The sequence below is a fragment of the Medicago sativa genome, chromosome 5 (genome assembly GCF_051527215.1).
Source record: "Medicago sativa cultivar Bolivia chromosome 5, Bolivia_mono, whole genome shotgun sequence".
NCBI classification, from domain to species: Eukaryota; Viridiplantae; Streptophyta; class Magnoliopsida; order Fabales; family Fabaceae; genus Medicago; species Medicago sativa.
This window is the reverse complement of record NC_140753.1, coordinates 73,741,615-73,870,409: the sequence shown is the minus strand read 5'-3', so window position 1 is coordinate 73,870,409 and position 128,795 is coordinate 73,741,615. Positions and strand designations below refer to the sequence as shown.

General features: G+C 32.3%; 7 protein-coding genes, 5 long non-coding RNA genes, 1 other non-coding gene and 2 pseudogenes across 27 annotated transcripts in view; 10 read left to right on the top strand and 5 right to left on the bottom strand.

Moving 5' to 3' along the window:
- Positions 1-9,405: 9,405 nt before the first annotated feature.
- On the bottom strand, positions 9,406-9,839 carry LOC146924878 (cysteine proteinase inhibitor 5-like). Its single transcript, XM_085710970.1, has one exon. The coding sequence runs from the start codon at positions 9,779-9,781 to the stop codon at positions 9,437-9,439; it is 345 nt and encodes a 114-aa protein (XP_085567096.1). The 5' UTR covers positions 9,782-9,839; the 3' UTR covers positions 9,406-9,436.
- A 2,751-nt stretch (positions 9,840-12,590) lies between these two features.
- LOC146924877 (flap endonuclease GEN-like 1) lies at positions 12,591-17,648 on the top strand. 5 transcript variants are annotated; one of them, XM_085709819.1, is made up of 8 exons: positions 12,633-12,926; positions 13,033-13,097; positions 13,178-13,255; positions 13,767-14,265; positions 14,773-14,877; positions 15,089-15,259; positions 15,743-15,938; positions 17,214-17,648. In XM_085709819.1, the coding sequence occupies exons 5-7, from the start codon at positions 14,779-14,781 to the stop codon at positions 15,770-15,772; spliced, it is 300 nt and encodes a 99-aa protein (XP_085565945.1). In that variant the 5' UTR covers positions 12,633-12,926; positions 13,033-13,097; positions 13,178-13,255; positions 13,767-14,265; positions 14,773-14,778; the 3' UTR covers positions 15,773-15,938; positions 17,214-17,648. The 5 variants fall into 5 exon arrangements, 1 of the variants encoding a protein (XP_085565945.1); XR_015010299.1 differs by lacking the exons at positions 14,773-14,877; positions 17,214-17,648 and adding an exon at positions 16,620-17,152 and having other exon boundaries at positions 12,591-12,926; XR_015010297.1 differs by lacking the exon at positions 14,773-14,877 and having other exon boundaries at positions 12,592-12,926.
- Positions 17,649-26,937: 9,289 nt separating this feature from the next.
- On the bottom strand, positions 26,938-27,518 carry LOC146924876 (cysteine proteinase inhibitor 5-like). The gene has a single exon (XM_085710969.1). It carries the CDS (start codon positions 27,442-27,444, stop codon positions 27,100-27,102), a length of 345 nt encoding a protein of 114 aa, XP_085567095.1. The 5' UTR covers positions 27,445-27,518; the 3' UTR covers positions 26,938-27,099.
- Positions 27,519-46,011: 18,493 nt separating this feature from the next.
- On the top strand, positions 46,012-53,601 carry LOC146924875 (uncharacterized; annotated as a pseudogene). Its single transcript, XR_015010296.1, has 13 exons — positions 46,012-46,116; positions 46,386-46,472; positions 46,574-46,706; positions 46,851-47,008; positions 48,109-48,272; positions 48,599-48,679; positions 48,791-48,910; positions 50,365-50,490; positions 51,197-51,269; positions 51,371-51,459; positions 51,550-51,661; positions 52,178-52,246; positions 52,326-53,601. The product of XR_015010296.1 is annotated as an uncharacterized LOC146924875 (transcript).
- Positions 53,602-54,080: 479 nt separating this feature from the next.
- Positions 54,081-55,619, bottom strand: LOC146924874 (uncharacterized). Its single transcript, XR_015011000.1, has 3 exons — positions 55,392-55,619; positions 54,580-54,738; positions 54,081-54,397 (listed from the first exon to the last, which is right to left on the bottom strand). It is a non-coding gene; the product is annotated as an uncharacterized LOC146924874 (long non-coding RNA).
- A 12,943-nt stretch (positions 55,620-68,562) lies between these two features.
- Positions 68,563-68,669, top strand: LOC146924873 (small nucleolar RNA R71). Its single transcript, XR_015012950.1, has one exon. It is a non-coding gene; the product is annotated as a small nucleolar RNA R71 (small nucleolar RNA).
- Positions 68,670-74,084: 5,415 nt separating this feature from the next.
- LOC146924872 (uncharacterized) lies at positions 74,085-75,595 on the top strand. The gene is made up of 5 exons (XR_015010295.1): positions 74,085-74,226; positions 74,304-74,376; positions 74,856-74,939; positions 75,222-75,266; positions 75,364-75,595. It is a non-coding gene; the product is annotated as an uncharacterized LOC146924872 (long non-coding RNA).
- A 3,535-nt stretch (positions 75,596-79,130) lies between these two features.
- On the top strand, positions 79,131-83,227 carry LOC146924871 (uncharacterized). Its single transcript, XM_085711901.1, has 9 exons — positions 79,131-79,163; positions 79,285-79,404; positions 80,383-80,505; positions 80,909-80,983; positions 81,081-81,163; positions 81,254-81,362; positions 81,687-81,755; positions 81,856-81,966; positions 82,102-83,227. Exons 1-9 carry the CDS (start codon positions 79,131-79,133, stop codon positions 83,002-83,004), a joined length of 1,626 nt encoding a protein of 541 aa, XP_085568027.1. The 3' UTR covers positions 83,005-83,227.
- A 1,628-nt stretch (positions 83,228-84,855) lies between these two features.
- On the bottom strand, positions 84,856-89,121 carry LOC146924870 (uncharacterized). Of its 8 annotated transcripts, none has more exons than XR_015010294.1 (10): positions 88,616-89,121; positions 88,360-88,479; positions 87,829-87,949; positions 87,410-87,487; positions 86,627-86,742; positions 86,344-86,470; positions 86,167-86,242; positions 85,482-85,658; positions 85,250-85,346; positions 84,856-85,140 (listed from the first exon to the last, which is right to left on the bottom strand). It is a non-coding gene; the product is annotated as an uncharacterized LOC146924870 (long non-coding RNA). The 8 variants fall into 8 exon arrangements; XR_015010289.1 differs by lacking the exon at positions 84,856-85,140 and adding an exon at positions 85,929-86,029 and having other exon boundaries at positions 85,151-85,346; positions 86,185-86,242; XR_015010287.1 differs by lacking the exon at positions 84,856-85,140 and having other exon boundaries at positions 85,151-85,346; positions 86,627-86,750.
- A 6,554-nt stretch (positions 89,122-95,675) lies between these two features.
- LOC146924869 (uncharacterized) lies at positions 95,676-100,280 on the top strand. Of its 2 annotated transcripts, XM_085709815.1 has the most exons (6): positions 95,676-95,774; positions 96,628-96,696; positions 97,427-97,559; positions 97,674-97,828; positions 97,985-98,160; positions 99,337-100,280. In XM_085709815.1, exons 2-6 carry the CDS (start codon positions 96,633-96,635, stop codon positions 100,147-100,149), a joined length of 1,341 nt encoding a protein of 446 aa, XP_085565941.1. In that variant the 5' UTR covers positions 95,676-95,774; positions 96,628-96,632; the 3' UTR covers positions 100,150-100,280. The 2 variants fall into 2 exon arrangements, with proteins under 2 accessions (XP_085565941.1, XP_085565940.1); XM_085709814.1 differs by lacking the exon at positions 95,676-95,774 and having other exon boundaries at positions 96,354-96,696.
- A 3,248-nt stretch (positions 100,281-103,528) lies between these two features.
- LOC146924868 (ubiquitin C-terminal hydrolase 12-like) lies at positions 103,529-109,666 on the top strand. Its single transcript, XM_085709813.1, has 13 exons — positions 103,529-103,685; positions 103,771-103,921; positions 104,129-104,289; positions 104,988-105,157; positions 105,386-105,466; positions 105,582-105,701; positions 106,985-107,107; positions 107,551-107,625; positions 107,726-107,814; positions 107,902-108,010; positions 108,097-108,165; positions 108,245-108,355; positions 108,486-109,666. Exons 1-13 carry the CDS (start codon positions 103,616-103,618, stop codon positions 109,572-109,574), a joined length of 2,418 nt encoding a protein of 805 aa, XP_085565939.1. The 5' UTR covers positions 103,529-103,615; the 3' UTR covers positions 109,575-109,666.
- A 25-nt stretch (positions 109,667-109,691) lies between these two features.
- LOC146924867 (uncharacterized) lies at positions 109,692-115,289 on the bottom strand. The gene is made up of 3 exons (XR_015010285.1): positions 115,093-115,289; positions 110,510-110,636; positions 109,692-110,425 (listed from the first exon to the last, which is right to left on the bottom strand). It is a non-coding gene; the product is annotated as an uncharacterized LOC146924867 (long non-coding RNA).
- On the top strand, positions 115,215-118,674 carry LOC146924866 (uncharacterized; annotated as a pseudogene). Its single transcript, XR_015010284.1, has 9 exons — positions 115,215-115,343; positions 115,460-115,579; positions 115,991-116,113; positions 116,517-116,585; positions 116,675-116,763; positions 116,854-116,962; positions 117,273-117,341; positions 117,428-117,541; positions 117,649-118,674. The product of XR_015010284.1 is annotated as an uncharacterized LOC146924866 (transcript).
- A 427-nt stretch (positions 118,675-119,101) lies between these two features.
- On the top strand, positions 119,102-121,577 carry LOC146924865 (uncharacterized). Its single transcript, XR_015010282.1, has 2 exons — positions 119,102-120,088; positions 121,211-121,577. It is a non-coding gene; the product is annotated as an uncharacterized LOC146924865 (long non-coding RNA).
- A 5,019-nt stretch (positions 121,578-126,596) lies between these two features.
- The window catches only part of LOC146924864 (uncharacterized), a 3,406-nt gene continuing 1,207 nt past the window's right edge, over positions 126,597-128,795 (top strand). Inside the window, exons 1-7 of the mRNA XM_085710968.1 lie at positions 126,597-126,720; positions 126,859-126,978; positions 127,669-127,791; positions 128,007-128,075; positions 128,165-128,253; positions 128,344-128,452; positions 128,693-128,761. Coding sequence (XP_085567094.1) covers positions 126,601-126,720; positions 126,859-126,978; positions 127,669-127,791; positions 128,007-128,075; positions 128,165-128,253; positions 128,344-128,452; positions 128,693-128,761 — 699 coding nt within the window. The 5' untranslated portion in view covers positions 126,597-126,600. The remainder of the gene's footprint in view (positions 126,721-126,858; positions 126,979-127,668; positions 127,792-128,006; positions 128,076-128,164; positions 128,254-128,343; positions 128,453-128,692; positions 128,762-128,795) is intronic.

Sequence of the window (128,795 nt, the reverse complement as noted above, 5' to 3'; positions counted from 1 at the left end):
GATTTTATAATCTTTTATCACAAAATCTAAACCAAACCAATGAAGAGCAGGTTGGTTTGATTCGATTTAATTTAGTTGATATATTTTTAATTTTACAGAACTTATTTTAAAAATCTAAGATTTTTTTTTCTCAGGTACTATATATTTTTCATACTATTAGAACAAGTACATAAACTATAATGAGAAAAATAATATATGATGATTAAAAAATATGTGAATACACCATATTTAAGTAAAAGTAACCTAGTAATTCAGTGTAAAATAAAATATAATGATTTTGTTTAGATAGGGGGGTGTAACAAGTCGATTTGGTTTAGTTTTGGGGAGGAAAATTTTTTGTATCAATAAAAAATAGTCGGTTTGGTTTGCTTCAATTTTTGTGATTTTTTTCTCATCAAAAAATCAGAATCATACCAAACCGATGAAGAATGCGTTGGTTTCGTTCCGTTCAATTGAAGTTATATTTTATTTTTGTTATGTTTTTTTAATAAAAATATTACATTGTTTTAGAGGCAAACAAAAATTACAGTTTTTTTAAAAAACTATAATTATTTTTTATATTATTCAAGCATGGAATGGTTTGGTTCGAACTTCGTATCAAATTTTTATATCATCACACATATCATTTATTGTTTGGTTGATGGGTAAATATCCAATTAAATCTCTTCCAATAACCCATGCCCAAATTGTTTTCTTCTTCCTCTATTATTATTTATTTTTTATGGAACTTCCTCTATTATCTTGTTCTCTAATAGTATCTTCTTGTTTGTCTTCCCATCACAAACAATTATATTTCTCAAAATTTCTGAAACCTAATAATCATAATTTGATTTGAGCCCATCACAAACAATTATATTTCTCAAAATTTCTGAAACCTAATAATCATAATTTGATTTGAGTTGTGCTAGTGTTTTGATATGAGTTTTGTTAGTGTTTTTGCTCAAAAAAATTGAACTGAAACCTTCAGAAAAGGGCGCAATGACTGACTTGTTTGAAGTGGGTAATTTGTGTTGGTCTCTTTGGTCGTGTACATGAGTCAGTTTCGATCTAATTTGAACAAATTTGAGAACCGACTCGGGTACTATCTACTTGGCGGGACTTAGGATTTAGGTCATAGATTCAGGGCCGTTTCTAAGATTTTGGTGGCCTAGGGCGAACCTACAATTTAGATCCTAACTAATAAATTGATATAAACATCAAACTTGATACAAAAAACTAAGAATTTTTTTTAGGGCCTAATAGACCCCTAAAAAAATATTTTGGAGGCCCAAATTTCGTATTTATTTTTTGGGGCCTAGGGCGGCTGTTCTCTTCGCCCTGCCTCAGATACGACCCTGCATAGATTAGACACAATTTGATGATTAATGACTAATCAGAGTTGGATTTATGATTTTTTTTATTGTTTAAGGGTTTGTGATTGTTAATTAATTACCACTATTAATTAACAATCACAACCCTAATTTAAACAAAAAAAAATATCATAAAAGAAACTCGTCCCAATCTATGCCCAAACCCGACCCAATCTGTGACCTAAACCTTGAAGCAACCTAATAGAGAGTACGTGGGTTGATTATCAGGTTTTGATCAAACCCGACATAAAATGACTCACCCATATCCCAAACCAACACAAATTACTCACCTCTAACAAATCACGCCACCCAATCTAATATAATGTATGTTCTTAAATTTTGAGCAAAAACACAGAAAACTTTGAGTAAAAATACTAACACTACTCAAATAAAAATAACATCACAACCCAAATCAAAATACTGATTACTAACACAACTCAAATCAAATGAAAACAACATAATGTTACAACAAGCACATTGTAGGAAATAAAACTCACACGTACCTATCACGAGGTGAAAAAATTTATTCAACTACTTTTTCCCTGCCTTTGTCCATGAAAGTGTTTCCTTTCTTTCTTGCTTGTTAACGAAGGAGAAGAAACAATTTTATAAGAAAAAGAATGTAATACCAATAATGAAGTATATGAAGAATGTAGAGATGAGTATTAGAGAACATGAATAAATACCTTCTATGTTTTCTCTCTCAAGTCTAAACACAGGCAGTAACCTTTTATTTTTTATTTTTTTTTTTAGGAGAAGAGCAGAAAACATGCTAGGAGAACAGCTGATAATTACTATTTTGTTACGTGGTGCATGGTTTCAATTGTTACTGTTTGTTGTTGGAATATTTTATTATTTTATTATATTCCAATATGATTATGTGGGCAAATATCGTAATAATAATTATATTAGCTATTTATCAATTGTGAGCTTTAATTGATTAGTGATCAAATTAAGTAATAAGGCTGTTAGGTTTCTATTTTGGATAATTAATTATTTAATTAGTTGATATGATGAGTGGATGTCCGGATGACCCGTTAACGGAATAATGGGAAACCCATCCAATATAAATCCCAATACACCGTACACGGCAAAACTATCTCTTCTCCCCATCTGACATCTGAAGAGAACTTGAGCCATAAAGTACCGGTTGAGGAAGAACCAAATTAGTCGCCGCTAACGTTGTTGTTTATTTTAGATCACCTCTCTTTGTTTATCTTTGATGCTGAAGGGGCTGTCTTCATCCAGGTATTTCTAATACTCTAATTCTTAATATCCTTGATAAATCAAATATGTCGTAAATCCTATCATGATCATGTTCAATGTTGTTTTGTTTGCTTCCGCTATTGATTTTGAACATGTTTTATACCTAAATTTCCAACAAGTGGTATCAGAGCCATCTTCACGATTTATTAGGATTTTATGTTGAAATATATTTGATTGAGCTATTGATCATCCCTGTATTCAAATACCTACATGCGATTTATTATTATTTTTTTGTTATAGATGCTATTTGTTAATCAAATTTGTTATCGATGCAATTTGTGAATAGAATATTATCGATGCCTAATTTTTGTGCCTTGATCTATATTTTTTGTAACCGATGCTCAATTAACCGATGCTCTTTGATTAAAGCTTCATTCAGTCCCAAAGTCCATCATAAAAGTAAGCACGTTGTACTGCTTGCATTCCTTAGGCACCGACTATCTGTTTTTCAGCACTTGTAAATACTGTTATCCTCCTTTGCTGAATTTATGGGTCCTTTTCATTGTTGTTGGGAGTTTTGGTTGTTTTCCCAATTTTTTATGGATCGTGTGTATTTTGGCTTTCATGTTCATTGATCTCATGCAAATCATTTGTGCTATCTTGTATGACCTTTAAGCCACATGCTCATAGCATATACGGTTTGCTGGCTAACAGGGATTGGTAAATATTGAATTAAATGTTTTAGGTCATTTGATTGATTTTAAAATTGAAAAGAATTTCAGTTTAACTTTTTGGTTTATTTTTTTAAACAAATCCCTATATGATTGGGATTGTTCCCTTGAATTACATACAATGTTTGACCTATTGGTTTATTTTTTAAACTGAATCAAGAATGAGGGTCCACTTTATTTTCAAAGGGAAGGGATTATTATTTTTGAAGCCATTATGTTTCGGGGCATCGTTTCCTTTTATGTGATTTGTTAATTTGATGGAATTTAGTTTCATGATTCTGATCTCATGTAATTTGGTTTGTTTGAGGATTTTTATTTTTTTTTATTTGGTCTTCTTTAAAATCCACTATTGTTGTTTACACGAATGTCATGATATAAATCTCCTACTAGAATTATCTTATTTGGCTGAGCAAATATAGTTAGTTACCACCGGCCAATAAAGATTTTGTTTTGATAATATTTTACGGCTGGATTTCTATTTGAAATTAAGTGATTCACACACATTTTGTACTTTAGTATATGTTTTGAGAAATAAGGTAAATTAAGTTTTGTTATATATATTTGGTTGTTATATATACTTATGGTTCGGTTGCCTAACATCTCAAAATATTTTGAACCAAAATTGAGTAGTACACAATATTTCAAAATAAGGATTTGGTTCTTTAAATCTTGGAAAATATTAATATTGATTCTCTAGTTTTCTTTGTTTATTTATAAACATATAAAGTTTATTTCCTTATTTAAGAAATAATTGAGTCTAGAGTTATTCATTATTTTATTTAAAGAATCAATTGGTATATGTGAATCAATTGTGGCATGAATATTTTGGTGTATATAAGATTTAATTTTCTTATAGTTTGAAATTGAATATTTTTCTTATAGCATGATTATGATGTTAGAGTTTATTGTTATTAAGTTTTCTACAATAATATTTTGTCTTATCATGCATTTTGAATATATTTCATACTATGTTTGTTGTTGCTTTTATGCGATACATGTAAATGTATTGTCATACACACATTGGTGTGATTTGTGACTTGCATCTTCATTCAAATTTGCGAGTTTGTCTTCACACTTAAGTATTGTCATACACACATTTGTGTGATTTGTGACTTTCATCTTCTTTCAAATTCGTGAATTTGTCTTCACACTTAAGGGTTGTTGAGTGACCTTATGGTTACTTAGCAACATAATGGACTAATTCGGCCTACATTATGACGGTAGTGCCTTGTAAATTTAAGACATTTCCCATTTGCCTTGTAAAATTAAGACCATTCATATTTAAATTCAATTATTGAATTGTCTAGTAATTGCGGTTGTTTTGGTTGAAACAACAAGTTGCAAAAGTAACCTCTATTGCGTAGATTTGATTCAATTGAAATTACAAAAGATGAAGTATGCAATTGTTCATGCGAGCTGTTTTAGTCGGTCAAAAGGAAGGCACAGTTTGGCCGAATAATTACATACCTGCGATGGTAAATATGTGGTAATTATTAAGTTTTTCCATGTAGATAATGAGGATGTCGAAAGACACACATTATCTGACCGGACTTCTTAAGTTTTATCCATGTGGATAATGAGGATGTCAAAAGGCACCCATTATCTGACAGGACTTATTACCATATCTGATCATTGCATTGAGATTACCGTTTGCAGTTAATTCTTAGCAGTCAAAAGATTGTGTTTTAATGGTGCTTTGGTATCTTGTTTTTTGGTCTTTTAATTTACAACTTGTGATGATAAATATGTGGTAATTCTTAAATTTTTCATGTGGGTAATGAGGATGTCAAAAGACACTCATTATCTGACAAGACTTTTAAGTTTTTCCATGTGGGTAATGAGGATGTCAAAAGGCACCCATTATCTGACAAGACTTATTATCAATATTTGATCATTGCATTGAGAGTACCGCTTGCAATTAATTCTTAGCAATCAAAATATTGTGTTTTAATGGTGCGCTTGGTATCTTGTTTTTTTGTCTTTTAATTTACAAATAAAGATCAATTGTGCATGTCTTACAATTAATTAATTTTGACATGTATACTAATGTTGTGTGAATGTAAACTTATTCAAGTATTTAAGAGTTTATATCTACACTTGTGATGGTAAACACACGACAATTATAAGAATTTATTCTGTCATAGTAAATTGTCATTGTTTGATCATTGTTATAGAATACCACTAGCAATTGATATTATTGTTTAAAGACTTGATATTGATGATGCACTAGGTATTTTAGTGAGTTCTTTTGCTACTCTTGTTCTCTCTAAACTAATATAGTTTATGTATCTGCTAATTTGAGTTAAATTCTTTAACTCTTAAAATTCTAATTTAGGATTTAAAGAAGAACATTGATATTGTTCTTGGATCAAGACCTTAGATAAGGATGGTGAAACTCACATTCTCTCACAAATTCAGTACCTAATGTGAGAATCAAGTTTGACAAGTGAGTATACACCAAATTCCATAGGTCACGTGTGATCATAAAGCTAAAATATCATATATATTAGAGGTGTTGTTTAAGATGACAAATTTTATTTGTCATATTTCCTTTGCTTAAACTATGGTGCTTTTGAAGCAATACAGAGAAAAACAAGCTCTCATTGGAGAGTGAGTATTCTATTAAGATTATTAGGCAAAGGAAATATTATGAGCACATTATGTAGATATTTAATCTTGCTGGGACACTATAATTTCGACTATCAAGCAACTTGTTCGAAAATTCAGCATTTAGTATTCTATTTGCACAATTAAGTTTATAACTATTAAAGTTAGAAATGATCCTTTGAAAGATCAATTCATAAAGTGTGCAAATAAAGAAAAGCTGAAGCAAGAGAAAATAAAATAGTGTTCATTCAGAAAATACCTCAAAAGATAATGGCAAATGAAGAATGATAATCTTGACTGACTTATGTCCAATGATGTTGAAAGATATGTCAATTAAGAATGGACAAAGTAGATAAAGATTTCTTTATTCATTTTTAAACCAATTTTAGATTGTCGTTACTAGTATATTTTTGTATTTAAAAGACAATTTGGTGAATCATTATTTGAATTAATTTTTGTTTTAATTTCTCTTTGAAGAAATCAAGATATTTTGAGTTTTATTTTCAAATGATGATTCAATGTGTATTTTAAGTTCAATTATTAGAGTCAATTTAGTTATGACTTGTGACATTCTATATTGTTTAAGGTTTCGAATACTATTAGTTTTTCGTCCCACAAATTAAGAAAAATTTGAGACATAAATTGTTAATTTTCTTGAGGATATTGAGTTTGGGGGAGAGATATTGTAATAAGAACAAAATTGAATGAGGAAGAATTAGTTCTAAACTAATTCATATAGTTACTATTATTATAGTATATTTGGATCCTCATCAGGACATTATTGTTCTTCCTCTCAATCAAGTTAAGAAATTAATTCATATAGTTCAAACTCAACACCCTCAAGAACTAGGGCTTCTAGTGTCATAAAGAATTGACTTGAAAGAGAAATTATATTTAGTGTAATTGAAAGACTCTATTAGGACAGTCATGACACTAGTTTGCTTGTTATAGTTTTGAAGCTACATAAAATGGATGTCAATACATTGTTTCTCAATGGTGACATTAATGATACAATATGGTGCAACTTAAGAAAATTTTTATGTCAATAGATACAAGATGTTTTGCAAAGTCATGAAATCCACTTATGAGTTAAGAAATTTGTCTCTTTATTGTTACTACATATTCTCATAAAGCAATTATCTCATTTGGTTTTGAGATAATATTATGGAGAATTGTGGATTTAGCAAATTCAGTGGGAGTAAGTCTATATTCATAGTTTAATATGTCAATTTTATTTTATTTAGTTAACGATGATATATGTTTGTTATGTGAAACCAAGGAAATCTCTAACAAAAGTTATTGATGAAAGATCCTAGGGACACCTCTTTTGTATTAGGCATTTCAATACTTAGAGATTCTTCTCAAGGTATTATTCGGATATCACAAAAGAGTTATATCAATAAAGTTGAAAATAAAATGACATAATTTTTGGATGACCTCTATCACCGAGAGAGACTTTTCAGTCTCAAATATTGCCCATTAGAAAATTTATGAATTCAAAAATTTAAGTATTTTCCTGCACTTTGCCTATAGGATTTTTATGTATGATTTTATTATACACATTTAGAAATAGCGTATATAATAAGATTGTTTGACATATATTTGAGCTATTCAAAGTTTGAATTGTTGAAAAAGCAACCATAAGGATTATTAAAGAGAACAAGAGAGCTTATGCTCACACAAGAGATCTGACAAATTGGAGATCATTTATGTGTCAGACTCTGATTTTTTGGATGTAAGTAGATAATACACATCCTAACTCAATAAATGACTGTAAGTATTTATGTCACTTGGTTGCATATAGTAAAAGGTAATGAAAGACCACTTAAGATATATAGTGACATAATTTAGTCATATAGTTATTCAACAACATTAATAAAGTTTATTGTCTTATACATTATTGTTGTTGAATGATAGAACAGGTAGAGACAAACTTTATGCTAGCTATACCACTAATCAAAGACATGACACCTAAGGTCTTTCATATGATTGTTGTCATTAAGGATGTCTTAGATTAGTGGGAGTCTCTTTTATTTTATGTTCTATACTTTGTTTTAGTATCGATACAAACTTTATGTTATGATTTTCTGCAGAAATAAAGTTCATAAGGTTATTTTGTTATAACCATTCTATATCATTTTGTGCAAATATTGAATTTGTAAACTTCAGTTTGATCTCACTAAAGTTTTTAGTTGGATCAGTTGGAAATAGACATGATTTAGAGATCACATTACATGAAATTTCCATGCCACTCATCCATATCGATCTATGTCATCAATTGCATTGATATGGTGGTCGTCGGGGTTCCGTCACGTTATACGTCAGTGACGATAGCCGCGGTGGTCCCATTATTAATGTATGAGGTGGACCAGATTGTAAGGTTGAAATCTAAAGATAAGTAACATTCGGATATGCGCCTAAAGAATTCTGATATAATTATTAAGATATGTAGCCCAAGCGGGAGATTGTTGGAATATTTTATTATTTTATTATATTCCAATATGATTATGTGGGCAAATATCGTAATAATAATTATATTAGCTATTTATCAATTGTGAGCCTTAATTGATTAGTGATCAAATTAAGTAATAAGGATATTAAGTTTCTATTTTGGATAATTAATTATTTAATTAGATGATATGGACTCAACATGAGTGGATGTCCGGATGGCCCATTAACGGAATAATGGGAAACCCTAATGGCCATCTAATATAAAAGAGGCTATGGTCCCCAATACACCGTACACGGCAAAACTCTCTCTTCTCCCCCATCTGAAGAGAACTTGAGACATAAAGGTACCGGTTGAGGAAGAACCAAATTAGCCGCCGCTAACGTTGTTGTTTATTTTAGATCACCTCTCTTTGTTTATCTTTGATGTTGAAGGGGCTGTCTTCATCCAGGTATTCCTAATACCCTAATTCTTAATATCCTTGATAAATCAAACATGTCGTAAATCCGATCATGATCATGTTCAATGTTATTTTGTTTGCTTCCGCTTTTGATTCATAATTGTTGAACATGTTTTATACCTAAATTTCCAACATTTGTCTCACTTGCTAAGTTGCTACTCACATTTACAGATATAATAATACTCCCTTCATTCATTTAATTATAAATTTTAATTGCAAATTTCATATATATTAATAAAATTTAATAGCGTGTCTATTTTGCGTACATGTCAAAATCGAGTTTCCTCCAAAAATTAATTTTGAGACTATATTATATATCTTCCTGAATTAATTTATCTTATTGCAACAGAATAAATTGAGAAGAGTCGACGATATATATATGATCTCCTACGGTAGGGGACCTATTGCCCTCTCCTACCATAGACGCCGCCTAAATATTGCCCTCTCCTACCGTAGACGCCGCCTAAACATATAGTTAAACAATCATATCATATCATATATTTTAGATCTACGATCCTTTATGAAATACAAAACATAAGTTTTATTTCTATATTTTTTAATGTATAAGTTTTATACATCAAAAAATATAGATCATTATTTCAATATGATCATATAAAAAGCAACATTTGATAATTTAATAACGAAAAATAAGTGCAAAGGCGATGAGGTTCCTCAAGTGCTCCAATGGTTTCTCCAACACAATAGCTGCAAAATTGTTAGAAACCGAACCATTGTTAGCAGAAAGGGTGAGGCGGTATTTTGTCACATCGTCCACGGTATCAACTACACCATTGATGACTTTCTCAAAAATCAGGTGTGTCTTGTTATTTTGCTTGTTGTACTCAGTAACTGCAAAATTACCAGTATTGATCACATGTGGATCATTGATGTCGACGCGGCTAGAATTACCTAATGCTTGATTTGTGGCCAATGAGGCAAATAAAATAAAGAGGATAAGAACAATGGATTGAAATCTCATGGTATTTGTATTGTGATTGATATCTTTTTAAGATTCTCAAATTGTGTTGGTTTGAGTAAGCCATAGTAAGTGAAGTTTTTTTTTTTTGAGGGAAGTAAGTGAAGTTGTTATATAATACAACACCGCCGGCCAAATCCTAAAATTCTTCGGTTTCTTCTCTTCGTATTTCCAAAAAAACCTTATCAAAATAGACTTAATTACTTGACCAAAAAAAAGACTTAATTAAGTTTTCTTTCTTGTTCAATTCCAAGTCAATCTTCTTCAATTTACACTAATTAATAATGGCCACTTATTGCATTCACTTCACCCATCCGATAACAATTTCTATTCTCCAAAATCCACCCTCAACTTCCAAATACAATTCAAATTAAGCTATGTAGGCCTTGGTTTCCTCACCAAATTGTCCAACCTGCAATTTATATCAGAATGTGAAGAAAAAAGAAGAACTTCGGATCATATAGAATAGAAAGTGGTTTGGTGTGCACCAAATCTTTTTTAAAAAAAAAATCTAAGCACCCTTGCATGTATTAGGAGAAAAAGAAAATATGGGGTCCAAAACAATCCATATGAAACCAAGTGTTGTATATTATAAGCAAAATATTACTTTTTAGATTATTGAATAAATGATGTATAATTACATTATATGATAGATACATAAATTATTCAATGAATTTAAAAAATGATTATTTGCTTAAAATAATAACAGGAGAGTGTATATACATTATAAAATTGAATTGAAATGACATGATCTTGCCTCCTTAAGGATTGACGCCGAATTAAGTTGGCATGCGCCGATTAGTGGAGGGCATACCAAATGCCTACTGATCCCTGCAATATAAGCTGATGTGGCGATGACGTGTACCGAAACCAAATAATTTCAAAAAATAAATAAATAAATAATTTAAGGGTTTTAGATTGTTAAAAAATAAATAATAAACCACATAGTTCAGCGTCGTCGTCCACAATATTTAATTAGTCATATGTGTTCAAAAAAAAAATATTTAATTAACATTTGTGACATTTCACATTTTGGTTTAGTGTTTTGCTTTGAGTTTTTAGTTGTGGTGCCGTTTTCATGTTGAGAGTGTTTAGAACCGCAAGAAGTGTCACTACTTGTCATGCTCATACAACTTTCCTGCTGTACTGAAAGTGGATTATCCCTTTTTTGTAAAATATATATTGCTCACATAACCATTTATTTAAAGATTGCCTCATAACATGCACATTCACATTGGCAATCAACATTGGAATAAAAAAATCCATACTCTTAAAATTTTGAGAAAATATATCATATTTCATTTAGGAAAGAGAAAGGCTATAATAAGAAAACTAAGGAGAAAACTTTTCGAGTTGGTGACTTAATTTGATTATGATCATACATACATACATACATACATACATACATACATACATACATATATATATATAGTCAGGATCCGTTGACACCTGGTGTCAACGAATTCGTTGACACCAAATCTCAACCGTCTATTTTATTTGATCAAAGGCTCCTAATAATTTCTAAACTAGCTCATTCTTCCTCTTGTGCATACGATTATCGCACCTCTTGATTTTTTTCCTGTACGTATAGAATTTGCAGCAATCCACATATGTGATTATTATTTTATCATGCTTATGCTTCCAATTATTTGTCTCTGCGGTTGAATGAAAATATCATAAGCTTCTAATTATATGCCAAAGGCTGGTTCCTGGATTCATGATAGCGATTCTAAAACCAAAGTTCATATACAAATTGAAAATTAAACCAAAAAGCCCCAAATTAAAATTAGGGTTTATAATCCATATATGTTTAGATTTCTATTTTATGAAGATTCGCAATTTGCAATTTCTTTAGGCTGACTCCCTTCTCTAATTGCAATCGTTTTCATTACCTTTCTCTCCGGTTGCAATCCATACGTTGAATTAACTAAGTAGGAATAGAGACGCAGACAAGAAATCATACAAATTGGTGTTTTCAAGTACAGTTTTCAATGATTTAATAAAATAATTGTATGTAATTGGGGAAAGGATACACACCATATAGAAACATGTGAGCCTTTGATTAAATAAAATAGACGGTTGAGATTTGGTGTCAACGAATCCGTTGACACCACTTACTCATATATATATATATATATATCTTTATCTTTATATATATAAATGTTAGACAGTCCTGAAAGTTGCCCTAATTAACCCTAATCCCGCCTTTTTTGCTGGAAATTTTTATGAAAAAAATGGATTTGCAAGGAATCGAATCAGGTACCTTATCCCATCACTTCATAACTTTTACCACTTAGCCACAACCATGTTTGTTGAAAAATTGTTGCTTCTCAAATAGATATGTAAGGTTTTTTTTAAGCCACTAACACATTGACGGTTCTTTAGCAGTTACTTTTTTTTATTATTGGTAGTTCCTTTATTTTATTTTTCCAGTTACTACATAGCAGTTTCTTTTTCTTATTTTTTTTCCTTTTGTCACCGAATAACAACTTCTTTTCATTGTTCTTTTTTTTCCTTTCTGTCACCCCATATCAGTTTCGTATTATTTTCTTGGTGCAAACTTTTGTATATTATTTTCTTTTGATTACAATGTTCTCTATGATTTATCATTTTAATTGTGTTGATATCCACCTTTGATTACTTCCGCTGAGCGTTAGTTATATGAAACTCTACAAAACCCGTGCGATGCACGGGTAAGAGTCTAGTATATCATTAACATTACTAAAGTAGTACAGGGGTGCAAGTTAGCCCTAATTAGCCCCTTTGCAAACTCCATCAATTTAAACTGCAATCTTTGGCGCGGCAAAACCCTAGATTTTGTGTTTTTGGTTGCGTTTTACTTCTTTGCCCTTCCATTTTGTCAACCATTTTGTACTACCAAATTTCAAAGCACAGGTTTGCTTCACGTGAGAGAGAAAATTGAGCAATCACAGCACAAGGTCGGTTTGACAAAGAATAGAAACATCAGATTCTTCTTCCTCTTCTCTCAATCCAATTTCATTTTTCTCTTCACAAGTCCAAACTCTCTCTCCCTCTCTCCCATACGCAACTTCTTCTTCTTCTTCCTCTTCTCTCAATCCATTTTCAATTTCCTCCTCACAAACCTAAACTCTCTCTCCCTGCTTCAATTTCCAATTTCAGCTCACAAGTCAGTGGTTACCATGATTATCATTGAATATTAATATGTCATTTTGTTTCTTTGTAAGCTGTTTTTGAATTTATGGGTTTTTGTTTTGATTTTGGTGATTTTGTAGGGTGCACAAAATGTGTTCGATAAAATGCTACTGTGAATTCTCATCAACATTAGCATCACCACCAGGTTTGATGTTGCTCTTTTTTTGATTCGATAATTTTGAATATTTGTTTTTGTATAGAAAATGAGAGTTTCCATTGACGCAGTCAGAGATGTCGAAGATTCGAAGGAGACGTGGAGGTTTGATGTGCGTATTCTTGATGTGTGGAGTGGTCAACAACAAGGTAACGAACATTTGATAATCGAATTTTATTGTTATAGTTTCACTGTTATAGTTTGTTTTTTACATGATTTATTTATAGTGATAAGAATAAAATTTTGTTTCATATTGTTATATGGTTTTTCAAAATATAACAAAAAAAAAAACGAAATTTGTAACAAATCAACTTGAATGAAATCGTGTTGAACAGGAAAAACAATTTTGTGTTTATTGTAGTGAAAATTCTGTGTAATTTGGTGTTGTAGTGAAAAAGCAATTTTTTTACAAAATATGGTTGAAAAAAATAAAAGGAAGAAGGAACAAATAAATTCATCAAGGTAGCTCCATACTAATAAGAAATTTTTTTATGTCAAAAATCCAAGAAAACTAGCAACATGAATGAGAATTTATGATAGAACTTATGCATACTAACCAATAAATTAGCAACATGAATGACTGTTTAATCTGTGTCAACCATAACACATCACCAAACAATCACTACATTCTCTCTCCACTCATTTTCTCTGTTCAATCAGGGGAGAAGAGAAACGGCACCGGCACCAGATGATGCAAAATCTCTTTGGAGATCAATCGGAAGGGAAGAAGAACTCGAACCCAAACATGAATCCAATCCTCAACTCAATTATGGAAGATCATCATTCAAAACAATTCTCAGCCAAATTTCATTATCAACATATTCTCAATATTATTTCGATGCCCTATCTATATTATATTAATTCGTTTATTTATATATTTGGAAGATCGTATTTGAAATTTGTTAACGAATTTTCGGTATTGCAGGATGAATGAATGGGAGGGGTAGGGCAAGAAGGTGAAAGAAGAAGTAGAGAGTGAAGGCGAGAGGGAGGTTGGTGACCAGAGACGAGAAGAAGAGAGTGAAGGTAGGGAGGATACAGATAGTTATGCCAAAGATGATCATAATCAGCGTGTTGTTACCAGCAAGCGTAGGGATGTCGTTGAAAGTGGATCTGATGATGATCAGGAAGGTGATGCAGCTGCTAGAAGAAGCTTAAGGTAGTTAACCACATTGTTGTGTTTTGGACTTTGGTAGTGTTTGTTTATTTGTTAGTCAATTTTTTTACTACTAATGGATGAAATATTTTGTTGGGTATGAGGATTGGATTCTTAAAAAAAAAATCCACGCTTCATAGGACTCATTTTGTATTATATTCGTTTTGGTTTAATTTGAATGTTTTAGTTTCATAATATCAGTGTTATTTGAACTTAATTAAATTTCAGTTTCAATATTCACTAACGTTGTTATTAAGGCGAATTTGTAAGGAACTGTGTTGTTAAAGGTAAATTTGTAAAGAAAAAATGTCTGAACAAAATTGATAATTACTTTTAGGGTTATAGTATACAAGTATAGATTATTTGGAATTCTTTAGTCTATGTCTGATGAGAATTTTATTGCTTTTAAGGATTGTGGTTTTTAATATAGTAGGGTGTTGTTATTTGAACATGTATGTAATATGTTTGGTCTGGTTTGAGTAGTTTCTGAGTTCAGTTTCAATTTGTTAGGGTGATATGAGGGTTATGGCCAGGGATCTTACCAGAACTCGCCATCAAGTTGAAATGTTTTACAAGCTTAAATCGCAACTTCAGGGTGTTGCTTTGAGAATTCAAGTTTGTTTTGCATGGCATGTTGTGTTTTCTTTGTCTGTAGCTCAACTTTGAAAATTTCTTCATGTTTATTGTGCTCCTAGGATTTTAGAAGATAAGCTGATGAATTGTGTATAGTGTTGTACTACTGTGATGCATACATATTGTGTAGCACTGACACTTCTGATCGAAGTTTGGATGCCTTTCCTTATAGCTATATGTTAATCGGTGATAGGAACTTGCTAAGCTAATTGGGATTCCTGTACTGAAGGCTAAAGGAGAAGCTGAAGCACTCTGTGCCCAATTAAATAGTGAAGGTCATGTAGATGCATGCATCACACCTGACAGTGATGCATTCCTCTTTGGGGCGAAATGCATTATAAAATATTTCTCTCCCAATTCAAAAGTAAGTGACCATCTTCATTGTATTTTCTTTATATTTCATTTCATCCTTCAACCATTATAACATAACCTTCGATTTATTTATTTGAATTCAGCGCTAGCATCCATTTTTGCTTAGTTTACAGGTTTTTACATCATATGACTTTTATTAAATGGTAGTATACTCAATGGTATCATGAGCTCATGAATCTTATTTCAATTATAGGCTGACTACCTGAGTTGAGTTTTCTGGTTATATATGTATAGGAACTCTTTTTCCTCATCAGTCATATTCAGAAAATAATTCCTTATTCAATCTTCCATGATAGTTTGTCTTTTCCAAAAACTCATGTAACCTAGCAATGTCAGACATTCATCGCTTCATGTGATTGTTGGACACGCTAAAATGCTACATCTTGCCATTGACAAATAACATGCAAAAAGAGGGGAATTTAAATAATTATATGCTAATGATAGATTCTTAATAGTAGCTTATATCATGGTGCAGGAAGTTGAAAAAATTAAGAAGATTCCTTAAGCAGCCGTAAATGCTAACGAGAGAAAGGAGTCTTTGATAGTTAAATTTCACCAATCATTGTGCCACTACTTTGAACTGCAATGTATTGTTATGCAAAATCAGTTTTTACAAGTTAACCAATATATGATTGTTGGATACGCCCAAGATCAAGTACTATATCAGTAAGGTATGTGTTTTAGAGATAGCTATTTTGGTTTGTAATGCTTGAACTTTGATTTTGCTATTAATGGTCATAGCATGTTGGGCTGGTTTTGTGTTTCTATCTCTGGAATGAAAACCATATAATATAATGTATTGGTGTTAAAGAAAGTTTTCTCATCTGTGAGTTGATTGGTTATGATATTTGTTGGTTCTAATAGATAACATTACTACTATTCATGATTTTGTCGGTTAAGGAAAGAAAATTGAATTGGACTAAACCTAGCACTAGCTCACTATTTCTGAATAGAAACTAACTTTACAAATAACTGAATTTTACTTTTTCAAATTGAACTAATTCTTTAGAACTGGACTGTACCAAATTGTTATTACTAACTTATTTTTTATCGGTTTAAAAAACCAAAGATCAAATCCATTCGTATATTAGAACTGCTAAAAAAAACCAAACTGAACCACATTGAAAAGAACCAAACAATGAGTGATAGTTTATGACCTATATCAAATTCCAACTTCGTTGGGTGTGATTTTGACAGGTTCGATTGTATCGGAGCAGCTCAATTTGGTTCTGAATGTGTAGGGCTAATTAGGATATGGATTGGCAAATATATTTAAATGCATTAGTGTCTCAGATGTTTTTCCCATGCTCTGGTGATGGAACTTACATGTTGTTATGTGTATTATTGTGCAGACATTTTTTTTCCTGTTGTGATGTTTTGGGTGCAATGAAGGATTCCTCTCACTGTCTTTTAGTTGCAATTAAATGCTAGAGTAGGAGATTGGAAAGAATTTTATCTAAGTTAGTCTGTTCCTGTTTGATGTGTGGGGGATATTAGCTGGTGCTTTCAATAAATGAATGTAGGCATTTGTTTTGTAGCTACTTAGTTTTTCTAAGCAAGCTGATTTGATAAAAGAATTCTGCAGAATAAATGTGTTGGTTTAGCAGAAATGTTGGTTTAGCAGAAATGTTGGTTTACATTTTATCATTATTTTGATTGGTTTAGCATTTTCTATTAGTTAGTCTAAAGATTTGGAATTTTTTCGGTTATGTGTTTTCAATCATACAAATGTGGGAGTAATAACAGTGTGATAGACACCTTATGGAAGAGAAGATAGTTCTTTAACTGGTGTCGTGGTTATTTATGATTCTGTCACCCAAATTTATTAACTATTTGAAAGTAATTGAGTTTCTGGCCTATGTATTTGAAAGATAGTTTTTCGCTATGATTATTGTTCTTGATCTGCAAAAAAAAAATCTGAAATCATTTAGAACTTCATTTTTCAGTTTTTTGAGGAGTACGAATTGCCCAAACAAGATGATCAAAAAAGCACTCTGGAAAGTATGTTGATAGCACAGTACATACTAGAGTTGTTGACGTAGATGTGTAATCTTATCTTTGATTTTGATAATTTGGTAATTTACATGGTTTAATATATTTTTGATCTATTATGTATATAGTGTGTATTTTATTTCATTGGCTTTGACAGATTCAAGTTGGGATGTGCTTATTGTATCACCAATTCCTCAATTTAATTTGATTCAGTTATATTGTTTTTTTTTTTTGAGAGATTCAGTTATATTGTTGTGATATCATAAAGTTAGCACATGAAATTTTTTGAAGCAACACATTCCTCAATTGCAGAGTTCATTTGGTTTTAAAGTCTGTGAGTAGTGTGCATGTAATATTACTTCTGAAATGTAATTATTGGATTATTTGTATGTCTCTTTTGTGGTTTTGCTTTTTATCTTCTCTCATGGTGGGAAGAAAGGATTGTATTATATTCCTTTTATTTGGACTATCTTCCTTTTGAGGAAAGAAAATAACATACATATTATACAATACAATGAATTGTTGAACCATACAGTATGCAAATTTAATGGACATGTTATTTCAGTTTTTGTAAAAACAAAAAAAAAACACTTGCTTATTTTCTTCTTGAGATTTAGTTTATTTGCTTTGACAATAAGCATAGCCTCTCACAACATACAATAATTATTAATCCAAGAAGTTAAGTAACCGTAGCCTCAAACAGATTTCAAAGGTTATTAACAACAGCAAAAGTTGATTATAGTGTGCTTTATGTCGTTTTTATTGAATGTCTTTTAGTTAAACCAAATTTCACACGTTCCTTTTATGTGTTTCTCATCAATGACCCGTGCGAGAGCACGGGTCGGCGATCTAGTATATATGAAAAGTTTGATAAGGTCTTCAAATTAAGAAGGAACGTTCAAAGTAGAAAATGTGTTTTCTAAGTAACCACACCCTAGTGAGGTCAATTTCCATGCGCAAAACCCTAGTTTAGCTTTCAATTCCTTTGCAGTCAAAGGCTTGTCTCCTTTGTTGAAAACCACACGCCCATGCAAGTTAAACTTACATTCTGCCAAATCCAATCCTCTCACTCATTCATCTTGAGTGATTTTAATGCACAGGGCATCTCTCTTAATGGTTGGAGTCGATAAAGGGGTCGAAAAAGCTGCAGAAGACTTCGTCAGTGCAATAAATCCCTTTGGCTTTCGTGTGTATCTTATTATCTGATATAAAATGATATTGGGTTAATTATGTTTCTAGTCCCTATAAAATAGCGACCTTGTAAGTTTAGTCCCTACTTAATTTTAATAGCATTTTTAGTCCCTATAAAAAAAATTTACTTATAATTTTAGTCCCTGCTAAAACAAAGTTTGATTAATTATCCTTAAACTTTTAAATTTTTGAACGATTTTTTTGAGACAAGATTAGAACACTATGAAAGGTTCGTTTACTAAAATTTAGAATTTTCTGACATGAAATGAATTAAATATGAATTTTTTAAAACGACAAAAGTTAAAGATAAAAAGTAATAATATCTGGATGTAGAAATCAAATTTTGCAATAATTTTTTGCGGACAAACTTTTAGTAATGTTCTAAACATGTCTGCAAAAAATTGTTCAAAAATTTAAGAGTTTAAGCATAAATTAAACAAATTTGAATTGAGTAGGGACTAATACTCAGTGCAGAAAAACAAAATTAGGGACTAAAAATGCTATTAAAATTAAGTAGGGACTAAACTTACAAGGTCGCTATTTTATAGGGACTAGAAACATAATTAACCCAATGATATTTTATCTCCTCTCTAAGGTCATGAGGAAAACTTTTTAGCAGCTTCTAATAAATTAATAAAAAAATTCTCAGATGATCAAATTGTGTTGAAGAATTTTAACAAAAAAGTTCATGAGAAAATACTTTTTCAATTTCTACCATATTAAAAAAAATACGAGACTAATTAAATATTTGATACCTAATTGATGTTTCTCAACTTTTTTTTATTTAAATATTTAATACCTAATTGATTTCTTTTTAAAGATCTGATAGCTAATTGTTTTTCAAATGAACAAATAACTATATACATCAATGAGATGGATAGGGTTGAGTTGAATTGGTGGGGGAAACTTCTAGTTCGTAACTAAGATGAAAATGAACATTAGACATAAATTTTAGGGTTAATTATGTTTCTAGTCCCTATAAAATAGCGACCTTGTAAGTTTAGTCCCTACTTAATTTTAATAACATTTTTAGTCCCTAATTTTGTTTTTCTGCACTGAGTATTAGTCCCTACTCAATTCAAATTTGTTTAATTTATGCTTAAACTCTTAAATTTTTGAACAATTTTTTGCAGACATGTTTAGAACATTACTAAAAGTTCGTCCGCAAAAAATTATTGCAAAATTTGATTTCTACATCCAGATTTTATTACTTTTTATCTTTAACTTTTGTCGTTTTAAAAAATTCATATTTAATTCATTTCATGTCAGAAAATTCTAAATTTTAGTAAACGAACCTTTCATAGTGTTCTAATCTTGTCTCAAAAAAATCGTTCAAAAATTTAAGAGTTTAAGGATAATTAATCAAACTTTGTTTTAGCAGGGACTAAAATTATAAGTAAATTTTTTTTTTATAGGGACTAAAAATGCTATTAAAATTAAGTAGGGACTAAACTTACAAGGTCGCTATTTTATAGGGACTAGAAACATAATTAACCCAAAATTTTAAGACGTGAAATAGTTCTTGTGGGGGCACTTGATACTCTTATACTTTATTGCTTTATAAAAAAGAAAGTCTCTATATAAAGCACATCATGTCCGCAACAAAATCACTCCTAAACATTTAAAGACTTAACGAAAAATAAAATCCCTTTGATTTTGACCAAAGAATCTTCCAAGATAGTATTTTAACTTTCTCTGAAATCTTCTCCATATTAAAATCTTTGCGCACAAAAATAGTTGAATTTTTAGTTGAGAAAATATAAATCTTAGCTCCTTACATATGAGAGACAAGACCTTTCTTATTGCAGGATAAATCAAGCAATAGTAAGAGATATTAGTACTGTAACATGCTAATCCCATCACACGATAATTAATATGTAAGCATAGAAACTATATTTTGCCCTTCAAAGGATCCTTTTTTAAGACTCCCTTACACCAAAATTTGTTCTTCATTAATTATTTTCACTACAACAAATTTGTATGCTCATATAAAAGAAATTTCAGACCTAAAAGTTGAAATTCGTTTAACATCGAAAATAAAACAAGTCAGTATATAATACTTTCTTAAAAGAAAGTATATTTCCAAATGAACTTTGTAAGAATTCTATTAATCTAATATACCATCACCTAAATGAAAGTAACAGAACAAACGGCAAAAAATATTTCATACAATAACAGAACAAGCATTAATGCAACTTTGGTTTCAAATCTAGCTAGCATCAGCAACAATGAAAATATACAAACACCACAAAAGCAACAGCAACACCAATATATCTGAGACTTTCTTTAGTGCATAATCAATGCAACTTTGGTTTCAAACATGGGTGAAACTTTTTTTATAGTCGGATATGGATATGAGTATGTTTAACTCACTTATCTGGATAAAATGTACACAACTATTTAAAAGTATATACCAAGACATATTTTGTCTGCTTTATCTTCACTCACCCATGAACAAGATGCACCCACAACACATACATGATTTCATAACAACACACAATTCAACAGAATAATCCAAAATTCCTTAAATAGTGCATCAAACAAACGAATAATATAACGATCCATCGTAGCACATGCACTTGGTCCATTATTGATTTGGAGGAAATAATATATTAATAGATTCTCTTTTTCACAATAAAAAATAGGGTTAATTATGTTTCTAGTCCCTATAAAATAGCGACCTTGTAAGTTTAGTCCCTACTTAATTTTAATAGCATTTTTAGTCCCTAATTTTGTTTTTCTGCATTGAGTATTAGTCCCTACTCAATTCAAATTTGTTTAATTTATGCTTAAACTCTTAAATTTTTGAACAATTTTTTGCAGACATGTTTAGAACATCACTAAAAGTTCGTCCGCAAAAAATTATCGCAAAATTTGATTTCTAAATCCAGATTTTATTACTTTTTATCTTTAACTTTTGTCGTTTTAAAAAATTCATATTTAATTCATTTCATGTCAAAAAATTCTAAATTTTAGTAAACGAACCTTTCATAGTGTTCTAATCTTGTCTCAAAAAAATCGTTTAAAAATTTAAGAGTTTAAGGATAATTAATCAAACTTAATTTTAGCAGGGACTAAAATTATAAGTAATTTTTTTTTATAGGGACTAAAAATGCTATTAAAATTAAGTAGGGACTAAACTTACAAGGTCGCTATTTTATAGGGACTAGAAACATAATTAACCCTAAAAAATAATAACAATATATGAATATATAAATCTAATTTATTGTTGTGACAATACAGCTCAAAACTTATCCTAATTTCATCAAACAACTTATTTGTTTTGTCCTATAGATAAAGTATGAGAAAAATAAAATCATACACAAAGATATATCAACTCAATATGTAGGAATACGATTCATGTAATGAATGAGAAAAAGAAAAAACATACAAAAACCCATATAAACTAAATGCATATGAATATGCTTCTAGAAAAAGAAACTAAGGTATGAGCAATAAGCTACAAGAACCACCATCAGAAAAACAATGCACAAAGAGACACTAATGGGAAAAAACTCATTCACTGCATGAACATTAGGATAAGCAATTGCATGCATAATACTAACATAACTCAAACATTTAAAATATAAATGAGATAGTGCACTTTCTTATCTAGGTAGAAGAAAAAAAGAAAAGATGAAATATAACCTATTCCAATTACTCTTTTTAGCAGCAAGATCTTCCAATTACCTATTTGGTGTAGTATCAAAGAGTCAGTCATGTTTACCTTCCGACGACAAAAGAGATTGCATGTTTGTTTTTCCACACCGCATAAGCAATATTAATGTTAACTCTCAATTAAAACAAATATCAAAATTAGGAAACAATAAAATCATTGCATAAACCCCAACCCTCAAAATTGCATCAATATTAATAGCTTCGTTAAACAACACTTCCGAGATATACAAAAATATAGCATAACTGATATTTAATATATTTCATACGAGGGGTCTATTGGACTGCCTGAATATTATGTTTTTACATACTCAGATATGTTTAACGACACTATGAACTTTAATGACAATATAGAGGTGGTGTTTAGGTAATGATTGTATAGTTTCGTAATTCCTTTTATTGAGAGTTAACATTCATATTACTTTATACAAGTGTAGAAAAGGAGAAAAACAACCTCTTTCTGTTAGTGGAAGGGGAATATGGTTCCTTGATCATACTCCAAAAGTTATTTGAAATAAGTTACATTCCACCTTTTCGATTTTTCTTATATTTAGATGGCGAATTATACTTTCTTTTTCATACCTTTAAATGTTTTGAGTTGAGCTAGCATTATGCATGTAGTTGCAAATACCTAAAATTCACGCTTCTTAAGCGAATGAGTTTATGCCCATTGCTATATCTCTACGGAGTCTTTTTCAAACTTTTCTTATAGCACGTTGATCATATCATATGCTATAGTTTGACAAACTTGTCTTTTTGAACAACAAGCTTTGGCTTTTTTAATACGAAAGTACACATTAAAATACAAAAACAGTGATAAACCAAATCCGATGTAGTTATTTATGGCTTCTTGAGAGCTAGACAAGGTGATATTCTTGTGAATTGGTCAATTAACTTTGTTGGCTATTGCCGTGGCCTAAAATTTGAGTGTTGGTAGAAAACAATGAAGTTTACACGTTCTTTTAAAATGGGAAAAACATTGGAAAACCCTAAAAAAAAATGTCTTTGAAACAAGCTTTTTGGTATAGGAATTGATTATATGTATAAAAGGTATAAGCATTTTACATCATTTTTTAAAAATAGTTACCTCATGAATTGTGCAAAAATTTGTTAACTTTAAATTTTTATCCCTTAATAATAAATGCAATAAAAACTCAACTTTTCAAATGAATGTATCTTACTATTTTTTATTGTTTCTTGAATTAAAGTATATTTAAATATATAAGAAAATAGAAAAGTTTTATTATTGTGATTGACAAGAATGGTCTCATGCACCTATGTATCTCGCAGTACAATCAAGAATTCAAAGCTACTTAGTTTTTGAGTAGAAAATGTTTGTTTGGTTTTAGATATATTTTTGTTAGCTTTTAAAAGAAATTCCATTTGTTGTAATAAATTCTAATGAAAGATGCAGGGATTTGATAAAAGAAAATCGACGAAAAAAAATTGATTATGATGTTTGTATGATTGTTTGTTGAATTACTTTAAATATTTATCGAAGAAACGAGTCTTAGAAGTCAAGACAGACACTAATGTGGTTGTCTTTCTGCTTTTATTGATAATGAATGATAAATTTTTAAAATTAATTAAGTGAAGGACAAAATTAGAAGAAAAAATGTCTCTTTATCAAAAGGTCAAAGTAAGATCTTTTTATAGTATTTAACATTAATATTATTATATTATTATTATTATATTATTGTGGATTATTGAAGAGAGTCTTAGAAGTCAAGACAGGCACTAATGTGGCTTTCTTTTCGCTTTTATTGATAATGAATGATAAATTTTTAAAATTAATTAAGTGAAGGACAAAATTAGAAGAAAAAAAATGTCTCTTAATCAAAAGGTCAAGATAAGATCTTTTTATAGTATTTAACGTTAATATTATTATATTATTGTGGATTGTTCTTCTTCTTTTTTTAGTGGTGGTTGGGGTTTGAACCCCATACCTTACATATATTATGCATTGTCCATACAAACTGAGCTAAGCTCACGAGGACGGATTGTTCTTCTTATTGGTGTGGATCGTTTCTATTTTAATAGGATTTAACCTAAATTTTATTTGATAATTTAAATAATAGTACAAAGGTGATAAAATAATTTAAAAGAATGGCAAAAATGGAAGAAAAAATCCAACCCAAAAGGATGTATTCCCCCTTTATATATTGTTATAAATTTTTAGTTGATAATTTAAATAATGGCATAAAAATGTTAAAATAATTTAAATGAAGAACAAAATTGAAAGAAAAGGTCTAGCCTATAATGGTATATTATCTTAGTATATGGTACATATACATCTTGTGTTCCGACAACTCAAGAATAAAAAGTTATCACATCTAATTTAACATTTTAAGATGATTTTTCTTTATTATAAAAACGAGTTTATGAACTAGCAAGTTGTCACAACTTGTCTTCTAAAATACTCAAGAATTAAAAAGATGTCACAATCAGTTAACCCTTTTTTAAATATTTTTAAAAGATTAATTTGTTATAAAACGAGTTTAAGAACCATGAAGTTGCCTCAAATTGTGTCTCAAAAAACTTAAGGACTAAAAAGATATCACATCCGGTTAACCCCTTTGTAATGTTTTTACATGATTAAATTGTTATAAAAGACGAGTTTGAGAACTACAAAGTTGTCACAGGTTGTGTCCTAATAATTCAAAGATTAAAAAAATGTCACATCTAATTAACCATTAAAAAAATGTAATTTGTTTTTTATTTTGTTTTAACAAGTTTATTCTGGATGAAATAATATTATTTGCTTTTGAAAATGAGCTAAAAATCAACCTAATACTAGACAATAGTAAAATAAAGGGATTAGCTTGGAGCCCAAACTACAAAATAAAATAAACAGTAACAAAATATATTAACTAAATGAAACTAATAAAAAAAAATTGAGGAAAAATGAAACTAATAAAGTTAAAATTGAAGACATAAAGTCTTCTATTGTTGTGTTTGGGTTTATATTTCTTTGGAGAAAGCGATGGTGTGGGTGTTTTTTTTGGGTGTTGTTGTTTTACGGTGTGTATGTGTAAGGTTACTGATAAAACCTTAGAGGAATGTTATTTGAACAACCATTTGGTTGAAAACTTTTGTACAACCACAATTTACAAAGAAAAAGTAGATATTTGCACAAAAATCAAAGCAATAGAGAGATAAAATAAAAAATAATGTGAGTACGAGAAAAAAAATTGTCACAGAAGTTGTCATAAAATTGATGTTCAAATAGTATCATTTTTCTAAAACCTTAGGTGCTCGTGATTGAAGCAAAGAAAGTATGGGTTATTGGAGTTATAGTGAGAGGTAGTTACTAGAATTTACGAGGGAACTCGTGGTCATTCTCTCTATTTTTGCGATTCTCTGCCTTGTTTTGTGTTCCTATATTTATACTAAATATTAGGTTAAGGCATGAAGAAGGTGCAAATTTGCAAGGTTGGAGATGGTTACAAAAATGCAGAGGTTTCAAAATGGTAAAAGGAAAAAAGCAACAAGAAAGTAAAAATGGGAGGATGCTCAAAATGTAAAAACATCCTTGGAGTGTTTCTCTCTCATCTGTCTGTTACGTTTGTTGTTTGAGACTAATACATCGTACTCCCACCGTTCATATCATGTGATACATTTAACTCAACCACATGTGTCAATGCACAATTTTAATATTAAATATCTTTAATAATCTAATGAAAAAATTATGAAAATTTGATATTTTAAAAATATTTATTGACGCAAATCAAACATCTTATATACTACAATTTGTCTTTGTACATTAGCAAAAAAGATATAATCAACGTATATTATGTGAGTAATAAACATTTTCAAATTAAGTCATTTAAAATTGGAGTGAGTATTGTTTTGCACCATAGTTGAAAGAACAGCAAAAACTACTACAAAAACCAATTAGTTGTGGGCTGGGCAACACAACAATGTTGAGCAATATCTCTTGAGGATATCTCTCTAGGCACCCTAAAAAAAGTCTGAACAACAATTAATTATCGTTTGGCACGGAAAGACAACTAATTGGTTTCATTTTTGGAGAAGTCCAAATTGATTTTAGAGGTGTGTAGAATTTTATTTTAACATGTTTATATGTTTTGAGTAAAATTGATTTTGCCTCAAAAATTAAATATGATTTTTATACAAAAATTTATTGTTTTATTAACTTTTACCTAAATGAACTCAAACATAAAACACTTCACATTCAACTCATTTTAACTAAATTCAATATTTCCGGAGCTTGAGTGGTAAACTAAGTGAGTTGCATAAACAGCACAAAACGTACAGTGTTCGAATTGATACTCAAAATATGTTAGTTGTTAAGAGTGAGCTACAGCATGAGGTGTTAGAAACTACTCCATTAACTAGCAAAAGGATGGGAAAATGGAAATGTGAAAAAACAAACTTAGAAAGAGTAAATGGGATGATACTCAAAATGTTGTCGGAGTGCTACTGCTGATACTTCGTATAATTGTTCTCTTTTTTAATTTTGACATTTAATGAAAATGATAGAATAGATACATACATGAAATGAGGGTATATTTTGTTATGATTAGATTATTTTGAAAAAATTAACAAGGTGACAAATATTTCAAAATTAGATTCTTTTCAATCGGGTGCTGAAGGATCCTTTAGGTTGAACAACAATTGATGTTCATCAATATAAACGAAAAGAGAAATTAAGTATCATGCATGAATTAGATGAAAACATTGAGAGGTGAACAAATAAGAGTAGTCTTACAGTGCAACAAGACACATGTGTATGACACAAATTCTTAATCATGCAATTTAGGAGATTAAGTTTCGTAGTTCATGAAGGTGGAGCCAAAATAAGTATTAACTATTCCAAAAGTCATAACCACACGGGAAAGTTTAAACATAGTTAAACAATCATATTATATATTTTAGATCCACAATCCTTTATGAAATACAAAACATAAGTTTTATTTCTATATGATCATATAAAAAACAACATTGGATAATTTAAGCATGAGAAATAAGTGCAAAGGCTGTGAGGTTCCTCAAATGCTCCAATGGCTTCTCCAACACAATGGCTCCATAATTGTTAGAAGCTGAACCATTGTTGGCGGAAAGGGTGAGGCGGTATTCCGTCTCATCATTCAAAGTATCAACTACACCATTGACGACTTTCTCAAAAATCAGTTTTGTCTCATTATTTTGCTTGTTGTGTTCGGTAACAGCAAAATTACCGGTATCGATCACATGTGGATCATTGATGTCGACACGGGTAGAATTACCTAGTGCTTGATTTGTGGCCAATGAGGCAAATAAAACAAAGAGAATAAGAATAATGGATTGAAATCTCATGGTGCTTGTATTGTGATTGATATCTTTTTAAGCTTCACAAATTTGGTTGGATTGAGTAAACCTTAGTCAGTGAAGTTGTTATATAATACAACACCGCCGGCCAAATCATAAAATCTTTCGGTTTTTTCCATAATAAAAAAACTCTCATTTTTCTTCTCTTCGCATTTCCAATAAAAATACTTATTAAAATAGACTCAAGTTTTCTTTCTTTTTCAATTCCAACTTTGTAGCCAAAAATTTCCAACTCAGTCTTCTTCAATTTCCACTAATTTTTAATTGTCACTTAATGCATTCTCTTCAACCATCAGATAACAATTTCTTTTCCCCAAAAATCCACCCTCAAAATCCAAAAACAATTTGAATTCTGCTATGTAGGCCTTGGAATTTCCTCACTAAATTGTCCAACCTGCAATTTATATCAGAATAATGTGAAGAAAAAAGAACTTCGGATCATATAGAAAGTGGTCTGGTGTGCACCAAAGAAAATGAATCTTAAATAAATAAATAAAATCTAAGCACCCTTGCAAGTATTAGGAGAAAAAGAAAATATGGGGTCCAAAACAATCCATAGGAAACCACTTGCACATGTGTTGTATATACATCTTTCGGTCACTATTATAAATAAAAAAATTACTTTTTAGATTTATTGAATAAATGATGTATCTAATCTACATTATATGATAGATAATCAATTATTCGATGAATTTAAAAAGTGATTGTTTATAATAGTGACGGGAGGATGTATGTACATTATAAAATTGAATTGAAACGACATGATCTTATCTACTTAAGGATTGACACAGAATTGAGTTGGCATGCGCCAATTAGTGGAAGGCATGCCAAGCGCATTGTTCCCTGCAATAAAAGCTGATGCGGAGATGACGTGTACCAAAACCAAATAATTTCAAAAAATAAATAATTAATTTAAGGTTTTAGATTGTTAAAAAAATAATACACCAAATAGTTGGGTGTCTCGTCGCGCATGGTGGTCATGTTAATTGCTTTTATTAGATAATAAAGTTATTGAGTTATGCTATTGAGCGTGTTAGTTTAGAGTCATTAGGTTTTATATATATTCTATGGTAATCTTTTGAAATGTTAAGTTATTGGTATTTTATAACACCCTAGCCGTTTTTGTTAATCTTAATGCTATTCTCTCTGATTGTCTTATTGTTAACATGGTATTTAGAGCATGTTCTTCGATTTGTCTTGAACCACTCATCGTTCCCACCATTGAATTCCCAAAAGTTTAGGAATGTATTTGATCTTTGATGACCACACATTATGTCCATGAGATCGGTAAAACATCAAGAAACTCATGTACTAACTAGGCAGGGACCTATTCACCCCATTCCAATGGTCAAATTTAAAAGTAATTAAAGAAAAAAAATCGGAACTTTCAATTTTTGGTCGATTCTATAGTAGGATCCTGAGTTTGCCATATTTGCCATTTTGAACATCAAACTTTGGTTTATTCAATATACAATAGTGGTCGAAACATATCTCAAGTCTTTTTTTTTTTTTCTTCAAATAATGTTTATGAAGACCAAATCACTTCAACTAGTAAAACTCTTGGCATCTAGAAAACTAAAGACCTTGTAATATACCTTTGGTGCTCCTATTCTTCATCAGAGAATGTCCAATTTTTTTTTCTTTTCTCTTAGATACAATGGGAAATATAAATTTAATGCGGGAAAGCCAAATCCATGACTTAAGTCCCGAATTTAAAAATGATGGAGAAATAGAAGGATTTAATTAAAAAATAGATTAGTTTCATGAATTATGCTACCAGGTTAGTTTCCATTGACGGTGGGTTGAAAGAGATATGACAATTGTATTTTGCTACTCTCCTTTTCGGATATATATATAGGGTTATGTTACAAGACACCTTCATAAAAAGTAGTGTGGTGTCTTTTATCAAGTCACACCTCAAGGTGTGATTTTCACTTTTTTAGTTATAACTTTGATAAAAGACACCTTCATAAAAAGTAGTTGGTGTCTTTTAACAAATGCTCATAGAGTAACTTGATAAAAGACACCTTCACAAAAGGTGTCTTCTATCATAACCCATATATATATATATATATATATATATATATATATATATATATATATATATATATATATATATATATATATGGGGTTTGCTAGGATACACCCACTAGTTTTTATTAAGGTGTGTTTTAGCAAAGATATAACTAAAAAGCTGTTAAATACACCTTAAAGTGAATGTTGCTAAAACACACCTTCTAAAAAATAAGTGGGTGTATGTTAGCAACTCATATAGGCATTTGCTAGGATACACCCATTTATTTTTTAGAAGGTGTGTTTTAGCAAGTTATAACTAAAAAGTAGTTAAATACACCTTAAGGTGTAACTTGCTAAAACACTCCCACATAAAAACTAGTGGGTGTGTTCTATCAAATCCCTATATATATATATATATATATATATATATATATATATATATATATATATATAGGGTTATGTTACAAGCCACCTTCTTAAAAAGTAGTGTGGTGTCTTTTATCAAGTCACACCTCAAGGTGTGATTTTCACTTTTTTAGTTATAACTTTGATAAAAGACACCTTCATAAAAAGTAGTTGGTGTCTTTTAACAAATGCTCATAGAGTAACTTGATAAAAGACACCTTCACAAAAGGTGTCTTCTATCATAACCCATATATATATATATGTGTGTGTGTGTGTGTGTGTGTGTGTGTGAGATTAACCATAATCAAATTAAGTCACCAACTCAGAAAGTAGTTTAAGAGTATGGAATTTTTTTTTTCCTACGTTGGTTGCCAATGTGAATGTGCATGTTATGAGGCAATCTCTAGTTAAATGGTTATGTGAGCAATATATATTTTACAAAAAAGGGATAATCCGTTTTCAGTACAGAAGGAAAGTTGTACAAGCATGACAAGAAGTGACACTTGTTGCTCTTCAAAACACTCTCAACATATGACAACAACACCACAATTAAAAACTCTAAGCGAAACAATAAACCAAAATGTCACAAACAAAGTGGGAGTTTCACGTTAAAAGCAATCATGGGTGAAATACACAGACCCTAGTTCATTGTTAATTACTCAATCCCTATGTATAAGCACTCTTTTATTAGAGGCAAAGGGTGCTTATATATAGGGACGGAGGGAGTAGTATATTTGTATTTTGCATTTATTGTCAAAATATTTGACATTCACTAGTACTCTAAAAAAAAACTAGTATTCACAAAGTCCATGGAGTTAACGACCCACCCACTTCCATACAGATTATAACCTAGGAAAAATAAGCTGAAATATATAACAACAAAAAAAACAAAGAATTAATAACAATTAACATAGTTTAAATTAAAATACATGTAAAAAAATATAGTTTAAAATAGAATGCACCGATTAGGGATAAATAATAGGTCTAAATATCAATGCATAATTACTAAAATATGATGCACCCATCGTTAAGACACAACCTCTCATAATGCACCATAATAAAAATTTAAACCCATCCTAACATACAAACAGTACCAACAGGGGCGGAGACCGTCATTTTAAGGGGTTCAACTGAAATTACAGAACTTAAAAAGAAAATGCACATATATCCTTATACATTTTATATATTTAAAAAAAATTCTTTCAAAAAAAATATATATTTAAAAATTTTGAATTTATTTAAAAAAAATATATTTAAAAATTTTGAATTTATTTTTTGCACTACTAGCCCAAGAGATCCAAGAACCCAAAAATTTAAACCGCTTAGTTAGCATCATAGATATAGATAAGTCACTAAATACCAACAACCAACAATGTCCTTTAATGCGATCAAATCACTTTATTTGTATGAAGGTGGCACTGTGTATTGACATTTAGAGGTGTAAAAATTAGCTTGATTTGGTTTTCGAGAGAGTGGCGGTGGTGGAGAGTGAGAATCGGACCAGTAAAAAAAAATAGTCAGTTTAGTTTGATTTTACGATCTTTTATCATAAAATCTTAACCAAACCAATAAAGAGCAGATTGATTTGATTCAATTCAGTTAAGCTGATATTTTTAAAATTTGGAAAAAATTTATTTTAAAAACCTAAGATTTTTTTCCTTCTCAAATACTATATATATCTTTTATCATACTATTAGAACAAGTGCATAAACTATAATGAGAAAATTTAAATTTTATTTTGCACACGACCTTCCAACATCTTAATACCCCCTAATTAAGTCACAAGCTTGCGTTACCAAGCTCGGCGAGAAAAATAATATATGATGACTTAAAACTACATGAATACAATATTTTTGAAAAATAACGCTAATAATTTAGTAGCATACAATAAAAATAATAAAATATAATGATATAAAAATAATAAAATATAATGATTTGGTTTAGAAGGGTGTAACATAATGATTTGGTTTAGAAGGGTGTAACGAGTCGATTTGGTTTAGTTTCGTGGAGGAAAAGAATTTCAACCAATAAAAAAAATAGTTTGTTTGGTTTGATTCGATTTTTGTGATTTTTTCTCATGAAATCAAAATTATACCTAACTGATGAAGAAGCATTGGTTTTGTTCGGTTAAATTTAATTTATATTTTAATTTTTCTAATGTTTTTTGATAAAAATATTACAATTTTTTTGAGAGGAAAAAAACCAATTAATTTTTTTTTAAAACAATATAAAAAATTATATTATTCAAACATGGAATGGCTTGGTTTGAAGTTTGTACTAAATATTTTTAGGGTCCGTTTGGTGCGCATGATAAGATAACGATAGGATATGATAAGCAACTAGATAAGAATAGAATATGATAGTGACATGATAGTAACTTATCCTATCATGTGTTTGGTACACACATGATAAGAAACATTTATTTTATTTTTTTGAAAAAACTAAAATGAAATTTATTAAGATAGCAATGAATCTTAACCAACACAAGGAGAAGGAGTGCTAGGCTAGGAGTCTTACAGTAGCAACAAACAAAGGATGATGGGAAGCCCCCACTGAAAAACCCATACACCCGTGAAAATAAAGAAAAATCCAAAAACCTATAGGAAACGCCTCCTAACAAAGGGCTATCTCCGAAATCAATAAATAAAAACACCAAAACAAAGCTAACACCACGATCAACGAAACAACATAAACAAAATCCTCAAGCATCGTCACAACTGCCACAAAAACAACTTCTACCACCCACATTCCGCTGCTCGCACACAACTGCTGAACACCAACTTAAAAACCTACACCACAACCAACAACCTTTGAAAAACAGCCGGGAAAAAACCCCAAACACCACCATTAGCTCTCCTAAGCACCTTCACCCAAAACGCACCTCATAAACAACCGCAAAATCCAACCAAAAATCCTTGTACCATCACCAAACACCACCACAAAAATCAACACTATTACCACCACCGTCACCAAAACTACCATTGACCACCACAAAAATCATCATTAACCCTCACATAAAAGCAACACCAGCCACCACGCGCAGCACCACCCAAAACCACCACAAGCATCACCACCAAAAACCACCACGAGTCCCGCCACAAAAGACCCAAAATCAGCACCACCAAGAAAACCACCATGAAGTACCACAAACCAACACAACCAAAGATCCATCGAAACCATATAAGTTCATAAGCGAACCTAGATATGATCCATCACCACCATCGTGACTGATCCATTACCACCTATGTTGCGAGCAAACATAACCTCCACCACAACCAAGAGAGAAAACATTATTTTATCATGTTATGTGTTTGGTAAACATTTTATTTTGATATGATAAGATATATATTATTATTATTATAAAATCACAATATTATCCTTGAAAAAGTAAAATAATTAATGAAATAATTTCATAAAATTATTAAAAAAAAATTAAACTAAAATTGGTTTAAAACTAGTTTTTTAGTTTTTTTTTGGGGGAAAAACTTATTTTAAATTGAATTTAATTTGATTTTTTTCTGCAAAGGTAAATCACAGCTGATTTTTTTTCTGCAAAGGTAAATCACATCTAAGTGAAAATATTCTACATAAAAGTTTGACAATTTTAGGAGAATGTTAACCGGTGCCCCCGGGGCATTGGTTAAGCAGATAAAAGAGGTAAATTTTTATTAAAAAGTTGTGTAATAATTAGTTAGTCAAAAATAACAGTTTATATTTCCAAGACAATTTTTCTATTTTTAGATTCCTTAACCAGTGCCCCGGGCACTGGTTAACAAGACACTTATTTTAAACCCAAAAAGTAGTAGGGAGTGTGAGAAGCATACATTGGAATAAAAACAAATTATAGCAGAAAAGAAAAACAAGAAAGGATAAACCGATAGGCAATAGAAGGGAAAAAAAAGAAGGTTGAGATAGGTGTTGAATAAAATCAGCGTCGAATTCCGATTGAGATTTCTATGGTTTTCTACTCCGATTGAGATTTAGGTGAAGTGGCTGCGGCCAATTGAAGAAGGGTTGGAAGAAAAAGGGGTTGTTGATAATGTCAGAGAAAAAATGGAGAGAATGGGAGTCGAAGGGAGGTATTTTTGGAGGAATAAAAAAGTACGCGTGTGATCTATATTGCTAACCCAACAAAAAGTAAGGATAAAAACAACAAAAGAGCAATAAGATAGAATTAGTAATGCGTTAGATTTATCATATTCTATTGATGCGCGCCAAACAAAAGATTTAAGTAGGATATGATAATTTTATCCTATCATATCTCGTTATCTTGTACACCAAATAGACCCTTAAGACAATCAAAATTGAACCAGACATTAAATTGGTGTTGACATGGGTTTAACACTGGTGTATTATTATTTTCTACACCAGCTAAAATGGAATAAATGAGCAAGCTAGCTGACAAGATTAAAGCTAACTGAAAATCATGTAGACTAGAGAGAGAGAGGGGAGTGTGTTGATTTTTTTTTGTGTGCACGGTTATCAATTGGTTTAATTATTTATCTGACTACATTCCATAAATGTTTTCTTTCTTTATTCGAAGGAACCACCTCTCATAAATGTTATAATAATTCTTTGGGTCATGTTAACTTGTGCCCTAAGGAGTTTAACAAGGAAATTAAAAATAAATTTTATATTGAAAGTATAATTTTTGCAACTTTTAAGACATTGAATGTACAAGTTTCAAGAAAAACTTTCTATATTTGTCTTCTTAACTTATGCCTAAGGGCACAAGTTAACATTTCCCTAATTCTTTTTTGGTTACAAAATCTTGTAATATATAGTCACGAATTACTTATATATAAACATAAATTATGTATCTAATTCCTAAAAAAAAATTATATATAATTAATTTGTATAACGGGGTTCTTCCAATACACCAACCATGTCGGGCTGGTCCGACCCATTTAACACATCTAATCAAGAGCATTAAAATTAAGGTTGTAATGATATAAATGTAATTTCATGCACCCACCAAAGAGAGCTTGATTGCACGAGGAGTATCTTGTGTTTAGAGCTGTCAAAATAGGACAGGTCCATCGGGCTGTCCCGTCGACCCTCTATTTTAGTGTGGGTCGAACCGTTAAAAAATCATGAAAAAAATGATCATATTTTTTTCTTGCCAGCCCAGCAGACCTGTATTTTGCATGGGCCGACCTGGACCGAGCCATTGGATTTGCGGTTCGGTCCTTTAAAAATACTAAAAAAGAACATAGTTTATAAAATAGTTTTATTATGTAAGATTTAATTTTATTGTCTTCAAAGTTCATTTTGTGAATAGTGAATACTTTCTACTTTTGAATTGACTCTTATGTGTTATTTATCATTTATGGATGTTGATTTAGTAGATGTTTTGTATATCATTTAACTAAGTTTACGAAGACATGTGATTTATTTAATGGATAATAATTTACGTAATATGTTTCTATTAAAAAAATGTGATATGTGGCTTTATTGTTCATTGCATCTATTTTTCAAAGAAAAAAAACAAAATAATACATTTTGAAATAAGGAACAGGTTGACCCATCAGGTCGTATTGCTCAATACTAATTGGATTGATCTCAATTTTGATAGCCCATAATTCAAATGGGCAGACCCACTTCAACCCATTTATATAAGCTGACCCGTCAGACTAAGACGGGTTGGACCAAAACAGCTCATTTGACGGCTCTATTTGTACCCTCACCGTTAAACTCTCTTCCTTCATCGGTCTAAGCCATGTGATACAACGCATAACCTATTATTTTATTTTATTTTGTCAAAGTAGTTTAGTGGCTGAAATTCACGTTTTTAAGGTGAATAAGTGGGGTGTCTGGGGTTCGAACCCCGACCCCTGCATATAACAATGTATATCCCTGCCAACTGAGTTATGCTCGCAGGGACACATAACCTATTATTTAATGTTAAAATATACCAATTTAAAAAAATGGAGCCGATTTCATTCTAAAATTCATTTCCATCAATCTCCCAATCACGTTGCTCTTTCATTTTGTTTTGGTTGAAAATATCAAATTACAATATGTGATATTATTCATGAATTAAGATCCTTAAGAACCTATCACATTTTTTTTTCTTATCTTTGTTAACTACTAATGGAGTTGGGAATATTGTATTCAAGGAAACAATATACCCTCCGTTTTTAATGTCTTTTGAATACAATTTTATGTGTCTGTTTAAATGTTATTTTGATAGTTTAAGGGTACAATTTCTCAATTATATTATTTTCCACTCTTACTTAATCTTTTTCAATAAAACCAGTTAAAGATATATAATTGAAGTTTTTTTTCAAAACAAACTTTGTGTTTTGTTACGTGCAAATGTAAACTTGCATGAAACGAATTTAAACTTCCAAGTTTAAAAAATATAATAAAATTAAACTTTCATGAAACAAAATTTTGTTATCTATAATAATAGTTCCATAAAGAGTTAAAATTTATTGAAAAAAGAGTATGTATAAAAATAAATATGAATTTATTGGTTGATTGAAATAAGTGTATAATATGAGAGAGAAAAAAAAAACTTCAAAACTTAACTTTGAGTGTATTATTCTAAACCGATACTTAAAAAGAAAAGAAAAAAATATTATTGAAAAACGTTGGATTTATATTAGCAAAAAAACGTTGGATTAAAAATCCATCCAACTAAAGTCTTACAACGCAATAAAATAGTAAAAAATACTACTCCATAGCAATATGTTTTACTTATAGGACACATAGTTAATGTAAAAGTTTCAATTTATAGTAAAAAAAGTCAAAGTTTCAACAAATTAAAATGTTATTCCGATTATAAATTGTTTGAAACTAATTTTTTTAATTTTAAATTTGGTATATGACCTAAAAATTGACTAATTCGATGAGTCTGATCCACCATTCATTTGTGAGGGACCTATTTAAAATCATAACATAGTTTTGTGTGAACTTAATCCATCTAAATTGACACCAAGAGAATCAAATTTGAGACTTTAAGAGGAGCATACTCAAATGTTTTGGGCTAACATCATTATGTTAATTCAAATGAGTTTCTAACATCATTATGCTAATTCAAATGAGTTTGTTTTAAACTATTGTCTTGTTTTTGTCACTAGACCAATTCAAATGAGTTTGTTTGAAACTATAGTTTTGTTTTTGGAGAGATTGTTGGAAACTATTTTTGAATTCAATTTATTTAAAATTTTATTAAATATATCTACTCATTTTGATATAAAAAATATGCAACAATAAAAAGATTACATTGTTATCGTAAAAATTGGTTTGTTCAACCACGCCTAACTAAAACACACACATGCAAGTCAGTTTGTTTATGTCTTTTTTATAGATAAATAAATGTTGGTAATTGTTGGTATATTATGTTGGTAGCTCATAATTTTAATTCTAAGTTCATATTTGAGCATAAATCTCATAAATTATTATAACTTTTTTGTTACAAACAAAATGTATTTCAGATGCTATGAATTATGTGTACTTTTTGAATTAGGTGTATTTTAATATCTGACATGCATTAATGACTTATGTTTTTTACATTAATATTGTAATAACAAAAAAAAAAAATTGACAGCCATTTATTTAATAAGTAAATACACATTTTAAAAAGTTTAGTCATAAAAACTTTTTTTAAAAAATAAACAAAATATTCATTAACAAAAGAAAAAAGAAAACAAGAACATTTAAAATAAAAATGAAAGGGTAAATTAGACATTAGACTTAACCTAACACAAATTGTATACAAAATATATCATGCAAGGGCAAAATTGAGATTTCAAAATATAACAATGCATCACCAGCAAACAACCCTCAATGCAGTTGGTGCCTCCTTTATGTGTTGTAATTTTTTTTTGGTTACACCTTTATGTGTTGTAATAATACTCTATTAAAAATAAAAACAAATGGAAGAGAAAAGAAAAATCAAAAGTTGATCTTCAATTATGTACATTTCTATTTTATGTTTTTGTTTTAAAATTTTGAAATATTTTATTTATTATCATGTTGAATGCATTAGTTTGTGTATTTTTGTTTTGAGTTTGAAAAAGTTTTGATTTTTTACATGTTAAAATCTTAAAAGAGCCTTGTTTGTATTATTGTTTTTATTAGTTTGAATATATGTTCTTCTTTTGAGTTTGAAACTTTTTTAATTTTACATGTTAAAATCTTAAAAACTTAGTTTATATTATTGTTTTGATGAGTTTGAACACATTAGTTTATGTGTTCTTGTTCTGAGTTTGAAAAAGTTGTAATTTTTTACATGTTAAAATTTTAAAAGAGCTTAGTTTATATTGTTTTCATGAGTATGAACACATTAATTTGTGTGTTCATGTTTTGATTTTGAAAAAGTTTTAATTTTTTATAGGTTAGGATCTTAAAAGAGTTTAGTCTATATTCTTGTTTTTATGAGTTTGAACACATTAATTTGCGTGATCTTGTTTTGAGTTTGAAAAAGTTTTAACTTTTTACAAGTTAAAATCTTAAAAGAATTTAGTTTGTATTCTTGTTTTTAAAAGTATGAATACATTATTTTTTGTGTTCTTATTTAGTTTGAAAAATGTTTGATTTTTTACATGTTAAAATCTTAAAAGAGCTTAGTTTATATCATTGTTTTGATGAGTTTGAACGCATTAGTTTGTGTGTTTTTGTTTCGAGTTTGAAAAAGTTTTGATTGTTTACATGTTAAAATCTTAAAAAAGCTTAGTTTGTATTCTTGTTTTTATGAGTTTCAACACATTAATTTGTGTGTTCTTGTATTGAGTTTGAAAAACTTTTGATTTTTTACAAATTAAAATCTTAAAATAGTTTAGTTTGTATTCTTGTTTTTATGAGTTTGAACACATTAGTTTGTGTGTTCTTATTTTTAGTTTGATTTTTTTTTACATGTTACAATCTTATAATAGCTTAGTTTATATCTTTGTTTTGATGAGTTTGAAAACATTAGTTTGTTTGTTCTTGTTTTGAGTTTTAATTTTTTTTAATGTTAAAATTTTAAAAGAGCTTAGCTTGTATTCTTGTTTTTATGAGTTTGAAAACATTAATTTGTGTGTTATTGTTTTGAGTTTGAAAAGTTTTGACTTTTTAGAAGTTAAAATCTTAAAAGAGTTTTGTTTGTATTCTTATTTTTATGAGTTTGAACATATTATTTTGTGTATTCATTTTGAGTTTTTTTTTTATATATATTTTACATGAAATGAAATTAAGACACCAACAATAGATGTTTTACTGTTGGAACAGAAAACTGGAGAGCGGTTGAAGGTGGCAACAATTTCACCTTTGTCAAAGCGAACCCTGTATATTGCAATAGCAATTTTTACTTTTTTGTGTCATTATAAGATGATGATGAAGATGATCTGGCAATACGATTACAACTTGTTTGCTTTGAGTTAGTCTCATAAACTTTTTTCGTTATTCTCTGGCATGTCGATCAAATTCACATGCAACACTCTTTCACATTTAACCGTGTTCAGATAGGCGTCGTTAACGGACACTTATACGCTTTTAAGCTTCATTTTCTCCCACACCCCTTAGGTGCTCGTGCTCCTAATGTTGAGCTTCAGTCACGAATCACAGCTTGGTCACTGATGAATGGTGCATGAATTCAGTTCTTGAATGTAACACTGTCCGTTGGAATTCTAACAAGATTTGAGCGACTAAAATTGTTTAACACCCCAAAAAGGGAGAGTTGTTATATTATTTATCTTCAAAAATTGAATCTGTATATGAAGGAGTTGTAATACCAATTAGAATGTTTCGTCTGCGAAGTGAACATCAAGGCCGTACTTATGTTTTAATGCGACACATTTTGAATATCATGTCGATGAGGAAGCTCATGAGCTTCCATGAAAATACTATCATCCACAGGTAATATTCTATTATAAATTGCAATATAATATTTATCAATAAAATTAAGCAATTCACTATTTGTATGTAGATGCACTCTTGGAACTGGTGAGCGGGTGATGTTGTCATAAAACTAATATGAAAGGGAGCATTATAGGTATCTCTAAAACTAACCTAAATAAACAATATTTTAGTGAGATTTTATGTTGTTGATGATTCAATGAATGTCCCAGTGTTGAATACGCGTCAATGTCCGACTCCAACACATATGATTTCATTGAATTACGTGACTTTCTCAAATTATTATTGGTGTTGATGTGTATTTACCTTTTCAAGGTCACTAGTCTCATGTATTTTCATTTTGATATGTTAACCTATCTTGTTTTGATTTTAAGCTTTATTTTGTAGTATTGCCTTGAGAAATCCTTGTTTCGCCCTTAGGGCCTTAACACACTCCAACTTTGATTTTTTAATCCTTTCTTTTCTAAACTACACTTAATGAGTTATTGACAATCTAATATAGTTCAAGAGTAAATAAATAAATGTGTAGAACTTAGCCAAAGAAACCACTATGTATCCATCATAAAGATAACATTTTGGTTAGTGTTGCTGGTTTGAAGTTCAAGGGATATTGAATAAAATGGTTCTAACATATTCTTTCAGTTGAAACTAAATTGCAAAAGAAAAAAACGGTTAAGACCTTTAGTTAGTGTTGTTGTTGGTTTGAAGTTCAAGGGATATTAAATAAAATGTTGACATTTTTTCGGTTGAAACTAAATTGTAGAAGAAAAAACGGTTAAAACCTTTAATTTGATTTAATAAACTAAAGCTTTTATTGAAGAAAAAAAAGAGAGAAATAGATACCACAAATGTTATATAAAAATATGTTTATTAAATTTTAAAGCTTCTGAACTGTTATAATAGAGTTGCACTTATTCGACACTGTGAAAGACAGAAGTGAACTCGCTATTTTTTTACGGGAAACGTTAGATTTACTTGTTATTTTGTTGGTTGGGAGAGTCAAATCTATGGCCTCCTCATGACTCCAACATTATGGCAAATATATGTTTAATTTTTGTCTTGCATTATCATTATTTAAGTGTTGACTTATTGTAGGTTTTTGATGAGAAGCATGTATGAAGCTTATAATACTATTATCCAGCACATGAAATCCCAGACTTGCAAGATACATACATTATGTGCATTTTACTTTTCAAATAGTCAATATAATGACAATGAATTTTTCTTGTAGCAAGAATATTTGTTTTGTTTTGTTTTATTTAGTTTAGTGTGAATTTGATGTTTTTATTGTTAATTTGGATGAAAATTTGTGCGATTTGATTCTTCATATTTTAATGAAGGCGACATTTAGAATAGTTGAATGTTATTTGATCCTTCTGTTTCAATGATGGTGACTGTAACACCCTAAACCCCATATGCAAAAAATAATGCAAATAATTCAATTAAATCAAAGAGTTGAAGATGACACATATTCGTTTTTCTCAAAACATGCATAAAACAGTTTTCATAAAACTCGTAGTGGAAAATCATCATACATAAATAACTCTGCAACTTGTAATAATCCTCAAGTACATGAATAATAAAATCTCAACACTATGTATCAGGTCTCACATACCTAACAACAATCTCAACAATAAATCCAACACCAGATAAATAACATGAAATGCTAAAGTCCCAACACTCATGGTCAGAGCCTAATCTAGTCTCCAAACAACAGATAAAGAGGTAGCTCAAAGCTAATCCTCGAACACTCACAAGCAACAAGAACTCAAACATGCACGTCGTCTACACGATTTATAGAAATGGGCAGGCGGTCAACCAAACGACCACTGGAGTTAGATAATATTCCACATAATAAAGTATAAGCACACAAAATAGCATTCGAGGATTTCGAGTATCACATATATACATGTGAATATCATCAATTCACAATTCCGCATCATAAATCAAGTAAACATATTCATAACCATTTCAACATCAAGAGGTCATCACAACTTCCACAATTAAATTCATAGTATTTATACTTTATCGTGTATAAACATCAAATCATATCTTAACATAACAAAACTCATCAACATATATCACGATTTCAATTAGGCATATTAGCATATAATGCATTATTCCATTACACTTTGCCATATAATATATCATCACCTTTTTCAATTTCAAAAATGCATGTTCATCACAAACATACAACATTTCCATATATTCTCACATAATCATTTCAATTAATCGCAATCATCGTCTCAAGAGTATAGACAAGAAATTCATCATCAAAGAAATCACCAAATCAAATACACATGATTCACATTTCATTACTATCACCAAAATAATCATCATTAAATAAAATCACCAAGATATGTTCTCATTATTTTCATTTCAACACCATTATCAAAAGTATACAAGTATCACCAGAGAATAAACACAATCATGTACACATCTCCACATATATTCACATAATCACATAATTTACATCATCAAGTATGAGACCTTTACATAGACTCATATACATGCGATGTTCTAAACACGACTCTACTTGCACGTGGTACCATTTGGATGTCAGAGGTAATTTTACCGATTGATCCCTCTACATATTCTCTACATTTTCTTCACATATAGGACTTATGAATGCATGGATGTCAAGTATTGACTCGATAATGCACAATACCAATTAACTATTCATATTCTCTACATTTTCTCCACATATTGCATTATCAAGCAGTACACCCATACATCAACAATTATCAAATAATAATCTCTACATATTCATCATCAAATTATTATATGTACTATTCATCATCAAAAATCATTTATCACCACAAAGAAATAATATCTCTTCATAAAGCACAATTTGCATAATAGACAGACAATCATCCACATCATGAGGAACAACATATTATACGCTCATCAATCATCAATTCATTCTTATTTCATCATGTTATCATGAATACAAAGTCATTTGCAAGTTATCAAATCATAATTCCTTATTTTGACAAAGTTCGTCTTTTTCCACAAAATCATCTATTTCCAAATAATTCACCAAAATAGGGTATTCAGGCTCATACATATCAACAAATCATCCTTATATATCACATAACATCATAGTAGTTCAAACATAGCATCATCCTTGCACGAATATTTTTATTTCTAAAAACTCACAAAGTTCGTCTCATTTTTCTTCATTTCTCAAATCGATTCATTTTCAAGCAAATTCAAGTTATATGTTAACATACATCCTCACATGGTTATTTTAAGTCCATTGTTACATGAACAAGTCATAACCTCGTCATTTCGTTTGAGAAAATCAAGTTTCGTAAATTCCAAGTTCATGTGCATTTTTCACTCAAAGTTCGTTTCAAATCATAAAACCAATTTAATCTTAACCAAATGATGTTCCAATAGCATTATTAGTTAAAACAACATCAAAAAGAATACTTGAGGATGTCTGGAAACAACCGCAAAGGACCGAGATGCGTGGAACAACACGTGCTGTTCCAGCACATCTCGTCGTGGCACACAGATTCTTGCCTGGTGAGCTTGACAGTATACGGGAACTCACACAAAAACTTCCCAAAAATCCCAATTGACCCAAAATCGTTGTGCAAAATTCACTAACAATTAACATATATGCAAAGATCTCAACACTCGTAGGAAACATAAGGAGTATGACATACCTAGGGTATCTTAACCGAACACATAAATAGGGGGTTGCATAAGATATTTATGATCCATTTTTTTTTCGAACGTTGCATTATAAACTTTATTCATTCCCCTTAGTATGATAGACTTAGGGATATCCGCTTGTAGAACTACTATGGAGATAAAGTGTATGTGGTGTACTTCTAAGATTCATAGACGAAGGCGGAGCCTTTAGATGACAATTTATGAATATCAATTCTTCTATGTTTCAATTGCCTCTGAGAGAGCAAGCCCCCCCCCCCCCCCCCCCCCCCCCCACTCAAACTACCTTACGAAGGTGTACGTACCATGTAGGATTGACGACCATATACGTGTACAACCTTATTGTGATCAGTAGGTGCAACTTGACTGCTGGAGGGACGTAACAATCCTACGAACTCATCACTTAAACAGAATCCTTATCTTATAATTGATAAATACTTGTCTTTAATCCGTTAAGGAAATAGATGGGATTCAAGGAACCATCACTAAATTCTGCATTCAAAACCTTTTACTTTTCTGCAATCAAACTCAACTGCTTTGCGAAATTAAATCAAACTTGCAACCCCCCCCCCCCCCCCCCCACACGCGCACACACATTTAATTTCATCTTTATTTACCATTTTAAATAAGTTTGGCTAGTTGTCTAGTTGAAATGACAACACCTGTGGAGACAATTTTACTTATCACTTTATTACTTGAAACAGTTTGGTGCACTTGCCAAATTTAGCCTTCAACAAGCCATATCAAGATCGGTATAGTTAACATGCATGCACCACTTTCCATTATATTTTTTTTAACTAGAACAACGTTTGAGAGCCAAGATGTGTACTTGGCCTCAAAAATGGAATTTGCCTATAGGATCTTTTTTTACAAATTTTCAGCAGCCTTCGCCTTTTCGAAGGATTGCTTCCTACGTCGCTGAACTGCAACACTAAAACTAGGACAAATTGGTAAACAAATACAAAATAGATTATGATTTTTCATAAAATCTCTAAAATATAATCTCTAAATTATTTAATGTCAAAATCACTTTTAGTTTAATCCGTAACAAACAAGCTCAAAATCTTTAAAAAAATTCTCTAAATTATTTCATGACAAAATCACTTTTACTTTTAAACTGTATCAAACACTCTAGAAATAGCTTTTTCAATTCGAGGCTAAGAGCCTCTTTGTCACAAATTAAAATAAAAATAATTTTGTCCTCGTGAGCTCAGCTCAGTTGATATGGACAATGCATAGAATATGCAAGACCTGGGGTTCGAACCCGAGCCACCACAATTTTTTTTTTTGATATTGAATAATTTAGAGATTTTATAAAAAAAAAAATTAGAATATATTTTGTGATTGTTTACAGTGATAAAAATAACTTTTGTTTAAAATAACAATTTAGTTTGTTTGGATACAACTATATAAAAGGGATTTTTGAGTTTTTCTAATATCCCTATCTCCTTTTCAAAATTTCACTCATTATTATCATTTTAATTGATTCAGAATCTCAAAGTACACATGATTTTAATTTACCCACGCCTACGTAAATTAAATTCACGTGCAATTAAAACCAAACAAAAGAGATAAACGTGAACTTAATTCACGTATAAAGTAAACAAAACAAAACAAAATTGATCTCAAAACATAAACTGGACATGAATATGAATAATGAATACGTAAGTTCAATATCACCAAATCAATTGATGTAGGCAAGGAAAATACAAACAACACACATCAAACGGGGATGCTACAATATAAGAAAAAAGACAAATCAAATTTTTGAATGAAGGTCCATGGAAAATACAATTTAATTGAAATTCAATTGCATACGTGAATTTAATTAACGTACACCCACATCTACGTGAATTGAGTTTACTTAGGTGTTAATTTGTTTGTAAAAAACCACATACATGAACTGTTATGATTTGCAGCCGGAAAAAACATAAAATCTGCTAAAAAAATTGCTTAGTTTTGCGATGAAGTTTAATGGAATGTTTTGTATCTCAATTTATAATCTTTTAACAAGTTTCTTCGTCTTCAATGAATGTATGTCAAACAGATGAATTGTTGGATTGAAAATGAATATGTAGGGTTTGTAAGAAATTTGGGTGTAACCGGATGTTTTAGGGGTGTAACTATAAGAGTCAAGATTTTTTATTACAAAATTAGTTCAATATTTTGACTCTTATTTTCTTTCTCCTCTAAAAAAAATATATCATTTGAGAAACTACTCTTAACACCTTCTTATTTGAAGATGTTTTTAGATTTTTTTAAAAGCTGTAACAAACGGATACAATACTCTTAAAAATAATTTTTTTTAATCCCCATGAGTTTAACTCAGTTGGTAAGAACAATGCATAATATATGCAATGTTCGGGGTTCGAATTACACCACAAAAAAGAAGTGATTTTTTTTTCTTCTAAACAAGTGATTTTTTCTTAAAAGGCTATAACAAACTGGCTCAATTTTTTTATTTTTTTTTAACAAAAATAACTTTAAAAAAAATCGGAAACAAACACTACAAAAATAAATAAAAATGATTTTTTTTTCCTTCTAAAAAAATCACAAACAATCGGGTTTTAAGTTTTGCCAAGTTGAAATAATTGATTTTTGGCTTTCCCCCCAAACACTCATTCCATTCCCGCGAGGAGACACTTCCGAAGCAGAGGAGAGCTGTAGAGGTATTTCCGTCACCGCCGATCCACACACAGCAGCAGTCCAAAGAAGGTACCTTCATTCATCATGCTTACTGCTTTCTCCCTCATTTCATTCATTCATTCATTCATTCATGTGTTGTGCTAGGTGTCAGACACGTGTTCAACACCAGACACACCTTCAATCAGAAGTTTTAGAGTGAAACCAGAAAATAAAAACAATTAATTTCTCCTCAAACCAAACAAACATGGCTTAATTTCTTCTTGGTTTGCATTTTGTGAATGTGTGTTTGTTTTCAAACTGTAATTGCTTAGTTATTGGGTCTCTCTCAAATATCACAGCCTAGATGGGAGGAGGAGGTAGCGAAAATGAAAGTAGAATTTCGGGGATAGGTCCGTTATATAAGAAAAGAAAAACAACAAATTCAGGTATTCAATGTCATCATCGTCTACCCAATATCCATGTTTATAATTATGTCGTCATCAATTCAAACTTAATTGCTCTTTTCATTTTTATTGATGAACATCAGTTGTTGCTCAACCTGAAACTGCCAACACTGTGGATCCTTCGCCGTTTCAATTCAAATGGACAATTGACAGATTTTCAAAGATGAATGAGAAAAATCTCTATTCAGATGTATTTGAAGTTGGGGGTTATAAATGGTATTGTGTTGTGCTTACACATTCCCTCAATCAATTCTTGGATCTAACTTTTGATTTTGTTGTAGTTGTTATATTATATAAGTTACAATGTGCATTTTATCTTCAGTGATCCCTTCCGTTGGTTTGTTTTTTTACTCTGAGCAGGCGTGTACTAACGTATCCAAAAGGGGCCGTTGTGATGGGCTATTTGTCCTTGTATTTGGAACTAGATTCAACAAGTTTGCCCAACGGTTGGAGTGTTAATCCACAAATTAGCATGACGATAGTTAATCAAATCACGAATAAGAACTCAGTAAGAAGAGGTAGCCTATTCAGTTTGTTCCTTACAGTTGTTATAATATGAACTACAATGCTTGTATGTTAAAGAGCAATGCTGGAAATAAAAACAAAGGGCGTTGTAACTTGTAAGGGTATGTTTGGATGGAGGCAAGCAGATGGCTTACTTTTCTTTTTTAAATTAAGGACACTATAAAATGTTTTTGAAACAGAATTAATTGTGATTGAAATATTATACGATCATTTATCATTGTTGTTCTTTCAATTATTTTAGAATATTAAACATATATCCTAAGCCTCCAAAAAACAACTCCCAAACATACCCTTAGCTGTTTGTTGCATTTACTGAGAGTATTTTATACTTGAAAAATCTAACTTGCACTTTCATTTTTTCTGACAAACCTATTGTTTTTTGATTAACCATTGATTTTTTTACCTCGTGGGAAAAACCTTTTGCTGTTGTTGATGTAAATTTCAGAACCTTGCTAAACTAGTTTATTTCCACTTGTTAGTTGAACCATTCTTTTATTCAAATAGTTTCTTTCAGAACCCTCTCATTCAAATTCTACGTTACTAAACTTGAAATTACCACTTGTACATATATTCTTTCCCTTATAGGATAACATTTTGGATCTAAATTTGTAAATAATTATATTACTTGTGTTGAATGAACTTGTCAGTATTGACTTGTTGAATGAAAGAAGGGTCCAACTAACGAGTGGATCGTCTTCCTTTTGGACGGGAAAGTCACCATGACTATTATGTAGTTTATGAGAGAGAAAGAAGAGAGATAAGATGAGAGAGAAAGAGTAATATAGGAGAGAGATAGAGAGGAGGTCAAGAATCACAATGAATATTTGCCCTAAAGGTAGATGATATGTTGTAGATTTCTGTAAGCCGACCTCACTTAGTGGGATAAGACTTGGTTGTTGTTGTTATAAAGGTAGATGATATGTGTCCTTGAAAATTCATAAATTTTCACTTCTCTTTTTTGAACTCTTTCCAAGTTCCCGAGGGCACACCCTTTAGCATTTAACATTAAACAAAATGAAAGAGGAAAAAAATGTGAAACATAACTTTATTGTCATAGCTGTGTTATTTTTGTGACTTTGTTTGCACCATGTAGATATGCAGCTCCAATTCAAAGAAGGACTAAGTAGTTGGGGTTTCGCGTCCTTCATATCTCTTGGTGAATTGTATGATCATTATAAAGGGTTTCTTGTGAATGACACTCTTGTAGTTGAAGTAACTTGCAGTGTGGCCGAGAAAGACATGGCAGAGCATTTAACGGTACGTAGATATCCTTATGTACTTTAGGGCCCAAATTAATCAGGCGAAGTAGCAAACTATTGCCATATTCGGCTATTGCAATCAAATCAACTCGATAACAGTTCTTTACGGAAACTATGCTACTTTTTTTGTTTTTTACCCCGAAATTTGAACTCTGTCTAAACCAATAACTTTTTAATCTGTTTCTCTTGAGAAGTTCCTTATGAGTATTTCAAGCTAAAATCAAAGCAAGATTCGTTTGCCACTAACTTTCACTTTCTATTGTACTATTTCTATTGGTTTATATTGGAATATCTGCACTGGATTTGTACATTGGGCTTATGCAGAAGAGATTGAAGAGAGAACAGGAAGACAAAAATAAAAAAAATAAAGGAAAGGCAGAGGCTCACCTCTACAGTATCATGAAGGTCTTCTAAGATTGCATCCCTAGAAATTTGTATTGTTTGTCTTTAGAAACATGCTGTTAATTGCTCAATCAGATTGTATTTATATTGATACTGATAACATATAATACTTAGGTAGTACGAGACGAAGACCTTGCAGAACAGATTGGAAGGGATATATATTTTGATCTTGTAGACCCTGACAAAGTGAGGAGTTTTCGTGTTTCCAAGAAGATGACTATTAAAGATTTCAAGGTATCATCATTAGTTACACTATTGCAGTGGAAAATAAGAAAAGAAATTGACTCTTGTTAATTGAGGATTGATGTGTACAAGCACTAATGTGAGTGTACAGACTAAGCCTAATAAATCATAATCAAGAAAAACAGAATAAATATGTAATGCCGATACTCTATCCCAAATTAGTGCCAATTACATATATTGCAACACTCCCCTAAAGCTGGTGAATGGATGCCAATCATCCCCAGCTTACATTTGCCAATTGAAGTTCAGTAGGGATGATGGTTGTAGTTAGAAAAACCAACATGAGAGGTAATTTCTCTTTGTTGAAGTGTAAGTTGATCTCTATGTGCTTGGTACTACCATGTTGTACTGGGTTGCATGCAATGCAAATGGAAGACTTATTTTCATAGAGTAGCCCCATAGGATCTTTGCACATAATTTTCAAGTATTATTTTCTTCCATATCACTTTCACAAACACTATGACCCATAACTCGAAATGCTTCCTCCATGTCAGCAAGTTTCATCCCAAAAATATGCAGTAGCCCTGAGGTAACCATCGATCAACAATTGACCCAGCACCCTAAGGTAAACCATCTATCACAATTGACCCTGCATAATCTGCATAAGTGTTCACCTTCATATATAACTTTCTTTCCTTCTTGAGTAATAATCCTCTTCCAGGACCAGACTTCAAATACTTAAGGATCCTATTAATTATCATGAATGAACTAACTAACCACACTAATGTTATTATAAGAAATGTTTGGTTAGTGTTGGATAGGTAGATGAGTTTTCCCACAAGTTAATGGTATTGAGCCTTCTCTACTTGTGGGCTCTTCTCATGAATTTCAATCTTGTGATTCTGCTCAATGGGTACTCTAGAAGTTTAACAACCCAATTTACCTGTTTCTCTAAAATGTCTCTCTGAAAAGGTCAAGAACATTTTTGGGAGATCAAGATAACCTTGTTTGGAGTAGGCAACCTCTATCCAAGAAAGTACTTCAGGTTTTCCAAGTCCTAATTTTCAAAATGAGGTGCTAGCTTCTCACTTATCACATGTTCAATATCCTCATCATTTCATTACATATAATAATCATATCATCCACATGATCCTGAAGGCAAGTTACCTCTAGTTCGGCTGCACAATTACCTTTTGAATAAGTGCATTTTGGCATTAAAAGCATGGAAGTAGGACTTGGGAAAGTTTAGTCTGTGAAGTGCCAATATGCAAATTATTATTATTTTCGATGCATCCTCATAGAGAACAATTTTTTAAAAACCACACTAAAATATTAAAAGCATGATGATTTAGTTGGAAGAAGGTAAAAATTCGCCGTATGGTTCCTTCTGGTTTTTACACTTTTGATTCTGTAATTTAAATAAAATATAATTTATGAAGTGTGTGATAAATATTCAACAGATGTGTTATTCTTGTAAGTTTGATTTTTCTTTTTGTGATATGTAGAAAATGCTTGCTAAAGAGTTTGGTATACCAGCTCGATCCCAGCGCTTGTGGTATTGGAGTAGGCGTCAAAACCATACATATCATCCTAGTAGGCCAATGGAACCCTCTTTTGAAGCAGCAGCACATGTAGATTTATGAGATCACTTGAAGCTTTTCAATATTATTTTGCTCGCATACCCCTGTTATTTTATGACTTTTTCATCTCTGATAGCTGTCTTTTAGTCATATGTTGGTTTTGTTTTATTTTGAAGTAATTCACATAACCCGGACAAAACTTGGAGCTTCTTTTCCCCCTCATTTATGTTTTATGTTGAATTGTTCACGAAATTTTATATCAACCTGCTAATATAATGTTTGCCATGACTGATTGCATTAGATTTCATTTCCTGGGCCAGGCCAACAGTTAATCTCCGTAACACTAACACTTCTGATCGAAGACATATCTCGTGTCCGACACCGACACATGTGATTACATTGAAATATGTCATTTTCTCAAATTATCGGTATTGACATGTCTATGTCGTGTCTGATGTATGTCCGTGTTTGTGCTTCATTAATTCTTTCCATGTTAACTTTGTTTATCTTTATTTTCACTAAAAATGGTAAGAGTTCATGCATCCTTTTTAAGAGGTCTATATTAGATGAAATCATGTCTATGCAACAACACATGCTAGTGGTTTTAGTATGATTATTTTGGGTTCCACAGTTTCTTTTTCTTCTCGTAATGCTTGTGAGGCTGCTTAGTTTTTTGAGATTCATTGTCTTAGGAGCACACCAATTTATCTATGATCTGAAGTTTTCAATATCTTTCTCATTCTGATTTAAATTGCAGGTTGGACAATTTGTAATTTCCAAGGGGTGGCCTAGTGGAATTAGTATTGTTTTTGGAAGTGGAGCGTGGGCGGGTAACATTTATATTATGAAGTTTTATACTATTTTGATTTGATAGCATGAAACATCATTCAAGCATAGTCACATCACATTGACAAATTACATTATTATTTAGGATTTACGCCCCATTCCACTACTCAAGAAGAGATGGGGTGATATATTACTTTTTTTCAAGTTATACGATCCTGAAAAAGAGGAGTTACGGTATGGAATCATTTCTTGTTTGATTTTAACATATGTTGGGATAAAAGGTGGACCATAGTGGACATCATATGCATTTCCCTTTCATGGCAGTTATGTTGGAAGCCTCATTGTGAATTGGAGGAATGAAAAGCCATCAGAAATCTTAGCAAGGTTAAATAAATTGGCTGATTATGAGCCTGATGAAGAGATTAAACTTTATAAGGTTGGTTTTAGTTGTCTGATTTATTATTGGACTTAGTTCATACACACTCTCAATGTAAAGATTTTTTATACTATTAATCAATCATAACCGTTGGTGACTTTAATCATAATCACTTCTAAAATTACACATGAATGATTGTGATTTGCTGACAGTGTATAAAAATTAAAATCTTTATTATAATGGTGGGATCCCTTCCTGGACCCTGCGTATGCGGGAGCTTTAGTGCACCGGGTTGCCCTTTTTATTATTTATCTAGTATACAACTTCATAATAATTTAAATTCTAGTGCATCCTTGCATGTTAAGCAGTCATGGTTCCAGTTGTTTAGTAATCAAGCTTGCACGTTATTAATGGCATAAAAAGTGCATAATGTCTGAAAATTTATCATTCTTGCATATAACTTACCAGAAGGGAAATGACCTTTTCTTTTGGTATCTTCAGTTTCTGAATCTTCTGATCTATCTGTCACTTCAATCATGAAGTGTTAGTGAGTTAATTACGCGTATTTGTGTGCAGGAAATCGCGTTTGAACCAAATGTTATTTGTGAGCATGTCGACAAGAAGTTAACATTTGAAGAAAACAAGGTAAGTACATATCTAGTTGATGCACACTGAGTTACTGTACCATTGGTTGTTTTATTGATTTTTTTCTCCATGAATGCAGTTAGAAAATGGTGGTATTATATGCTTTCAGAAAGTTTCTGCAATGGATAATGTGAAACATATCCGACATCCTGATGTGCCTTCATACTTAGAATATGTGCACAATGGCCAGGTATTTTCTTTTTGAGGTTCAATTAAATGCAGTTTGCTTCTGTTGATGTGATGCAGAAATAAAATCTACCAATATTTTTATCCTTTTCATAAGCTTAACTTGAACTAACTTTGTTTCCTTGTCCAGATTCCTCTATCTCCATCAGACAAAGAATCCAAGGATGAAGAATCAGTGGAGGAGCAAAATGAAAACATTATAGACGAACAGACGAATGTTGACAAAAACATTGAAGCTCAACAGTCAAAAGAGGACATAGAGACCACTTATGATGATGAAGGCACCTGGAAATCCAACACTTCAAAAGTAGTCAGCGTAGACTTGGAAGAAATTGATGCTATGATAGATGAAGACGTCATTGCTGCAATCGACAGAGTTTTATCAGAAGGGATTAATATTTCCTTAAAAACCCAGCATTCTGTCCAAGGACAAGTTTCGAAACTGGATCCCAACCTCTCGGAGCAACTTCTTCAGGAACTGAGGGATATCACCTTTAAAGAGGACGTGATTGAAAAATTTAAAGAAAGTCTCACTCCTGAAGTTAAGTTCAAGGCAGTCATAGACAAAATTAACGCTAATGCCAGCGCGTTTTCCTCTCACCAATTAGAACAAGTCAGTGTTGTTGTTAACCTTCTCAACAACATTGTGAGGATGCTTGAGAAACTACATTTTTTGAAAAAAGAGCTAGACTCAGCTAAGAAGAGCACTGATCAAGATAATGAAGCATTGAAGGAGAAAAGACAGAAAATATTGACCTTAAAGACTTCCGTCACAGATCAACAAACACAGCTCAACTCTCTTGATGTTGAGATTGCTGATCTTGAAGCCAAACTCAAAAAACGACAAGTTGACAGAGCCAAAATTGCTGAGATTCAAGATAAAAAGAATGACAAAATCACATCTTTGAACAAAGAAGTTAAATCAATTTTCCATCGACTCGCTGATGATCAAATCAAGTTAAAAAGTGTTGAAGATCAAATTCCAAAAGCTCAAACTGAATTGGAAAGTCACGAGAAGCTCTATAAAATCTTCAAGGCAATCCCTCCATTTTGACTTATGTTTTTGCTTTGCCTTTTTGGCCACATTTTACTTCAATGCTAATTTAGCCTACTAGCTTTATATTTGAATATTATGAATACTTGGCACTAGCTTATTTAAAATATTTTCCTTTTACTCCTATTTGGTAGGCATTGCTGTTAGAAAACACATTTTCTACTACACGAAAATGTTAGATACACAATGATAGGTTCACGCTACAACCAAACAGGGGTGAAATACCCCTGGCCTGGCCCTAGTTCCTTATTATCTCTGCATTTTGCGTTTATGGTTAAATTTTTTCACTTGACTTAGAAAATTAAGCTGGAATATATAACCAAAAAAAAAAAAAATCAAATAATCAATGACGATAAAAAAACAAAATATATCATTTAAAGAAGTGGTTTTTTAAGCAATAATTTAGTAAATATTACTGAAAATAGAGTTTGAGAGTGTCTACTAGTATTTGTAACAACACACCTGTCAAAGAAAATATCTTATGACAACACTACTCTCTCTTTTGCTACGTGTATCTTTGTGATTTTTATCACAACTATCTGTTTGCAACGTGTGATATAGTGAAACAAGATCAAGTCCGTACAACCAAAAAAATAGAACAAACTTTCCTAAAATCACATTGAATTTCCAACAAGGCAGAACAGAAATCGATATTAAAAATACGTTTACAATGGAAAATGAAAATAAGAAATGGTCAAAGTAAACATGCCCTAAAATAACTAATTTTTTTCGTTTATAGAAAGAAACTCTCACTCCATTTTGTCATCATCACTTCCGAAGCAGAGCAGAACAGAACAGAACTGAAGGTACTACTAGTACTTACTACTGCTCCTTATTGCTTTTTTTTTCCCCTCACTATTTGTATCAAGCAACAACTTCATGCAGTGGCGGAGCCAGGATTTTCCTAGAGCCTGGGCGAAATTTTTATCCCGAATTCATATATGACATAATATATATATATATATATATATATATATATATATATATATATATATATATATATATATATATATATAGTCATAAATAGAAATAAAAGAGGTTCGTTATTTTTTCAACAAAAGTACAATTTGAAATAAGAGAGAAGAAATATAACCTGCAATAGCGTGCTAAATAGAATTAGGAGGTAAATGCCCTTTCCGCGACCTCTTTCGAGTGAATGTTCGAATAATATTAACATCATCAAGTGACTTGAATTTCTCCCGCTCAGTGTCAAGTTGCTCCCTTATTGTTCCACGGTCATCATCATAAAAGTCTGCATATCAGCAAGACGAGCAAGCTTATCAAGATTAAACTTGGAGAAAGAGTTCTTGGGGTCAAGACATGAGAAACAATCAAGCTTATTAAGAAGCATTATTTCGAGCATTATCACATATAACAAGCACTTAATAATTGAAGTTGAAGTGTTGAACAACACCTGCGCTAAGTTACAAACAATGTTCTGCCTATGTTAACAAAACGAAAGTATTATGAAATTATTATAACCAATTAGCACACAACCGTAAAATTAAAGTTCTGCCTATGTAGCACACAACCGCAAAATATTCTGCCTATGTTAACATAATTTACAAAATGAAAGTTCTAAACAATTAACACAAAAAACACAACCCGTAAATTAACAATTAACAATTAAAACAATTTATAAATTGAAGTTGTGATAATCACAACCTTATAATCAATTGATCACAACCGTATAAGTGTCCCTTCTCTCCACTCAATCACACAAAATGCACAATTTTAATTTCTAAATTAGGGTTTGTCAAAATTGGGGATAATCAACAATACTAAATTGTGGTTTGGAATTTGAATAATCAACTCATTGATTTGATTCATCCATTAACAAAATAACAAACATCAATAAAATAGAACAAATACAAAAAAAATAACATAGAACATAACAGAACAAACCTGGAGGAGGCTGGAGGAGAGTAGAGACTGGAGAGGAGAAAGAAGGAATGAAACAGAGAGGGAGACTGTCAGACTGAGAGTTGAGAGATGGAGAGGGACTCTAGTTGAGAGATGGAGACGAAATTGAAAGTAGAAACAGAACAGATACAGAGAGCCGCGAGTGAGAAGACTGAAGGAGAAGAGGTCCAGGCGTTCAGCTTCTACGATCCTGAAACAAATAAAATTCTGCCCTTTATTTTTTTTTTTTTTAAGTGGGAAATGGGCTGATGGGTTGGGCTGGATGCAAATAAAGCAGAAGCTGAGCCTGGGCTGGAGCCCAGTCTAGCTGGGGGGTGTATCCGCCCCTGACTTCATGCATTGTTTAGAGCTATGAAACACCGACACGAACGTCAAACACGACACTAACACGTTGGTAGCTCAACCAGTAAATATTAATCTAATTAATCTAACAGCTAACTATTTTTAACTATTTTCATTTGCCATTAAAAAAAACATGCCGACACTTGTATTAGTTTAAGAAAATGACATGATTGAATGAAATTGCATGTAGTGGTATCTGGTCGGACACCAGACACTCTTTTGATCATAAGTGTTGGTGCTACAAAGGTTTAGAGTGAAACCAGAAAATAAAAACAATTCGTGTTTCCTCAAACCAAACAAGCATGCCTTAATTTCTTGTTGATTTGCATTTTTGGAAATGTGTGTTTGTTTTCAAACTGTAAGTGCTTACTGTTTTCTTTCGTTTAAAGATGAAAAATATCACAGGCTCGATGGGAGGAGGTAGCGAAAATAAAAAAAGAAAGACAACAAAATCAGGTATTCAATGTCTTCATCTTCTACACATTTGTCAACCTATTTGATTTTTTGAACTAGGCAGTCAATTTTGAATTCCTGAGAAAATTATTGATATTACTAGTAATTACTTCTTATATATATTGGCTTATTTTGATATATGGTTCATGAACTTCGAAATCATGTTCTTGAACCTTGGAAATTTATTCTCCTAAATTGCACGATTAAGCATTAGTATCATACACATTGTCTCACTGCACTGTACGATGACTCTTGTTTGTTTTACCTCTCCATGTTTTCGGCTAATTCAATGCATGAGTCATGTCTCAGACTCTATTAAGAACCCATGACAATGATTCTCCTGTGAATGATTATCTTGTAGTTGAAGTTGAATTAACATGGAATATGGAAGAGAAAGATACTGCAGAGTATTTAAGGGTAAGTATATGTCTGTATGTACGTTTATTTTACGATAGATATAAGTATGTTATATTCTTTACCGAAAGCATGCCCTTTTTTCCCCTCAAATTTGAATTCTACCTAAACCAATAACCTTTCATTTGTTTCTCATGAGAAGTTCCGTACGAGTATTTCAAGCTAAAATAAAACCAAGCTTCGTTTGCCACTAGTTTTCAAATTCTATGGCAATAATATTTTTTTTCTTTTTCTGAGGGGTGGTAGTATTTTTGCTTGTTTATTATGGTTTTATGCAGAAGAGGTTGAAGAAAGAACAGGAAGAAGAAAAGCACAAAAATGAAGCAAGCACAATGGATCTACTCTACATTTTAAAGGTGTTCACATACCTTACTTCCCTAGAAATTAGTATTGTTTGTTTTATTAAATTCATGCTGTTAATTGCTCAATTAGATTGTATTTATATATTTATAGTGATAACATGCAATACTTCTTAGGTAGTACGAGATGAAGACCTTGCAGAACAGATTGGAAAGGATATATACTTTGATCTTGTAGACCCTGACAAAGTGAGGAGTTTTCAAGTTCTCAAGACGACGACATTTAAAGATTTCAAGGTATCATCATTAGTTACAATATTACAGTGGAAAATGATGAGTCATAGAATAGTCTATTTTATTGCCTTATTTAGTTTAGTTTTATTTAAGATTTGATTTTATTTTATTGCATTTTATTTCCTTTTAGAATATTTTACTTTAAATTGCTTTTTATTTTATTTTAGGAACAAATATATGGTGGAAGGTGTCTTGGAACAAAAGAAAGAGGACTGGAGCAAATACAGTACAAAAATACGAAGATACGAGACAAAAATATGTCTCTACCAAGTTAGAAGCTTGGCACGGCCCGTGCCAACATGTGGCACGGCCGTGCCACCCCCAGAAGCCTCTTTTGCTGCTTTTCTTCGAGCCCAAGTTACTCCGTTGCAGCTTTACTGCTTTGCCCTTGTAGTTGCTTAGATTTTAAGTCAATTGTAAAGCTATAAATAGAGTAGCACTCCACCATAAACATTCATCTTTTGTTCTTGGAATAAAAGTTCACTTTTATATTATTGTTCTTTTACTTTATTGCTTTCTCTCTTCTTCCCCCATGTCTACGATGAACATGAGTGAGTAGACTTCTTCGTCTTAGGATTGTTGGGGGAGTCTAAATGACATAATCCTAAACAAACCAAGATTAAACCCTAATTTTATGTAACCCTAATTTCTAATCTAGATTCACCGTCTTAACGTGGATTAACAATTATCAAACTGTGGAAGCGAAAGCGGAGGGTTTGATAATCGTTAATCCATCATCCCAAACATCAATTCATAAAGCGAGAGCGGAGTCTTGATGTTGGAACAAGTGAATCTAGACAATAATTGCAAACAGTGAAATAGTCTTTGCAATTATTGAGACAAAGAGTAGTTTCAATCCTCTATGCATCTTCTAGTAATCAAGTCAGCGAAATAGGCTTGGTTGCTAGAAGTAAACTCTCACCGGACTTTCATCGGAAAGGTGAGGGGCTAAGGGAAACCGGTCTTTAGAAATTAGTGTGTAAACCATGAAATTAGATGTTTAAGTCTTGTCTAGTGAAGGGTTTGTTATTATGACAAATCAATAATCCTAAGGCTCTTTTATATTATTGTTATTTACTTTCAGCAATTAAACCCCCTTTTTATAAACTTTTCTCTCTTCTAATCATTCTCTAAAAGTTAATTGAATTCACAACTCCCTAGCGGAACGATACTCTTCTTACTACTATTACTTCGATAGGCCGTGCACTTGCGGTTTGGCCCTATCAAGTTTTTGGCGCCGTTGCCGGGGAGTTGTTGTAATTTGATTAACTTTTTAATAGTGATTAGACTGAAAAAAAAATCTTTTTCCTTATTTTATTTGATTTTATATATATATAAAAAAAAATCTTTTGCTTTATTTTATTTTATTCTATATTTTGTTTATATTTCTTTCCTAAATAAAAAAAAAAAGAAAGAAAAAAAAAATATATATACTTCTTCTCTCTCTCTCTCTCTCTCTCTCTCTCTCTCTCTCTCTCTCTCTCTCTCTCTCTCTTAATTTATTTATTTCTTTTTTCTATCTTTTAACGGTTTTGATTTCAGGCATGGCTCAAAACTATTATCAATGGACTTCTACCCCTGTTTTGCCTCCTTCAAGAGTTTATGGAATATTTGGTCGTACCGGTGTTGAGTGTCAACTAGGTAGTGTTGTTAGAAATCCTGAGCAAGTTGCTCAATTTAACCAAGGGTTTAGGAATAGTCAAATTTTTTTTCAAAACCCTCAAAAATTTTTTGGACAACAAACAACACCACCTGTTTTTATCAACCAAGGAGTCCCTCAAAAATCCGACTTGGAACTTTTGATAGAAAATTTTGAATTAGATAACATCAGGCATAACCAAGAGTTTAAAGTCAAAGCTGGAATTTTGAATGACTCTCTCAATAGAGTGGATTCTCTTTTTACTCACAACAAAATGCTTGAGGCTCAAATCCCTCAAGTAGCCCAACAAGTAACCTCTTCCCCACAACCCTCCGGAGTCTTCCCGAGTCAAACTGAAACCAACCACAAAGGCCCGATAAATTCTATTACACTTAGGGATGATAAGAAATTAGAGGACCCTGTTGTAGAAACCAAGACAATTGAGGTTGGGGTAGAGAGTGAAAAACCAAACAGTGAGAAAGTTGTAGTAAAGAGTGAAAAGCTTAACATTCAACCACCATATAATCCAAACACTCCTTTACCACAAGGGTTTGATGAGTCTAAGTTAGATGAGCAGTTTAGGAAACTAATTGAAATAATTCAAAATAAGTTGCCATCTAAACTTAAGGATCCAGAGCGTTATGCCATACCATGTGTCATAGGATCAGAGAAAACAGAAAGAGCCATGTGTGACTTAGGAGATAGTGTCAGTTTGCTGCCATTGTCCCTTCGTGAAAGATTGGGTATAGGATAGAGAAACCTATTGACCGTCAAGCTAATGACAATAAAAGAGCGCTTCGTGGGAGGCAACCCACGCATTTAATTGCTTTGTTTTGTTTGTTTTTCTTTGTTTTAAGTTGTTTTGTAGGTAAATGTCCAAGTGTGATTCGAAAAAACTGAAAAAAGAAAATTTTGAAGCCCCCTGACCAGAAGGTTGGCACGGCCCGTGCTAATGTTGGCACGGCCGTGCCAGTGTTTTGAAGACAAAAACCATGCCAAGCCACAGAATGTTGGCACGGCTCGTGCCAAGGGTGGCACGGCCGTGCCCGATATCTACCCACCTATAACCTTAAAATTTTTTCTTCTTCTTCCTCATTCTCAAACCCCAAACCTCTTTCATCTTCTAACCCTCTCTCAAAACCTCCATAACCATCCATCTTCAAACCTTCATATCTCCATCAAAACTCAACCAAACCAATTCAATTCTTCCACAAATCGATCACAAACTTCACCCAAACCACAAACAGCCAATCAAAAAAAAACTTTCAGCCACCCAAACCAATAATTCACCAAAACCCTACTCATTCAAAACCTAACCCAAAAACCACAAATCCTTCACCAATCTCATAAGCGAACTCATAAACCTTATTCAAACAAAAACCCCAACCCTAAACCAATTCTTTCCACCAAGAATCTTCCCAAACCCTAAACATTCAAGTCAACCCAAGGTCAAGGTCTAATGGCTTCAAGAAGAAGTGGTAAGGAACCAGCAAGGTCTCAAGGAGGACCTCCCTCAAAGAAGCAAGCACAAGTCAAGAATCATGGGATCAAGTTTAAGGACAACTCACAAAGGGATAGGTATAAAATTCTAATCTTTAAACCCTTGCATCCTTCTCGATATCATGATTCTCATACTTTGAATATGCTAGAGCTTAGAAATGATGCCTATAGGTTGATAGGAAGGCTAGGTTGGACTGATATGTTAGAACCTATGAGGGATTATGAGAATTTCACCTATGAATTTTTGAGTTCCATTGTTTTTACTAAAGATAGGTTGAATTATGATAACCCTAACCATAGAGTTTCTTTTAGGCTAATGAATATTGATTATGATATGTCTCTTCAGCACTTTTGTGATGCCTTAGGTTTTGCAAACGAGGGGTATATCCATGATTCTTAAGATCCTAGCCTTAAGACGGTTGACTATCAACCCGTTGTCTTTTAGGAATGTATCACCGACCTTAGCTCCTTTGTCACTAGAGCCAATAAAGCTAGCAACATTCACAACCCTGTACTTAGGTACCTTCAACGGGTAATGGCTTGCACTATTTGGGGTAGAACCGAGCTAGGAAACACTAGAGCCGATGAGCTGTTCATGTTGTGGGCAATGCTCTACAAACCACCCCGTCAACACTTGTTTCTATTTGATTGATTACCTAGACTTTGTAGGTACTAGATCAGCCGGTAAGGGAGACATAGTGGTGGGTGGCATCATTACATACATAGGTAGGCATTTTTGCATTGGTGAGGATGAAGGGATCAAACAAATTGAGGGAAACAATAGACACCCTCATTGCTATAAATTTCATCAAACCTCGTCCACCACTCCATCACCAACTCAAGTTTAATGTGCCTATCATGTTTTTACTTCCTAACCCATCTCGGACTAGCACCGAGGTGGAAGCAAATTTGTTGTATGTTGATGATGTGCAGGTTCTTAGTGAGCAAGATGATGATGAGGGAGACGATGCTAACTTGCACCATGATGTAGGAGAAGGTGCTAATTGCACCAAGAGGAAGAGCACCATGACTATGAAACCGGTAAGCTCGATGAAAATCAAAGATGGGCATGGATGCATAATAGAGTAGGAAAGAGGTAGGAATGATGAGGATTAATGAGTTGTTTATATTGTGGAATATGCTTTTTAACCATCATATTAACATTTACTATTATTTGCTTGATTATCTTGTTTCAATTGTTAAAAAGAAACCGAATGATAAGGGTGATATAATGGTAGGTGGAATCATCACTTTGCTTGTTAGAAAGTTTGGGGTGAGTGTGAATCAAGGGATCAAGAGGATAGAGGGGAACTATTATCTAGACTTATATACTATTTTATCCTTCCTTAGAACCCATGGCCCTACTCACAATTACCAATACGAATGGAGAAATTGTTTGATTATTCTATCTAATCCGGACATAACTAATCCGGAGGTGGTGGAAAATTTGCTTTATGTTGGTACTAACCCACAGGTACATAATGATGGTGATGATGATGGTAATGAAAAGGAGGTAGGTGCAAACTTGCACCATGAACAAGAAGCCGGTGGAAGCTATAATGATGAACGGCGGGCATGGATGCAAACCAAAGTTCAAAGAATAAAGCACCGAGCAACAAAGACAAGGTGTTGAAAGAACCAATGTCCAAAGGAGCAATCGAATAAATGAAGAAAACAATCAAATGCTCTGAAACATGATACAACACCTTCACCTCCAAAGGTCTACTTTATGAACTTCAATACAATTGTGAGCTTTCCTCTTCCTTTACTCTTTCTTCTTCCTCCTCTTCTTCTACTTCTACTCATTCTTCTTCTTCTTCTCCTTCTTCTTCTTCTTCTTCTTCTTTTATTTTTCTCTTTTGAATCATTGAGGACAATGCTTCTCCTAAGTGTGGGGGGGGGGGGGGGGGGGCTAATAAAGTGTCTAGAGTCGTAGTGTTCCCAAACTCCCTTGAACTTTATTCTTTTGTTTTGTTTTTATAGCAAGAGGCATGACTAGTAGCTTGTTTCTGATGTAAAAAATGGCATGAAAATTTTTGTTTTGTCTCTTTCTTAAAGGTTGCCTCTTGTACATGAAAGTAGTTTCTTGTGTTTCTTAAGTTCTTGCTATACCCATATCATGTTTTAATGTGAAAATTCTCCAATGAGAAAAGCACCCGGTTGCAATCCTTGAGTAAATGTATGAATAGGTATTTTAAGGAACACGTTCTATCTTTAGTGTTAACTTAGACCCTTTAAAGTCTTAAGAGTAAAAGTAGTATAAGTTTGTGTGGGAAAATTAATCAAATTGTTCTTAATTGTTATATTCTTTTTAATCTGTTAATGTTAAATGGGGCGGGAGAATGGCACCAACATGTGGGGGAAAGGACAATCCCTAACTTCCTAATTGTGGTGGTGACTCCCTAATTTGAACTTAAAGTAAAACAAATTCATCAATGCTAGGGGGAAAGGACAATTACATCCGAGAAGACTTCCTACGCGGAGATGAAACAAATAATAATTTTGCAGCACTGCTTAGGGTGATTTTGAATCTAGGGGGAAAGGACAATTACATCCGAGAAGACTTCCTACGAGGATAGATAGCCCCTAAGCATCTGCAGCCCCTTGTGCTTAATTGATAATCTAAGTTAATTTTAACTTAAATTCCCATCACTCTTATATGAAATGAAGAAAGGACTTTTCTCGGTTACTTTAGCATTAAGGATAGAACCTATTCCTCATAATATCTGTCTTATACAGGAGCAAGAAAAGGGTTGGACTGCACACACACACACTCACTTAAGACTTGATGTTGGGTAGAATAGGTTCATGAGGAATGTTTGAAATTGTAATTAGTGTACTCGAAGCAAAACCTTTCTTTGAGATTTATGTTCTTAATATTGCCATAATAATCTTTTAGTTGCTGCTATGTCCATTGCCTTTTGCTTGAGGACAAGCAAAGATTCAAGTGTGGGGGAGTTTGATGAGTCATAGAATAGTCTATTTTATTGCCTTATTTAGTTTAGTTTTATTTAAGATTTGATTTTATTTTATTGCATTTTATTTCCTTTTAGAATATTTTACTTTAAATTGCTTTTTATTTTATTTTAGGAACGAATATATGGTGGAAGGTGTCTTGGAGCAAAAGAAAGAGGACTGGAGCAAATACAGTACAAAAATACGAAGATACGAGACAAAAATATTTGCTCCAGTCCTCTTTCTTTTGCTCCAAGACACCTTCCACCATATATTTATTCCTAGAATAAAATAAAATACAATTTGAAGTAAAATATTCTAAACTAAAATAAAATGCAATAAAATAAAATCAAATCTAAAATAAAACTAAACTAAATAAGGCAATAAATAATACTATCTATGACTCATCAAACTCCCCCACACTTGAATCTTTGCTTGTCCTCAAGCAAAAGGCAGCAAACATAGCAGCAACAAAAGATTTGATTATGGCAATATTAAGAACAAATGTCTCAAAAGAAAGGCTTTGCTTCAAGTACACTAATTACAATTTCAAATACTTCTCATGAACCTATTCTACCCAACATCAAGTCTCAAGTGAGTGTGTGTGTGCAGTCTAACCATTTTCTTGCTCCTGTATAAGACAGATATTATGAGGAATAGGTTCTATCCTTAGTGCTAAAGTAACCGAGAAAAGTCCTTTCTTCATTTCATATAAGAGTGATGGGAATTAAAGTTAAGATTGAATTAATTTAACAATTAAGCACAAGGGGCTGCAGATGCTTAGGGGCTATCTATCCTCGTAGGAAGTCTTCTCGGATGTAATTGTCCTTTCCCCCTAGATTCAAAATCACCCTAAGCAGTGCTGCAAAATTATTATTTGTTTCATCTCCGCGTAGGAAGTCTTTTTGGATGTAATTGTCCTTTCCCCCTAGCATTGATGAATTTTGTTTCATTTAAGTTCAAATTAAGGAGTCACCACCACAATTAGGAAGTTAGGATGTAATTGTCCTTTCCCCCACATGTTGGTGCCATTCTCCCGCCCCATTTAACATTAACAAATTAAAAAGAATATAACAATTAAGAACAATTTGGTTAATTTTCCCACACAAACTTATACTACTTTTACTCTTAAGACTTTAAAGGGTCTAAGTTAACACTAAAGATAGAACGTGTTCCTTAAAATACCTATTCATATATTTACTCAAGGATTGCAACCGGGTGCTCTTCTCATTGGAGAATTTTCACATTAAAACAAGATATGGGTATAGGAAGAACACAAGAAACACAAGAAACTACTTTTATGTACAAGAAACAACCTTTAAAGAAGAGACAAAACAAAAATTTTCATGCCATATTTTTTTTAAAAACAAGCTACTTAGTCATGCCTCTTGCTATAAAAACAAAACAAAAGAATAAAGTTCAAGGGAGTTTGGGAACACTACGACTCTAGACACTTTATTAGGCCCCCCCCACACTTAGGGGAAGCATTGTCCTCAATGATTCAAAAGAAAAAGAAATTAAAAGAAGAAGAAGAGGAAGAAATAGAAGGAGAAGAAAGAAGAAGATGAGTAGAAGAAGAAGAATGAGAGAGATAGGAAGAAGAAGAAGAGAAGAGAGGAAGAGGAAAGCTCACATTTGTTTATTGAGGTCCGTAAGGAGGACCTTGAAGTTGGAGGTGTTGCATCATCCGACGGAGCATCTCATTATTTTCATCATTGACACGGTTGCCCCTTTGAACTTCATTGCGAAGGCCGGAGATCTCAACACCTTGCCTTTGTTGCTCGATGCTCATCCTCTCGATTTCATTGTGAATCCATGTCCATCTTTGATTTTCATTAAGCTCACCGGTTTCATGGCCATGGTGCCCCTCTTCATGGTGCAAGTTAGCACCTTCTCCTTCATCATGGTGCAAGTTAGCACCTTCTCCTTCATCATCATCTTGCTCACCAAGAACCTGCACATCATTAACATACAACCAATTTTCTTCCACCTCGGTGGTAGTCCGAGATGGGTTAGGTAATAAAAACATGATTGGCACATTTAGCTTAAGTTGGTAATGGAGGGGTGAACGATGTTTGATGAAATTCATAGCAATAAGGGTCTCTATGTTAAGCCTATTGTTTCCCTCAATTGGTTTGATCCCCTCATCTTCACCCACTCCAAAACACCTAGCTATATATGTAATGATTCCACCCACCACTATGTCTCCTCTACCGGCCGGTCTAGTACCGACAAAGTCTAGGTAATCAATCAAATAAAAACAAGTATTGACGGGGTGGTTGTGGAGCATTGTCCATAGCATGAACAATTCATCGGTTCTAGTGTTTCCTAGCTCGGTTCTACCCCAAATAGTGCAAGCCATTACCCTTTGGAGGTACCTAAGTACGGGGTTGTGGATGTTGCTAGCTTTGTTGGCTCTAGGAACATAGTTGGAAACGCCGGTGATACGTGTCCAAAAGGCAGCTGGGTCATAGTTATCCGGTTTTAGGCTAGGATCCCAATGATCATGAATATATCCTTCATTTGCAAAACCTAAGGCCTCACAAAAGTGCTCAAGTGACATGTCATAATCAATATTCATCAACCGAAAAACAACTCTATGGTTAGGGTTATCAAAATTCAACTTATCTTTAGTGAAAACAATTGAGCTTAAAAATTCATAAGTGAAGTTTTCATAACCCTGCATAGGTTTCAGCAAATCAGTCCAACCTAACTTTCCTATCAACCTAGAAACATCATCAAACAGCTCTAGCACATCTAAAGTGTTGGGATCAGGATAACGAGAAGGATGCAAGTGTTTAGAGATTAGAATTTTATACCTGTCCTGTTGCTTGTTGTTCTTGAAGTTTATTCCATGATTCTTCACTTGTGCTTGCTTCTTTGGGGGAGGTCCTCCTTGAGAGCTTGCTGGTTCTTTACCACTTCTTCTTGAAGCCATTGACCCTTGTTGGAATTGGTTTTGAAGGTTTAGGGTTTGGGAGAATTTTTGGTGGAAAGGATTGGTTTAGGGTTGGGGTTGATGTTTAAGGAAGGTTTGTTGGTTTGGATGTGGGGATTGGTTAAGGTTTTATGGTGTTTGGGTTAGGTTTTGAAAGATTAGGGTTTTGGTGAATTATGGTTTTGAATGGATGAAAGATGTTTTTGATTGGTGGTCTTTGTTGTGGATGAAGTTTGTTGTTGATTGGTGAAAGAATTGAGTTGTTTGGTGAAGAATTGAGGGATATATGAAGGTTTGAAGGTTTGAAGGTTATGGAGGTTTAGAGAGAAGTTTGAAAGATGAAAGAGGGTTGTTGTTTGTGAATGAGGAAGAAGAAAGAAAAATTTGTGGATATATGGGGCAAGAACTCGGGCACGGCCGTGCCACCTATTGGCACGGGCCGTGCCATCTTTCTGACTTAAACCTTCAATTTTGCTTAAAAAATCTGGCACGGCCGTGCCAGTCTTAGCACGGGCCGTGCCAACCTTCTGGTCCAGGGGGCTTCAAAAATTTTCATTTTCTTGAATCGTACTCGGACAATTACCTACAAAACAACCTAAAACAAAGAAAAACAAACAAAACAAAAGCAATTAAATGCGTGGGTTGCCTCCCACGAAGCGCTCTTTTAATGTCATTAGCTTGACGGTTAGAAAGAGTCCTTAGAATGGATCAAAGATATCATATTGTGTAGATGACGCTATAAAACGTTCTTTCACAACATGATCGTTAAGCATGCAACAAGAGTAAAGAGCAGGACCCTTCATAACATTTTCCAACTCGTACCCTACCATTTGATCACTCACTTGAAAGACTATCCTACCAAGTTTAACATCAATGAGAGCTCCCGCAGTTGCGAGGAAAGGTCTACCTAGGATTATAGGGACGTCATCGTCCTATTCAATGTCAACGACTACAAAATCAGTGGGGATGTATATCCCCTCTATCTTAACAGGTATGTCCTCGACAAATCCTACAAGTTTCATGGTAGAACGATCAGCTAACTTTAATTCCATTTCGGTAGGTTTCAACTCTCCTATCCCTATCCTTTTAAGAAGAGACAAAGGCAGCAAACTAACACTATCTCCTAAGTCACATAAGGCTTTGTTTATGGTTTCATTCCCAATTTCACACGGTATGGCAAAGCTACCTGGATCTCTAAGCTTAGGGGGTGCTTCTTGGATGATTGCACTAGTTTCCTTAGCCAAGGCTATTGTCTCATTATGCTCTATAGCCTTTTTCTTTGAAAAAATTTCCTTTAAAAACTTGGCATATAGAGGCATCCTAGACAAAGCTTCAGCAAAGGGAAGTTTAATGCAAATCTTCCTAAGTATGTTAACAAATTTTTCAAACTTACCCTCTAGTTTAAGCTTTTCAGGATTTAAGGGGGATGGAGTTTTGTTCTCTTCAAGTGGTTTTGCTTCTTCTATCACAACTTTATCACCTAAGGGCTTGACATTTTCTTTCCCAATGTTTTTAACCTTAGCAAAAGTTTCGCCTAACTTACTACCCCCAAAAGATATAACATTAACTTGGGCTTTGGGATTGGCTTCGGTTTGACCAGGAAAGACTCCCGGTGTTTGGGAAGAGGTAGCCACTTGTTGGGCTATTTGAGCGATTTGAGTTTCAAGCATTTTAGAGTGAGTAGCAATAGAATCAACCTTGGTATTGAGCTTGGAAAGAGAATCATTCAGAAATCCAGTTTGGTTTTTAAGTTCTTGAAGTTGTTTGTTTTGGTTGGCAATAGAGTTTTCCAACAAAATTTCCAAATTGGATTTCTGAGTGAATCTTTGGTTGTTTGCATAACCGGGTGGTGCTACTTGTCCATAGGGATTTTGGTTTTTATAAAAATTTTGATTTTGTCGCATCCCTTGGTTGTATTGAGCATAATTCATTTGTTCAACACCATTAATAGCACTACCTAGTTGCCAATCAACACCAGCATGACCGGTTATACCACATATTTCACAAGAAGGAGTAGAAGCAGAATTGATAGCACTAACATTGAGTTTTTCGAGTTTTTCAGTTAGTGTATCAATTTTAGAGGCAAGGTGGTCATAGTTAGAGACTTCGTGTATACCTGCCTCCTTTTTGGAGGGTGAAGAACTGTTGATGGCTCTCTCGTCGGTCCACTTGTAGTGATTCTGAGCCATGTCTTCGATCAAGGCATACGCCTCCGTGTAATTCTTGTTCATAAGTGCTCCACCTGCAGCTGCATCAACAGACATCTTAGTGGTATAAGACAAGCCATTATAAAAAGTGTGGACTATAAGCCACTTCTCTAGGCCATGGTGGGGACAAAGTCTTAGCATTTCTTTGAAACGCTCCCACGCCTCATAGAGAGATTCCCCATCTTTTTGGTTGAACCGCGTGATTTGGTCTCTAAGTTTAGCGGTTTTAGATGGTGGAAAGAAACGGGCAAGGAATGCTTGCCTCATCTGATCCCATGAAGTAATGGAACCGACTTCGAGAGAATGGAACCAAGCGCTAGCTCTATCCCTTAAGGAAAAGGGAAAGAGATGAAGTCTTACGGCTTCTTGGTTCTCCTTCATGGTTCCACTAATTCGTAGGAAAACAGAGATGTGAAGATTGGGATCCTCAGTGGGGGATCCCGAGAATTGGTTTTGCTGCACCAAGTTAAGTAGGGCAGGCTTAATTTCAAAATTGTCATCCTCAACCGTTGGGTACACAATAACAACTTGTGGCTCAGCCGTAGACGGCATTGCATACTCTTTGAGAGTGCGATTGGCCATGGCGGTGTTATTTTGTGCTGCTCTCCTTCTTCTATGTAAGAACCTTTCGATCTCGGGTATGAATACCGCTTGATTTCTAGTTCTTCGCATAAAAGGTTGAGAACCCAAGAAGTTAACGATAACAGAAAAATAAAAAGTTAAAAATAAAAAGAAAAGAGAAAGAAGAAGAGAGAATTCTAATCACTAAGAAAAAGCTAATTAAATTAGTTAACTCCCCGGCAACGGCGCCAAAAACTTGATAGGGCCAAACCGCAAGTGCACGGCCTATCGAAGTAATAGTAGTAAGTAGAATTATCGTTCCGCTAGGGAGTTGTTCAACTTAATTAACTTTTAGTGAATGATTAGAGGAGAGAAAGTTAATAAAAGAGAGTTTGATTGCTGAAGGTAAAAACAATAATAATAAAGGGGCCTTAGGATCATTGGTTCATCATAATGACTAATCCTTCACTAGACAAAACCTAAACATCTAATTTCATGGTTTACACACTAACTTCTAAAGACCGGTTTCCCTTAGCCCCTCACCTTTCCGATGAAAGTCCGGTGAGAGTTTACTTCTAGTAACCAAGCCTATTTCACTGACATGATTACTAGAGGATGCATGGAGGATTGAAACTACTCTTTGTCTCAATAATTGCAAAGACTATTTCACTGTTTTGCAATTATTGTCTAGATTCACTTGTTCCAATATCAAGACTCTGCTCTCGCTTTATGAATTGATGTTTGGGATGATGGATTAACGATTATCAAACCCTCCGCTTTCGCTTCCACAGTTTGATAATTGTTAATCCACGTTAAGACGGTGAATCTAGATTAGAAATTAGGGTTACATAGAAATTAGGGTTTAGACATGTTTTGTTTAGGATTGAGTCATTAGACTCCCCAACAATCCCAAGACGAAGAAGTCTACTCACTCATGTTCATCGTAGACATGGGGGAAGAAGAGAGAAAATAATAGTAAAGTAAATTGCAAAGAAAGTAAAAGGGAAAATAAAGACTTTTATTAAAATAGCAATTGAAATAAACAAAGTAAAGCATGATTGTTTATGGTGGAGAGCTACTCTATTTATAGCTTTACAATCGACTTAGAAACTAAGCAACTAAAAGGGTAAAACAGTAAAGCTGCAATAGGGTAACTTGGGCCTGAAGAAAAAGCAGCAAAAGAGACTCCTAGAGGTGGCACGGCCGTGCCACATGTTGGCACTGGCCGTGCCACATGTTGGCACTGGCCGTGCCAAGCTTCTGACTTGGTGGGAACATATTTTTGTCCCGTATCTTCGTATTCTTGCGCTGTATTTGCTCCAGTCCTCTTTCTTTTGCTCCAAGACACCTTCCACCATATATTTATTCCTAGAATAAAATAAAATACAATTTGAAGTAAAATATTCTAAACTAAAATAAAATGCAATAAAATAAAATCAAATCTAAAATAAAACTAAACTAAATAAGGCAATAAATAATACTATCTATGACTCATCACTGTGGACCACAAAAATTGTCGGTGCAACGTGGGCCACATAGAAGAATCCAATGCTGAATCAATCCAGATTCTAAAATCCGAACCACCCCTCACCATACACAAAGGCCGAAGTTTCCCTTTGGTACACCCCATTATCGTCTTTTTTCGGAATATATCTATTCCGGAATGTATGTGCATTCCGGATTATATGTTCCGGATTGCATCAGAAGCTTTTGGCCGGTGGTCTGCACCACAAAGAAAACGTTTTTCAAACGTTTTGGGCGGTGGTCAACGTGTAAAAATGTGTTTTTACACGTTTTTTGACTGTAATTATGGCTAATAACACGTTTTTTACTTTCCCTCCCCTATAAATAGGCTTCATTTTCTCAATGCAAGTCACACATTCTTCTTTCTCTTCTTCTCCTCTTCTACAACGATGTGTTTCCATCGTTGGCCTTTCATAGAAATAAGCCTCTTTGGAAATCCATCAGGGGTCATATGATCGGTCAATAGGGTAGGGGTCAGTCTGGGTGTGAGGTTGGTTTGCCTGGGTGTCATGTTGACCATCATGGTCTCTTGTTCCCTAGAGGCCTATGTGCCCCCTCTGTTTCCCCTCCAACAACATTTCTTCTTCCCCGCCATCTTCTTTCCTCCCACCCTCTTTCCTCTCCATCAGTGGTTGGAGTTAGAGCTGGAGCCACTGGTATAGCTTATGTAATAGGATATGATTAGAAATAGTTTTAGGATGTAATAAGCTTAAAAAGCTTGAAAGCTTGAAAATTATTGTAATGTATTGTTCATATATTAATAAAATGATTTCTTTTTATGCTTATGTCTTTTTATTTCTGTTTATTATTTTTATTCGCATTTTATTTTATTTTTACTTCTGGTAAAACATTATTCTGGATTTTAAAATCCGGAAACATATGCAAAATTCTAACAATTAATTACTACACCATTTTTTACTTTACGCAACGAAACATTGGACAACGGCTCAAAACGCGTGGCCTAAGGGTTTATAGGCGACGATTTTGTATGCGTTGATAAGTTGTTACAGGTTGTTCAGTAGGCAGAAAAATACCGTTGTCTATTCGTTTTATGCCACGGTTCGATTCGCGTGGGAGTTACCCAACCGTTGTCTATTCCTAATATGCTACGGCTATTTAACCGTGAATGTTTAAACCACTACTCAAAAGCGTGGCATTTTTTTATTCCAATGCAACATTTAAATATCCGTGGACTGACCTACCTCTAACCACGCTTTTATTGTATATTAGGCCACATTATCTTGCGTTGCCTATAAAACTTCAAAAGCGTGGGCTAATGTCTAACCAGAAAAAATGTCCCTTCTCCATTTTTTTTTATTAAAATTTATTTATACTAATAAATAAATGGAATACATAAAAAAAAATTGGCTTGACTTTTTCTATCCTTTTTAACTTTCATTTAAATTATGTTATTTATTTTATAACATTATTTAAAATAAAAATTTAAAAATGAGTTGAATCCTATTAAAATAGAAATAATCAACATTAGGATAAACAATCTAGGGTTAAATATGTTTTTGGTCCTTATAAAATTGAGAACTTTTATGTTTAGTTCTTACTTAATTTTAATAGCATTTTTAGTCCCTACAAAAAGAAAATTTTATGTAATTTTAGTCCTTTTAAAAACTAAATTTGTTTAATTATCCTTGAATTCTTAAATTTTTGAAGGATTTTTTAGAGACATGTTTAGAACATTATAAAATGTTCATTTACTAAAAAATAGAATTTTTTAACATGAGAAGAAATAAATATGAATTTTTTTAAATGACAAAAGTTCAAGAAATGATTAACAAAAATCTGGACGTAGAAATCAAATTTTGAGTTAATATTTAGTAGAGGGACTTTTAGTAATATTCTTAACAGGCTTACAAAAAAATGTTTAAAAATCCAAGAATTAAACAAATTTGGATTAAGAAGGGACTAAAATTAAATGCATAATGTTTTTACAGAGACTAAAAAAACTATTAAAATTAAGTAAGGACTAGATTTAAAAGGTCACAATTTTATAGGGATAAAAAACATATTTAACCCAAAAATCTATAATAAAAAAAATTCCTAAAAAAATCCGTAACAAAAATTCTTATCTTGATTTTTATTTGTCAAAATTATTTTATTCTCTTATATAAGTGTAACAGAAAAATAGATAGATGGTCATATTAGTGTCTGCATATTCGCTAATCTATGTATACTAACGGGAAGAAAGGCACTCACGTGTTCGTCTTTCGCTCTTTATATTGCACTAACGCGTGTATATTTTCAATGATATTTTATAGAAATTTTGCATGTAAATTATAAACGATATTTTATTTAGAATTTTTTTATGTAGATATAAATAATACGTATAGATATTTGTAACTTTGAAATGTAACAAACTTAATAAACCATATTTATATTTGTCAATGACAATATAAATATAACAAATATAACAAATTTTTTTTTTTAATAATATCAACAATATAGCATTATTATATCCTTAAAAAAAGGGTTAAATATGTTTTTGGTCCCTGTAAATATACCAACTTTTCGCTTTAGTTCCTAAAAAATTTTCCTTCAACTTTTAGTCCCTATAAAATTTTCAATCACTACATTTGGTCCCTATTTTTAAGTTAATTTTTGTATTTTTTTAATGAAATTGTGCAGAAATGTGTAGAATATTGTAAGACAAATTAAAAAAAATAGAATTATTTAACAAAACAAAAATTAAATATGAATTTTTAAATGCCAAAAATATAAAAATTCATATTAAATTCATGATTTCTTAAAAAATTTTAATTTTTTTGGGAGAGATTTTTATAATATTTTGAATTTTTCTGCAAAATTTTATTCAAAAATATGAATTCTACATATGAGGTTACCTTAGTGGAGGGACCAAAAGTGAAGATGGAAATTTTTGAGGGACTAAAAGTTGAAGAAATTTTTTAAAGTGACTACAATGAAAAGTTGACATATTAATAAGGACCTAAAACACATATAACCCTAAAATAAAAGAGTTAATGGTGCTTTACCCCCTGTAATATAGGTCATTTCCAAGTTTACCCCCTGTATAAACACTTAAATGATAATTAAATAAATATAAGACTTGATAGATTAGTCTTTGCAGTTACACACTCTTAGAAAGAGCTTGCCGTCCATTTAAGTTCCATAAGACTTGATGGATTAGTCTCTATAGTTATGCGCACAAAGGATACTCGGTTTATACAAAAAAAATTGCTATTTTTATCAAACATAGTTAATAGATCAAAAACATATTTAACAGTATAAATAATAATTAAATAATTACAATTACCAGTCTCTATAGTTATGCGCACAAAGGATACTCGGTTTATACAAAAAAAAATTGCTATTTTTATCAAATATAGTTAATATATCAAAAACATATTTAACCGTATAAATAATAATTAAATAATTACAATTACCAATTAGTTTATTAAAAAATAAAATAATTATCATTATCAATTATGTCACATGTATGGCTCCACATGACCACATGTTTAGCTTTTAGACCAAAAGCACTCCCACCATCACACGTGAAAAGCTATAGACCACCAATTCCATTGTTTTTTTTGTTTGTTTCTTTTAGAAAAGCCAACCCCATTTATCTCTCTTTCAAAAACGAAAATTGATGGTTCTTTCACCTTCCCTTTTTAATGTCTCGTTCCAGGCAAGTAAATTAGATCTACAATGAAGCAAGGTTCGTTCTTTTCTTCCTTTTGTTTTATGGTTTGTTCTTCCTTCCGCTTTCCTCTGATTTGTTTTCATTGTTTGTAGATCTGTTTATCTTCCTTCCGGATTCATTCTCGCAGTCATCGTTATTCATTCTCGTAGTCACCGTTGATCAATGGTAAGTGACGTTACTTCATTAGATTTGTTCAGATTTCACTGTTAAACAAAAAGCCCCAATTTTTATCTAAAACCCTAACTCCTTTTCCTACAAATTCGACATTATGTGTAGTCTTGAAATACTTTTAACTCTTTGTTTTGTAAAATTTCGTTTTCCCTTGAATTTGGGTCTGTAATTGATAATTTTATCATGGCTTTATTTTTAAATTCAATCTGTTTATATATGTTTGGTATCATTTAATCATTAGTTGTTTGTCTCACTAGATCAAAGAAGCTAGATTGGTATTCAATAGTATATAGTGTTTCTGAGTGTATTTATATTGTTTATATAAACTTATATTGATCCTATTTTTCCTTGTTTTTTTTATTATTATTGCAATTTATAAGTAAGTCATGGTTAAGCATAATAATGTTCTATTATTTCAAAATAGTTTTTCTCTTAATTTTCAAATTTTAATACTCAAACCTTAACATATACAGATACTACAGGTGCTAGATGGAATGCTGACTTTGTATTATTCGTCTGCACCAAAGCTGAACATATACTAGGGACTCAATAACACAGTTAAGCCTCTTTTGTTGTTTTATATTTCAGCTTTTATAGATGATTTAATAATTTATGTATGTGCGATGTTGTGCACGTGACTAGATTCAATAGCTAGTTGTTGCTTCTGCGTAAGTATGTGTGACTGAAGTTTTTCAAATCTAAACTTACATAGCTATTTTGGATATTGAAAGTAATTTATTTGGTAGTTATATGACTAGATATATTTATTGCTACCAATCACATACTAGTCCTTGACCTCCATTGATGTTCTTCTATTTGACATTGTCATTATGTTGTAGACAAAGATTATGCAAAAACTCAGAAGATTGATTGGAGAATTAAAGGTAGGAGAAAATGTGATGAGTTTAATTGTTGAAAAGAGTACATTTTAGATTAATTTAATCTTACTCCAAATTGAGTTTTCATTTATTCCTCTTGCAGGATTTATTTTAGTTCAAGAAAGAATTTACTTCAACACTTCAAGAAGCCTTGAGCTCGTGAGAATGTTGAAAGTCTTAGATGTTGTTATAGTGTCAAAAATCTTATCTTTATGTGTTGTTATTTGGTGATAATTTAGATTTAAGATGTATCAACTTTAGTAGACATTTAGATGCTAATTTTGTACATGTACTTACAAAAGATTGTGTATTGATTTCAACTTCATTAATTTTAATTAATATATGTTTTGAAGTTGAAAAAAATCTAATTGTTGTGTGCATCTTTAAAATTGACAATTAGACTCTTGAAGAAATGTTGCTGAAGAAACAAGAATTGAGGGTGAAGTAGTGACATCCTGTATATAACTCATCAAGGAAAAAGTCAAATTTTTTTTTTTAAAAAAATATATACCATTGGGCAACGGTTTTACATTGTGGTTAGTAAAGAATCCGTGGCCTAAACTAACCTAGCATAACGGTGGCCAAAATACTAGGCGACAGTTTACAAGCGTGGAATAAAAGAAACCGTGGACTAAAATGGACTCATAAACCGTGGTCTTTTCCCAAGTTTTACTCAACGGTTTACGAAATAGTTGCCTAAAGTTAAAAAACCGTGGCTTATAGAATAGGCAACGGCCGTATATACCACGCCGAGAAAACCGTGAGGTAAACGTTTATGCTACGGTTTTCGCACTTCAAGCCACGGTTTTGAAGCGTTGTGTAAAGCAAAAAATGGTGTAGGAAAACGTAATTCGGAGCAGGGACAAAATTGAAAAAAAATAGGGCGCGCGAGGAAAGGCATAAGGTGGGAAAAGTAATACTCCAATCTTAATGGCTTAAACCACAAACACCAAAAAAACAGAAAACTGCTCTTTATGCCCTTGGATTGCTCACATACCCCTTAAAAACCCTAGTCCCTAGGATTGCTAACAAACCCCTTAAAACCCTAATAAGTCCCACTTGATTCCTTACTCATAAACCTATCGAACATATCTTTTGTTTGTTGTTCGGGGTTAGGACCTGATTGTTCAATTTTATTATTTTTTAACGCTTGGAACTTATGAACCTATCTCATGTCAGGATTTGATCCGCACTATCATAAACCGGAAAAAAAATGTTATAAACACAATATACACGGGTATCCGAAACCCGATGTACTAGGTTTCACAAACATTTTAGAACATAACATTAAATCCCTAAAATCTTTCATAGAAAACGTTAATATAGATCAAATTTTTCATACAACACATGTAAATCAAACATAAAGAAAACAATAAGATTCGAGGTTAGGAACCAAGAGAAGTATTTTTGGAGTTTTTGAGGGGCATGTGCGACATCCAAAAGTTTAATTAAGGAGTAATTTATAAACAAAAAAAATCGATCTTAAGCCCATGCGGGCTGCGATTTAATGGGCATGCCGGTGGACCTCAACTCTACCACTAGTCAATTCCTTCCCATCTCTCCCTGCAGCTCACACGGGTTATTCAAAATTGAAAACGGAGAAACTCTTCCATAAAAAGTGCCGCTTGCGAAGCATAGGAGAAAGGTATTACTACTTGCTTATTGTGTTCTACATTATCGTTATTTTAGGTTTCCTCTTTTTTTCTTTTCCAAAAGTGCTTTTATTTACATTCATTTTGTCCTTTTTTTTTCTTTTCTTTTTTTACAAATTCAAACCTAAATATTAAGGATAAATGTTTCATGAACAATGTCATAAATGAAACAATCGATCAATTTTATTTTAAACAAAGATCAGAATAGTTCACCTATATGAACCTTAATTTCGAGAGTAATAATGAAGTTGGACCCACCTAGCGAACATTAAATGTCCACATAAACAATTTTTAATCAGGTTTGCCGAAAAGAAAGGTAAAATCGAGTTTGCTGAAATAAAAGGTAATGATGAAACTATTTTATGACTTATATCAATTTATTGGAAAAAAATACTTAAAAAGAATAATTTGTTACAAACACCTGACTTAAATGACCATGAACTTGGCCTTTTTTTTTGTGGAGGCTAGGGTTTGAACCCCGGACCATGCATATATTATGCATTCTCCCTACCAAATGAGCTAAGCTCACGAGGACCTGACCTATTTTATTTACCATGATGAAGTTCATTTTGTTTTAATAAATAAGTTATCAAAAATAATTTCTCCGAGAAACTACTCAAAACAGACAACCTCTTATATGAAGCAGTTTTAATAATTTCTTTTTTTAATAAGCCACTAGCGAAAAGACGAGCATTGCGGGCACTCACATGTCCGTCTTTCCGCTCTCTTTATTGCACTAACGTTTGAAAATTATTAACGATGTTTTTTTATGAAACTTTAATTTTAATAATACTATCTACCTTGTTTTCAGTTTTCAAATATTTGTAATTTTATAGTACAAAAAAATTCATAAGACTCATTTTTAAAGCGTGGTAATCAAATGGATTTCATCCAATAAGAAATAAGTGTTAGAGAGAGTTTTAAAATTAAAGTGTCCAATCCTCAACTATTTAAACATACAACAACTATGACAGTCTCACTTAATATATCGGGGTTTGAACCCAGGACACCACACTTAATCATCAATTTTTTATTTTATTTTTTGACAAATAAAATGGATATAGTTAATCATGCAGGTCTATTTAAAGTTTTAAACCCATATATTCTCATCACACGAGTTTGTTATTCAAAATTGGAAAACGGAGAGACGCTTGTGAAGGTACGACTACTACTGCTTGCTTATTGCTTTCTCTATCGTCATTTGTATATGTGATATTTAGGGGTAAGGAAACAACTGCATGCATTGTTTTTTGTTCGAAATACGAAATTTAGGGTAAAAAGATGATGCCCTAATCCAAAACCCTTCAAAACCTATGAAACACTGACACTCCTCGGATTAGATGTGTTTCGATGTTGGACATGTGTCGTGTCCGGCACCGACACAACACCAACACAATTGAATTATGCGATTTTATCGTATTATTAGTTGTGTCGGCGTGTTAGTGTTCGTGTTTGGTTTTGGTGTCCGTGTCCGTATCCGTGCTTCATAGTTCAAAACTTCTCGAAACAATTTCTCATTTGGAGCAGCTTTTAGATTTTTTCTTCAAATTCTATTTTTTTTATTTTTTTTTTAAATATGTAACAAACACATAAAAATTTATAAGAATGATTATTTTATTGGAAAAAAAGTGGTTTTTTTCGAAGAAACAAAAAACCAGACTCTATTGAAATTTACGGAGGGGGCAAATTGACCAACATCTGACAATTTCGGGAGATTTTTAAAGTTTTGCAAATTGCCTATTCACTTGGAATTTTTTTGACCTCATAGTTTTTTCTCCTTATGCTTGCAAGGGTGCTTAGATTTTTTTTAAATTCATTGTCTTTGCTGCACACAACACAATTTTCTCCTAATTCCAGTACAGGTTTCCCCTTTATTCCTTTATTCACTTTGTTTTCAAAGATTTGTAGTAGAAAAAATTCCCATGTTATTGATATTTGAAAGTAAACAGACAGGCCTTTTATGTAACATGCAACGTGGTTGAGAAAGACATGTGCATGTTACTATCTAAACTATGTTTTTTTTAAGTAACAGGCCAATAATTTTTTTATTTGTTTCTCATGACAAGTTCTTTATGAGTATTTCATGCCAAAATCAAACCCCTATGTTTTACTGTACTATTTTTGTTGTTTTATTCTGGAAAATCTGTACTGGAATTTGTACAAAGACTGATTAATGCAGGACAGGTTGAAGAAAGAACTCAAGCATAAAATTAAAGAAATGGAAGAGACTCACCTCTACATTATTATAAAGGTGGTGTAAGCTGGCTTTCCGAGAAATTTATTTTGTTTGTCTTTAGAGACAAGCTGTTAACTTACTCGATCAGAATCAGATTGTATTTATGTTTATACTGATAACACATGATACTTCTTAGGTAGTACGAGATGAACACCTTGCAGAACAGATTGGAAAGGATATATGTTTTGATCTCGTAGACCTTGGAAAAGTGAGGAGTTTCTATGTTGAAAAACAGACTTCATTTAACGTTTTCAAGGTATTATCAATTACACTATTGCTGTGGAAAATAAGAGAAAAACTTAGTCTTGTTAATTTTGGATTGAAGTACAAGCACTAATGTCATTATATATTGACTAAGCCTAATAAATCATAATCAAGAAAAACAGGAGTCATATTAGTCCTAATAATTACAAATATGACAAAATATGCACTAAATAATTACACTATTGCTGTGGAAAATAAGAGAAAAACTTAGTCTTGTTAATTTTGGATTGAAGTACAAGCACTAATGTCATTATATATTGACTAAGCCTAATAAATCATAATCAAGAAAAACAGGAGTCATATTAGTCCTAATAATTACAAATATGACAAAATATGCACTAAATATATAACGAGAATACTCCTTTGATGAAGTGTCGGTCGATCTATTTGTGTTTGGTTCTATCATGTTGTATTGGGTCTGGTGCGCAATATAATGGATGAGTTATTATCACAGAGTAGCCTCATAGGATCTTTTTACTCTATTTTGAGATCATCAACTATGATCTTCTTCTGTTGCAAGTATATTTTATATTGTATGATTATTTGTATGGATTGTATTCGGACCGTTAATTAGGCCTATTTAAACAGTTTAGTGATTATACTCTAATTACTTTTGAAATAGTATTCTAAAAATTATTCCCTAATTCTACGTTTCACACAACACCTCACAGACACTATGAGTCGTAGCTCAAAATCATGCCTTTGCACCTGATCTTGCTACCACATTTAACTTTTCCTCCATGTCACTGAGTTTCATCCCACAAATTGATGGTATTGGGCCTTCTCTACTTGATGGTTGATATAAAAATCATGATGTTTTAGTTGGAAGAAGAAAAAAAATATTTCATATGAATCTCTGGTTCTTATGCTTTTGATTTTGTATTTTATAATTTATGAAGTTGGTGATGATTATTCAACAGACATGTTATTTTTGTAAATTTGATTTTTCTGTTTAATTGCAACTATGTAGGAAAGGGTTGCCAAAGAGTTTGGCATAACAGCTCTATTCCAGCGCTTTTGGGTATGGGCAAAGCGTCAAAACCATACATATCGCCCATATAGGCCATTGACAGACATTGAGGAAGCTGGACCTGTAAATTCACAAGATCTCTTGAAGCTTTTCATTATTTTTCTGCTTTGTGAACCTTGATTTCTAACTTCTCATTTTATGACTTTGGATTCATCTTCTTTTCCCTCTCCCTTATATTTATGTTTTGTCTGTTCGTGACGTTTTATGTCAACCTACTATTATAATGATTGGCAATGTTGGTTGCTTTAGATTTCAGTTTTTGTGCCAGGCCAACAGTTAATTTTACCTGTTTTAGCTTTGTTTATTTTTGCCATTTTGATTTCTCTTTAAATTTTATAATAAATATGTAACACTTGCAAGTGGTTTTGTTTTGGATCCTACAGTTTTTATGTCCTAACGCACCACACCGATTTCTTTAAGATTTGAAGTTGTTCCTTTTTATACTCATTCTTTATTCAAATTGCAGGTTGGACAATTGATAGAGATAAACAAGCGTGACAAAGCAGAATTTAAATTGTTTCTGGAAGTGGAGCCTTGGCTGGTAACTTTTTATATTATGAATCTATGAAGTTGTATACTATTTTGAAGGCATGAAATTAAAGCACAGGATTGTGCTGATGAACTACATTATTATATAGGACTTCGGTTCCATTGCACCTCTCAATAAGAGAGATATATTACTTTTCTTCAAGTTATATGATCCTAAAAAAGAGAAGCTAAGGTATTGATTAAATTTCCATTGTGATTTTAACATATGTTGGGGTAAAATGTTGACTTAGTTGACGTCAAATGCATTTCCCTTTGATGGCAGTTATGTTGGAAGACTCTTTGTGAACTGTAATGGTAAGCCATCAGAAATATTATCAAGGTTAAATGAGTTGGCTGGTTATGGCCCTGATGAAGAGATTGATCTTTATGAGGTTGGTTTGGGTTTTCTGATTTATTCTAGTTATGCAACTGCATAAATTTTTTAAATCGTAGGGGATCCTTGCATGTTTAGAAGCCATATGCTTTTTTATTAAGTTTGGGTCAAGCGGTCATGGTTTTGGTTATTTAATAACTAAGCTAGCGTAATGGTGAATGTAGTGCATCATGTTCTCTAAAAATTAATCATTCTTGCATATGACTTACCAGAAGGGAAAGGGCCTGTTCTAATGGCATCTTCCGGTTCTGATTCTTCTGATCTCTACGAGTAACTTTAATCATGTATCGTTACTGAGTTAATTGTGCCTATTGCTGTGCAGGAAATTAAGTTTGAACCAAATGTCATGTGTGAGCCTGTTGAAAAGAACTCAACATTTCAAGAAAACCAGGTATTGTACATACCCAGTTGATCCTCATTGTGTTATGTTAGTTTTATTTTTTTTAAGGGATCATTGATTTTCTAATTTATTTGTTTTTCCATGAATGCAGTTAGAAAATGGTGATATTATATGCTTTCAAAAAGCTTATGTTATGGATAATGAGAAACGTATCTGTTATCCTGACGTGCCTTCATACATGAAATATGTGCACAATAGTCAGGTATTTTCTTTTTTGAGGTTTAAAATCAAAGGCCAATTATTTTGCTGATTTGATGTAAAAAGTAAAGTTACCCATTTATTCTTATCCCTTTCTAGGCTTTAACTTGAATTTAACATTTTTTGTTTTCTTGTTTAGGTTCCTTTTTCTCTCTTAGCCACAAAATCCGACGATGAAGAATCATTGGAGGAGCAAAACGAAAACATTATAGCCGAAGAAATGGATGTGGACAAAAACATTGAAGCTCAACAATCAAAAGGGGATGCAGAGACCACTCATGATGAAGGTACCAACAAATTAAACACCTCAAAATTAGTCAGCATAGACTTGGAAGAATTTGATGCTATGGTAGATGAGGATGTCATTGGTGCAATCGATCAAGTTTTATCAGAAGGGATTACTATTTCCTTAAAATCCCAGCATTCTGCCCAAGGACAAGAAGTCTCGAAACTGGATCCCAACCTCCCCGAGCAACTTCTTCAGGAATTAAGGGATATTGCCTTTAAAGGAGACTTGGTTGAAAAATTTAAAGAAGGTCTCACTCCTAAAGTTAACTTCAATGTAGTCAAGGAAAAAATTGACGCTAATGCTGACGCGTTCTCCTCTCTCCAATTAGAACAAGTCAGTATTGTTGTTAACCTTCTCAACAACATTGTGAGGATGCTTGAAAAGCTTAAAAATTTAGAAAAAGAACGAGACTTAGCCAAGAACGGCACTGACCAAGATAATGAAGCACTGAAGGAGACGAGACAGAAAATATTGACCTCAAAGGCTTCCTTCACAAACCACCAAAGACAACTCAACTCTCTCGATGCTCAGATTGCAAAACTACAAGAAGAAAGGGCCAAAATTGTTGAGATTCAAGAGCAAGAGATAGATAAGATTACATCTTTTAACAAAGAAGTTAAATCCATTTTCCAGCGCCTCGTTGATGATCAAATCAAGTTGAAAAGTGTTGAAGATCAAATTCCAGAAGCTCAATCTGAATTGGAAAGTTATGAGAAGCTCTTTCAAATCTTCAAGGGAATCCCTCCATTTTGATTTATGAATTTGCTTTGCCTTTTTGGCCATACCATTTTACTTCAATGCCAATTTAACCTACTAGTTTATGAAAACTTTGAATGTTCCTTTCTAATTTGAAGACCGTTTTTACCAAATGTTGAGACATATGACTAATACACCCTCCGGTCATAAATATAAGCAAAAAAAAGACATCAATCTTTGGTCACAAATATAAGCAAAACTAACAACTTTTACACTGTTATTCCTAATATACCCTTTTTAAATTCAAGTGTGGTTTTCAACATAAGCCACAACTCTTGCTATGTTGACGGTAAAAAAGTTAAGTGAAAAGAATCTGAATTGAAATTGGTGTGTTAAGAAGCTGGATTGAAATTATTTCAAAAAACTGAAAAGAATCTAAATGGGTGGTGTTTGAATAAATGTGAGGCTAATTGGGAAAATTGAATTGGTGTTTCCAACGGAATGAGCGTGAGGGAGACCAGAAGGTGTAATTAATTTAGAGCAATGTTATTTATCAAGAAAGATTTTATCAAGAAATTGTCCCGAAATTAATGTTAGCCAATAAAATCTCAGCATGGCCGGAAATCATGGGGTGGTGGGTGTTATATATATATTTTTTATGAAACTTTAATAAATAAGATTAAAATCTAAGGGTGATTATTCTGCCATGTCATTCTTGAATTCATCAAGAAAATCCATTCTTGATATCTAGCATTTTCCATTAATTTAACTTGAATGAGGTTGTACAATAATCTTGGTGTATTAACTTTAAGAAAAGGGCAATGGAGTCAATTTAACTTATGTTTTACACAAAATCTAGAAAATTAACTACACTTAACTGCATTTCTTAATCACCGTGAAGGCTGTTTTTTTTGCTTATATTTGTGACCGGATGGTGTACTTTTTTAATGGCGTATTCGAATATTTTACCAACTTGAAAACTTTTTTTCTTGGCATATTCAAATGAAGCCACACAAACACATTGGTGGTTGTTCATGTTACAAGCAAAATACTAATGATATTGTCTTTTGCGTATTCTCAATATATCACATATTTTATTTGAAACACTCAAGGGATGACCGTTTTTTATGTGAAATGTTTATAAATGGGAAAACTATGGTGGAAATAAGTCATGCCAACTGAGACTCATGCTAGGCCGGTCTTATCAAAATAGAGAAGGCTAAAACTTTTTTTATTAAATAATCGTGGTATTCAGTTCAATAACCGACTAATCGGAATTCTAATCCAATCGTCTACTAGCCTAGAAATATTTAAAAGCCTATTTAGCTATGAAAACTCATGTTACATGCCATAGAAAAGTGTTGTAAGCCTACTATGCTGGATTACTTAAGCAAATATTTTTTTTTTGACAAAACTTACGCAAATTATTTGAATACTATCTTTTTATTATATTAGATTTATTTAATTATTTGGTTTAAATTATAAATTTGTTAACATTTTCAATGATATAAGCTTGTTAGTGAACATTAATTTTTCGTATATTTAAATGTATTATTATAAATTAAAATTAAAATATAATATCATATATAGTCAAATTATCTAAAATGTCACATTAAATATTAATATGAAACTTAATTTCATTGATCTATTACTCGTTTTTTTTTGTTTTACTAAAACTCGCTAGTGTAATTAAACATATTAAAATATTTATTTGAATATGTTGAAACTAGATCGTCTTCCCGTGCTGACGCACGGGCATTTATAGTTTGGATTAAAATTTAGTAGAATACAACACATAATATATGTACATGTTGGTAAAATAGTTGCAAGACAGTCTTATATAGTAACAAAATAAAATTAAGCATAATATGAGAATACAATGAATGAAAATGTTATATAAAGAGTGAATTACAAAATGAGCTCAATGATTCTTATTCTGCATAGAAGTTCAAACATTCTGAAATACCTCCTTGGAACAAAAACGTATACAAAACCATACCTTAAATGGTATTAGATATAATAACAGTACATATAGCATAATATGTAACTAATATCTAGCATTTTTCAATATGGAATATGCCTATTAAACTTTAACATACCAATAACCTCAAATTCCTTTAACTACACCAACATTATGAGCAGCGTGATTCTTAGACCAGTGTCTCCCATTTTATGCCTAACAGGTAACACCTTCTGGTACAAATTCAAAAAGGGTTGACTCAATCAGTCAACCCTGTAATTTGGGAAATCATAAATCAACTTTCGGTATCAGTTGTCAACATTATCTCATAAAACAATTTACCAATAATAAGGTGGTTCAATTTCACCTCCAACGAATCTGCATCAATTTGTGTTAAAGCCACATTATTCCAGAAGTTTTCATCCTCTTCATTAATAATCTGCAATGCATATACACATAGTACTGTTTAGTTGGTTATTACTACCTTAATATAAACCATACCAGACAGGCAGACACTTCATCTGTCAAGTTCAAGATTAACACATATTGCAACGTATAATTATGTGATCAATACCTTAATATTGTCACGCTGCAAAAACTATTTGATCAGGTCAATGTTAGCAGAAGTCCTCTTGACATCATAATTCCTCCAGTTATGACGCAAATTCCCATCAGTTATTTCAACCTTGAACAACATCTGTTTTCAAACTAAAACATCAAGATCCGACAGACATCCAAGAGCATTGTTAGCCTGTCATATCCGGGTAAACAATCAGTCATGATGCATAACATTAGATACTCTAATCAATTCTAGAAAAAAAATTATCATCAACTTATAAGTTAACCTATCCCTGTGCATCAGATACTCTAAATATTGTGTTACAAGCTGCATGTGACGATTTTATAGTGTCATTTGCAGAGCTATTTTATAGTGTTATTTGCAGAGCTATATTTGGTTGGATGTTTTAAACCATGTCTTGGAGCAATTGTTTGAAAATATTCATGAGCGAAAGAGGCAAACCTGGAAAATGAAATCATGAAGATATGAAATCTATACAGACCATCATGAATTTCCAGTAAGAATCCTAAAGTTCAATGAAGCATCCTAAATTAATTTTCAACCTTTAAGACATCCAAGACATGGTTTATTAAATTGCATGAGGTAGCCTTGTCAGAACAAATCAAATTTATTCTGCACGTTCAGATGACTCACGAAATAAAATTATTGCATGAAAATTAATTTAACTAATTGAACTCACCCCGTTCATTGAACTCACCTAGATCCCCTTCTCGTGTTTAACCAAACAAATTTGATCCTGGAGTCGAAGTTTATAACTTGTGCAAAAGAGAGTTCAATTAAACAAAATAATTTAAGCAGAATATTTAAGATATATTCAACAATATTGCATGAGTTACATGGTTTATTAATTTTCTACCTAACATTGTTTGATCTGCACGTTCAGATGATGGCAGCTATGCTTATGGCAGGTTGGTTTATTAAATTGCATACGGTGCAATCTCATCCCCTCGCAGATACTCTCTTTCACTTCGGTCAAACAACACCTAAACAAACAATCAAACTACGAAATCAACATACGAAATCAACATTTATATGAGATTATTTTCCAATTTCAAAACCAAACAAAATTAACGATTGAATTAAGCTCAATTACATAGTGAATAATCTGATATCATAAGAGAAGCAGATCTAAGCATCACCTCAACGTTTGAAATTGAATAGTCGCCGTAATGCTATCTCGAGGCATGGAAGAATTCAGATGCTCCGCGATTACCTACTCCATTGGAGAAGAACAAACCACATTGACTGCATCTGACTGCAACACTAACGAACGTGACACAACCACGACATTTAAACAAATAATATAGAGACATTTGATACAATGGGCCGCGGTTTCAAATCCACAATTCCCAACTAATAATTCCCAACTTATATGCATTGATAATCTGCAATGCATTGATACTCTAGGGTATAATTAGAAAAAGCTTATGGGTAACTCTATCTTGTAGCTTTTTTTTTACTCCATAAGAGAACCAAAATGCTGCAATATTCTTCATGTGTTAACTCTACCATTTGATCAAATCATTTGTGTAAATAAATTTTGCTTCACATTGGCTTCCAGCATATGAGAGTTCTAGCCATAAAGGCTAAAACTGATTCCACTTAGAAAATAGGAAGAAGAAAAAAAAGACTATAAACATTCAAAAGCAGTTCTAATAGTTCCTACTTAAGTGAAAAAAGAAGAAAAAATAAAAAGAAAAGATTATACATGGAAAAGGAAAACAGAGCAAATGCAGGATAAAGATATGAAGAGTAGTGTAATATTTGTGAAAGAAAAACAGAGGCATGCCTTTAAACAAATTAGATCAGACAACCTATTTAAAAAGACAAAATGCTATAGAATTATTGCAAATCAGCTTATGTATTCTAAAGTAAAGATTATCCTTTGAGTGACAAAAAATGGAAAGGCGACGTAGACGTACCATATAAGCACTTGGTTCCAATTAAAAACATCAAGAAATGCATTTAAATTTTTTAACATAGGCCTCCAAGTCACAAAACTGCAATATGACAGTTTAAACAACATTAGAATTCAAACTCCATCACACACATCTAATGCTTACAATAACTAATTTGGTTAGCCCACATAAAAAAAGAAAAATATCGATACAAACACATAACATATTTACTTTCATAAATATGAAGTTTAACTCCCTTCCCATATAAATACTTTTCATATACATAATATAGCGACTAACAAAAAGAGTAAGAATGAACAATAACTGATCCGAAAAAATATTATTATTAGAGATTAAAGTTAAAGCAAAGAAAAGAAATGAGACAGAAAAATAGTGGGTCTAAAATAGTTGTTAAAGACATTTATCATTTTTAAATCAAAGACCTTTTTTTATCACTTCTAGGTTCTTTTCTGTCTCGTAAAAAAACTCAACATCTAAATCAATGATACTTTCCTTCTCGTGGTTCTTGCTTCTTGGACCAGATTCAAAGCCAAAGGTGTTTACCTATAAATTATTGCAAGAGTCATAAATTAGCAAAATTTGTTATGCCAACAACCAAGAGACAATTTTTAAGCTCAAATATTGAACTTCATCTCAAACAACATAGTTAAACTGACGTACCTCATATGTGTAATAGGAAACTCCATTGCAAAATCAACATTTAGAACAAATAAAAACAATGCAATTTTTTATTTGTAACCAAATTATTGCTACATTGTAGCCGAAAACATTAGAGTCATGAGAGAGAGAGAGATAATTTCAAAACACAAAGAAGTAAAAGTGAAATTCAATGAGACATTTCATCAAACACATGAAAGGGGAAGAAATTGAAGGTGAAAAACTTACACAAATTTGGATTTAAAGATGAGGGAAAAAATATACCAACGGAGAAAGGAGAAGGAGAAAAAACTTACCCATAGCAGTGAAAAGGAGACGAAATCAGCCCACCTCTCCTAGCCGCGACGGAGCGTGTCGTATAAACTAACGGATCGAAATACAGATGATTCCGATATCCAGATTTGAAGTGAGATTCTCTTCAGGGTATATCACTCTCATCAGCAAAAACATTAAATTCAAATTCAATAATTAAATCAACATGCATGCACTTAGTTTAATAAGTCACAAAAAACAATGTTCTAAAAATAAAAAATTAGGTTAAAAAAAACGGACCTAGATAAGAGGAATGAAACTTTTTAGGTTTGTTAAAGTTAGGAGACGAAAACGACGTCGTGGCGGTAGCGGTAGCATTAACAGTAGCTGCGGCGGCGGCTTTTCTAGCTGCGATGGCTTTTCTTCCGGCGATAGCTTCCTCGGGAGACTCGTACTTTCTGGGCCTACCACGCTTCTTCTTGTTCACCGTAACGGAGTAGTGGGACCCATCAGTGGTGGTTCCGTTAAGTTCAGGAGTGACGTTAACGGTGCTTTGTTGCTCGAACAATGAGGTCACTTGATTGTTGTTGTTGGTGGTGTCTTCCATTTAGTACGGAGGGTATGGAAGATGAAGAATCTCTCTCTGAAAGCACTATTGAGAGAGGAGAAAAGCAGAGAGAAAATCGAAAATGAAAGAGAGAGATAAGAGGTAGAGGAAGAAGCTTGTTCCGAGAGAGAGAAAGAGAGAGGGAGAGAGAAGATAAGTGCAATGTCAATATTGAAATTGTTGGAAAATTAAAATTGTTGGAAAATTAATTTCCCATAAGCCAATAAAAAAAATGACATTGGAAAGTGTTAAAAGTATGGGGTGCCGTTTTTTTTCATTGGAACAGTTTTCCAGAGCACTTGAAAGAAGTAGTACATAATTAGAGGGAATAGTTAAATAGCTTAGAAATCAATGGTTGAGATGCATTTGGTGCCTAGATCAATGGACATTATTCATTGGCGCCAAAATAAGTAGGATTAGGGTTGGCACAATTTGTTAGCAATGTTATTCATATTAGAAATAAGTATGATGAAATAGAATGTCACGACCCAAAAACAATCATCGTGACCGGCGCACGAACTAGATCATTCTAGCCCGGCAAGCCTATTAATCAAACTTGACAACTATAATAAATAAATAAAAATTCCAATTTGAATTTCATTTAAAAAAATATTCACGGAAATTTCGACAGAGTTTCCCCTGTAATTTCAACATTTCCAAGATGTAAATCCTGTTTTAAAAACCTGTTCTATCAACCAGAACCTCCAAATAACATTTTATTTTTCATACTACTTATACAACTCAAATTAAAACATCCTATACATCCAAATAGTTGCAGATACATCAATTGATACTAGGTTATACATAAATAAAAGAGTCGGCCATCATTCACTTAATAATCACCTTAAGGTTACAATCAACCTTAGTTACAACTCAACTTATAGAATCCAAAAGTTAAGATACTTAATTACAATTACAATTCACATCAATACTAACTATATTCTCCGATCCTATTTCAACCTCAATGATATTGATTCAAAATTCGATTTGAAATCATAAAAAAAACTTCAAAGGAAAAAAAATTAACTAAAGGCATCAACACCATAATAATTCCAAAAGTTCTTACTTGATCTAGAACATCATCAGCAACACTAAGACAATCATTCAAGGCAATAAAATAAATCAATCGACTCATAGTATAACATTTCAAAGTCTAAGTCCTAATTTTGATCATCATCCCTTAATCTCTAATCCTTCTCACTATTTAAATATCTTTAGTCACAAATCATATCCACGCTATTTGATCACATCAAATCTTTAGACTTAAACCTTAATAAGAATTTTACATGGTCTTATGCATATAAATTCTATCTTATCGAGGAATTAACATAAATTTAGTACGCTATTCCTCATTTCCAACTATTGGTAAAGTGCCCCTGAAATATTTCTTCGTAGCTAACTCATTCTAAACATAATTTTCATGTTAATATGTGTATGCTATGTTAGTATTCATGTTGGAGGGTCCTTAGAATTTTTCCTTAGTTCCATAATTTTATTTTTTTGTTCTCTTTCAAATATTATTCGAATAATTCTTGACTTAAAATTTCATATCATTAATTATATATTTCATTTGTTACTATGAGCCGTACCTCATAGGCTACATTATCTCTCGTTGTAGCAAACGGATTACTATGACCCGTACGTCATAGGCTACATTATCTCTCGTTGTAGCAAACGGTTTACTATGACCCGTACGTCATAGGCTACATTATCTCTCGTTGTAGCAAACGGATTACTATGACCCGTACGTCATAGGCTACATTATCTCTCGTTGTAGCAAACGGTTTACTATGACCCGTACGTCATAGGCTACATTATCTCTCGTTGTAGCAAACGGATTACTATGACCCGTACGTCATAGGCTACATTATCTCTCGTTGTAGCAAACGGTTTACTATGACCCGTACGTCATAGGCTACATTATCTCTCGTTGTAGCAAACGGATTTTTCATATTTTCTTTTCTTTTTCTTTCTTTATCTATGAGCATGTTACTCATTTCAATTTTTTTTTTCTTCATTTCCATTTCTCTGCGATTTTTTTAATAATTCACTGTGAGCATATTACTCACAAGCTAGATTTCAAATTTTTCTTTCAAATCATTGCTATAAATATATATATCAATTGCGCTGTTAACTTCCCTCCAACATTTATACTAACCTCAACATACTTATTAAGATAAAAGAGATTTTTAAATACACTAATTTATTCTATTTCAAATGTATTATTCATAAGGCATAATGATCATGCTATAATTTTGCCAACATATTCTAGTAATTCCAAAATCACACATAAGCAATCTAATGGTATAATTTAATACCCAAAGGTGGGTTTTCTAACTAAAGGAACTTACACTTTAGTTTCTTTTGAGTCTATATTCATTAACAGTTCAATCCGAGCATCGTACCGAAAATTTGCAGCTTGGATGTTCTAACCACATTAGTGCAGATTTTAATTCAGCAACTCAAACTTCTAACTCAGTTTTCTCAGACATAGAGTATCGAAATTAAGTTCTTCCAAAGCCAATTTCGTGTTAAAATTTGTCTATTTTCCAATGGTTCAATTCCCACTCAAAAACGATGCTTGTACATGCATTTACGACAATTTTTCTGACAGCAGGTCTATACGAAATTAAATGGTTAAATTTCCCTTTTTCTCAATTTTTAACATAATCCCACTACCATTAACTTTGATTTCCACTTCAGCCCAATAACAACAATATTAAGAACACCTCAACATAGTGATCATTAATTTCCCAAATTCATAGTTAACAATTCCCATTTAAAGCATAACACTAAATTCATCGCCTTAAACAACAATTTCAACTCCGTACAATCAAATTCAAACCTAAAGGAAGAAACTCACCTCAGCTGGTTCTGAATTCTTCTAGCAGTTTATGCATCAATTTGAGCTTCAAACCAATAACCAAACCCTAACTTCAATCATGCTTATGTCTTCCACCTCTTGCTTCAAAACGCCAAACCAACCAAAACAGTTTCATGACATACACATATAAAGCCACTTATTGGGCTAAAATGAAACCTCCCAAACTTCTAATGAAGATGATGGCTCGGCAGAGGAGAGAAAGGGGAGAAAGTGAGGTTCAAAGTTTATCTAGGGTGCCAAACACATCAAGGGTGGTGTTGGTTTGATTACAAGTAGCATTTATTGAGTTTTTAGAAAAATTATGATGAAGATTGGGTGAGGGAAGTGAGGACCGAGGGAGAGAAAGTGAGGAGAGATATTTGTGAGGGAAGTGTGTGGAAAATTCCATAATTTTCCCATAAAAAAAAATATTTGACCACCAAAATGTCTAAATTGCCCTTTGGCTTAAAAAATATCTTGGAGATATTACATTCTACCCCCCTTAAAAAAAAATTTCGTCCTCGAAATTTTAGAAATTTATTTGCTAATAAGCATAAACAATTTCTCCATAATTTCAACTTTAGATTCCAACATACGTCCATTACGAACTGATTCTTTCTGACTGACTAATTTTAAACTGCATAGGTACCAGCCACCATGCTTCCGCTGCGCCACTCTGATTTATTTCTTCACACCTTACATCATACTCCTTATATTGCGTCTTCTGTTAAGGTTTCATTCATCTTTCAGACATTTGTTCTAACTGTCATATACTAGTCTGAGTTGATCAGGCTCAGCCAGACATGACATTTGGAATAAATATTTGGAACCCAATAGTCACACTACATCTTATTGAATTCCATTGACCCAAGGCACGATCTGAATCGACCTGCTCTGATACCAACTTTGTCACGACCCAAAAACAATCATCGTGACCGGCGCACGAACTAGATCATTCTAGCCCGGCAAGCCTATTAATCAAACTTGACAACTATAATAAATAAATAAAAATTCCAATTTGAATTTCATTTAAAAAAATATTCACGGAAATTTCGACAGAGTTTCCCCTGTAATTTCAACATTTCCAAGATGTAAATCCTGTTTTAAAAACCTGTTCTATCAACCAGAACCTCCAAATAACATTTTATTTTTCATACTACTTATACAACTCAAATTAAAACATCCTATACATCCAAATAGTTGCAGATACATCAATTGATACTAGGTTATACATAAATAAAAGAGTCGGCCATCATTCACTTAATAATCACCTTAAGGTTACAATCAACCTTAGTTACAACTCAACTTATAGAATCCAAAAGTTAAGATACTTAATTACAATTACAATTCACATCAATACTAACTATATTCTCCGATCCTATTTCAACCTCAATGATATTGATTCAAAATTCGATTTGAAATCATAAAAAAAACTTCAAAGGAAAAAAAATTAACTAAAGGCATCAACACCATAATAATTCCAAAAGTTCTTACTTGATCTAGAACATCATCAGCAACACTAAGACAATCATTCAAGGCAATAAAATAAATCAATCGACTCATAGTATAACATTTCAAAGTCTAAGTCCTAATTTTGATCATCATCCCTTAATCTCTAATCCTTCTCACTATTTAAATATCTTTAGTCACAAATCATATCCACGCTATTTGATCACATCAAATCTTTAGACTTAAACCTTAATAAGAATTTTACATGGTCTTATGCATATAAATTCTATCTTATCGAGGAATTAACATAAATTTAGTACGCTATTCCTCATTTCCAACTATTGGTAAAGTGCCCCTGAAATATTTCTTCGTAGCTAACTCATTCTAAACATAATTTTCATGTTAATATGTGTATGCTATGTTAGTATTCATGTTGGAGGGTCCTTAGAATTTTTCCTTAGTTCCATAATTTTATTTTTTTGTTCTCTTTCAAATATTATTCGAATAATTCTTGACTTAAAATTTCATATCATTAATTATATATTTCATTTGTTACTATGAGCCGTACCTCATAGGCTACATTATCTCTCGTTGTAGCAAACGGATTACTATGACCCGTACGTCATAGGCTACATTATCTCTCGTTGTAGCAAACGGTTTACTATGACCCGTACGTCATAGGCTACATTATCTCTCGTTGTAGCAAACGGATTACTATGACCCGTACGTCATAGGCTACATTATCTCTCGTTGTAGCAAACGGTTTACTATGACCCGTACGTCATAGGCTACATTATCTCTCGTTGTAGCAAACGGATTACTATGACCCGTACGTCATAGGCTACATTATCTCTCGTTGTAGCAAACGGTTTACTATGACCCGTACGTCATAGGCTACATTATCTCTCGTTGTAGCAAACGGATTTTTCATATTTTCTTTTCTTTTTCTTTCTTTATCTATGAGCATGTTACTCATTTCAATTTTTTTTTTCTTCATTTCCATTTCTCTGCGATTTTTTTAATAATTCACTGTGAGCATATTACTCACAAGCTAGATTTCAAATTTTTCTTTCAAATCATTGCTATAAATATATATATCAATTGCGCTGTTAACTTCCCTCCAACATTTATACTAACCTCAACATACTTATTAAGATAAAAGAGATTTTTAAATACACTAATTTATTCTATTTCAAATGTATTATTCATAAGGCATAATGATCATGCTATAATTTTGCCAACATATTCTAGTAATTCCAAAATCACACATAAGCAATCTAATGGTATAATTTAATACCCAAAGGTGGGTTTTCTAACTAAAGGAACTTACACTTTAGTTTCTTTTGAGTCTATATTCATTAACAGTTCAATCCGAGCATCGTACCGAAAATTTGCAGCTTGGATGTTCTAACCACATTAGTGCAGATTTTAATTCAGCAACTCAAACTTCTAACTCAGTTTTCTCAGACATAGAGTATCGAAATTAAGTTCTTCCAAAGCCAATTTCGTGTTAAAATTTGTCTATTTTCCAATGGTTCAATTCCCACTCAAAAACGATGCTTGTACATGCATTTACGACAATTTTTCTGACAGCAGGTCTATACGAAATTAAATGGTTAAATTTCCCTTTTTCTCAATTTTTAACATAATCCCACTACCATTAACTTTGATTTCCACTTCAGCCCAATAACAACAATATTAAGAACACCTCAACATAGTGATCATTAATTTCCCAAATTCATAGTTAACAATTCCCATTTAAAGCATAACACTAAATTCATCGCCTTAAACAACAATTTCAACTCCGTACAATCAAATTCAAACCTAAAGGAAGAAACTCACCTCAGCTGGTTCTGAATTCTTCTAGCAGTTTATGCATCAATTTGAGCTTCAAACCAATAACCAAACCCTAACTTCAATCATGCTTATGTCTTCCACCTCTTGCTTCAAAACGCCAAACCAACCAAAACAGTTTCATGACATACACATATAAAGCCACTTATTGGGCTAAAATGAAACCTCCCAAACTTCTAATGAAGATGATGGCTCGGCAGAGGAGAGAAAGGGGAGAAAGTGAGGTTCAAAGTTTATCTAGGGTGCCAAACACATCAAGGGTGGTGTTGGTTTGATTACAAGTAGCATTTATTGAGTTTTTAGAAAAATTATGATGAAGATTGGGTGAGGGAAGTGAGGACCGAGGGAGAGAAAGTGAGGAGAGATATTTGTGAGGGAAGTGTGTGGAAAATTCCATAATTTTCCCATAAAAAAAAATATTTGACCACCAAAATGTCTAAATTGCCCTTTGGCTTAAAAAATATCTTGGAGATATTACATAGAACATACTAATAGACCATGATAGATTTTTATGTTTTTGACAAAGAATATAATATAATGACTTTTTTTTTTTTAAAATGGATACAGTTAAGCATGCTATAGGTGCGCCTTGAATATTTCTTTACACTTGCAAAACTTTGTATATAACATATTCAACCTACATCATCACCACATAACACGAACTGAGCGAAGCAGCGGACAAAAAGGTACGACTACTGCTTGCTTATTGCTTTCTCTATTGTCATTTTTTTAGGTTTTCTAATCAAAACCTTTTTTATGTTTGTTTCAAATATGATATTTAGGGTGATGAAATGATGCGCTAATCCAATACCTTTCGAAAGATTTACATCCAACTCATTTGAAACCCTAATGAGACTCAAACCTTATAATAGTGAAAATAACAATTATATACTTCATCTCGTCACTATTATATGCATTTATTGTTTAGATTTATTAAATAATTGATGTTAGGATTTTTGTTTATAATATGATCAGAGGGAGTAGCTCAATCACCATGTTTCACCAAACGAAAGTTATTACCATCGCATTTTCCCTTTTCTTATTTGCAAGAGGGAAAAAAATACAAGGCTTCATTAAGTTTTTGAAAACATTTCCCCTTTTCCATTTTCTTATTTATGGTTGTTTGTAACGGATTTTAAATAAGTTATCAAAAATAATTTTCTAGAGAAACTTTTCAAATCAGCTTATCATTTGAAGCAGTTTTTGGATTTTTTTTTCTTCAAATTCTTTTTATTTTTTAGATATGCAACAAACGCATAAAACTTCCAAAAACGATAATTTTATTGTAAAAAGTGGTTTTTTCGCAAAAAAAGAAGTAGGCTGTATATTAAAATCTACATTGTTTTCAAAGATTTGTAATCTTGTAGTAAAAGTTATAGAAAATTCCTGTTAGTCTTTGATAGTAGAAAATAAAAACAATTATTATTCCTCAAACCAAACAGACAGTTCTTGTTAGTTTGCATTTTTGGAATGTTTGTTCGCTTTCAAACGGTAAGTGCTGATTAAATTGTGTTACCAAGCTTGTCGATTTTCTCACAGGCTAGATGGAAGGAGGTGGTGAAAATGAAAGGAAAACTTCTCCTAAGAAAAGAAAGACAACGAATACAGGTATTGAATGTCATCATCTTCAATAGTGTCACTGTTCTTTGATACTGGTAATGTCTTCCTACTTAGCCTCTGTAATATGTAAATCAAAGGCTTACATTACCATAAATGAATACAATGAACATAGATGAATTAAGCGTAGGATTATAAATGACAATCTTAAAGAGAGTTGGGGTATCACTTACAGTAGAAAAGATGGTGCAAATTAGGCTTAGGTGGTTTCTGTATGTAGAGAGAAGACCGGTAGATTCTATCGTAAGGATAGTAGTTCAGATGGAGGATAGTTAGATCACTAAAGGTAGAAGGAAGACCTAAAAAACTATAAGAGAAACTATTAAGAAAGATCTAGAGATTAACGAGCTAGATAGAAATATTGTATATGAATATGATAGAACATTTTGACGTCGTTTGATCCATGTAAGCGACCCTACTTACTTGGAATAAGGCTTGGTTGTTGTTATTGTTGTCGTAAACATATATGAATGATTTCAAATACAATTGTATAGGTTTCTTTTGGTATCCAAGTCAGGTTCATGAACTTGTGACAGTGAGAGATACTTCAATTAGGTTCATGAACATCAAAATATATTCTCCTAAACTGCATGGATAAGCATTAGTATCATGTACATTGTCTCGCTGCACTGTAGCATGTCTCTTAATTGTTTTACCTCTCCAAGTTTTCAGCTAATTCACTGCATGATACTTTATTTCTCTTTTCATTTATGAACATTAGCTGCTGCTCTACCTGAAACTGTCAACACTGTGGATAGTCAGGCTGCGCGATTCAAATGGACAATTGACAGATTTTCTCGGCGCATTATGAAAAATCTCTATTCAGATGTATTTAAAGCTGGGGATTATAATTGGTACATTCTCTGAAACAGTTCATGGTGGTCAGCCTGTCGGAGTTGTTATATTAGTTACAATGTGCATTTTATCTTCAGTGATATCGTCTGATGTTTTTTTTCCACTCTGAGCAGGCGTGTACTTATTTACCCCAAAGGGAACAATGTGAACTGTTTGTCCCTTTATTTGGATGTTGCAGATGCAGTTACTTTGCCATATGGTTGGAGCAGACATGCACAGTTTAGCATTGGATTAATTGATCAAATCAATAATTACACTGTGAGAAAAGGTAGCCTATTCATTTTGTTCCTTACAGTTTTTTTTTTTTTGAACAAGCCAATTGTTCCTTACAGTTGTTAATAAATGAAGTACCATACATCTATGTTGAAAAGAGAAATGATGGAATTAGGTGTGTTATTTTTGTAACTTTATTTGCACTATGTAGAGACACAGCACCAGTTCAACGCACGAGAAAGTGATTGGGGTTTCACATCCTTCATGCCTCTTCATGATTTGTCTGATCCTGCAAAAGGGTATCTTGTGAATGATACTCTTATAGTTGATGTTGATGTTAAAGTAACGCGCAATGTGGATGAGAAAGACACGGCTGAGAATTTAAGGGTAAGTAGATATTCTTATGTATTTTAAGGCCTAAAATAAATCAAGCCAGGTAGCAACCTGATGTAAGTTTTAAGTTTAACTTCTAAACAAAGTCAGTGGACTATTTTGTTATATGATAGAAATTTGGCTATTGCAATCAACCTGATGACTGTTCTTGACCAAAACTATGTTATTTTCCCAAGGTTATCAAAATCGGGACTTTACTTCAAGTCGAAAGGGAGTAGCAAAATCGGGACTCGTAAAATCGCAATCAAAATCGAAGGATTTTACTCAAGGACTTTTGTAGAATCGATATAGGATAGCAAAGTCGGGACTCGTAAAATCGCAATCAAAATCGAGGATTCTACCAAAAAAAATGTTAAATACATGTTATAAATTGCATATAGTCATAAATGACTAAAGTTCAAAGTCCATAAAATACATATACATAAATGACTCAAAGCCTAGATGCAAATATTCTTTATAGTAGTCATAATAATGGTAAATAATCTAGACAAAATACTTAAAGGCAAATCCTAAATGCCTGACAAATTGATGGATAGGAAGGAGGCAATCTAGTTAGGTTTAGTTCATTTTGAACTAGATGAAAAATGAACAATCCCGTGTAACTATTGAGGAAGTGTGGGGGAAGTGAAAGAATGAAAATTTTTGGCCTTTTGGGTATTTATATAACCGGGTCATGGATTCAAATCGGGTCAATTTACGAACCGGGTCAAAAATTGACCCTTATCAAAAAATGAACAAAATCCTTCAAAATCCATCAAAATCCTGCAATTTTGAACGGATTTCACGATTTTATATGATTTTGTGCGATTTTGATAGGATTTTGCCTGTTTTTGGGACTTTGCTATGGATTTGAGTCGTTGAAGCTACGCAAAGTCGCAAAAACCAGGATTTTGGGACTTAAGTCGCGTTTTTGATAACAATGTATTTTCCCTCCCAAATTTGAACTCTGCCCAAACCACTAAGTTTTTAGATAATTTCACAATCTGGAAGACTAATTCCGCTAGTGTATTTTAACAAATTCTAACATTTAGGGGGGAAGATTGAGAAACTGTCAATTTTTTATTTTGTTCTCATGAGAAGTTCCTTATGACTATTTCTGTTGTACTATCTCTGTGGATTTAATTTATTCGGGAAAATCTGAACTGAATATGAACAACTGGGGTTATGCAGAAGAGATTGAAGAAGGACCAGGAAGAAAAAAACCACAAAAATAAAGAGTCATTGAAGGAGCAAAACAAAGCCAACACTTCAAAGTTTGTCAGCAAAGACTTTGAAGAAATTGATGCTATGATAGATGTAGATGCTGTTGCTGCAATTGACAGAGTTTTATCAGAGGGGATTACTCTTTCCTTAAAATCTCAGCATTCTGTACAAGGACAAGAAGCCTCTGAGCAACTTCTTCAGGAGTTGAGGGATATCGCCTTTAAAGAGGACTTGGTTGAAAAATTTAAACAAGGTCTTTCTCCAAAAGATAACTTCAACGCAGTCAAAGAAAAAATTGACGCTAATGCTGACGTGTTTTCCTCTCACCAATTAGAACAAGTCGGTGTTGTTGTTAACCTTCTCAACAACATTGTGAGGATGTTTGAGAAACTCGAAAATTTGAAAAAAGAGCAAGATTCGGCTAAGAAGAGCACTGACCAAAATAATGAAGCATTGAAGGAAACAAGACAGAAAATATTGACCACAAAGACTTCTTTCACAGACCAACAAACACAACTTAACTCTCTTGACGTTCAGATTGCTGATCTTAAAGCCAGGCTTGAAAAACTACAAGGTGACAGGGACAAATTTGTTGAGATTCAAGATCAAGAGAAAGATAAGATCACATCTTTGAACAAAGAAGTCAAGTCAATTTTCCATCGCCTCGTTGATGATCAAGTCAAATTGAAAACCGTTGAAGGTCAAATTCCGGAGGCTCAAACTGAATTAGAAAGTCATGAGAAGCTCTATCGAATCTTCAAGGCAACCCCTCCATTTTGATTTATGTCTTTGCTTTCCTTTTTGTCCACAACATTTTATTTCAACGCCAAATTTAGCCTTCTAACTTTCTATTTAAATAATATTATGAATACTTTGGCACAAGTTTATTCTAAGTATCGACCTTTTATTCAGATTTGGTAGGCGTTGTTATTAGAAAACACATTTTCTACTTCTAAAGTTCTTTCCTAATTGTTTATTTGGCTCCAATTTTGACAACCATTTTGCTCTAAAATTTGCAACTTCAGTTTCATGGTTCTGTCCACAAGCAGCAAGCAGAGATCCTAATATGTGTGCATGTGGTGGACTTGGCACTGTGAAGATAACTCTAAGAGTCTCATGGCAGTCCATGCGATCAAATTAGGCATTACTCCGAATGATAGCATTTCGGAAAACATGACTTGAGCCTCAACAACCTTACCTAGCTATTTCTGAAGAAACCGAACATCAACGAATTCCACAAAACAACATTCAGAGGTTGCTTTTCAGTTGCATTTGATTGAAAATTTTCAAAGCCTCGCCACTAAGACCTTCCCCCGCACATGCTTCCAACATCGTATTCCACAACACAATATCTGTCTTCTTCGTCGCAGAACATAAATCTCCTCTTGCACAATTCATCCCCCACGCATTTTGCATACATATCTATGACACCATCAACACAACCATGTTAGAGTCAAACTCATTCCTAATACAAAACCCATGCAAGAAAATTATTATTCAAGAAAATTATTATTCATTCAACGTAAACAAAAGTAGTACAAATTAATTTTATAATTTTATATTTCACTAGCGAAAAGACGGGCACTTCGTGCCCGTCTTACCGCTCTTTTTATTGCGCTAACATTTGAAAATATGAACCGTATTTTTTTTAATGAAATTTTAGTTTTGATTAAAAGTAAAAATATAAATGTTTGTTGCTTTTTTTAATGACACGAACAACAATCTTTATTATAGAAAAAACTGTTTAAGGGTATAATTGGAATAATGGAAAAGTAAGTATAAATATACTCATCTAGTTTGTTATATTTTTTAAATGATAAAACAAAGAAAAAAAGAACAGATATACATATATTCATATCGTGTTTGTTACATTTGTTTTAATATTTAAATTTATTCTTATCTATTTGTTACATGTGTTACTTGTATTTAAAATTAAGGGTATTTTTGGAAAGAAAATTCCAACCCAAAAGTGTGCTGAAAGGGGTAGTTTCCTTTATATATAGTATAGATGAATCATATAATTATGACTCCACAAGTAAATTAGTGTTAAAATTGTTAGTGTGGCCTATTTAATAAATTGTTTTAGAGTTGTTATGATGTGATGAAGTGATCGAATATTTATTAAGTAACTTTAAAAGAAAAATAAACATTTTTTAAGGAAAAAAGAAATATAAACATGTGATGTGTACTTGCAATACCAAAGTGGAATCCCTAAACCACTTTTTTTTTTCTTTTAGTGAAAAGTGAAAACTCATTATAGTCCTTGTGAAAAATCAAAAGACCCAATTTAGTCCTCAGGAAAAATAAAAGTCATTTTTAATAAATTGGAAGAAAATAATGTTAATAGATAAAACTTAAAAGTAAGATAAAGAAATATCAATCAAATATTCTAAAAGTTGTTTTTTTTTTTGTATTATTTGATTATTTCCACTTTGAGAGGGCTGTTTTTTTAGAGTGAAGACTTCCCTAAGAAAAATTTAGAGACTTCCACTTTGTCATTTTAAAGTGTTTGTTGAAGATTTTAAAAAAAATATCATTTTTTACTCAAAGAAAAAGCTTTTAGGATTAATTAATTTTATATTTTTCAAAAACAACGAAGTAATATGTAAACTAGTTAAAAAATAATTTTATAAATGATATCACAAACAAAAATACTCCCTCCGTTTCAAAATGAGTGTCACTTTAGGCTTTGGCACACAGATTAAGAAATGGAATGCAATAATCATTGGATATAACGCTTTTACTAAACTGTCCTTACTTTATTAGAAAAAGACAAACTTAAATTTGCATTGAAAATTGTGTGAGAGAAAAGTTTGAGAGGGTAAAGTTGGAAGAAAGAAATTAAAGTTGTATTGGAAATGTAAAACAACATTCATTTTGAAACAAATTTTTTTGGCTAAAGTGACACTCATTTTGAAACGGAGGGAGTAGATTTTTCAATAAAGAAAATCTTTATATTTTTTTAAATTTAAAACAAACGTATACTAAATAAAACTATTCGATTTCTACCTTTTATTTATTTTTCATTAACAAAATAATATTTTTTTTATTAAGTTTGATTTTGTTGACTCATGTATTAGAAATTGTTTGTGTTTGTGTCGTGAGCATTGTTATCAAAAACGCGACTTAAGTCCCAAAATCCTGGTTTTTGCGACTTTGCGTAGCTTCAACGACTCAAATCCATAGCAAAGTCCCAAAAACAGGCAAAATCCTATCAAAATCGCACAAAATCATATAAAATCGTGAAATCCGTTCAAAATTGCAGGATTTTGATGGATTTTGAAGGATTTTGTTCATTTTTTGATAAGGGTCAATTTTTGACCCGGTTCGTAAATTGACCCGATTTGAATCCATGACCCGGTTATATAAATACCCAAAAGGCCAAAAATTTTCATTCTTTCACTTCCCCCACACTTCCTCAATAGTTACACGGGATTGTTCATTTTTCATCTAGTTCAAAATGAACTAAACCTAACTAGATTGCCTCCTTCCTATCCATCAATTTGTCAGGCATTTAGGATTTGCCTTTAAGTATTTTGTCTAGATTATTTACCATTATTATGACTACTATAAAGAATATTTGCATCTAGGCTTTGAGTCATTTATGTATATGTATTTTATGGACTTTGAACTTTAGTCATTTATGACTATATGCAATTTATAACATATATTTAACATTTTTTTTGGTAGAATCCTCGATTTTGATTGCGATTTTACGAGTCCCGACTTTGCTATCCTATATCGATTCTACAAAAGTCCTTGAGTAAAATCCTTCGATTTTGATTGCGATTTTACGAGTCCCGATTTTGCTACTCCCTTTCGACTTGAAGTAAAGTCCCGATTTTGATAACCTTGGTCGTGAGTTTAGCTCAGCTGGTTGGAACAATGTATGAAATAAGGTCGGGTTCAAACCCTGGCCACAAAAAAAAAAAAAAAAAACGGAAACTCGTTTGTGAAAATTGGAAAACGCATAGACTGAGACGAGACAGTCAGATCAAGAGCTGGTTTGGAACAAACAAAGGTACCACTCACTTCTTCTTCTTCTTTTTTGTCACTCTGTTCTCAAATTGCTATCGGAGTTTTTAAGGAAACATGTCAAAAAATAAGTTATAGAAGATAAAAAGCCAAGAGAGATAGAGATAAATATATTCAATGTGACGTGATGTTCAAATAACACGACTCGTTTGGGAATGTATGTTTGTTTTCAAATTTTAATAAGTCGTGTTACTGCTTACAGGATTGATTGATGGAAGCCGGTAGCAAAGATGAAAGGAGAACTTCTCCTGAAATTAAGAAAAGAAAGATAACACATAGAGGTAATCAAGGCATGATTGATACCTTATCTGTCTCGCTGCAACTGTAGGACAACGCTTATCTGTTTTACCTTTCCAAGTTTTTCAGTTAATTCAAGCCAAGAAACTCCCAACACTGTGGATAGTCAGCCTGTCAAAGATTCTTCACCGTTTCGATTCACATGGAGAATTGGGGGATTTTCTTGGATAAATACGATAAAGCTCTATTCAGATGTATTTGAAGTTGGGGGTTACAAATGGTATTGTGCTTACTGCTTACACATTCCCCTGAAATAATATTCATAATGTTCATCTTTCTATTTCAGTAGAAGTGAATCGTTTCGTTTGACCTACTTAGTCGATTCTATCTAGTGGTGGAAGTGATTTTGTTGTAGCTGTTATATTAGTTCCTATGTGTATATAACTTCAGTGTTCCCTTCTAATTTTTTTTTTTCCACTCTGAGCAGGCGTGTACTTATTTTCCCAAAAGGGAACAATGTGACGGACCATTTGTCCATGTATTTGGATGTTCAAGAATCAGCTAATTTGCCCAATGGTTGGAGTAGTTATGCACAGTTTAGCTTGACAGTAGTTAATCAAATGAACAACGTGTACTCTGTGAGAAGAGGTACCCTATTTAGTGTGTTCATTACAATTGTTACAAAATGAACTACCATGCATTCATGTTGAAAAGACCAATTCTGGAATTAAAAGCAAAGAATGTTGTAAGATGTTTGTTGCATTTACTGAAAGAGAAATTTTATTTTTGAAAAAGTCAACTTGCACCACAACTTCCCCTGAGAAGCGTGCATGATTGTGGTGGGTTGTTTTATGATTAACCAATAATTTGTTACCTTGCTAAACTAGTGTCTCTCCATGGGCCTTGCTCATTCAAATTTTACGCCATTAAACTTTTCTACTGAACTTGAAGCTACCACTTGTATATGTATTCTTTCCCTTTTAATAGTAGAGGAGATAGGATAAGGAATGTTAGCATTAGAGGGAGAGTTGGGGTAGCACCTACAGTTTGAATATATATATATATATATATATATATAGAGAGAGAGAGAGAGAGAGAGAGAGAGAGAGAGAGAGAGAGAGTGAGAGAGAGAGGCATCTTGTTAAGGTTAAAATAAACAAAAAGTATCTAATGCATGCAATTTAATGCATTGAGAACTTAGAAATTTTAACTTCTTTTTTTGAACTGTTTCCAAGGCAACCCTTAGCATTTACCATCAAACAAAATGAAAGAGAAAATAGAAACTGAAAATGCACATAATTTTTGGGCATAGCTGCATTATTTGTGACTTTGTTTCCACTATGTAGACATGCATCACCAATTCAATGAACAAGAAAGGGATTGGGGTTTCACTTCCTTCATACGTCTCGGTAAATTGCATGATCTTCGTAAAGGGTATCTTATGAATGATACTCTTGTAGTTGAAGTTGAAGTAACATGCAATGTGGATGAGAAAGATACGGCTGAGCATATAACGGTAAGTAAATATTCCTATGTTTAGTCAGCTATTGCAATCAACTCGATGACTGTTCTTGTCCGAAACAGTGTCATTTTTTATATGTTTCTCATGAGTAGTTCCTTATGAGTATTTCAAGCCAAAGTCAAACCAAGCTTCATTTGCCCGTAACATTCAATCTCTATTGTACTATTTCTGTTGGTTTATTCTGAAATATTTGCACTGGATTTATACAACGCGTTTATGCAGAAGAGGTCGAAGAAAGAACTCAGTGGAAAAAAGCACAAAAATAAAGAAAAGGAAGAGACTCACCTCCACACTATTATAAAGGTGATCTAAGCTTGCTTCCCTAGATATTTGGTTTGTTTGTATCTTTAGAAACATGCTGTTAACGGCTCAATCAGATTGTATTTATATTTATACTGATAATAAAAAATATTCTCAGGTTGTACGAGATGAAGACCTTGCAAAACAGGTTGGAAAGTATATATATTTTGATCTCGTAGACTATGACAAAGTGAGGAGTTTCCATGTTCAAAAGCAGATGTCATTTAACATTTTCAAGGTATCATCATCAGTTACAGTCTTACGTTGTAAAATTAGAGGAAATCTGAATCTTGTCAATTGAGGATTGATGTACAAGCACTGATGTGATTATATAGAATAAGCCTAATAAAACTTAATAAAGTACCCCTAAAAAAAATCTTAATAAAGAAAAACCGGGAGCAGATATGTGCAATAATGACAGATACGACTAAATACGCACCGAGAATATTCTATCCTAAATTGGTGCCAATTACATATTTAAAACGCTCCCTTGAAGCTAGTGGATGAATGTCGAACATTCCCAGCTTGCAAAATTTGTGGAAAGTTCCTTGGTGAATACACTTGCTAATTGAAGTCCAAAAGACCAAAATAGATGTTGGTTGTAGTGATAAGGTCATTATTTAATTCCTCATTGATGAACTGTCAATCTATCTATATGTGTTTGGTTCTATCATGTTGTACTTGGGTTGCATGCAATTCTAATGGAAGAAGTATTATCACAGATAAGCCTCATATGATATTTGTACTTTATTTCGAGGTTATCAAGTATGATCTTCGTCCATAATACCTCACAGACCCTGTGAGCCATAGCTCAATTTTTTCTGCCTCTGCACTTGATCTTGCAACCACATTTAGCTTTTTACTCCTTCATGTCATCGAGTATCTTCCCAAAAACATGCAGCACCTTCAATTTTCTTGCAAGGGGCTTATTGGCCTATAAGACATTCTGTTTCCCTTCATTGTCAAAGTATGTCATCCGAGAGGGATTTGGGAAGTGGGAATATTGATAACGTCATTTCAACTTCAATTTTCCATCGAGTGATGATTATGGCTAGTAATATGATAGGTAACCGGTAGTTAGTTACTGGGTTAATTAGGTACTTAGTTAGGCCCAATAAATTATGTTGCCTACAAAAAAACTGGGTTTAGACTTTAGATGGAGAGTTAGGCAATTACCTTTTGAATAAGTGCATTAAATTTCCGTACTATCTCGAATTTTTATACCGAGATACAAGAGCCATTGAAGTTGGGAAAGTTTAGTTTGTGAACTGCTATCGAGCAAATCATTATTTTAGGTGCATCCTTACAGAAAACAATTATTTTAAAATCAATGCTTAAATATAAAATCATGATGCTTTAGTTGGAAGAGGAAACAATTGCCATATGAATATTTGTGGTGTTTATGCTCTTGATTTTATGATTTGTTATATAATTTATGAGGTTCGTGATGATTTTTCAACGGATGTATTATTTTTGTATGTTTGATTTTTCTGTTTTATTGCTAATATATGTGATATGTAGGAAGAGGTTGCTAAAGAGTTTTGCATACCAGCTCAATTCCAGCGCTTTTGGGTATTGGCAAAGCGTGAAAACGATACATATCGTCCATTTCGGCCGCTGACACGCATTGAGGAAGCAGGGCCTGTAAATTCATAAGATCTCTTGAAGCTTATCAATATTATTTTATTGATATACCCCTTCAAACTTCTCATATAATGACTTTTTCATTTCTGATTGTTGGCTTTTAGGCAAATTTTGGTTTTGTATAAAAAAAACTCAGCTTCTTTCCCTCTCATTTATGTTGTGTTGAATTTGTTCATGACATGTTATATCAATCTACTATTTCATGTTTTGGGCCAAGACAACAGTTAATTCCATCTATGTTAGCTTTGTTTATTTTTACTTTTTTATTTTGCCATTTCGACTACCTTCTTTTATATCTTTATAATATATATATATGCAGCACTATCAAGAGGTTTTCATATTGATTGTTTTGGATCCGATAGTTTTTTCTTTGTAACGCAGTACACCAATTTATCTATGATTTGAAGTTTATTTTTTTCCTCTCATTCTGATTTAAATTGCAGGTTGGAGAACTGAAAGTGGTAAACAAGGTTCACAAAGCAGAATTAAAATTGTTTTTGGAAGTGGAGCATGGACCGGTAACATTTATATTATGAAGTTGTATACTATATTTTGATACCACGAAACATCATTCAAGTAAAATCCTATATATGATTGACAAACTGCATTATTATATAGGATTTGTGTCCCATTGAGCCTCTCCATAAGGGAAAGGATGATATGTTACTTTTTTTCAAGTTATATGATCCTGAAAAAGAGGAGCTAAGGTACTGAATAATTTATTGTGATTTAACATATGTTCTGGTAAACGGTGGACCTTAGTTGATACTAAATGTATTACCCTTCTATGGCAGTTATGCTGGAAGGCTCTTTGTGAACTGTACTCATAAGCCATCAGAAATCTTAACAAGCTTAAATAAATTGGCTGGCTATGATCCTGATGAAGAGATTGAACTTTATGAGGTTGGTTTGTTTTGTCTGATTTATTATTTATCTGTTGTACAACAAATTTGTCGAGTTACGAGTTAGTTATGCCTATTGTTGTGCAGGAGATTACGTCTGTACCAACTGTCTTGTGTGAGCCTGTTGACAAGAAATTAACATTTCAAGAAAGTGAGGTATAACACATACCCAGTTAATGTACACTAAGTTACTGCACCATTTGTTTTCTTATTGATTTATTTTCCATGAGTGCAGTTAGAAAATGGGGATATTATATGCTTTCAGAAGGCTTCTAAAATGAATAACGAGAAGCATTTCCGTTATCCTGATGTGCGTTCATACTTGGAATATGTGCACAATCTCCAGGTATTTCCTTTTTGATGTTTAATTAAAGGCAATTAGTTTAGTCCGATGGGATGCAAAAATGAAAGGTACCCATTTATTCTTATCCTTTTTCTAGGCTTAACTTGAACTGAAAAGATTTTTCGCTGTTCAGGTTCCTTTTTCTCCATCGGATGAAGAAATCAAAGATGAAGAATCATTGGAGGAGCAAAACAAAAACATTTTAGCAGAAGAAACAAATGTTGATAAAAATGTAGCTCAACAGTTAAAAGTGGACATAGAGGCCACTAATGATGAAGGTACCAGCAAAGCCAACAATTCAAAATTCGTCGGCATAGACTTTGAAAAAATTAATGATATGATACTTGAGGAGTTGAGAATATCATTGCTTCAACAAACCAATGTTGACAAAAACGCTGAAGCTCAACCGGCAAAAGTGGACATAGAGACCGCTCACAATGAAGGTTCCAGCAAAGCCAGCTCTTCACAAAACATCAGCCTAGACTTGAAAGATATTGATGCTATGATAGATGAGGATGTCATTGCTGCAATCGACAAAGTTTTATCAGAAGGAAATACTATTTCATTACAATCTCAGCATTCCGTCAAAGGACAAGAAGAGGTCTCAAAACTGGATCCCAGCCTCCCTAGGCAACTGCTTCAGGAGTTGAGGGATATTGCCTTTAAAGAAGACTTGGTTGAAAAATTTAAAGAAGGTATCACTCCTAAAGTTAACTTCAATGCAGTCAAGGAAAAAATTGACGCTAATGCCGACGCGTTCACCTCTCGTCAATTAGAACAAGTTGGTGTTGTTGTCGACCTTCTCAACACTATTGTGAAGGTGTTTGAGAAACTAAAAAATTTGAAAAAAGAGCGAGCCTCGGCCAAGAAGAGCACTGACCAAGATAATGAAGCATTGAAGGAGACGAGACAAAAGATATTGACCTCAAAGACTTCCCTTTCAAACCACCAAACACAACGCAACTCTCTTGATGCTCAAATTGCTGATCTTAAAGCCAAGCTTGAAAAACTACAAGGTGACAGAGCCAAAATTGATGAGATTGAAGATCAAGAGAAAGATAAGATCACATCTTTTAACAAAGAAGTTAAATCAATTTTCCATCGTCTCGCTAATGATCAAATCAAATTGAAAAGTGTTGAAGAGAAAATCCCGGAGGCGCAAACTGAATTGGAAAGTCATGAGAAGGTCTACAGAATCTTCAGGGCAATCCCTCCATTTTGATTTGTGTATTTGCTTGGCCTTTTTGGTCACAAACATTTTACTTTGATGCCACTTCATCCTACCATCAATCCAATTTAATTTTTTTTTACTAATCATTCCAAATTAATATTATCAAATATGATTATCGGTACTTTACAGTATATGCAAGTAGTATTTTGATTTGATACAATACTAGGCCTATCAAACATGGAATATTTTGATTTAATTTAAACAAATAACTCAAAACCCTTGAAAAATTCATTAATCAAAACATAACTCTTAATCAAAACACTCAAAAGTCCGCAAGTCTTACTCAAAACACTACATAAACAAAGTCAAATGAACTTAGAGTAATAAAGCAACTAAAAATTAAAACTCTTGATGAACATTCTAGCATAGAAATCAAAGATCATCATCATCAAAGTTTTTAAGTCAAAAGATTATCCTCTAAGTCTTTTCTTCAACATATTCCTCCTCATCCTCCACCCATTATCTTCATCTGCCACTTTTATTTTTCAACATCTTCTACCACAACTTCTCGGGCCATTGCTTCCTTAGATGCATCTGCATCTGCAGCCGTAAGTTTCTTTGCTTTTTGCCTCCCAGTGTAGATTATAGGTTCATTAACTCTACTTGCATTGGCAACTTGAGTCCCATAGTTAAATCACCGTTTTCATAAACAAATTCTTCTACATGTTCACCATCTTGTCCCATCGCACCCAATAACCACTCAGTGTGATAATTAATATTATTTAAAACAATGAGATCAATCTTACCACACCAATTATATCTCTCTTTCATAGCTTGGTTATACTTGATGAAATAAGTCTTGCAACTACATGCTCAAGTTTACTTCTATTCTTGGAATGAATCTATATATTATTTAATTTCAAATGTTAGCTTAATAACCTAGATTGTCAAATGTTCTTGTAATTTTAGTTAAGTTTAATACTTACATACTCAAAAGTATTCCAGTTGCGCCAACATCTTGAAGCATTACAAGTCATACTCAACATCTTAACGGCCAATAGTTGCAAATGTGGAAATTCTGCTCCATAAGATTTTTCCACCACTCAGCTTCGACTACCAGAAAACAACATTTTAGCGTCGGTAAAAACCCACTTTAACAGGGCAAAAACCGATGCTAAAACTGACTTAGCGTCGAGGTCAAGGCAGGCTAAAAAGTTGAAGCTACTAGGTAGCGTCGGCTCTCTGTCATCCGAGGCTAATTTAATGTCGGTTAAGCCGAGTTTAAAACCGACTCTTCATTCAGCCGAGGCTAATATTTCCAACATCAAAAAGTCAACCAAATAAGTTAGAATCTGCTTGACCGGCGCTAATTGTATACTTTAGCCTCAGCTATGCAAACGCTATAGTCAACTTTAGACGAGTCAAACTATTAATTAAAGTCGATCCGATCGATGCTATTTATATATATTTTATTGAAACATTTAACTTTACACCTTGTTTTGCAAAACATAACCACAAATCCGCAAAATATTTCACTTTATACCTAGTTTTGCCATAATGCCACTAAACAAGTTAACATATCAAATCAGCCACAAAAGTGCTAACATAATAAACAATCCAGTTTAGCGGTTGTTGTGATACTACAAAATATCAAAGTGATGACTACAATAACATGTTCAAGTCATAATAGATTACCAATAAAATAAACATGTAAAAAATAAGTTGTTCTAGTACTACACAGGTATGACAATAAACTATGTTGTACCGTAAACAATTTTAAAAAACAAGTCTGTTGTACAATAAACTTGACCACGGATAGGACTCTTGCAGACTCGGTCCACAACTTAAGTATTGTTCCTTCATCAATAGAAAATATACGTATTTTGGTGGGATATTAATGTTAAATAGAAAATAATTTTTAACAAATTAGAAAAAAATTAAAATCAAATTGTTATCATGGAAGTGAAACATTTATATGAAAAACAAAATAAATATATAATATTATTTAAATTTGAATTCTGATTTAATAATTAAATTTATTGAAAAAATATTATAAAATAAAATTTTAAAATATGATGAGTAGTTTGTTGAGATATTAATGATACATAAAATATTAGAAATTAGTTTTTTTTTTTTTAACAAAAACTTATTGCATTTCATTCATAATAATAGTAGAGATACAAGATAGAATCTTAATATGAATATAGAAACTAGCATGATGCGAAGCCACCCATAGCAAAACTATAAGCGACTTCTTAGCTTGCCTCCGAATAAACCTAAACTACGAGCGACTAATCATTGATCACTGCACTATAATTAGAGACACCACTTTTACTACCATAAAGACTATCCACCACAGTTTTGGAATCAAGCTCAAAATCCACAATACTTAGCTGCAGATCACGCACCCAATACATTGCTGATAATAAACCTAAAGCCTTGCTCAAATCCACATCAAGGAGCGGAGTCATCCATTCGATTTTAGCTAGCACATAATGACCTTCATCATCGCAGATACACATACCAATGCCGACTCGATTCAGAGCATAAGAAAAGGAATCATGTACATTACATTTAAACCTACTGGGACTTGGTTTAAGCCACTTCAGATCACTCCTAGTAATGGAATGCCAAGGAGTAAGATGACGAATGGTTTGAGCATTCTTAAAATATTAGAAATCAATATATAAAGAGAATACATCCTTTTTTTTAAAATATGATGAGTAGTTTGTTGAGATATTAATGATACATAAAATATTAGAAATTAGTTTTTTTTTTTTTTAACAAAAACTTATTGCATTTCATTCATAATAATAGTAGAGATACAAGATAGAATCTTAATATGAATATAGAAACTAGCATGATGCGAAGCCACCCATAGCAAAACTATAAGCGACTTCTTAGCTTGCCTCCGAATAAACCTAAACTACGAGCGACTAATCATTGATCACTGCACTATAATTAGAGACACCACTTTTACTACCATAAAGACTATCCACCACAGTTTTGGAATCAAGCTCAAAATCCACAATACTTAGCTGCAGATCACGCACCCAATACATTGCTGATAATAAACCTAAAGCCTTGCTCAAATCCACATCAAGGAGCGGAGTCATCCATTCGATTTTAGCTAGCACATAATGACCTTCATCATCGCAGATACACATACCAATGCCGACTCGATTCAGAGCATAAGAAAAGGAATCATGTACATTACATTTAAACCTACTGGGACTTGGTTTAAGCCACTTCAGATCACTCCTAGTAATGGAATGCCAAGGAGTAAGATGACGAATGGTTTGAGCATTCTTAAAATATTAGAAATCAATATATAAAGAGAATACATCCTTTTTTTTAAAATATGATGAGTAGTTTGTTGAGATATTAATGATACATAAAATATTAGAAATTAGTTTTTTTTTTTTTTAACAAAAACTTATTGCATTTCATTCATAATAATAGTAGAGATACAAGATAGAATCTTAATATGAATATAGAAACTAGCATGATGCGAAGCCACCCATAGCAAAACTATAAGCGACTTCTTAGCTTGCCTCCGAATAAACCTAAACTACGAGCGACTAATCATTGATCACTGCACTATAATTAGAGACACCACTTTTACTACCATAAAGACTATCCACCACAGTTTTGGAATCAAGCTCAAAATCCACAATACTTAGCTGCAGATCACGCACCCAATACATTGCTGATAATAAACCTAAAGCCTTGCTCAAATCCACATCAAGGAGCGGAGTCATCCATTCGATTTTAGCTAGCACATAATGACCTTCATCATCGCAGATACACATACCAATGCCGACTCGATTCAGAGCATAAGAAAAGGAATCATGTACATTACATTTAAACCTACTGGGACTTGGTTTAAGCCACTTCAGATCACTCCGAGTAATGGAATGCCAAGGAGTAAGATGACGAATGGTTTGAGCATTCTTAAAATATTAGAAATCAATATATAAAGAGAATACATCCTTTTTTCAACCAAACTTTTATTGCTCAATTTTACTCTTCACTAACTATTAAAATAACAAACTGATTTAATAAAACGTGTAACTGATTCTCTTAAAAAAAGGAAGAAACAAAGCAGAAAAAGACAAGGGATCCATAACAATATATCTATAATCTATATCTATATTATGTATCTATAACGATATATGTATAGATGATTGTGATTTTTAAATTGTAACAAACCATTCTTAAAAAAATTGTAACAAACTATGTTTATCTTTTATCAATAATATAAAAAATATAATATAAATTCTTATATTTTTTAATAACTCCAACGATATAACATTTTTATAGACAAATTTATTTAAACGTTTGTTTAATATAATGAAAAATTCAGCTAAATATTTCATACTCTCCTTCCTTATAGTTTGTTATAGAATATAGTTTGTTATAGAATACCCTTACTCTACAAAATAATCATAATTAACTTCTTTCAAAAACAAAAAAAAAATCATAATTAACTATATCTTTCTGTTTCATTGGATTGAGGCTCCTATTCGCTACCAATTGGGTTCATATAATTTTTAAACCCAACAACATAAGCCTATATATAGAGTCTTTCAAAAAATTGAAAAACGCAAAGATCACATTCATTCAAAACAAAGCTGTTGCGAGGCAGAGAGAACAAAGGTATCACTTCTTCTTCTTTTTCTTCGATATATTCTCTATTCAAATTGTTCATTGTTTCGTTGCATTGCCACGCTATGTGATAGACTGATATAAGCCTATTATTAGTTTTTTTTTTTTTTTTAATGACAAATGTTAGTGGTTAGTTATTATTCCTTCGTCCGGAGATCTCAACTCTTTTAACCCTTACCTGAGTTAGCTAAAAACAGTTTATCTATCCAACCCTCATATTAGGTTTCCCACCTATGAAGCCCAATACTCCAAATTTGGAGACGTGCCATATCATATACGTATCGGATGTTAGTGCTTCATGGATACTAGCGGACATCCTTGAAGTATTGGAATTAATTATATATTTTATTTTTTAAAAAATATTTTACTGGATACATATCAAATACTTTAAGGATACTCATTGATACATATCTATAATATGCATCTATAAAGATACATGTGAGATATTAGTAGAGATGTACACGGATGATGGGAGAGAAGAGGCTTAATTAGTTAGCATTAAACAAAACTTATTTTGAGTTTTTTAATGATGTTTGTGTTGATATTCTAACGTTGAGATTAAAATATATTTTAGTTTAGACAATAATTCTATAATTTGTTGCGATCACAAGTATTTTCTTTTGAAAATTGTGATAACTATGGTTATAACTAGAATTGTCAATCTACGATTCTTTAAGAGTATTTTACACGTATATAGTTTTTATTTAAAAAAAATGGTAACGTATCTAGGCCATATCGTGTCTTGAATTTCATAATTTTCACATATATGTGTATCCATGTCGTATCCACCCGCTCCCATACTACATATCCATCGTCGTTGATTTTCCCTTTTTTCCTTTGCATGAGAGAAAAAAATAAACAACCAATAAAGGTTGGTTCAGTTGGTAAGAATTTGACTCACCTGCAAAGTCGTGAGTTCAATTCCCACCGCCAGAGCATGATTACGTCTTTGATAGGTGATCTGCAATTACCCCTGTTAGTGCTCATTTTCCCCTAATTTTATACATGCATTGTACTCTATTTGTTAGTTTATTCTAGAAAATCTGCTCTTCATTTGTACAACGGGTTTATGCAGGAGAGGTTAAAAAAGAACACAGAGAAAAAGCACAGAATAAAGAAATGGCAGAGACTCACTTGTACACTATGATAAAGGTGTTCTAAGCTTGCTTTCCTAGAATTTTGTTTTGTTTGTGTCTTTAGAAACATGCTGTTAATTGCTCAATCAGATTGTATTTATATTAATACTGATAACATATAATACTTCTTAGGTGGTACGTGATGAAGATCTTGCAGAACAAATTGGAAATGATATATATTTTGATCTAGTAGACTTTGACAAAGTGAGGAGTTTTCGTGTTCAAAAGCAGACATCCTTTAACGTTTTCAAGGTATCATCATCAGTTACACTTTTATTAGACAAAAAATGAATCTTGTTAATTGAGGATTGAAGTACAAGCATAAATGTACTGAGAATACTGTATCCAAATTAGTGCCAAATACATACGAAAAATTGACAACACTCCCCAATTACATACTCTAATTTCATATTTTCTTGCAAGGGAATTCAATGGCCTTTAAGACATGCTGGTTAATTAGTTTGTGAACTGCTTAAGAGAAAATCATTATTTTAGATGCATCCTCATAGGAAACAATTATTTTAAATACAGTTCTGAAATATAAAAATCACAATGCTTTAGTTGGAAGAAGAAAAACATACGTCAAATGAATCTTGTGGTTTTTATGCTTTTGGTTTTGTAATTTATATTTATAACTTATGAATTTCGTGATGTGATATATAGAACATGGTTGCTATAGAGTTTGGCATACTAGCTCAATTCCAGCGCTTTTGGATATGGAAAAAGTGTGTAAACCATACATATCGACCATATCGGCCTTTGACACACATCGAGGAAGCAAAATCTGTAAGTTCATGAGATTGCTTGAAGTTTTTTCAATATTGTTCTGCTCATATACCCCCTTCAAGCTTCATATTTTATGACTTTTTCATCTCTGGTTGTTGACAAATGTTGGTTTTAACTTTTAATAACTTCTTTTACCCCTCATTTATGTTTAATGTTGAATCTGCTCATGACATCTATATCAAGCTGTTACTTAATTGCGGGACCCCCTCTCGGACCCTGCATATGCAGGACCTTTATGAAACCGGGCTGCCCTTTTTTTATATTGATTGTTTTTGGATCCCATAGTTTTTTTTCCCTTAATGCTTGTGAGGGTGCTTAGTTTTTTGTGATTCATGTCTGTGCCACATGCCAATTTCACTATGATGTGAAGTTAATTTTTTTCTCATTCTGATTCCAATTGCAGGTAGGCCAATTGAAAGAGCTTTACGAGGATGACGAATTAAAATTGTTTCTGGAAGTGGAGCATGAACTGGTAACATTTATATTATGAAGTTGTATACTATTTTGATGGCATGAAACATCATTCAAACAGTCCTTTTGACGAACTTCATTATTATATAGGATTTATATCCCATTACGCCATTCAATAAGAGCAATGATTATATATTACTTTTCTTCAAGTTACACAATCCTGAAAAGAAGAAGCTAAGGTACTGAATCATTTCTTGTTTGATTTTAACATATGTTGAGGTAAAAGGTGGACCATAGTTGACATCATATGTATTTCCCTTTGGTGGCAGTTATGTTGGAAGGCTTATTGTGAACTGTAAGGATAAGCCATCAGAAATCTTGGCAAGGTTAAATAAATTGGCTGGTTATGATCCTGATGAAGAGATTTAACTTTTTGAGGTTGGTTTTTGTTGTCCGACTTTTTAGTTTTCTGCTGAAAAACTTCATAAAAATTTAAATTTGCAACGTATCCTTGCATGTTCAGAAACCATATGCTTCGTTATTAAGATTGGGTCAAGCAATCATGGTTTCAGTTGTTTAGTAAATATGCTTGCTGGTGATGAATGGCGAATAAAGTGCATTGTGTTCTCTGAAAATTTATCATGCTGGCATATGACCAACAAGAACAAAAAGGGCCTTTTCTAATGGAATCTTCGGTTTACTTCAATTATTCAGCGTTTGTGAGTAAATTCTTCCTATTGTTGTGCAGGAAATAAAGTTTAAACCAAATGTCATGCGTTTGCCAGTTAAGAAGGAATTAACATTTCAAGAAAGTGAGGTAATTAGTAATTACATACCCAGTTGGTGCACGCCAAGTTACTGTTTCATTGGTTTTCTTATTGATTTGTTTTTCCACGAATGCAGTTAGAAAATGGTGATATTATATGCTTTCAGAAAGCTTATGCTATTGATACTAGGAAATATTTCCACCTTTTTGATGTGCCTTCATGCTTGAAAATGAAAGCTATTGATTGCCAGGTATTTTCTTTTTGAGGTTTAATAAATGCGATACAAAATGAAAGCTAACCAGTCATTCTAATCTTGTTTCTAGGCTTATCTTGAACGAATGTTGTTTCCTTGTTCAGGTTCCTCCTTTTCGGCCCTCAGATATAGAATCCAAAGATGAAGAATCATTGGAAGAGAAAAACAAAAATATTATAGCTGAAGAAAGGAATGTTGTCAAAAATACTGAAGCTCAACAGTCAAAAGTGGATATAGAGACCACTCATGCTAAAGGTACCAGCAAAGCCAACACTTTAAAATTTGTCGGCAAAGACTTGAAAGAAATTGATGCTATGATAGACAAGGATGTCATTGGTGCAATCGACAAAGTGTTATCAGAAGGGATTACTCTTTCCTTAAAATCTCAGCATTCTGTCCAAAAACAAGTCTCAAAGCTGGATCCCAACTTCCAAGAGCAACTTCTTATGGAATTGAGGGATATCGCTTTTAAAGAAGACTTGGTTGAAAATTTTAAACAAGGTCTCACTCCTAAAGTTAGTTTCAACACAGTCATGGAAAAAATTGAAGCTAATATTGACATGTTCTCTACTCACCAACTAGAACAAGTCAGTGTTGTTGTTAACCTTGTCAACAACATTGCGAGGATGTTTGAGCAACTTAAAAATTTGAAAAAATTGCAAGACTCGACTAAGAAGAGCACTGACCAAAATAATGAAGCATTGAAGAAGGCAAGACAAAAAATTTTGATCTCAAAGACGTGCCTCACAGACCACCAAACACAACGCAACTCTCTTGACATTCAGATTGCTGATATCAAAGCCAAGCTTGAAAAACTACAAGGCGACCGGGCTAAAATGGCTGAGATTCAAGATCAAGAGAAAGATAAGATCACATCTTTTAACAAAGAAGTTAAATCAATTTTCCATCGCCTCGCTGATGATCAAATCAAGTTGAAAAGTGTTGAAGATAAAATCCTGGAGGCACAAACTGAATTGGAAAGTCATGAGAAGGCCTACCAAATAATGAGGGTAATGCCTCCATTTTGATTAATGTACTTACTTGGCCTTTTTGGTCACAAACATTTTACTTCGATGTCACTTTAGCCTACCTTCATTCCATTTTAATACTATTAATCATGATTATTAGTACCTTATAGTATATGCTAGTATTTTGATTTGATACAAAACTGGGCCTATTCAAATATGAAGTATTTTGATTTAATATTGTCAAATATATTTTGGAAGTAAATCCCATTATATTTCTATGTTTCGCATTATAAGATAGAGATAAGATATGATAATGTAATACCCCTCATGTAGAAATTCAATATCAGTTATTCTATCCCTGGAATTTTTAAGAGAAGGGCAAAATGGTAATTACACATAAGACTTTCAGGACCAAATTATATTATTTCAATGGACTACGGGAAATGAAAGTTGCTGCTTAAAACTTTTACGGCATTTTATCGTATATTTTAGTTGAGGAAGAGTGTAGAAAGGGCATTTTGGTCATTTACTACACAAGATTTTTTTTCTTTTATTTTTCCACTACCATTTCTCTCACTTGAAAAAACTACTCCCTCCTTTCTCTCTTTCACTCTCACGACACCTTCTTCTTTTCTTCCCAAATCATCACTTCCTCACTCAAACCAAAATCCAATCTTTATAATTTTCCTACTTTTTCCCATGGATTCAAGCTTGATGAGATCAATTCTTCTCAATCTATATGTTGGAACTACTAAGAAACAAAGGTAAGCTCACTTCCTTTCTTTCCCAAGTGAACCCTAACCCCAATTTTTGTATTTTGTGTCAATTCTTGCCTTTCAATTGGTTTAAGTTGCTCCATGTTTAAATTCTCACTCAAGAATATATTCTTGAACAAAGAGATTGGAAGTTCCTAAGGAATCAAAGGATAGAGAAGAAATGAGAATTTTATGGGATGCTAGTTAAGTGAAATAGTAAGCTAATGACCTTAAATTGGACTGTTGTTGTGGTGTTTTGGGCTGGTGTTAGTGTTGATATTGATTGCTATTGCTAGATAAGTTACGGTTGAGTTTTATGAAATATTAACTACAATTCGTAAGGACAGAATTATGGTTTTTGGGTTATATATTTTGCGGTGTAATTCAGGTTAGAGTGATTATTTGATTTTTGGATTCCTCATTCAATTCCCTACAGTTTAGACACAAATTTTGTATGATTCGGAGTAGAAACGAATTCGGAAAACGCAATTGAAGTTGGTAAATTTTGCTGGAAATTTGGTTACGGGTTTTGAGACAGGGCTCCACTAAAACGGTAATAACTTTCTCTATGTAACTCCAAATCAGGTGGTTTTTGTTGCTATGGTTAGCTAACAAAATTTCCGTCGTTTGGGCACCGGTTTCACTAATTTTGGATCAGTATTGAAGTCGGGAAACGATTTTGAAGTATGGGGACTGATGTAGGATTTAAGCTGAAGACATTGTTTTTATGTTAGTGTAAATGATGCTTCTACGGCTTAGGAAAAGGTTTGAGTGCAGAAGCTTGGAGTGGGGAAAGCTTGGATAGATTTCAGAACTTTCATGTGAGTTTCTTTAGCTTAGAACCCAAAAGATCGATTATGATTATGCTAGACTATTAAGATAATACGAATAATGAGATCATTTTATGAATTACTTGCCTTTTGTGCAAACATTTCTACTATGCCATATGAATGGTACATTTGAAGTAGAATGAATATAAGATAGCAAGAATGATTATTTCATGATTAGGCTCTCTTACTTGTTAATTCTAAAATATCTTTTATGTTAATAAGTATGTTGATGTTAGTATAAATGTTGGAGGGAAATTAACAACGCAATTGATGCATATATACTGATAGAAATGATTTGAAAGAAAATTTGAAATGCAACCTATGAGTAATATGCTCACAGTGAATCATAGAAAATCACAAAAAATGGAAATGATGAGAAAAATTGAAATGAGTAATATGCTCATAGAAAAAGAAAGAAAGAAAGAAAAAAATAAAAATGAGAAAATTGATGAAAACTCCGTTTGCTGCAACGAAGAGATAATGCAGCCTATGAACAAGTTGTTCATAGTATTTTAAAACTGACATCCGTTTGCTGCAACGAAGAGATAATGCAGCCTATGAGTTAAGTGCTCATAGTATTTTAAAATTTATATTTCCGTTCGCCACAACGAAGAGATAATGTGGTATATTCCGTTCGCCACAACGAAGAGATAATGTGGTATATTCCGTTCGCCACAACGAAGAGATAATGTGGTATATTTCCGTTCGCCACAACGAAGAGATAATGTGGTATATTCCGTTCGCCACAACGAAGAGGTAATGTGGTATATTTTCGTTCGCCACAACGAAGAGATAATGTGGTTTATGTACAAATAATGGAAAGAGAAAAATGATGAAATAATTTATATTGAGTGGTACAAATGAGAACATATTTTATATGGATGAGATAATGTATATTGAGTTGTATAAATGAGGAATTTTAGTTATGGAACTCCGGCTTAGCCGAAATTAGTTATTATCGAAAAAGGATCAGAGACATACTCAGATAAGTATGTCAAAGTATAAGTTATATCAAAATACGATATTGGATATATGATTGTGATTGATATGATTGTGGTGATTATGATTATATTTGTTATATGATTTGTTTATTGTTGCTAAAATGAATTTTAGGATTTGTGCCGAGCGGAGCATTGCTTCCTCTGAGGAAATGGGGAGGAAGGACTCACTTTATCATTGCCATTGTTAATGGAATTCATGAGGTTCCATTCTATTATGTGGATATTGCCATTAGTTTAGATTATTAAATTGATTGACGTTAATATTGACGCATTTTGATGACATAGGAAATGATTATAGATTAATGTCAAAATTTATATATGTGAAATTTATGATAGAAATTTTGAATTAGAAGTATTTATCTGATAGGATGTTTTATTTTGAGGTGTACGTAGTATGAAAATAAAGATGTTATTTGGAGATTCTGGCTGATATAACAGGTTTTTTTAAAACAGGATTTACATCTTGGGAATGTTGAAAATACAGAGGAAACTCTGTCGAAATCTCAGTGAATATTTTTTTAAATGAAAGTTTAAAAATTTAAATTTTTATGTATTATAGTTGTCAAGTTTGATTAATAGGCTTGCCGGGCTAGAATGATCTAGTTCGTGCGCCGGTCACGATGATTATTTTTGGGTCGTGACAGATAAGAAGTTTGATAAGAATAAGATAATATGGTCAGGGCTGGCAATGAACCGAACCAACTCGATTAGAGTTCGTAATTCGATTCGACAATTGATTCGTCGAACTTGGTTCATGAACCAAATGAGCCGAACATGAGTTGAAAATTAAGTTCGTTAACTAATTGAGTTGAACTTGAGCTATATGTAGTTCGACTTGTTTGGTTCACGAGATAACTCGATTACATAATCAGATAATTGATTATATATATAATACTTTAAAAACTAAGACAAACACTTAGCAATAATAAGATAAAAATGAGCTACTTTAAAATTGATAGACAACGCCATCCACAATGTTGTAGTAGTTTTTGAGGATTTCAAAATTAAAATAGTCCTGCATCGGAACATGCATGAAAAATGGAGGATACGATTATAAGAGAAACATATGACATAAAAAGACAAAATTGGATTTGGCGATTGCATACCAATGCTAATTAGTATGTGCAATAATAGCTAAATTCTTTGACTTTTGACTTATGTGGTTCAAGCGACTTTACTTATTTTCATACCTAAAGTTATGTGCTTTGAACAAATGAATTGAACCTAATGAGCCGAACCAAACTGTTTGTGAACTTTAAACGAGCCGAACTCGAGTTGAAAAAAAAAAGTTCGTGTCAAACTCGAACCGAGGTTCGAACCGAACCAATTCTTAATGAGTCGAGTCAAACTCAGACATGTTCGATTCGAATCGACACATTTCCAGCCCTAATGGTCACATTATGATTAGAAGCTGGAAAAGAACATGATAAGATAGTGATATGGTAATAATACTTATCATTTTTTTCTTTTAGGTGCTGATAAACACTTATTCGTTCGTGTATTTTATGTGCGTCTGATAGTTAAAGAGACAACATTATTTACTCTTTTCAAAAAAGTAATAGAAGTCGGTCGAGAAACTCCACCTTTTCTCTAAGTTTTCTTTCTCCTTCATTCATCGAAGAAGGATGGTTTTAGGTCATTTTTTGACCTAGAATCAACCCTCTAAATATTTTTTCTCATTTGTAGATCCGGAACCATGGGTATTTTGGTGACTTAGGTTTTATCATGTTATTTGTAGGCATCTTGCCGTTGTATGTTATTAACTTGAGTGTTGTGAGTTTGTTCACAGTTTTTAGCGATGTTTGGATCTGATGTACTCTATCAATTTGAATGAACAAATATCGTTTTTTTTATAAAATAAAAAAAACATTATTTACTCTTTTTTATGTTTAAATACGTAACAATTTCAATTTTACTATTATTGATAAAATATATATTTTATTTAAATGACAAGATTACCCCTGATGAAATAGTTACATATATCTTTATGAAATTAACTTTTTATATATATTTAAATTTATAAATTAACAAAAAATACTGAAAAAACTTAATTAATTAAAGGGTTAATAATGTTTTTGGTCCATATAATATTAGCGAATTTCCGTGTTGGCCTTTACAAAAAAAAAGTTTACATTCTATTCTTATAATATTATAATATCATATTCTTCCACTTTTGGTCCTTCATTTAAGAATGTTATACCTTTTGTTAAAAAAATATCGTACACTTTTACAACAGAATACGATAATATTCGAATATTAAAATTATAAAAGAAGAGAATATGTCACCTAAATAATGCCCTCTAATGAACATGACCTAAAGAGTCAAGAGATGCTTATATATCTCTAAGTAATATGTGTGAGTGAGATACATGTGGCGTTTTTTTTGTTACATGATGTTGTTATCCTCTCTCCATTGTTTTTGACCAATAAGAAGTGAGAAAAACAAGGTTGTCAACAAAGTTGTCATCAAATAGATGTCAAAATATCATTACTCTAAAAGAAATATATTGGGTGGAGTTTTTGAGTAATACTGTTCACTAACTTTTAGAGGGGAGATTGAAAAAACCGTAGTTCTCCTCAAGAAAGAAAGGTCTGAGTACATGTTAGAGGATAAACCATAGTTAAAATTTATTTATTTTTCTGTGTTAACCCTTTCGTTTTTAAGGAAACGGTCTTGGTAATGCTATGGCCATAAATTGTTCCATCGAGAAATTTATTGGCGTTCTCTTGAACTACTCGTTCTTTATTATTTTTTTTAGGGTGGTTGAGGTCCCTGGATCTTGCATATTTTTTTATGCATTGTCCATACCAACTGAGTTAAGCTCACGAGGACAACTACTCGTTCTTTAATGAACCTTGTTAATGTACAATTATTTGGTTGAGATTTTTGTTTTGTTAGGAGGGAAATTGTTTTTGTTCAATTTTTTTTCCTAAAACAAAACAATGAAAAAACTTTGTTCTTGTTCAAATGCCTTTTATTTAGGATCATATTGTTTCCGCGAACAAAACAAAAAGAGCGACCCTCCAGCATATTTGGATTGGATACATAAGATAACGATTAATATAGTTTGGAATTTGATCCTTTCAAAAAAAGAAAATAGTTTTTCTCAAAAAGAAAAGTCTAGAGTACTATTAGGGGATAAATCATTGTTTGTTAAGGTTCGTTTGGTTCGAGAATTAGGAGGGTAGAGGAGGGGAGGGATTTTAACGGAGGGGAAGGGAGAGGAGATATTTTAATTAAAAGCGTGTTTGGTTCGCAAGGGGAGGAGAGAGATTTTAAAATTATTTTACTGTTTTACCCTTAAACTTGATTAAATAAGGATAATAAAGTAACAAAACAATAATGATGTAATCAATAACAACGCGATGTAGACGATCGAATAATGGATTAGTAACATGATTGTTACAAGTAGTAATAAAAGTTGTTACAAGCAAAAATTGTTAATAATATAGAATAAAAGTTGTTACAAGGATAATATAACCTAATAATAATAAAAGTTGTTACAAGATAATATAACCTATAAGCTAATAATAATATTTTTTTTTAAAGAACCTAATAATAATAATAATAATAATAATAATAATAATAATAATAATAATAATAATAATAATAGTAATAATAGTAATAATAATAATAATAATAATAATAATAATAATAATAATAATAATAAAAGTTTCAAGATAATATAACCTAATAATAATAAGTTTTCGCCCTCCAACTTTCACGAAGTTGAGATTTTTGCCCCCTAAGAAAAAAAACTACAAAACCGCCCCCAAAGTTTTGCATCTGTGGCAGTTTTGGCCCCAAGGTCAATTTTGACTCGGTCTACGCTGACGTTGCACCCTAAATGAGGTGCCATGTGTTTTTTTTTTTTTTTTTTGGCCTTGGGGGGCCAAAACTGCTACAGTTGCAAAACTTAGGGGGCGGTTTTGTAGTTTTTTTCTTATGGGCCAAAATCGAAACTTCGTGAAAGTTAGAGGGCGAAAACTGCTATTAAGCCTAATAATAAATGTTGTTATAAGGATAATATTGAGATTTTAAATTAATCTAAGAATAATTTTGATAGTGCAATAAAATTTGCTCCCCTCCTCTCCCCTTCTAAAAATTGAACCAAACACTTCAAATTAAAAATCTCCCCTCCCCTCCCCTCCAAAACTCTCGAACCAAACAGATCTTTAGGGAGAGGATAATGAAAGTTATATGTATAGATGTTTAAGACTTTTAAATTGTAACAAACTATTTTTTTATGGGTTAATTAAGTTTTTAGTCCCTATAAATATTCACAGTTTTGTTTTTAGTCCCTACAAAATAAAATCACACTTTTTAGTCCCTGTGACATTTTCCTTAAGCATTTTAGGGACTAAAAATGCTGATGGAAAAATTTTATAGGGACTAAAAATGTTGATGGAAAATTTTATAAGGACTAAAAATGCTGATGGAAAATTTTATAGGGACTAAAAAATGTAATTTTATTTTGTAGGGACTAAAAACAAAACTGTCAATATTTACAGGGACTAAAAACTTAATTAACCCTTTTTTTATTTAAAATTGTTATAAACTATGTTTATTTTTAACCAATAATATAATGACTATAATATACACTACCAAAAAAAATAATGACTGTAATATAAATTCTTATCTTTTTTAATAATTTTAACAATATAACATTATTATGAGAAAAATTTGTTTAAAGATATAATTGAAACAATGAATAAACTAACCTTACCCTCACGAAAATCATTAATTAACCTAACTACATCTTTCTGTTTCATTAAATGTTGGATTGATGCTCTTATCCTTGGCCACCAATTGGGCTCATATAGTTTTGAAACCCAAAAACGCACGCCTATAAATAAAGAGGAGAGTCTTTCAAAACTGAAATCACTCATTCAGAACAAGAGCTGCTTGAGAACAAAGGTATCACTCTATCGGAGTAATTAAGGAAACTAATTCATGCATTCATTGTTTCTCTTTGTTTTCTGTACTTTAATTCACATGTTAATCTTTGTATTCTTCTTCTTCTCCTTTATCTTATTTTATTGTTTGTGTTTGTTTGATCACTTTGGTTATTGGTCGTTAATTTTTGCTCCTGACATTAAAATATTGGTGTAAGTTTTAATCGAATTCACAACGCCCTTAATTTTAAATCTCTATTGTACTATATATGTTAGTTTAATCTGAAATCAACTTGTACAACGGATTTAGGCCCTCAAATTTTTATGCCTCACATTAGACCCCTAAATCTTTTTCGCTTTAAATATATTTTTGTGAGTCAAATTCTTTAAACATTTTTGCGCCTAAACTTATAGTTCAAGGTAGCAATTTTTTTGTGTTAACTTTCTCAGTTCAATGTTCAAAACCGTGAGTGATACCCATATTTAGTCTCATATTTAGTGTTTGACATGCCTCAAATAAAATTATACATTTAAATTTTTTAATTTTTATGTTTCTTTTTCAACATATTTAAAAGGCCTCAATTCAAATTCGCTTCAGGTCTACAAATGTCTTGGGCCGGTCTTGTGCATGAGAGGTTGAAGGAAGGAAAGGTTGAAGGAAGGAAACAGAGAAAAACGCACAAAACTAAAGAAATGGCAGAGAATCACTTGTACACTATTATAAAGGTGTTCTATGCTTGCTTCCCTAAATATGTTGTTTTGTTTGTGTCTTTAAAAACATGCTCTTGATTGCTCAATCAGATTGTATTTATATTGATATTTATTTATACTGATAACTTGACAAGATATTATAATACTTCTTAGGTGGTACGAGATGAAGACCTTGCAGAACAAATTGGAAATGATATATATTTTGATCTTGTAGACCTTGACAAAGTGAGGAGTTTCCGTGTTCAAAAGCAGACGTCGTTTAACGTTTTCAAGGTATCGTATCATCGTTACTCTCTTTGATTGGAAAATTTGAGAAAGACTTAATCTTTTTAATTGAGAATTGAAGTACAAACCCTAATGTGATTATATAGAGCACGCCTAATAAATAGTAAGGATTGAAGTGCATTAACTTGTGGTGCCACCTTTTTGTTGAGAGTCTCATATTGGATGGGATATGGCCTAAAAGTATGTTTATAAGTAGGAGACATCCTCCACCTTAGAATTCAATTTTATAAAGATGAGTTAGACCGAATATAAAAATCTAAGATGGTATCAGAGTCAATCCAAGATTTGGTGGGTCATTTGGTATCGGGCGACTTAGGTCATGCCTCAAATGTCTAGTCTTGAGTGTGAGGGTATGCGTAGAGTCCCACATTAGATATGGCTTAAAAATATGTTGATATGCATCTCTCACCTTACAAGCCAGTTTGGTTGTGAATTGATTAAGAGAAAAATCATTATTTTAGATGCATCTTCATAGGAAACAATTATTTTAAATACAATATAAAAATCACAATGCTCTAGTTGGAAGAAGAAAAACATACGTCACGTGAATCTTGTGGTTTTTATGCTTTCGTTTTGTAATTTATATTATAACTTATGAATAATGTGATGATTATTGCACCCATCTGTTATTTTCGTAAGTTGGATTTTTACGTTTGATTGATTTTATGTGATATGTAGGAAAATGTTGCTAAAGAGTTTGGCATACCAGCTCAATTCCAGCGCTTTTGGATATGGGAAAAGCGTGAAAACCATACATGTCGACCATCTCGGCTTTTGACACACATCGATGAAGCACAATCTGTAAATTCACGAGATTGCTTGAAACTTTTCAATAATGTTTTGCTCATATGCTTTAAGCTTCATAATTTATGACTTTTTGGATCCCATAGTTTTTTTTCTTCCTCTAAATGCTTGCGAGGGTGCTTAGTTTTTAGTGATTCATGTCTGCACAGCATACCAATTTCTCTATGATCTGTAGTTGTTCATTTTTTTTCCCATTTTGACTAAAATTGTAGGTTGGACAATTGAAAGAGCTTCACAAGGTTGACGAATTAAAACTGTTTCTGGAAGTGGAGCGTGGGCTGGTAACATTTATATTATGAAGTTGTATACTATTTTGATAGCATGAAACATCATTCAAACAGTCTTTTTGACAAACTTCATTATTATATAGGATTTATGTCCCACTGCACCACTCAATATCGGAGAGGATGGTATATTACTTTTCTTCAAGTTATATGATCCTGAAAGAGAGGAGCTACGGTACTCAATAATTTCTTTTGTGATTTTAACATATGTTGCAGTAAAAGGTGGACCTTAGTTGACATCAAATGTATTTCCGTTCTATGGCAGTTATGCTGGAAGGCTCTTTGTCGACTGTACTGATAAGCCATCAGAAATCTTAACGAAGTTAAATAAATTTGCTGGTTATGATCCTGATGAAGAGATCGAACTTTATGAGGTTGGTTTGCTTTGTCTGTCTGACTTACTAGTATTATTTACCTGCTGCCAAATTTCATAAAAATTTAAATTTGTATTGCATCCTTGCATCGTGTTCTTTGAAAATTTATCATTCGTATATGACTTGTCAGAACAGAAAGGGACTTTTCTAACAGCATCTTCAGTTTTTGAATCTAATGATCTGTAAAGGTGACTTTAATTATGTAGCTTCACTGAGTAAATTGTGCCTATTGTTGTGCAGGAAATTAGATTTGAACCAAAAGTCAAGTGTTTTCCTGTTGAGAAGAAATTAACATTTGAAGATAACGAGGTATAGTACATACCCGGTTGGCACATACTAAGAA

Coding starts and splice junctions, on each gene's coding strand:
- LOC146924878 (XM_085710970.1), bottom strand. CDS start 9,781: ATGAGATTTCAATCCATTGTTCTTATCCTCTTTATTTTATTTGCCTCA.
- LOC146924877 (XM_085709819.1), top strand. CDS start 14,779: ATGAGGGTTATGGCCAGGGATCTTACCAGAACTCGCCATCAAGTTGAA. Junction 14,878..15,088: donor GTGTTGCTTTGAGAATTCAA/GTTTGTTTTGCA, acceptor AATCGGTGATAG/GAACTTGCTAAGCTAATTGG. Junction 15,260..15,742: donor ATTTCTCTCCCAATTCAAAA/GTAAGTGACCAT, acceptor ATCATGGTGCAG/GAAGTTGAAAAAATTAAGAA.
- LOC146924876 (XM_085710969.1), bottom strand. CDS start 27,444: ATGAGATTTCAATCCATTATTCTTATTCTCTTTGTTTTATTTGCCTCA.
- LOC146924871 (XM_085711901.1), top strand. CDS start 79,131: ATGGAAGAGACTCACCTCTACATTATTATAAAG. Junction 79,405..80,382: donor CTTCATTTAACGTTTTCAAG/GTATTATCAATT, acceptor GCAACTATGTAG/GAAAGGGTTGCCAAAGAGTT. Junction 81,756..81,855: donor CAACATTTCAAGAAAACCAG/GTATTGTACATA, acceptor CCATGAATGCAG/TTAGAAAATGGTGATATTAT.
- LOC146924869 (XM_085709815.1), top strand. CDS start 96,633: ATGGAAGGAGGTGGTGAAAATGAAAGGAAAACTTCTCCTAAGAAAAGA. Junction 97,560..97,673: donor AAAGCTGGGGATTATAATTG/GTACATTCTCTG, acceptor CACTCTGAGCAG/GCGTGTACTTATTTACCCCA. Junction 97,829..97,984: donor TAATTACACTGTGAGAAAAG/GTAGCCTATTCA, acceptor TGCACTATGTAG/AGACACAGCACCAGTTCAAC.
- LOC146924868 (XM_085709813.1), top strand. CDS start 103,616: ATGGAAGCCGGTAGCAAAGATGAAAGGAGAACTTCTCCTGAAATTAAG. Junction 107,108..107,550: donor GCATTGAGGAAGCAGGGCCT/GTAAATTCATAA, acceptor TTTAAATTGCAG/GTTGGAGAACTGAAAGTGGT. Junction 108,166..108,244: donor TAACATTTCAAGAAAGTGAG/GTATAACACATA, acceptor CCATGAGTGCAG/TTAGAAAATGGGGATATTAT.